This window comes from Ceratotherium simum, chromosome 21 (assembly GCF_057802395.1).
Source record: "Ceratotherium simum simum isolate JZ-2026a chromosome 21, ASM5780239v1, whole genome shotgun sequence".
In the NCBI taxonomy this organism is placed as follows: domain Eukaryota; kingdom Metazoa; phylum Chordata; class Mammalia; order Perissodactyla; family Rhinocerotidae; genus Ceratotherium; species Ceratotherium simum.
Window position 1 is genome coordinate 44,060,595 of NC_141920.1, and position 143,546 is coordinate 44,204,140.

The following is a 143,546-nucleotide window of genomic DNA, read 5'->3' on the forward strand; positions in this document are numbered from 1 at the left end:
GTGGGAAGAGATGCATCTCAAAAGGTGATCATAACGGGCACGAGGGAAGTGTTTTGGGGTGATGTAAATGTTCCATATGGTGGTGATAGTGGTGGTTCCACGACTCTGGTAAAACTCATCAAATTATACCCTCTTGAAATGGGTGGATTTGGTTTGTAAGCAAATTACGCTTCAATCAACCTGACTCCAAAAAAGGACATATTGGGTTTTAATTGTGTATTAAAAACAAATAGAGCATTCTTATTAGGAAAAGCTAAACATACAAGAATAATTACCTAGTATGGTCCATTAACTCATGGTAGTGTCTTCCTTTCTGTTACTAAATTGCAAATATTATTTTAAAAGAGAAGGCAGAAAGATGAGAATATGTTATATCTTACAGTGTAAAAAGAGGTTTTGCTTTATTAACAACAATGAAAGAATGATAAATGACAAGCAGAATAAAATGCCATCTGAAAAAAAAAAGGCCGCTGTAACAATGTATAACATTTTTAGGTCTTATCATGTGCCAGGTGCTGTTTGAGATGCCCTGTGACTAGGTAAAATTATTTAACCCTCAGAACAACCTGATAAGGGAGGTACAGTTATTATCTCTGTTTTAAAGATGAGGAAACTAAGGCACAGAGAGGTGGAGTAGCCTGCCCAATGGCGCAGAGCTAGTCAGAGGAGAAGCGTTTGGCCCCAGGGTCCATGAGCATAGCCACTGCATTGGGTGCCAAACCCCGGAAAGTGTGCTGTACGTGTGTGTGTCTGTGTGTGTGTGTCTGTGTGTGTGTGTGTATGTGTGGTGGGGGGAGCCTAACCCTCGGTGGTGGCGACTCCCGGAAGGGTTTGTGTCCAGGACAGCCAAGGTCACTCCCTTGGCACTCTCTTTTGGGTGATTGTGATGCTCAGCTGCGTTGAGGACCCCCCACTGGCTTGGGTGTTCAGGTGACAAGGGCTTGAATGGGGCAGTGACGGGAGTGGGAGGTGCAAGGGTCCTTTATGAGACATGTTTAGGAGGTGAAGTAAGTGCAGCTTGGTGGCCGTGGGGTGTCGGGGAAGGGAGGAGCCACCTGTGAACCCCTGTTCCTGGCTTGAGTGACAGGGAGCGTGGTGGTGTCACTGCTGGGCGGGACACACAGGAGAATGAACAGGTGGCAGAAGGAATTGGGGAGGATGTTGCGTGTTGTTTGGACATGGTGAATTCGAGGAGCTGAGGGAAGTCCAGGTGGAGAGATTGTTTCTGTGGGTCCGCAGCTCAGGGGTTGAGGCTGCGTGGCTGCTACAGTTTGGAAACCTAAGCACCTGAATGGAGGTTCAAACCTTAAGGACAGAGATGATCATACCCAGCATTTAGAGCTGGAAGCTGCATGCAGATGGGGATAAGAGAAAGCCATTGCTTGAGTCCTGGACAGAAAAAGGAAAACCCACTAAAGAGTCTGTATCCATCAGCTTTTGCTGTGTAACAAACCACTCCAAAACTCGGTGGTATAAAACGATTACAACTTCTTATTAGAGCGCACACATCTGTGAGTAAGCTGTGGCTTGGCTGATCTTGGCTGGCTCACGCACGGGTCTTTGGGTGGGCTGGGGTTCACCTCTAGTCTGAGCTTGACTGGAGAATCTTAGAAGCTCTGCTCCACTGGGCTCACTGCCTTCTCCTGGGGTTAGCAAGCTAGAGGGGTAGTCACTTTTCTTGGTGATGGTTGAAGCAAAAGAAAACAAGCAGAAATTCATACACAAGGTCTCTTGAAGGCTTACAACTGTGTTGCTGCCACCTCATTCCATAGGCCAAAGTGTGGGGAGCTTGTCTGTCACGTGGACAAGCTCAGATTTGAGGGGAGGGGACACACTGGCAGGGGTGAAGAAATGGCACCATTGGTGTACTCTGCCTCTGAGTCCAAGAAAGAGAGATGGAAAAGGTAAATAGGAGAGGCTGGGTTCATGGAGGAGGAGAGTTTCAAGAAATGAGGAATGGTTCAATTCAATTCAATGCACCTTGAATGCAGCCTGGAAAACCAGCAAGTTAAAGACTGGAGGGAGTCACCTGGGATCTTGGGGGACCAGTTTTAGAGGAGGTGGTGGGTGATAAGGTGGCCACCAAATTGTGGGTGACTGAGAAAAGAAAGGGAGGGGAGAAGGTAGATGCAACGTTCATCCATTCATCCAACAGATGAACCCAACTCAGTACCTACCATGTGTCAGTCACTGTGCTGGGGAGACAGCTGTGAACAAGGCAAAGCGGTTCCTTTCATGGAGCTCATATTCTGTGGGGAGACAGACAGTAGACGTGTCAACCAATAAATAAGCAAAATGAATTAAAATGATGCAAAGGGCTACAGTGGAAAGAGGACAGGCTCATGTGATGGAGAGGGACAGAGATGTGGGATGGGGAGTGCAGTGGATGTAAAGAAGGTGGTTAGAGAAAGCCTCTCTGGGGAGGTGATTGTTGAGTTGATACTTAAACGATGAGAAGAAGCTGATCTTGTCTTGGAAAGAAGAAAAAATTAATGGAAAAATCCTGGGGCGGGGAGGAGCTTAGCAGCCAGTTCAGGGAACAGAAGGAAGGCTGTGTAGCTGGGGCTCTAGGAGGAAGGGAGAAAAAGGCTTGGGATCCTGAGGCAGAAAGGTACTAGATGTAGAAGGAGGGTCTTAGGATGCATTGGGAAGCCACTGGGGGCGGGGAGGTGTAAGCGAGAGAGTAATGCAATCAAATCTGCGTTTGGAAAGATCACTGTAGCAGTGGTGTGTGGGATAGTCAGGATGGAGTAATGGAGGATCTGGGGCCAGTTAGCAGGCTTTGCAAGATTCCAGGCAAGATATGCTTGATGTTGTGGTGGTAAATATTTAACAATTGGCTATCAGAGGTGGGGGGCAGAGGTGTATTCCTAATTTGTAGCATTTGCCAATTTCTGTGGTATAAAGACTCTCATCATAGCCAATTTCAAGCTACTGAGTCACTGAACACAAAGGTGGAAATAAATTTGCAGTAGCATACCATTAGATACCACATAGATACAACAGACATAAATAATCTCAAGGGCATGTATAATAGTAAAATGTAGCAAAGCAATTAAGAAGTAATGATTTTGAGTATGTATTACCTTTGTTTTTCATGTAATCTATTTCATTGTAAGTTTATATAATTAAATTTTTAATAATGGCTGTGTTTAACAAATTGCTCGAAAAATTCCTAAAAATGTAACAATCAGCTCTTGTGAGCCAGCTGGCTCCTCCACACTACTGAATATAATAATCATCTGGACTGGAGTGGAGTGTGTGTGTGTGTGTGTGTGTGTGTGAGAGAGAGAGAGAGAGAGGGAGACCCAACAGGATTTGCGAATGTTGGAAAAATGAAGTACTGTACATGTTTATGTTGACGTTTCTGCACACATGTCACTCCCTGTCTGAATGTGGCCTCATTAGGTCAGTGGCTCTATCTGATGCATCATCATGTTAACTGAACGCATGGCGCAATGCCTTGATTCTGGTAAAAACTCACCTTAGGTGGTGTCTCCACGGAAGAAGACCTTGAGAAAAAGATTGGAGTGAAAGCAGCTTATTTGGAAGGTGATCCCGGGAATCACCAGGAAGAGAGTGGAGAAGTGAGACAGGGAAGGGAAGGCAGCCAGTGAATAGCGCATTGTCAGCAAGTTTCTGTTCTGGGCAGCTGAAGCATAATCCCATTGAGAACCTCTGGGAGACAGTGTGGCCTATGCCTGAGTTACCCAAACTGGGAAGCGAGGAAGCTGGAATACTTATTCACCAACTCCCTATCCGTCACGGGGTGAGGGCTGCTCCTGGCATTTCCAGCCCGCACCCCCAGAGAAAGCCCCGAGGAAGGAGGTCGCTGGTGTTGGAAATCAGAGGCTGTTGATATGCACCGGAATGGCAGAGGGGTTGTGAACAGGGCACCAACAGTGTTGGTCCAAAACTCATAAATATTTCTTGAATGAATAAACAAACGAATGAATGAATGTAGGGCACTTTGAGCTCCTTTAAACACAAATTTAGAGTTTAAAAGTTTTAAAACAGAATGCAGATCCTTGCACTCCACAGTCAGCACATTTATCCTCTACTTTTGCAAAATCTAGAGCAGAGAACCCAAGCCATCCCAGACAATTTAAATTCTGCAGCAGTGTTACTCGAAACTACAGTAATATTATACACTCAAAGAAAAATCTCTGTAGATAGACTATAGTAACTGTCAAAAGAAAAATAAAACTTACTCAAAGAACATACGTGGTAAGCATTAACCCAATTACCAGTTTTTATGGTTGCTAGTGGTAGTAACAGATAACTTGGGTAAGAAGGTTTGGTTTGTTGTGTGGGTAAATTTGGAAGTGAGCTTGGAGATAGGAGCTATTGCAAAAATGACACTTGACCCAGTGGCTGGCTGTAAGTGAGTCCCCAGAGAAAACAAGGGAAAAAGTAGGTGAATGATGTTTGTCTGGTACCTTCCTGTCTCTCAAGTGCTTTGCAAATGATCCTTCCTATAACCATGAGAGGAAGGTATTACTACTGCTGTCCTCAGTTGAGGTGAGGCAGCTGACAGTTGGAAGTGCAGTAGCTTGCTCAAGAAATAAACCTTGCAGACTCCAAAAATGGCATCTTTCTGTGATACATCCCTTTGCTTCCCCTACAGAAACATCAATGGGGAAATGAGCAGGTATAACAGACCCTACACAAGTTAATGAAACCTTCCTCCTTCCTCCAGGCCTCCATGCATCTCCCATTCAGCCTACTCCTTGGATAACAGTGAGTACTTGGTAAGCTGTCAAAAATGTTTTAATTGAACTGAAGACACCATCCAGATATACTGTCCATCTATACTGTCCTAGGAGTTCCAGACTCATACCCCTACCTCTCTGTCTCAGATGGGAAGTACCAGTCATGAGAAAGCCCTGAGGTCAGCCTGGTGTGGCTAGATGCCACACACTGGACATCTGGGGACAAAATCTGAAGGCCATTGAGTTAGAATACATAACCGGGCTCATCTTTCCATCCTTGAGCAGGAAGCATCCTTACCTAGCCCAGCTAGTTAGACATCTTGGATCTTCTCTAAGATTACCAGCGATGAAGAACTCAGGACTCCAGACTTTGTCCCCCATTCCTGGTTTACTTTATTCATTCATTCAATAAATATTTATGGAGGACGGCTGTGTGCTAGGTGCTAAGAATTCAACAGAGAACGAGACAAATAGGACCTTATGCTCAATGAGCTTGTAGTCTAGTAGAGATGGGGGAAGGCAATTAATAATTCATTAGACTAACATTCAGCTTGTGGTTAGTGCTCCAAAGTAAACAGAGGGAAATGGTTTACAGGAACTGTGAAAGACCCAACTGTCTTCTTTTTTTTCCTCTTTCTCTTTCCAATCCATCCTGCTCACTTTTAGCAAACTTAACCTTTCAGAACCGCTGCTTCATCTTGCCTTGCCCCCCACTACATCAAATGTCCATTCTCTGCCTGACTTTTGTGGAACCCCATAGCCGGGCACCCCCTACTTCACCAGACTCTGCCCATTCCCATCTGTGCCCACCCTGTGCCTTTGCGCACAGCGCACTCTCCCCACTCTTGAGTCGTCCCCACACACTCCACCTTTTAAGGGCTGCCTTTGGTCATTCATTCTGGAATCAGGCGCTAAGTTTGCCAGGCCCCCACTTGTTGGTGGGGGTGCAAAGTAGGATCAAACTTGGTTTCTCTCTGCCCTTGAAGAGCCCACAGAACTACTTCCTCCACAAAACCTCTGAATCCATTTTTTCCCCACCGTCAGCTCCATTTAGAGGCCACCCCAACAGAACTGGGCACCAGAGTTCACTGGGAAGTTCTGTGTACAGGAATTATGATTCTTCAACGACGATAAAAGCTTATAAAAGGCCTGAGTCGTACTTTTTTCCTTCTGAATTCCCTGTGATTTCCACTTCTGCAGTGAGCTGCTTTTAGCTCTGGGAAGTCCTTTCTTATGTCTATCTTAAATCACTCCAACCTCACTGTGTACTTATTTCTTCAAAAATGCTCTTCTTGGCTGTAGGGCAGAGCTAAGGCCCCCGCTTGATGCTGGGTGTGTGCTCGGTGCTCATGGAGTGCGTCAGTCGACGAGGAAGCGCCTGGCGCTGAAGATCATTATTCTCTCCGTCCTCTGGGTTCTTCCCTCCAGACTGAAACACTGCAGCCCCTGGAACCTTTCTACCACGTCTTCTCCCCAACCACTTCGTCGTCGAGTGGCTCTTCTCAAACTCTGTTAATCAGCTTTAAAAAAAAAAAATCATTAGTGAGAGTTTTGAAGAAGGTCTTTAAACCAAAAGCAAAAAAGAGAGTATAATACAATCCAGAAACGGCCTGTGGGGCGGTGGAGTTCAGCCTCTGCCTTTGGCCTGGCAGGCCCCACCCCAGCCAGTAGGTGAGGCAGACTGTCTTGGCTCGGCACAACCGTCCAGCCTCCGATCTGGATGTGTGTTGCAGAAAAATTAGATTTAGAGGGAGGAGAACTGAGCTTTGGCCCCATCAACACTCTGCTTCAGATGCTGATGGTCACCGGGCCGGAAAAATCCAGGCCTGGGCAGAATTCGGTCAGTCAGTTTACTTTTGGCAGCTCTCATTTCTTCTTCCAGTGTCATTTCGTGGTGAGTCCACAGACTCTCACAGGGTTTAGGTGCCATCTGTCGGGGGTGTGTGTGTGTGAGAGAGAGACAGAGAGGGAGATGAACTCAGACTAATTCACACTAAAGTTTTACTGACTTACCACGCAATGCCTCTTAAACATTTTTACCAAACTGCCTCTAACAGCAGGGGAAAGAGAGGGTAGATCCTGAGGACTGGGGACTCCGGCCTCTAAACCTGCTGTATCAGCAAGGTGTTAAAGTTTGTGTTAAAGATCCATGTGATTTTTGCATTCTCCTCCAAAATATATTCATGAAGGCAGCTTTTCTAAAAATGGAAATCATTTTATTGTTATTTTTCTGACATCAGAGTAATATATATGAATACCTAATGCAGATAATATAGGAAAAGGTATCAAGAAAAACGTAAAGTCACTTGAAGTCCTAATGGCCTGACGTGACATTTTTTACTTTCTCCCTCTACATTATTGCCTATTTATAAAACGCATTGTTTGTTCTAATATAAAATAAAGTGTTAAATTATTTGCCGATGTGTAAAAAAATGAGTATTTACCTGGTGGTGTCAGGTCCGGGCGCTGGGATGGCCCGCCTGTTTTCCAGTTTGAAAAGCAGGGCCTCGGGTGTGACCCCTCTAGGAATCATGCACATTTCAGAAGAGGAAGGAAGAGACAGCAGAAGAACTTTCTGGAAATGTGCTGGATGGGCACTTTAGGGGTGAGACAGTATTCCTGCCTCTGCTCAAATTTCCCAAAGCCCCGCCGGGCCTGCAGTCCAGGTAGCAGGCAGCTATCCACGTGGGCCACGCCCAGGGGCCCCGCAGGCCTGGGAGCACTTTGCAGCGTGCTGGTTTTCTCCTGAATGACCCACCTACAAACCTAGATAATCTTCTTGGAGGGAGGCCTCGCCCTCCTTCTGCAGAATGCCAAACACACCAGTTCCTAAAGAAGTGTTTTCTTCTTTCAGGCACAAAAATTAATGAGCTGCATCTTTGGCGTGGATTAGAAAATTGCACTGCGGCGTTGGCAGGGCTTACGCCGGCACCAGAACTTTAAAGCCTCGCGTTGAGGGCTACGAGGAACAAAGGTGAGGCTGATAGACCTGGCTTCCTTGCTCACGGTGGGGAAAAGAAGGAGGGAGAGGAGACAGGAACAAGCACCGGGTGAGGAGAAGAGTGTCCCGTCGGAGGAGGTACTTTCGGAGCCGTCCGTCTCTGCGGGCAGCACAATGCCCTCCTTGTTTCCCGTGTCCTCATGACACAGCGGCTGACTGGGAGCCTCACCCGGCGCAGGGTCGGTGGCAAGCGTTCAGCCCTGTGTTCACGGGCACTCTTGGGCAGATTCCTTCAGCCACTGAGGTGGGTTCCCACTCTCAGCAGAGGTGGGAACCAGCTCAGTTTGCCTCACAGTCTCTCGTTTTTTGAAAACGGCAGACTGAACTGAATAAATACAACGTGTCATCTAGTGATCCGTAAGTATTTGTTCACACAGTCAGTCAGTGACTTTTGAGCACCTACTGTGCTCCAGGGGCTGGAGATCCAGCAGTGAACAGAACAGACATAGACCCTCTACACAAGTGGGTTTGGGATGGGAGGTGGGCGATCAGCATTAAACAAACAAACAAAATAATTTCAGGTACTAATAAAACAAAGTGATGAGATAGAAAATGATAGCGGGGAGGAAGCTATTTTAGGATGCTTAGGTAAGGCCTCAAGTGACATTACGACTGAAATCTGAATCACCTGAAGGAAGATGGGGACATGAAAGTCGAGGCAGAGGGAACAGCATGTGCAAAGGTCCTGAGGTGGGAACATGTTTGACAATTTCAGGGAACTGCGTGAAAGCTGGTGAGGAAGTAGTGGTAATGAGCATGTGTTGTAAGCAACATCACATCTAACGTTGTAGAGTGTGTTACAGTTTGCAGAGGGCTTTGAACATAAACTATCTCAATTCTATCATCCAATAACCCGATTATATAGAGAAGGAAACAAGCTCAGGAGGTAACTTCTTCAAGGTCACAAAACTAGGAGGTGGTGGGACAGGAACTCTGACCAAGGATTCTGTTTGCACAACTCCAGAGGGTGCTATCCATGCAGCAGGGGGTGCCATTTGTATCATTGCTTGGAGTTTGTGCAGTGCACAGCCTGTGCCACTGTACGCAGTGACCCTGTGGCAGCTTGGGTCTATTTTCTCCAAATTTCTGTGCTTTATATGTTCTAGGAGATGTTGGGAATACAAAGAATAAAGATATTATTCTGGCTCTTGGTGAGCACATGATGTGGTTAAAGAGAAACAATATATGAAAAGATGGTGGCCGATATAAGACACTATTTGTTTCCAGCAAGGACATTATGGATAACTTAGTAGAGGCCATGAGATTTGAGCCTGGCTTGAAGATTTAGTTTGGTGGATGTACAGGAAAAAAGTCTATAGGACTTAATCACACAAACATGCACTAAAAACCTCGTGTGTTGTGGACCACCATAAGCACTTGCTTCCAGCAGCTTGTGATTTTTTAAAAAATGAACATTTATTATTCTATCATATAAAAAATAGAACCATACAGGTAAAATTTTGGCAAATCTAACAAGAGAAAAAAAATCGTCTATGGTTTCCTTCATGAAGCACAACCACTTTTTGCGTCTTAGTGTATTTCCTTCTAGGTTTTTCCCCCTAGGCAAGCACTAAGTGGGAGTGTGTGCGTGCATGTGAATGTGTGTATATGAATTATACATCGTGTATACACATACACACACATATTCTCACCTCTTTTGAGGTATAATTCACATGCTTTAATAATTTTATTTATTTTTTCCCCCAAAGCCCCAGTAGATAGTTGTACGTCATAGCTGCACATCCTGCTAGTTGCTGTATGTGGGACGCGGCCTCAGCATGGCCGGAGAAGCGGTGCGTCGGTGCGCGCCCGGGATCCGAACCCGGGCCACCAGTAGCGGAGCGCGCGCACTTAACCGCTAAGCAACGCGGCTGGCCCTCACATGCTTTAAAATTCACACATTTTAAGTGTGTAGGTAGACGAGTTTTGACAAACGTGTACTCCTGAGTGACCACCACTGTGATAAAGATCTGGAACATTTCCTTTACACCACAGAGTTCCCCTGTGCCCTTTGGCCCATTTCCCCGGCCCCCTCCTCCAGGCCATCCCTGAACTCACACCTGCAGCTTAGACTAGTTTTGTCTGTTCCAGATCTTCGTATAAATGGAATCAAGTGTGTACGCCTTTGTGTCTGGCCTCTGTCGCTCAGTATGTTTTTCAGGTTTATTGTGTTATCGTGTATGTACCAGTAGTGTGTTTCTGTTCCTTGCTGGTTAATATTCCGTTATAAGAATGTACAAGAAGGGGCCAGCCCTGTGGTGTAGCGGTTAAGTGCGTGCGCTCCGATGCTGGTGGCCCGGGTTCGGATCCCGGGCGCACACCGACACACTGCTTGTCAGGCCATGCTGTGGCGGCGTCCCATAGAAAGTGGAGGAAGATGGGCATAGATGTTAGCCCAGGGCCAGTCTTCCTCAGCAAAAAGAGGAGGATTGGCATGGATGTTAGCTCAGGGCTGATCTTCCTCACACACACACAAAAAATAGAATGTACAAGAATTTGTCTATTTGTTCACCTGTGATGGACACTCGGGTTGTTTCAGGCTTGGGGATGTCATGAATAAAGCAGCCGTGGACATCCTTGTACAGGATGTTTTCATTTCCCGTGGGCAAATACCGGGGAGTGGAATTACTGGGTCGTAGAGTAGATCTGTATGTTTAATTTTACAGAAAACGACCCAACGATTTTCCCGAGCGGTTGTGCCATTTTACAACGTGCAGGAGTTCAGTTACTCCCCGTCCTTGCCGACACTTAGTGCGGCTGCTCTTTCTGGTTTAGCTGTTCTCAGGAGTGTGTGGCGGTTTTAATTTGCATTCCTCTGACCACTAGTGATGTTGAGCAGTTTTTCACAGGCAAGTGTTTTCATAGTTGTAATTCTCTGTATTCTCTGCTTTTCAAATGTACATTTAATGTTACCATTCTTCTCTGTTACCCCATAGTCTTCATGACCATTATATCCTAATATTCTAAAAGGGAATTCTCTATGATTTAATCATTCCTCTATTAGACATTTAAATTATTTCCAATTTCCCACATTTCTAAATAACACTGAGATTAGTGTGTGAGTGTATATATTTCCCCACCATATTTTAGGTTATTTCCTTTATATTAATCACAAAAATAAAATGATAGGATCAAAGGCATTTTTGTGGCTTTGGGAGTAAAAAACACGAGGTGAACCTTGAGACCGCTGGTCTTCAAAGGCACAACAGCTAAGCCCCCTTTTCATCTCTTCGCTCTGTGCTGAGGTCTAGGAATCGAGCCCCTTTCAGGAATGTGATCCTTTTCTCTAGAGGCTGAGCTAATGGCTGCGTGATAACCGATTATTTCGTGAGTCCTGGGTCAAGCTGAAAAGGTCAACACTGTTATTGACACAATGCTCCGGTCCTAGAGGCTTCGTTCTCCTCTCGGCAAGTTGAAACATGGGGAAAGCACTCTGGGGGCTGTACCCTAGGAATGACCTGCGAAGGCGCCCCGCCAAGCAGTGACTGGGTCCATTCGCTGCCGGTTCCCGCATTTCTGTAGAGGACCTGCCTGGCTGAAGCGGGGCGGGGACCCGGCGAGCCTCTTCATGCCATGCACAGTGTTTTCATTTGGATTCTGTGTTTGTGGGGGGACTCTGGGGAGACTGAGGAGGAGGAGGAGGGTGTGGGAGGAGTCGGGAGACTGAGGCCCACGGCAGTGGCAACGGAGGAGCTGGATTAAGCCGCCACAGTGCAGGCGTGAGGCTGGCATAGCCGTGGCAGGGGGGTGGGCACCTGGGAAAGCACATTAATCCTGTCAGGCCGGCAGAGAAGCTTGTCAATGCCTCCTCAAGCATCCCACAGCCCCCCAAACCTAACAAGAGCCGTATTTTCTCTGCTGCCAGGTGCACCTCCGTATTCCTGGTTCAGGAGGAATTGTCCCAGGAGGTGGTAAGCAGGAGGAATTTGCATAGCAAATCAGTCCCCTGCGGGTACCGTATTCAGGCCTCCCTGTATGGAAGGAAAGGCCTTTGGGCCAGGTTGCCAGGCCCCTTCGCCCCACTGGCCTCCCCTGAGAGTATCAGCTGAGCTCCCGCACTTCCTCAAGGTGCCCTTGATGACGTTCCAAAGGGCAACCAGCAGAACGCCTCCATCTGCCCCAAGACCCGACACTCAGCAGCGATTCCTGATTGCTCTAAGCCACATTACATGTCTTTCCCCCTAAATGTGAAGCCACCAAGGCCAAGAACCATTCCTTATTCGTGAGGTCTTGGGTAGGGATCCCCCAGAAGCAGACTCTGAAATGAGAATTCAAGCGCAAGTCATTTATTTAGGGGGTGATCCCAGGAAAATCCAGTAGCGGAGTGAGGACATGAGCCAGGAGAGGGGGGGCAGCGAGATAGGGTGTGTTTTCAAGCCATTTACCACTGTGGGCAAGGAGGCTCAGTCCTGTGAGGGCCTCTGGGAGATGGTACGGAGCACGCCTCCACATTACCACACCTGGGCAGGAGGGAGCTGGGGTATTTATCACCAGCCACTCACAGTCTTGATTGAGGATGTTCCTGGGGAGACTTCAATTCCTGGCCTTGCCTCTGCACTGCCTACAGGCAGGGTGGGCTCCAGCAGCTGGAAAAAGCCCCCAAGCACAGAGTCACAGGTGCTGGCAGCTGGAAGTCAGGCTACCTTTGTGCACTGAATTGGTAAAGCCAAGAGCCTACGGGCAGGGCGCAGACAACGTCCACTGTGCCTCCCCAACACTGCTCAGTACTGGCAACACACAGATCCTCCATAAAGCAGACTGCTTGACCCCAGAGGGCTCAGCTAGCTTTGGACCCAAAGCTATAGCTCCTGTTTGTTCTCCAGCAATCCCTGAATACTGCCGTTAGCCAGCAGCGCTATTTTAGGATCAAACCCAGGAGACCAGCGCCCCTTACATTTTTGAGCATTGGTTCTCATAGTGTAGTCTCTGGACCGGGCGTGGCACCTGAGAACTTGTTAAAAATGCAAATTGTTGGGTCTTACCCCAGACCTACTATATCAGGAACTCTGAGGCCCAGCAATCTGCTTTTTTTTTTTTGGTGAGAAAGATTGGCCCTGAGCTAACATCTGTTGCCAATCCTCCTTTTCTGGCTTGAGGAAGATTGTTGCTGAGCTAACATCCGTGCGCATCTTCCCCTATTTTGTATGTGGGATGCAGCCACAGCATGGCCTGATGAGTGGTGTGTAGGTCCACGCCCAGGATCCGAACCTGAGAACCCCGGGCCGCCGAAGCAGAGCGCGCAAACTTAACCACTACGCCACCAGGCCGGCCCCACCAGCAATGTGTATTTTAACAAGCCCTCCAGGGGATGCGAAGGTACCCTAAAGTTGGAGAAGCACTGTTTTAGACTGGCAAATTTAGAACAGTCTCCAAGGCAAGGCCATTGCTCTGTGGTTAGAATGCTTCCACTCCCCACCTCAAGCACTAGAGGAGAAAGGAAACGGAACCTCTACAAACCTTCTAGACTTTGGCCCCTTGTGTGGGTTTTTCTTTTCTCTTTGGGCTTATTAAATACCAGTTGTACCTAATTACCTGCAGAGGACAGCAGCGAAGGCGTATATACTCCAGAAGGTAACCTCAAAGACAGCCATGCTGGATCTGACTCCAGAGGCGGGGGTGGGGGGGGGAGCTTTACATTCCTGTTTGTTTCCCTGAGCTAATATTTAAATTCTTTTGCTTGCCCTCTGAACACACCAGGTGGGCAGTAGGGGAAAAGTCAGAGGTCTACCCTGGACTTTTAAATCAATCATGGAAAATGTGCAAAGGGAATAGTTGAGGGTTGAGGGTAGCCCCTTAAGTCAATTGTGTGGGAAACTATACGAGATGAGCTAGGTTTAATTGCACTGACCCGGGCCATGCCGGGAGGAGCACAGCCTTGGCGTGTTTCCTAAGCTGTCTCCCAGGCTGACGGTCCCTAGCAGGGCAGACACCCCTCATTGCCGCTCCAGCAGTGCCAGCCAGTATCAGCACCCAGACGTGTTCATTCCTTCAGGAGGGGCTCCCTGTCCCCTAACACCAGTGACAGCAGGCCTTGTGGGGGCCGCCCCAGTGGTGTGACATCACAATGTAGCCCATTTAGGATCTTGGGACTGGCTGGACCCAGGGCCCAGGATATAAGCTTAACCTCCCAGGGCTGGCCCTCACCAACAGGGCCATGGCAGCTGAGACAAGCGCTGACCTCCCAGGCACTCGGGGTGAGTATTGGACTTCCCGAGAACCATGGGAAGCAATGCAGCCAATGGCCCAGCACTCTGGGGTCTCATGCTCACAACAGCATCACCCAGTCTGGCGGCCAGGAGTGTGCCAGGACAAGCCAGAGCCCTTCCTGGGGAAGCTGACTCACGTGATGCAGGCACCCCTCTTCTGACCTCTTCCTTTTGGGTTACTGTCTCCAGGAACTGATATTCTCATCACCTCCAAGGCCTGGTTTGCCACCTGTCCCAGCTCCCTGGGCAAAGGCCAACTATGTGCTTGATAGAGGCTCCAGGGTGGGGAGGCCAGGCTCGCAGATGGCAAATCCACTGAAGCATCACTCCAAGTCCCCGCCGAGGACGTGGGCAGGCGTCGGCCCAATGATGCCGCTCCAGCAGTGTGAGCAGGCGTGGCCTCGTGGCCGTGTGAGGGATGCCGAAACTACCTCCCCTGTGGCCCTTCCTCCCTGTACACTTTGCCTTCTCTCTTTGGCTGATTTAAAATCCAACTCCCCATGACCCCCCAGCATATCAGATCTCTTCCTTCCCTTTGGGACAGTGAGAGACATTTGCGACCGTGATGGGAAGTGGGTAGATGAGTTAGGACACTGGAAGAGAAGCAGGTGGTGGGGACGGGGCAGGGCCGAAAGCCATCTCTCTGAGAGGACACTGGCTCTTCCCAGCTGGGTCGCCAGCAGTTGGTTAAGGGTGGTCTGAGGCCCAAGGCCTTCTGCAGCCAACAGTGGGGACCAGTGCAGGGGCACCAGAAGGCAGAGCCAGCCTCCCCCACCATCACGCGCTCCCACAGCCTGTCGGTCCACCTGCTCCGTGCATCCAGATGGGCCGTTCACCATCTGTGAGAGCAAACAGGTCTGCGCAGCCATGGCACACCTCACCCAGGGGTGGTTTTTCTGGGGCCCATGATTTTGAGCAGGCTCCTGGCATTACCTGAGTGTGTAAGGCAGAAAGCGAGGCGGGTGGTCGGATAAATCTTTTACCCTGTGGCTTTGCCATCCCTTCTTTGTCTTATTGTGATGGCTGACTGCCAACCTCTACTTCCCACATTGGAGTCCAAGACGTAGTGGTCTGCCGAGCCTGCTCCATCCCAGGCCCCACTGAAGGGAAAGACAGTCTATTGGCCAGCGCTAGAGGGGCCCACCGTCCTCCGCTAGCATCAGCCTTCCTTTGGAGAGGAGGGAGGGAACACACACTTATGAAGCACCTACTATGTGTCAGACCCACTGTGTGTGTTATTGCTCTTAGTTCCTCCCACCAGGAAGGTGAAGTAGGTACTCATGCTCATCTTATAGATACAGAAACTGAGAACCGTGTTCTGTGCTGGCTGCCACGTTTTAAGAGGGACATTAACCTAGAATTTATAGACACTCCACATACAGACAAGCGTCCCCAGCATCAGAGTGCTCTGAAAATAGAATGGGCTGTTTGTGAGGCAGTGAGCTTGCGCCTTTGGAAGCGCACAGGCAAGCCGGTGCCCCATCAGCAGGGCCAGGATCCCTGTGATCAGGAGGGAGCTGGACCAAAAGATCTTTAAAGGCTGTTCCAACTCCCAGTTTGTGGGGTCTGGGTCTCAATACCTTGTTAGTCTTCCACGTTTGAACCCAAATGGGTCAGGCCTTCCGGAGTGGCTGCGAACTTTGTTAGGAGGGGAGAGCTAGAAGGAACCATCGCAATCAGCTCCGCCGAGCTGCTGGGCCCCCAAAGAGGAAACAGAAGGCCAGGCTGGTTGAGGGGGTGGTCCAGGGCCACAGAGCCAACTCACAGAATGAATATTTGTTGAAAGGAGTGATAGCACCAGGCTGGGAACCAGCCTGATGCTAATCAAGCATCCCTTAGCTCACCTCTCTTCGTCTCCTAAGACTCTTTCCTATCAAGATGATGATTCGGCCAACATTTACTGAGCACCTACTGTATGCCCGGTGTGTTCACAGAGATTATTTCAGGTAATCTGTCCCTAACCCATCAGGTGGGTGTCATCGTCCCCATTCCTCAGGGGAGGACAGGTGGGTAACTCCCCAGAGAGAAGGGAACTTGTGAAGATGTCACAAACACCAAATGACGACGAAGGTCTGGGTAACTCCAAGGAGCATACGCATCTCCGCCGGCTGCCTGCCCACTGGAGCGCGGAAGCATTTTCCTCCGTGTTCTTCCTAAGACAAACTGCCGGGGCCTTGCCCAGCTCCTCAGGGGCTACCTCAGCCCTCCTCGCCTTCGTCCTGGCTCTGTTGGGCTCCCGTGGGCCCGCCTGCTTCGCCACCCATGCATCTCTGACGGACAAGACAGAGCGACTGTTTGCACAGCAGCAGATGTTCTGCGCCAAGGAAGAAAATATGCTAATCGAAATCAGCTTCAGCTAATTGCAGCAATTTCCCTTCTGCGTGTTGCCCTGAAATAGTGGCCACGCTCTGTTCTTTTTTCACATCAGGGAGCCCCAAATTGGCAGCTAAAATGAGGTTGCAGAGAAGTCAGTTAAACAGGCCTCTTTGCTGCCAGTTGCCATGGATGAGGTCTTGAACGTGTTCTCTGGGTAGGACCCCAGTTCAGCTGTTCGTGGACTTGGCGTCTCTCTCACTGTGGATAATTTGGACCCACCGTTGGGCTGGAAGAGCCTCATTTACTCCTGGGGAAAACTGGAACCTCGGGGTATTTAATGAGTACCAAGCCCAAGAGTGCACGGTCTGACCTTGAACCCGGGTTGACTTCTGATTTGTTCTCTAGCCAGCGCTGGCCAATAGAACTTTCTGGGTGGACGGAAGTGCTCTCATTGGCGCTGTCCCATGCAGTAGCTATTGGGCACTGAAATGTGGCTAGCGGGACCGAGGAACTGGATTTTCAAATTTATTTAATTTTAATGTAAAATGACCTGTGTGGCTAGTGGCCGCTGAACTGGATGGCGCAGCTGCCCTCTTGACCTCACCCCCTCCCCCAGCTCTCCGGCTCCCTCAGCATTCAGACCTGCCACCTGGGCCTCGGACAAGCCAAGCGTGTTCCCTCCTCTGCATTTTTTTTTTTTTTTTTTGTGAAGAGATCAGCCCTGTGCTAACATCTGCCAATCCTCCTCTTTTTGCTGGGGAAGACTGGCCCTGGGCTAACATCCGTGCCCATCTTCCTCCACTTTCTATGGGACACCGCCACAGCACGGCTTGACAAGCAGTGTGTCGGTGCGTGCCGGGGATCTGAACCGGCGAACCCTGGGCCACTGCAGTGGAGCGCGCACACTTAACCGCTTACGCCACCAGGCCAGCCCCCTCCTCTGCATTTTTGCACTTGCTGTTCCCTCTGCTGGCGTCCCCTTGTCCTCTGGTCATTTCGTGGTCTGCCCCTCTTCCACATCAGGCCTCAGATCAAGTGTGTCTCCTGGGAGAGACCATCCCTATTGTCTAATCTTGTCCCCATCCCCACTCCAAATTGCTTCTCGTCTCTCTGAAATTATCGTGTGTTTTAGTTCAGGCTGCTATAACAAAGTGCCATCCACTGGGTGGCTGATAAACAACAGAAATTGACCTCTCATGGTTCTGGAGGCCGGCAGTCTGAGATCAGGGCCCAGCCTGGGCCGGTTCTGGGGAGGATCTGCTGTCGAGTTGCAGACGGCCATTGTCTCCTTGATCCTCATGGGGTAGAAAGAGAGAGAGGGCGAGCTCACTCGAGTCCCTTTTATAAGGGCACCAATCCCACTCACAAGGGCTCCACCCTAGTCACCTCATGACCTGATCACCTCCCAATGACCTCCTAATACCATCGTGCTGGGGGTCAGGGTCTCAACATAGGAATTCAACACAAACCTTCAGTCCCTTGCTTTGTGGTTGTGTTTTCCTGCCTATGGCCGTCTCCTTGGACAAGAACTATAGTTCCACAAGAGCAGGGGCACTGTCTATCCCCGTCACCACTCCACTCCGGGCCTGGAACAGCACCCGGAACAGCGCCTGGCAGGTGGAAAGCGCTCAGCAGTGTCTAGAGTGAGTGAACACCCTACAGAAGTTCTGGTGGCTGTTCCTCAGCCGCCTCCTGTAGTGAAGAGGAAAGACAGTCACTGCCTCAGTAATCTTTTGCTATGTAACAAAATAACCCCAAAACTTAGTGGCTTAAAACAGCAGTGATTAGTTATTTCCTCTGGTTCTGTGGGTCAGAAATTTGGGTGGGGCTCAGCCCCATGCGACATCAGTGGGGTCACTTACTCAGCTGCATTCAGCTGGGGGCTGGGCTGGACTAGGTGGCCCAAGAAGGCCTCCCTCACCCTTCCGGAACTCGCAGGTCTTCCGAGTGGCATCTCTGTGTGGTTAGCTTGAAGGTCTCAGGGTTGCCGGACTTTTTATATGACAGCAGAGAGAGGGAGCAGAGCTGCCGGGCCTCCTGAGCACTGGGCGCAGCACTGGCAGCCACTTGCACCACATTCTGTTGGTCCAAGCAAGTCACAGGGTGAGCCCAGATCAAAGGGGAGGGGAATTGTCCATCCTCGATGGGCAGGGCAGCAGCACATAGAGGGAGGAAGGAGTGGATGGTGGCCACCTTCGCGCAGGACCACAGTCGCTACCAGTGACCCTGTCCTGGTGCTTCTCAAGCTGGAATGTGCATCGAGACTACCTGGGGGCTTATTAAAATGCAGGTCCTGATCCAGGAGGTCTGGGGTGGGGCTGAGATTCCCAGCAAGCTCCCCGGAGGTGCCAAGACTGCGGGTCCTTGGCCACCCGGGAGTAGCAAGGCTGTGTTAGGGCGCACGCTGTCGGGGCCGGCCCTATGTTTAGGTCTGGCCTCCCAGTGCCCCAGGTACCGCCACTGGTGCATCACTCCACTGGGCTAAACATTGCCCACTCTTGCTGGGGTCCGTGCGATCAGTCCCTTCTCCCTGGCACCCAGGCTTGTGCCCACACCACGCTGTGGGGAGCCCTCCCACTCCGCCTCCCGAGTGCTTCCCACACATTGCTGCACCAAGCTCTACAGCCGCTTCCTCCTCTAATTTAACCTTTGATGCTCGTCATGCCCCTTGTAAAAGTGGTGGGTTGGGGCTCTTTCAGTTACAGGATTAGAACCAAACTCAAAATAGTTTAAAGGAGAAGGATTGGTAGGACATGCTCTGGCTTCAGGAATGGCTGGATCCAGGCCCTCAGTGATGTTGTCAAGAAGCTATTTGTCACCATCTTCAGCTCTGCCTTCTCCTGGTATCTCCCCAAGTGGAGGAAGAGAGGACCCCTTGCTTTGCTGCCACAGCAGGATGGAGGCACCATTTCTTTCCTGGTCTTTCCAGCAAGAGTGACAGAGTTCTCTCTGGTTGGCCCCGCTGGGGTCCATGCCCACAATGAACCCATCACTGTGGCCAGGAGGATATGTTACCTCCTGGGCCAGGCAGAGGTATGTGTACGCCCCTGGAGCCAGGTGGTGAGGCCAGCCCCACCCGAGCCACATGGAATGAGAGCAGGAAAGGTGACTCTCCCCGGAAAACTGGAAGGAAAGAGAGCTGTTGGGAAGCCAAGAAACTACCAAAGTTGGCCACGAGAACAGATGTCCTGTGATAGCTGGGGAAGCAGAGGGCAGAGGCCTTATCAACTCCACAGCTAACCAGGCCTCCTGACCCCCTGCACAGAGTACGTTAGCACCAGAAGAGACTTGAAAATTAGCCAAGGCCCGTTCCACAGAACACTGGCCCGAGGGATGTTAACTGACCTTACTTAAGAGGCTGTGAGGTCCAGGAAGGTTAGGAGACAATGGGTTAGGCCAAGTCAGCAGTTCTGTCACTGTGCAGGACTTGTCAGGGCCTTGAATAGCTGGAGTGTACAGTGAATTGCCAAGAGTAGGGGGAAGATTAGAGGCTATTGTTCTGTTGAGCACACTTTGGGAAATTATTAACCTAACTCCGCCCATCTTATAGATGAAGCAACTGAGGCCGAGAAAGGAAAAGTGACTTGGGCAAGGTCATACAACAACTTAGCACCGAGCTTACCCCCAGCTGCTGTGACGGTGACACGTGTGAGGCTGCATGGAAGCATCACCTTGTACCTCAGGGAGGCCCTGTCCCCCAACGCTGGTCGTTTCCCTTCCCGCTGGAGGTGTTGTGTGTTGTCCTTTCTCACAGACCCCGCTGCACACCGCTCTCAGGATCCCAGGGCACGGCCTCCTTGAGGGGCCACGGTCCCCCAGACATGCCCCCCCGCTGCAGACCTGCAGGGAACTACTGAAAGTGCAGAAAGCCGAGTGGGTCTGAGCTCAGGAAAGCGCAGCCGTCCCAGCAGCCAGATGACGGCATTCCGAGGCTGAAGGACTCGAAGCTCAGCCAGACGTGAAGGAGTCAGCGACAGCCAGAGGCACCAAGAGTGCCGGGCAGTGGGGGGAGGCCGGAGGGGAAACGCCGCGCCTCAAGCCAAGCTTGTGCCTTCAACCTGCCGAGGTCGTGCGTCAGGGCCGTGTTGTGCTGACGGAGATGCCAGTTGTACCTCGTTGTTTGTGAGGACTTCTCTGGTCTGGGCACTTCACATGCACTCCTTCCAAACCACTCAATGACCCACGTTTATAAAGAGAAAGGGGCCATCAGTCAGCTGGCGGAACTCACAAGTGTTAGCCAAACGTGAAGGAGCTAAGCTCTTCTCCTGGCCAAGTACACAATCTTGGATGTGTTATTAAACTCTCTAAACCTCAGTTTCTTCATCTGTTAAATGGGGCTAAAATGAGTTCCTGCCTTGTAGCTTTGTTATGAGGATTGAATAAGATGACGGCTGTGAAATAACGCACCTAGCCCATCCATAGTAAGGACTCCTTAAGTGGTGGCAGGAATGGAGAGGTGGGATCAGGTCCAGGTTCCCAGCTAGTAAGGGACAAAGCTAAGGTCCAGCACAACGGGGTCCAGCCAACCCCCCGGCTTGGCTCCTTCCTGCCCCTGCACTGCCACTAAGAGAGAAGCGGCATTCATGAGCAGACGGCGATGGCTCAGAGCCCAGAGAGGTTCAAAGGGCTTTTTTGAGTCTTCCTCTGTATAAGAGGAGGAGTGGCAAATGTGTCTCTCTGGTCTCTTCGAGGAGACTCTATCCAAAGGCCAGACAGAGAAGTAGATGTTGTGAGCAGGGTGGGGTGTGTGTCCCTGACACCTCAGAGCAGAGCCAGTGGCAAGTGTGACTTAGGTGGGCATCTGCCGTCAGCACTCAAAGCCACCTGGAGGGAAGAGACTGGGGATACACCCTGGCATTTTCAGCCAGGTTTGCTTGCACTGGAAGTCAAGCCTTCACCAGCAGGTGCTTCTGAGATGAAAATCCCAGCATGGATTTAAGGCAAGGCACTGGCCACTGAATGAGGAGATGGAAGTAGAGGCAAGAGTGATGGTTTCCCGGTTGTGGATGTGCTTCCTGAGGAAAGTCAGAACAGTACCCAGGAAGCCTCAACCAAGGTTGAGGATGAGAATCACTTACCCAAGACGAAGACTTCCTAAGAGTTGAAACTTGACAGCAGAGGTTCCTAATCTAGGGTCCCTGGTCCACAACCCCCTGAAATTTGATGTCCAATTTTATTTATATGTGCAAATTGGGTGTTTTTCTGGAAGGAAAATCTACAGCAGGGGAGGCAAACTGGTGGCATGGCTTTGTTTTGTTGGTCCACATCATGTTACAGATATTTGAATTATTGTCCAACATTTAAAAATTGGGAACTTGCACATAAAAATCTAAATTTTTGGCTTCTCTTGAAATAACAAGATCTGGCCACCTGGGACCCGCGTTCCTGAGAGGGAGTGACCTCCTTTAGGTGGGTGTGGGACCCCCAGCAGCCACAGTCCACACCACCTTGTGACCTCCCTGATGAATGCCACATGTCAGTCCACCTTTATCATTGCCCTTGCACTGTATTTCCTCACTGATTTGGTTTTTTTCACTTGTCTGGATCCTCAGGATTTTGCCTCTGTAACCCCTAATCTGAACTTCTTTTTCTCCCTAAAGCTCCGGTACATAGTTGTATATCCTAGTTGTAAGTCTTTCTAGTTCTTCTATGTGAGCCGCCACCACAGCATGGCAACTGACAGACGGGTGGTGTGGTTCCGCAACCGGGAAACAAACCTGGGCCGCAAAGCGGTGAGAGCGCCGAACTTTAGCGAGTAGGCCATCGGGCTGGCTCTTGAACTTTTAATAGATGTTCAAAAGGGGGTCTAATTTCAAAAAGGTGATTGAAACTAAGATCCCTTCCAGCCTAAACTCTTCCTTGACAATCCAGTGATGAGACTGACCCTTAGTAGGAGCAGAACACGGCCCTGCCCAGGCCAGGGAATGCAGAATCTCTTCCCCTAAGGAATGTGGTTGTGCTCTGTGTCCAGCTGTGTGTTTGCAAATGGGCAGGGTTATCTTTTTTTGTGTGTGTGAAGAAGATTAGCCCTGAGCTAACATCTGTTGCCAATCCTACTCTTTTTGCTGAGGAAGATTGGCCCTGGGCTAACATCCGTGCCCTTCTTCCTCTACGTTTTGTATGTGGGAGGCCGCCACAGCATGGCTTGATAAGCAGTGCGTAGGTCCAGGCCCAGAATCCAAACCCATGAACCCTGGCCGCCAGAGTGGAGAGCACGAACTTAACTGCTACGCCGTGGGGCCAGCCCCCAGGGTTGTCTTTTGATGGCTACAAAATGCCAAAAGGGCTCCAGAAATTACCGAAACTCCAGCGTATGGTCTCTGCCAGAGTCCTATGTGCAATACAAATAGTTCATTTTCTGTTCAGATGATAATGCAATAAATGAAATCAATGGCAATATTTGGGAAATTCTTTTTTTAAGGCCTTGAGAACCTGGCTTTTGAATGGAGACAAATCAGAAAGAAAAGAACAGAACTCTCTGGCTGAGACCTCCTTTCTGAAGCCAGAGCCAACAAGGCTATGAGTTTTTTTTGTGAGGAGATCAGCCCTGTGCTAACATCTGCCAATCCTCCTCTTTTTTTGCTGAGGAAAACTGGCCCTGGGCTAACATCCCTGCCCATCTTCCTCCACTTTATATGGGACGCCACCACAGCATGGCTTGACAAGCGGTGCGTTGGTGCATGCTGGGATCCGAATCCGCAAACCCTGGGCCACCACAGTGGAGCACGCGCACTTAACCTCTTGCGCCACCAGCTATGAGTGGCCCCAGCTATGAGTTTTTTGAGTCTTAAGTAAGTCTCTTGCATTTGGGAAGACTGGGCAAGTCACTTAGAGCCGATTTCTGAACTGAGACTGACAGATGCATAGACGCACACTCTCACAGGCAGAGACATGAGGAACTGTAGGGTCCTTAGAAGGTACTGGAGCCGCCATGCTGAGGACCAGCAGACAGAGGCAGGTGCACACAATGTGAGAGCCGAAGCGATAAAGGAGAGTCGAACCTTGGACTAGGCACTATGTCTGCCAGAGAACAAGTCAGAGACACACACAGCATACGGGCCTACGGGCCTTACGCCCCCTCTTAGAGTGGAGTGAATGCGATGCATGAAATGCTGCCCAATTGCAGACTCCCACCTGTGCCACGACATGTCCTCTTGCTGTCCCACAGTCCAGTGCTGCAGCCCCAGTCTGCATTTGCACCCAAGTAGAAGAACTCAGTCCAGAGCATGGGGCTGGCAGTGCTCGGGTCAGTTCCTGTTCTTATCTGTAGAATGGGGATAGTCCTGGAACCCACCTCCTCACACAGATGGGTAGATTGAGGCATTCATGAGAAGAGCTTCCCGCAGTGCCTGAGGAATAGGTTAGGCGCTAATTGTTATCTTAGGTTGGGTTTCCCAGTCACCAACCCTGAGAATCGAATCTAAGTGCAAGTAGTTAATTTGGGAGAGGGTCCAGGTCACACAGGTAGTGGACTGAGGGAGTGAGGCAGGGAAGGGAGCGCGGCCGCTAACTGGGTTCCTCAGCAGGATACTGCCATGTGCAATCGAGGCTCAGTCCCTCTGGGGATGTCTGGAAGGGGACATGGAATACGCCTCAGAATTGTCCCACTTGAGGATGCAGAGACTGGGTGTTCATCCACCACCTCGCACGCATCAGCTGGGGCTGTTCCCAGGGGCGTCTCGTCCCCACACTCCAGCCCTGCCCACTTGCAGGGCAGAGAGCCACAGGTGCTTGCCCCTGAGGATGTGGCAGGTAGGGACGGCGTCAGCTAAAATTGCATTTGTTGTTCCTTTGATTCCAATCCTGGAGAGGAAAGAGCGTGGGCTTTAGAGCCACCCAGACCTGAGCTTATGTCCCACCACTGCATTTCACTAGATGTGTCACCCTCTTTGCCCCTCTGGGCCTTAGTTTCTCCATCTCTCAAAATAGGAACAATTCTCCAGTACTGCCAAATAAACTTTGAGGATTAAGTGTGATGATGGCCACAGAGAGAGGCATGTAGTAGGTGCTCGACAAACATGAGCCCCCACCGGTCCCGTTTCTCCCACTTGCCTGCAATCCTTATTCTGTTCTAGTCCCAGGGTGAGCCCCAGCTAGCACCAGGCGTTCTTTCCAGATGAGCAGGAACACGCTGACATCCAAACTGGTGTTTGCCTCCGAGGCGATTTCTGAGTGACGTGTCGTCCTCCCGCAATTATCTCCCTAGCTATGTATTATCATGCTGTTTCCCTTTTAGCTGTGAGCTTCGAGAGTGTGGCTTTCGTCAGATCCAGGGAGGGAGGCATAAGTGGCTGGCCTGAAAGAGGCCAAGCCAGGAGAGACATCCCAACAGGAAGAATTTCTGACCCCTGCAGCTCACCTGGCAGCCCAGGGTCCGGAGTGTGGGCAGATCTAGAGGCTTGGGCTGAGTCAGCTGGTGTGGAAGAGGGCTGCCGGAAAAAATACAGGATGCCCAGTTAAATTTGAATTTCAGGTAAACAACGAATAACTTCTTTAGTATCAAAATGTCTTGTGAAATTCTTGGGTCGTACTTATACTCATAAGTTATTTATTGTTTATCTGAAATTCAAATTTAACTGGACATCCTCTATTTTTATTTCCTACATCTGGCCACACTAGTCTGGGGGAACAAACCCTCATGGGAGGTTTGGGTTAGAGACCAGCCCAGCAGCCACCCAGAGGGCCCTGCAGGCAAAGGGGAGCGGAGAACAGCCACCTGCCCCCAGACTGCATCTCCGGGGGCCTTACTCCAGGGCCCATAAACCCCTCATTAAAGTCATCATTGCCTTAACACATTGCTAACTATACAGTGGAGTCAGTCACAAATCCATTCGCACTACACTTAGATGTGCGAAGAAAATGCATTTTTTTTTTTTGTTTTTTTTTTTTTTGGTGAGGAAGGTCGGCCTTGAGCTAACATCCCTTGCCGATCTTCCTCTTTTTTGCTGAGGAAGATTAGCCCTGAGCTAACATCTGTGCCCACCTTCCTCCATATTGGATATGAGACGCCACTACAGCATGCCTTGATGAGCAGTGTGTAGGTCCACGCCTGGGATTCAAACCTGCAAACCCTGGGCCGCTGAAGCGGAGCGCGTGAACTTAATCACTACGCCACTGGGCCAGCCAGAAAATGCACTTCTTTATTCTTGGGCACCACCAACTGATGCGGTACCAGGAGACGTAGACTAGTCAGCAGGGTGTTGTGTCTTAGGTGGGTTCCGGGAAGCAGAACTGAGACTGGGATTCAGGAGCACATGGCCCAGTGAGGGGGTCGGGGAGGAGGGAAGCAGGCGGAAGGAGCTGGGCAAGGCTGCTGCTGGCTGGAATCAGCTTCCTTCTGGTCTCCCGGGAGTTCTGGAGCAGGAGTGGTGCCAGAGAGTTGGTCCCACTAGAGATGAGGGGATTAGGCTTTTGTACTTCAGTGTCAGGGGTCACTGGCTGCCCTCAGACAGGATCTGGGCCCCTAACCTCCACGTGTCTCCAGGTGTGGTGGCTCCCACTGCCAAGGCAATACTCCAGGGAAAGTCACCACAGGGAGTTTTGGTGACAGCACTTGTAGCAGATGGAGGATGGGTGCACCAGCTGGTCCAGGGGACCTGGGCATTGCATCAACAGCACCTACTATGCTCTCTCTTCTGTTTCAAACTGTGTTCTTGTGGTGTGAGTAGTCAGCTATCCAGGCTGCTTTAAAGAGTCTCTGTTGGGAGGTGTGTCTCCTTAGTGACCCTCTCCCATCCCCACCCCCGCTAAGGAGCCATGTGGCTCTGGGGGTGGGAGCAGCGTCTATGAGTCTTTACGGCAGTGTAGACAGGGCTTTGAATACCCGTGGATTCTGCAGGATGATGTGGCTGTGATCAGGCGATCCCGTGGCAGCGTGGCTGCTCCAGTCTGCAGGGTGACCAGCCCCCTCTGGCCTTTTAGGAATATTCTGACACCCACTGCTGTGGTCTATGGCTTGGTCGTTTACCCTGGTTGTAAGTCCCTACTCTTGGAACCTCTTCCTTCTGACTTGGGGCATCTTTCGCTTTGTGCTCAGGCTGGTCTATCTGCCATTGTTTGTGGTTGCTGCGCCACTGCTTAGTACGCTTTGGAAGTGGCCTGTTCTTGTCATCTCCTGGTAAGCCCAGGGAAGCAGGCCACTAGGTCTCATGCACCATTCCCATAGCCTGGCCAATGTTCCAGACTTTACTCTCTGGAATCTAACATGTCTGCCCACTTTGGGATTTTTGTCCCAGAGAGGGAGGATACATACTTCCCAAACATCATCTTCTCTCTTGTTGTTAATGGGATCAGCTTTCTCCTTCCTCTTTCTAGAATCCATGGGGCAAGAGACTTGGACTCTCTGTTTCTCTTTCTTTCTTCTGAAGAAACTCCTTCTCCTTCCCAAGATGACATTGCTTTCCCTTCTTTCTGGGGCATAATGGCAGAGAGAGGAGGAATCAAAAAACTCTACCCATAAGGAGGTGCAAACCAAGAGGTTTAAAAATCTGTGTTACAGGGCGGCCCCGTGCCTTAGCGGTTAAGTGCGCGCGCTCCGCTACTGGCGGCCTGGGTTCGGATCCCGGGGACACACCGACGCACCACTTCTCCGGCCATGCTGAGGCGGCGTCCCACATACAGCAACTAGAAGGATGTGCAACTATGATGTACAACTATCTACTGGGGCTTTGGGGAAAAAAAAAGGAGGAGGATTGGCAATAGATGTTAGCTCAGAGCCGGTCTTCCTCAGCAAAAAGAGGATTAACATGGATGTTAGCTCAGGGCTGACCTTCCTCACACACACACACAAAAAAACTATGTTACAGTATGCCCATGTTCATAGCAGAATTATCCTCAATAGTCAAAAAGGGGAAGCAACCCAAATGTCCATCAATGGATAAATGATGATAAAATTTGATATGTACATACAATGGAATATTGTTCAGCCTTATAAAGAAAATTCTGACACATGATACAACATGGATGAACCTTGAGGACATTATGCTAAGAGAAATAAGCCAATCACAAAAAGACAAACACTACTGTATGATTCCACTTATATGAAGTACCTGGAATAGTCAAATTAGTAGAGCCAGAAAGTAGAATGGTGATTGCCAGGGACTGAGGGCAGGGAGAAATGGAGAGTAATTGTTTAATGGGTATTAAAAATTTCTGCAGATTGGTTGCACAACAATGTGAAAATATTTAACACTACTGAACTGTACAGTTAAAAATGATTAAGATCGTAAATTTTATGTTATGTGTATTTTACCGCAATTAAAAATAAAAAGTGAAAAAGTGTATAGACGTCTGTTACAAATACAGCGATGTCTTGTCCGTGGAGGGTAACTAATACACTCATCCATTCCTTAGACGACTTATTTTATTAGGTTGGCCCCTGATCCTTTGCAGAGAACAGGGCCCTGAAGGAGAGGAAATATTTTCATGAAGGAAAGATGCAACCAGCAAGAGTCCCGGCTGGAACCGCTATCCAGACAAAGAATATCCAGCATAGATAGGATTTTAGAGAAAGGGGACGACTATATTCAGGGAAAGGGGGTTGGGAGACTTAGGGTCATGGGCTGAGAAAGGTGGAGTTTGGACAAGCTGGGGAGTGGCTTCTTGTGGGGGTCGTTGCAAGTTGTGTTGGCTGCAGGCTCACTGATCTTAGTACAGGTCTATAAAAGCTTACTCAAAACTTCTGGGGCCGGGAGTTCTGGGGAATTCAGATTTTTTTGAATTTTAGAAAGGCAATATGGTGCCTATACTGTATATTACAGACCATTCCCAGTGGAGTCTGGCCCAGTGCCCTGTAAACAAACCCATTAATATTCTTGTGGCAAAGTGTCTAACTATGCACACTATGTGGGATAATAAAGACTACAAATAGCTTCATGTTAGTTCCGGCCAGGTTTTGTTGCCAAATAAATTTCAAAAAAAAAAAGTCTTCTGGTTTTCAAAGCTTTTTGGATTTGAAAATGGCAAAATTGGGATTGTGGGCCTGTATGAATTTTGTACCATCTAAAGACTATAAATTAACAAAGACACAAAAAGTTTGAAGGGACCAGAACGAGGAGTTCCAGCTAATCCAACACTCTGATTTTGTAAACAGGAGGTGGAGGTGACTTGCCCAAGGTCACACTGCCGGTCGCGGGCAGAGCTGAAATCACACTCAGGTCTCCTGCCCCTGACCCAGCACAGCCAGCAGGGATCTGGCAGCCCTGGGTGGCCCTTTGAGTGGAGTCTGGAATCCGTGATGTCAACCCTCCCTCTCCCTCTCCCTGAAGAGGTGACCTCTTGCCTCTGGGAATGTCCCCCTTATCGCTGACCCCGCCCTGCTCATTAGACCTCGTGATGGGCGGGTTAAGTTTTCCCTGGGAGAGGCACCTGTGGAAGGCCTTGTCCTGTGCGTTCACAGACTTAACGCAAGGCCTTGCATACAGGTGGTGCTCAGCAGAGGTCAGAGAATCATTGAATTTATTTGGGTGTTTATCGCTTGTAGACCCATTTAGAGAAAGATCTATAATTAAAGCACGTGTAAAACAGCCACCAAAGAGCTTGTTTGCCATTGTAGACTTGGAGCTAAGGGCGAGGAAGGCAAATATTACCTTTATTTTTGAATGGTGAGCATTAATGGTCATTGAAAAATAATTTTTTCCATCCCTGATGCTTAAGCCTTGGGACTGATCCTGTTCCAGGTCTCTGGGTGGAATGAAGATGCTTTTGTGCCCAGCATAGGACTTGACACATAGTAGGTGCACCACAAACACCTGTTGAATGAGTGAGTGAATGAATGAATATTGGGGGTGTATTAGTTAAGACTCTTTGTTACAAATAGCACAATCCCAACTTAAACTGAATTAAACAAAAGTGGGAAATATTGCCTGACATAATTGACAAGTCCAGGGGTAGGTGCCTTCAGGTGTGGCTAGATCCAGGCCTACAAATGATTATTGGGCAATCTGTCACTTTCCTTCTCTCAGATCTGCTTTCCTACATGTTGCTTCCTTCTCAGGCAGGCTCTCAGGCACAGGTGATGGCAAGGATAGTCATCAGCAGTTCTGCACTCCCATCCTACTAGCTGAGCAATCCTTGAAGAGAAAGACAGCCTTTTTACCACTAATTCCAATAGAAGCCCCAGACTTGGCCCGGGCTAGGTAATGCGTCCATTTCTGAACCAACTAATTTACATTCTCCATATCTTTGAGGCTTTGAGCACATAATAAAGCAGCTTTCAATAAAGGGCATGAGTACTTTTAGCACATGAATTTAAGTTTTAAAGTAAAGGTAGAAAGAGAAAATTAAGGCATTTGAGCAAAAGAAATAAATATGATAACTACGAAGGGAAGGAGGTTTTAATCTGTGCTAGTTACTCTACATGATCAAAGCTCAAAGCTTCCTAGTAGGCTGAGTAAAAAGGAAAATATGATGTTTAAAAATTCTTTTTATCATAAAGGTAGAAATACACCAATTTTGAAAGGTATATTTTTTTCTTCACATTAAATTCCAAGATTTATCATGTGGGACATTTTAGAGAAGAAGATGTGGGCAGCAGCATCCTCAACAATGTGACCATGTGTGCAAATTTCCCCTTTTACGGCTTGTTACCACCTCAATAAAGGGCGAGAGCAAAACGTGAAGCTTAAGTGCACTGCCAGACCGTATATGCCCAAATATAAAGCAACACGAAAGAAAGATAATCCCTCGTTTTCTCAATAAGAAGACCCCCCAAAATAGTTTTTGGCCATTTGAATATGTAAACTTTTAGAGATATGGATATAGATAGATGTCTACTTATACCAGTTAATTTCATAATTTAATTAGACACATTTAAAATCACATATTATATAAAATAATATATTTAGAAATATTGCACTTTTCCCGTTTACATTTCAAGAAAACGGTAGCATTCTAACCATATTCACGTATGATCCACACGGGTGTCTTCATCATCAGAGTCCCTTTGTGAGTCACCTTATGTGGTTTCAGAGAATAATGACTTCACTTCCAGCTAATGGTTGTCGAGAGATGTCACTTTTTGAATTTGTGTATAGTGTCCCCACTGAAAATCATATCCCAAGTCCCAAATACCCATTTGCTTGGCATTAGCGCAGTCCCCCCGAGCCCCCCGCCCGCCGCCCCCCCGCCCCATTAATCTGATAGGGGCCTATCTGTGATAGCCTACTTGTAAAGGCCTAGTGTATAGATTTTTTAAATGGTCTTTAAATGATGTCAAACATTTACAACTAGAAGGTCATTCCTTTGGGAATCATGATTAAATTCCATTGACTCTTTTATTCCTTACTTAACCAGGTGGGTGACTTCTCTGAGCATAAAACCAGACTTGACTGAAGTCATTTCCTGCCAATGTGTCCTCCCCAAACAGTACTTTGTGGTTCAAAATAAAGTAATTGAGAGGACACCACGTGCCTTGAGAATCGTGCTGGGCGGGACCATGTTAAGGCGTTTACGGCGGTTTTCTCACATGGTGGTGGAACGCTTGTCTGACCGTAACGCAGCCCCCCCTAAAGCCCACCCAGGAAATGCCACGTGACGTAGACAGGGTGCTCCTCTAGGAAACAGAGAGCCAGCTATGCTCTGCTAGGTGCGTGATCTTGAGCAAGTCACTTGACTTCTTGGGCCTTGTTTTTCTTATGGGTGAAATGAGGGGTTTAGGCTAGATCAGAAAGGGGTTTTGGGGGTGCACAAGGGGGACGACGGGGATGGCTCCGTGTTTCCAGGGGTGGGGGGCTCTAGTGTCCTCACCTCATTCCCGAGTCAATAGAGTAATTCTGCTTTGATCTATTTTATGTAAAGTGATTCCAGGTAAAATTTCCTTTGAAGTAAAGATCCCTTAAAAAAAATTTTTTTTTTTTTAAAAAGGTGTAGGCCGTTATTGAGGTCTGCCTGCTCTGAAGTTCTCGGACTTCAAAGCCACCGGGAGTCATAGTTAAATCTTTCTACTGATGGCTAATGAGGATATGATGTGCCTGGTGATTGGGGGAGGGGGTGGACACGGCCTGCAAGTCGGTGAGCATTTACCATCTGGTGACACAGATGTTGCAGAGCCCACCATCAAGTCCCACTTAGCTGGAATCCCATCGTCCTAGAAAACCTGCTCGTAATATTATGAGAAAGAAGCAAATGACAAGGAAGCAGTGGTTCTCAAACTTTGAAGCATATTGGAATCATCTGAGGAGTTTTTAAAAATTCCAGTGTCTAGGCTACTACACTTCATGCTAATTACATCAAACTCTGGGGAGGGACCTAAGCATCAGTAATTTGTAAATTTCCCAATGTGAGTCTAATATGCTGTCAAGTTTAAGAATAAACTGCATTGGTACAGCCTCCACAGAAACAGTATGGTGGTTCTTCAAAAGATTAAACATAGAATTACCATATGATCCAGCAATCCCATATCTGCGTATATATCCAAAACAGTTGAAAGCAGGACCTTGAAGAGATATTTATACACCCATGTTCATAGCAGCATTATTCACAGTAGCCAAAAGGTGGAAACACCCCAGGTGTCCATCGACAAATGAATGAATAAACAAAATGTGGTAAATACACACGATAGAATATTATTCAGCCTTAAAAAGGTAGAAAATTCTGACCCATGATACAACGTGGTTGAACTTTGAGGACATTATGCTGAGTGAAATAATCCAGATATAAAAAGGCAAGTACTGTATGAATCCACTTATAAGAGGTACCTAGAAGTCAAATTCTTAGAGACAGAAAGTGGAATGGTGTTGCCAGGGGCTGGGGGGAGGTGGGGAAGGGCAGTTGTTTAACGGGTATGGAGTTTCAGTTTTGCAAGATGGAGAGTTCTGGTGGTTGCACAACAATATGAATATACTTAACACTACTGAACTGTGCACTTAAAAATGGTTAAGATGGTAAACTTTATGCTATGTGTGTTTTACCCCCAATTAAATATAAAATAATGTAAAAAGAATAAGCGACACCATGTAATGCCTTGCTACTCAGAGTGTGATCCGTTGGCCAGCAGTCTTGGCATCTTCTTAGGAGCCTGTTAGAAATGCAGCATCTCAGGGCTCACCCCATCTCTGAGACCTGCTGCCTCAGAACCTGCATTTTTAAACAAGACCCCCCCCCCCAAGGTGGTCTGTGCACACATTAAACTTTGAGAAGTGCCTGAATATTAGACCAGAGTTTAGAAGATGTAGCAGCCAGGGTCGTTTGCCTACTTCTTACAGAACCCAACTTTCTCTGAGAAGCCATATGCTGGGGAGGCTGACCTCATCCACACCTCCACGCCGTCCCACCCTCCTGGCCAGTGACTGATTGACAGGTGGGTATGTTGCCTGGGTCTGGCCCGTGAAACTAAGCAAAGTTCTGCTGAAGAGGTTCTGGGGGCACCCAAGCAGAAACGGCCTCTGCTTCCTTTGGAAGTGTTCATGTCAGCATGTGACCCAAGCAAATTCTGTGGGCATCTTGGGACCTTGGGAGCAGCTAGCCTGGTCCTTGATAACACAGAGCCACTGACTGACAAAATCCTGGGTCCACCTCACTGATGGATTTCTGGGTATGTGAGACTGGAAATGTATTTATTGTTTAAGACTGTGTGAGTCAGGGTTTTCTGTTACTTGTAGCCCAGAGTTTCTCAACCTTGACCCTATCGACTTTTGGGGCAGGCTAATTCTTTGTTGTGGGAGGGCTGTTGTGTGCATTATAGGATGTTTAGCAGGAACTCTGAACCTCTGGATGACATTGGATGACAATAGTGCTTCTCCCTCCCTGAGTTGTGACAGTGAGAAGTGTCTCCAGGCACACTGCCAAATGTTCGGTTGGGGAGGGGGACAATTCGCCCCCAGTTGAGAACCACTGTTGCAGACAAAGGCATCCTAATGAATGCGAAGACCTTTTATTCAGTGGGTCCTTTGGAGGGTAAATATCACTGCCTATGCTCCGTGGTGTTCCGAGGATCAAAGTGAGATCAGGTGTGTGAGAAAAGCAAACACACACACACACACACACACACACACACATGAGCTGTTGCTAATCATTACCTGTCTTTCATGCTGCTGGTGTGTTGATAACAATGTTGTAGTTTCCATTTATTCTTTTAATAGGCAGATGTTTAACTTAACAGATGGCCAATGGGATAGTGAATGGAATTTTCCCTCTGCGAAGTTGGTGAACCCGCCAGCACTCTCTGGGCTCTTCCTCCTGCTCAGAAATCCTGATGTCTTACTGGCCCGGCCCTGAGCTGGGCCACCAATCCCGATTCACTGTCCCATGAGGCGATGGCTGCTGCAGAGTTGGCCCTTTAACACATTTTCACAGATTAAGAGAGACCTTCATATTTAGCTGCTGAAGAGAGAGACCAATGCCCTCCATATAATAATGTATTCGCAGCTCACGCGTCTGTGTATTTGAGACCCCCAGAGTCAGGGGGTCTGGACAACCTCTCTTGACAGATGTTCCCCTTCCTAGAATCAGCCGACACATTGAGACCACTTTCCTTAGGAGCCGCTGACTTCTAAAATCGGTGCCTTTGGATCAGCACCTCTTGAAGAGTTTAGTTTCATTAAAGTGTCACAAAACATCCCCTAGGGCAAGAAGGCTTCTAAGGGGAGCTGGACTTTACGGAAAGGTCTGGAGGAGACTTGGGGGCATGGGCACAGGGGAGGGGACCAGTGCTATGAAAGGGAGGCATTTGAAAGCAATGGATGCACCAGCCATTTGTGTCGTTGAGTGCTGACCCTGTGCCAGGCGCAGTACTAAGCGCTGGGCTGGGGGCGGGCAGAGAGGCCATCAAGAGGCAGCTGCCGCCCTCAGGGGCCTCATAGTCTACTGGGGAATATGGGTGGATGTGGTATGGGGTAACTACGCCCAGTAACATTACAGACTACCCTGATTTCGTGCTCCCTCGCCACCTCTGCAGCCTATGTGCTTTGCGGGTCACTAACTCGCCTTCTGAACCAGAGGTGAGACACATATATCAGGCTGTAGTCATGTTTTAGGGCCTGGCATATGATCATTTGGACTGCAGAAGACATTTGTTGGCAGCTTCTAGGGAAAAATAGTGTTTTCTTTTGGGGGCGGGGAGTGTGGCTTACAAAAACCGTGCCAGGCCCTTCCGCAGCCCAATTATTTCCACGAAGGAGTCAAGCTGAGGATTAGCCCACATACAGTCATCCCTTGGTATCCACAGGAAATGGTTCCAGGACCCCTCAAGGATGCCAAAATCCGCTGATGCTCAAGTCCCTTAGTCGGCCCTCCCACGTCCACAGGTTCTGCATCCACGGATTCAACCGACCGTGGATCATAAACGTAGTCCATCTGCGGATACAGAGGGCCGGCTGTATAAAGGAAGGCTGAGCCTAGACAGTTGCAGGGAAATCAAGCTGGCGCCTTGATCAAAACACGTATGATCCACCTCTGGAATTCTCTGTAGCATATTGTTAATAAAACCTCCTTACTGTGTAAGCCAATTTGAACTGGATTTTCTGTTGCTTGTATCATAAATAAGCAGATGCGACGATGAGCAAACCTTAGATGTGGATTGGCTGAGAAGAGATGTTTGTGCAGAGAGCAGCAAGGAAGTCTTTCCTCAAACCAGGAGGACATGATCCTGGTTTAGCAAAATGGCTGGTTATAGTGGGCCTGTTTTACCCTTGGATACAGACCTTATGCATACAGACACATGACATTTGGAGATCTGAGAAGGAATATTCAGGATGTTGGCTACCTCTAGCTGTCTTCGTCAAGGTCCCATAGGACTCACATTTAGGGGGAAGGTGGCCCATTGGAGAGTGGAGAGGGATGAAAATACAGCTTTGCTAAGAGAGGGCCTTTGGGCCTGTGGCCTGTAATCTAAAGTGACTGGAGATTGATGAGCAAGTCTTGCTGGGTTGGAAAAGCAGATTTGTCTGGCTAGAGTTAGAACACAAGCAACAAATCAGGTGAGTTAGCAAGAGAAAAGATTGGGGCCCCGAGAAAACATTGCCCCCAGTTCCCATGTCTCTCCCGAGCATCTTGTGTTAAGGATGTCAAGCTTGATAAAGGGGACAATTGACTTATTGTGAAGATGCAGCTGGGATACAGCTGGGGGCAAGGAGAAAATCTGGGGTATCTCCCCACTTCAGAGATGAAGGAAGACGCCACTAATTTGAGGAGCAGGGCAGTGGGCAAGACACAGAGGCCAGTTGCCAGCTCAAGGATTCTGACCTGAAATGATCTCCTGCTCAATCTACCAGCCTATGGACTTGAATAGAAGAAACCCATTAAATTCTTAAGGGAGCTGAATTGCCAAAGAAAATGGCCAACTATTGCCTGAGATTGCCCATCTGTCTGGGAAATCCCTGAACTTGTACCCACAAGAAGTGAGGTGCTAAAACTGTGACTCTCCTTGGAAGGCATTGACCCCATGCCCACTCAGATGTTAACAAGGCAGTGGACAGGGGAGATACCAAACCCACAAATAGGGGCTTGTCTGACCAAGAGACTTGCTTTCCCACCAGGGCAAGGAGTCCTCAATATTGCATATATTATTGAACAATGACAATTGAATGTATTTTCTACTGTCCCTTTCTCCAAATGTAAAATTCCCCTTCTGGAAATTCATATTGCAGATAGCCTGGCTTTTCCCAACATAGCTGGCTACACTGGTGGTAGTGAACTTTAGAATTTACTTCATAGGTTACCATTCCATGAGCAGCCACTTCCAGACATGATGGAAAGTATGATGCATCTCCCAGAAAATAAGAACTTGAATCTGAATCCAGTAACTGGATGAATCACAGGGTTTCACCCTTTGGGGGAGGGGTAAGTCTGTTTTAGTCAAGTGTGGGTATTTCTGATGATCACGTAAGGGAAGAAGAGTGTATGGATGTTGGTTCATCAAAGGGGTGGACCATAGTGGTATGTTACAGTTACCGCCTTAACACCAATCTCCCGTTCTCTGGATAATAATCCTGATTTTGTTCAAGTAACTACACTTGAACTCACAGTTTGTATGGCTTAGAGAAAGTCAACTCCACTCCCAGATCTAGGATGGGGGGTACGGCCAACAGTCAGCTCACACTGGTGACCCTGTGCAGACCTTCGAGACTGGTTGAGGCTCTGCTTGGAACTCCTCAGAGAGATGTTGTGTCTCTTCCCTTCTTTCTGAGTGGAGTTGTTGGGAAATACGAGTGCTGGAGCAGCCATTTTGTCACCATGAGGGGAACTAACCAAGACTGAAGCCAACACAAGGAAGAAAAGTTGAAAGAATCAGAGAAATGGATCTGTGACCCTGATTGTACCACACCCACCCTTACTCTTGGGCTTTTGAGTTATATAATGTCTTCTTTAGTATTTGAACCAGTTTAGGAGTTTTCTGTTACTTGCAACCAAACAACCAACTATCATAGAGTGTGATAAATGCTAAAATGAAAGTATGAAAAATGTGTTGGGCAGTTAAGAGAGAAAGTAGGTTAATTAGCTAAAGATAAGCAAGCTGTTTCTTTAAGCATTTATGGTGGGAAGAGTTGAAAAGGAACCCATTGCAGTTCTTAGCATTAAGCACACCCTTTGGTGGGATTAGACACATCTGTGGCGACCATCACATGTCTCTTAGTCCAGGTGGGAATGGATGTGTAAATGCCTTGAGTGCAGGGCATTTCACCTGGCATCTGAAAATTCCCAATAAATGTTGGATGGTGGGAGGAAGCCTGCCATCTGTTGCCCACGTCTCTTGGTAGGCTGAGGGAGTTCCCCAGTGTCCACTCCTCCTAACCCTTTTCCTCCCACTGCTGTTGCAGAAGATGGATCACATGTCTCCCAGGCTGAGGGCCTTCCTCTCTGAACCCATTGGAGAAAAGGATGTTGTCTGGGTAGATGGGATCAGCCACGAGCTTGCAATCAATTTGGTCACCAGAGGTTTCAACAAGGTAATTCCCTTTTCTTATTTCTCCAATCTCTCTTCCCCCAGTCCTGCCAGATGGCAGCCGCTGCCACATGTCCCTGCAAGGGGCCATCAGAGAGCAAAGCTGCCACTTGGCAGGGTGCCACATGCTTCAGTGCTCCTGACCCCACGTGCTTGGGCAGACTCAAGGGCTGGTGGATAATAAGCAAATAGAATGGCTTCCACTCAGAGCAGCTGGGCCAGGCACGATTCACCTGGTGTTCAAACACCCTGAGGTCAACAGAAGTGAGCCAGCCACCCGAGTCTGGGGCTGAGCTGTCGGGATCAATGATTTGGGTGCACTCCCCAACCCCATGAAGAGACTCATGGGGTCTCGCTTGTCCTGTTAGGACACCAGCCTGGCCATGGCATGTGGAGTAACAGCATCTAGGCTCTACACCAGAGAACAGGGATGTGAATTGTTTTAAGATGTCACTTCAGTCCGAGAATGACCTCAAGGATCTCCAATGAAATCTGAACATTCTTTTCTATGTAATTATTTGTTTTTATGGTACTATCATAAAGCTGCTTGGAAATTTAGGAGAGAGTGGGAGACATTCCCAAAGAGAACCCCAGAAAGTGAACACATATGGAGGCGATGGGAATTCACACAGAGCATTGCCTGCTTGGTCGAGAGAGGTGCCAGGAACAGAGCTGTTACTGTTCATTCCCTTCAGTTTGTAAAGTCAGTCTGCACCACCAGGCAGGAAGATGTTGCAGAAACACCCAGAGAGGCTGGGAACCACTGCATGCATGGCTGAGAACCAGTTTGGTTTGCAGGACACAGAGCATGGCTGTTTCCAGGGGGCATCTGAACTACTGGGCCTGTGGTTTTCTGATTGACACGCTGCTCTGCACCAGTTATTAAATATTCTGAATATCACCCCAATCTGCTGGCCAATTTAATATCCAGTAGGTGGTATTGTCAGGAAGCAGGAGCTCCACGACTACGGTCGATTTGATTCTTTCCTCCAGATAAGGGAGAGAGGACCACTCCCAAGCAGGTAGTGAAGTAGGCAAGTCTGAGTAGGGGCGATATTTTTAATTAAAAATTCTTTTTTAAAAGAAATAATTCTCCATTTTACTGTTCTATTGTGGTGTAACATACCCACCTTGATATGAAGGGTTCAGCTCACTGAATTTTGACATATATATACCCGTGGACTCACTATCTGGATCGAGTGATTGGACATCTCCAGAATTCCTGATGGTTCTCTTGTGCCTCTGCACATTCAGTGCCATCCTCACTCCAGAGGTAACCGCTTTTCCAGCTTCTACCACCATTGATCAAATATTTCCATAATTGGGAGGTTTTGTTGTTGTTCAGCCATACTTATCTTTTAAAAAATATTTTTAGTTACGTACAGTAAATTTCACCTTTTTCAGTTCGGAGTTCTGAGAGTTTTGATAAATGTATGCAGTCATGTAGCCACTACCATAATCAAGACGTGGAACAATCCCATCACTCCAGAATGTTCCCCTGTGCCCTCCAGATTCCCCAGCCTCAGCCCCTGGCAACCACTGATTTGTTTTCTGTCCCGGTAGTTTTGCCTTTTCCATCTTAACTGTGTTTTAAATGAGGATTACAGGTGGGATGATAGGCATGTTTAAGACAAAGAAATGAATGAATAATGGAAAAATTTCAGGCATCTGAGAACTTAATACACAGAGTCAGGGCTGTAGGGGAGAAGGGAGTGTTCTCTGGAGTGCGGCTGGGCCCCTGGAGACGCACTCCTCTTGTGGTCACTGCCTCCTGGACAGCGCCGTGACCAGCACTCTATTTCTAGGCCCTGCTCGTCCCTAGGGCCATGAATTCCAGGCCCTGATGCCGGGATTTCACCTGTTCCCTTTGCTTTGAGCCCCTCACCCACCTGTGAATGAGATGAAGGTCGCTATCTCCACTTCACGAATGAGGAGACAGAGGCGCGGGGTTGTTAGCACCTTGACTGGAGTCACGAGTGAGGACAGGAACGGCTGTGGATTGTACAGTCACAGACCACTCAGGAAGACCCCGCCCAGGCGCTTACCCGGCAGGGAGGGGGGCTTACACTGAAATTTGGTGGTGAAAACCCATATCAGGGCCTGGGGCCTGGCTGGGCCTGTAAGAGGATCCAGGAGGAGACCCCACTGTGGTACCTACAGGATGAGCGGCCCCCTCCCCAGGCTGGGGGTCAGCCAGGGTTTCTTCGCTGTGAGCAAAAACAGCCTCAGGTTCCACCCTTGCTCATGACAGCTTTCTTGGCCTTGTCCCAGTGGCGCTTGGCTCTTTCTGCACCCTTTCTGAGGACCCACTGGGATGTGGACCCACTGGGCTGCCCTCAGCCCTACTCGCCTGGGCGCCTCACCTGGCTGTCAGCACGCTCCCAAGACGCCAGGGCGCCGGAGCACAGGGAGGTGAGGCACCAGCCCCCTGCCCCAGGGACCCCCCACTGCAACTTATCTGGGTGTCCCCATTGCCTCTCTAGGGATGTGGCCCTGAACGGGGACAGGCGTAGAGGCACCTTCTCAAGCTCTTATCAGCCTCTAAATCCAGCAACTTCTCCCCGATTCCTGCCCCTGCAGGTCAGACTTGCATCTCTTCTCCAACGGAAGGCGGGGTGCCTGGAAGGGCTTGCTCCTCTGTCCTTCTGCACTTCCCCAGAGCTTCGGCTGTGGCGCCAACTGTTCTCTGGCTCAAAGTTTCAGTCATGACTTTCAAAACTAGATTCCACTACAGATGCACCCAAGTCTCTTCAGGAGCTCAAAAGTAAAGAATTTGGCCGCATTTGCTCTGGATTATTTCATGCCTGCCCTTCCGCAGAGCAGTCAGCCTGAGGAGGTAGATCTCCGCCGTCCACACGGTACCTGGTGAGCACCTGTCTGAATTGAGATGTGCCATAAATACAAAATACACATGGCCATGTTAAAGACTTAGTTCCAAAAAGAAGAATGCGAAGTATCTCATTAGTAATTTTTTTATTGATTACATGTTGAAATGAAAATATTTTAGAAATATGGGAGAAAATAAAACATATTATTAGAATTAATTTGACCTTTTACTGTGGCTACTAGAAGATTAAAAATTCCATATGTGGCTGGCTCACATTAGATTTCTGCTGGACAGTGCTGGTCTAGCTTTAATGCTGGAAGGGCTGCAAGGGAGAAAGGAATTACTGAGAAGGGAAAATACATCATGCACACGACACTCAAGGCTTTCCATGGCCTGGCTCTAGCTCTGTCTTATATTCCTCTGTGCCCCCCGCCCCCACCCACTCCCATACTCGAGCCAGACTGTCCATTAACCGCAAACACATATGGGACCATCCTCCTGCAGACCTGAGGCCCCTCTCAAAACGGACTTTCATCCCCTTAGAGGCCCCACTCACAGCCCACCTCCTCTGGGCAGTAAGCCTTCCTTCTGAGCACCCACCCCAGCCCAACAGGCTCCATTTCTGAACACTTTGAGTATTCAGTGGAACCCCTTGCTAGGACATCTGTTCTGTTGGCTGGTTTTTCCACATGTGGCCCAAGAACTCACTGCTCATTATGTTGGAGGCACAGCCTACCTTTGGTGCTCCCCTACGTCTCTGAGGCAGAGGATGGTTCTATGCTCTTTGTACTCCTCCTCTCCCTATAAAAACCCCACCCAGGGGTGGGTGAATTTCCAGGCACTCAGTAAGTTCAGAGACATTGGGCAGTGTCCTATGGGGTGGGTACGTTACTATGGGGATAACCCTGGAGTTATTCCAACAGCGTGGAAGTAAGTTTAACATCTCAAGGAATCTAGTTTGGTTCAACACTCTTTGAAGACACTATAAAGTCATATCCTTGAGCCTAAATCTTTCCCCTGAAAGATTCTTGGAAGGTCAGAGTGGAGTAAATGTTCTGGGTACCCACCTGCTCTTCAAGTCTTTCCTATCTAATAGTGCATGATGTTTGTTACATGCCAGGCACTGTTCTAAGTGCATTATACATGTTTATTTCATTTACTTATCAGAAAATCCTATAAAGTATGCTATTTCATCTCCATTTTACCAATGGGGAAACTGAGGCACAAAGCAGCCACATGACTTGCTCAAGGTCACTCAAGGTGAGAGAGATGAAATTTGAATCTGGGCAGACAGGCTCTGGGGCGGGCAGTCACATAAGTCTGGGGTTACCCTGCGTAGGGTTGCCAGACAGAATACAGGACACCCACTTAAAATTTGAATTTCAGATGAACAAATAATATTTTAGTATAAGTATCCCCCAGGGAGACAGGGAGGAGAAAGGAGGGGCAAGCCCTGCATTGGATTGAGCATTCACCCTAAAGACAGGGAGTTTTAAACCGGAAATAACTGAGAGATACTGGATTTGCGAGGTTGTCATTGGCTGTCAGTGGCCATGAAGGCTTAAGAGCCAACATCTGGTTAGAAAAAAAGTTGTTCATCACACAACGAAGTCCCGTGGCGATGTAAAGTGCATCATTCACTCTAGGCGCTGAGGAGCCAGGAGCTTCGGCAGAGGGAAGGAAAAGGTTGAGATGGAGAGGGCTGAGACAATGTATCCCTGTTTGACAAGGCCAGGCACCATAGTGAAGACGGAAAATTTTGATCAGCGTGGACCAGGACTGGCTACCTAATTTGTGGGGCCCAGTGCAAAACAAAGATGCGAAGGCCCCTTGTTCATATATATATATTTTTTTGGTGAGGAAGAGTGGCCCTGAGCTAACATCCATGCCAGTCCTCCTCCACTTTGCACGTGGGAGGCCTGCCACAGCATGGCTCAATGAGTGGTGTGTAGGTCCTCGCCCGGGATCAGAACCCACCAAACCCCAGACCTCTGAAGTGGAGCACTCGAACCCAACCACTACACCACCAGGCCAGCCCCCGCTTGTTCATATGTATTAAGAATTTCAAGATGGTAGCAGCAGAGCATTAAACCAAGTGGGGGCCCTCTGAGCGCAGGGCCCTGTGTGACTGCATGGGTCACACACAGGGGAAACTAACCCTAGTGCAGGCTCAACTATTGCTACTATTTAGCTAGGAATTGGACACGGTGAACTGGAGGGTGGTCCAGACTTGCTCACTGTTTGGACTTGGAGTGGAGGGGAAGTCTGCCCTTGAGCCCTCCTCCTGCCATGTGGGAAAAGGCTGCCGCAGGAAGGAACGAACATCCCTGGCTTCAAGGTGGCCACTGTCCAGGGTGGTGGGAGGGGGGGAACATCTGCCCAGGGTTTCTGTGTCTCCACGTCACCCTCCATACAGCCAGATTTTTCTGAGCTTTGGCCTAAGGAGGGAGAGGGGTAGTTTCTCTTCTCCATGGTTAGGAGTTTGCTTTCTGGAGCCAGCAGAGAAACTGAGCAGGCTTCTGGCAGGGCCGTGATGGGAGCCCAGGACTCCAGCTTCCCTTGGGAGCAGGGTGAGGCAGGCTAACTTTCCCTCCCTGCCACTGGAAGGTGGCAGGGTGAGACCAGAGAGAAAGTGGAGAAGGGAGAGTCAGGTTGCAACTTGGCTCTGGAGGCCGCAAGACGAGACCCTTCTTCCTGCAACATTCCTGGAAAGTCTGCCTCTGTTGCCACGCATTCCCTGGCTTCCTGGCTGCTCAGCCTGGTGGGAACGTGGAGGCTCTGATTACCAGGCCAGCTGATGCCAGCGCCAAGGCCTCCAGCATGGCAGAGGACACCACAGGTGCCAGGCCAGACTGCGGACGGTTGGGACGTGCGAGATTGGGGCCGAGGAAGACAGGTCTTAAGCTCTTGGATTCTCGGGGACTCCATCTGGAGAATGGGATATGGGGTCCATGTGAGGATCAGCTGGATTAAAACGTGTCGGTGGTCTGGAGCCCATCGAAGGTGCTCAAAAGTGCCACTTACTATTATTTATTATTATTATTATTATTAATGATCTCTTTCCTTGGACAAAGCTTTGTGTTTCTTGATCCTGTTATATTCACCTCTGCAGCTCCCATGCCTACGCAGCAACTGGCTCAATTAACATGTTAATTTTTTAGAACGTTGAATTAAAAACCATCTTGGTAAAATCCACCACCGAAAATATGAGGATACTGATAAAGTAGAATGAGATCATTCTAAGCAACTCTACTGCGTTTTAAAAAGATGATTCAAGTAGCAGTTTAAAATGACCATGAAATCCTGGCGTTTATCTCTTTTCAGCAACTGGACCATGACTAAAAATAAAAAACCCCAAACTCTAACACTTGGGTACATTTTATGACCGGTAATTTCTCTTTTAAAAAATATGTTCCTTTTGGTTAAGATGAAGTTTGCTTTGTTTGATGTGACTGAAAGTAAACAGATGCCAGCGGGTGTGCCTGGAGAGGGCCCAGGACTCGGGTGTGGACACTGGTTCTCATTCATTCCAGGCTGGAGAGCCCCTAAACCAGCCCCAAGAGACGGGCATTTGACTGACCTTAAATCTCCAGGCTTCCCGGGTTAGTGGCTCAGCTACGGCCAAACAGTCTTGGAGCTCCCTCTCCTCCTCAACAGCAGCGTGGTGAAATGGTAAAAAAGAATAAAATGCTGTGGGGGCCAGCAGTGAGAAAACAAGAGAATGCCATAGAACTGTGAATCATGGTGTGCTTAATCTTTACTGGACATGTGTTTTTCATCCACAGAGACTCTTCAGAAGGGAAAGATGGGCAAGATTTAGCGTGTTTTATACCTTCTGTGCTCCGCCCACGGGGCTATGTATTCCAGGACAAAAAAGGAATTTGCATTTTTCTAATGCTCTCACACTGAATTCACTTAATTCAATCTCCAGGGTGGGACAGACACAATATTATGTGTCTTCAGAAGACACAGACACTGAGGCCCAGGTTCTAAAGACTCTCACTGCAGGTTGAGTGAGTTGCCTGAGGTCACACAGTCAGTTTGCAAAAACAAATTGACGCTAAGATATCCTTCATTCGGCAGTCCCACGTGCAGTGGTTCTCAGTTGAGGGAGAGTTTGTCCCTGAGGGGACATTTGGCAATGTCTGGAGATGGTTATAATTGTCACAACTGGGGGGGGCGGGCGGGTGCTACTGGCATCTAGTGGGTAGAGGCCAGAGATGCTGCTAAACATCCTACGATGCGCAGGACAGCCTCACAACACAGAAATTATCCAAAATGTCAACAGTGCTGAGGGTTAGAATTGAGAAAGGTGGGGCAGGGGTGAGGGGCAGCGTCTGTAACTCTGTGTGTGCGTGTGTGTGTGTCTGTGTGCGTTAAAGAGAGAAACACGAGATCAGAGGCTGGAAGGGAGCATCAGAGGTACGCTAGGCTCTTGCAACTCAAAATGTTGTCCCTGGACCAGCATCAGCCAGGAGAGTGTTAGAAATGCAGACTCTCAGGCCCCACCCCCGACTTACTGAGTCAGAACCTCCCTTTTAACAAGATCGCAGGTGATTCTTGTCTCATTCAAGCTAAGGACAGACTTTGGTTCATCCTAGGCTGGACAGCCCCTAAACCCGACTCGAGAGATGGGCATTTGACTCGGCCTTGCATCTCCCCCAGGGCCCGTCCCAGAATCCCCATTGCCCGGGTCTGGGTTTCGGTGACTGCCGTTGTCCCTCCAGTCTGACCCGGGCCCCTCTTGACTCTCACGTGAGTCCTCGTGCTGGGGGAGGAGGAGCCCGTGGGAGCCGTGTATTGTAACCTTTCCATTCTCCTCCCCGCCCGCCCCCTCCCGCAGGCCTACACCCTGTTGGGACAATTCCTCCTGATGCACAAGAACGAAGCCGAGTTCCAGAAGTGGCTCATTTGCAGCTGTGGCGCCACGGAGAGTGAGGCCCGGGAGAGTTCTGACTGCCTGAAGGAGTGGTGCTCCTGCTTCCTGTGAAGACTCCGCCTCCTCCGCCGCACGCCTGGGTAAACGGCCACGTTCTGCAGCGAGACCTGGGTTCCGAGTCGTTATTTTTGTTTTTAACTTTGATGATACACATTCCTTATAAAAAGAGTTCAGAGGCCGGCCCTGTGGCATAGCGGTTAGGTGTGCCGGCTCTGCTGCTGGCGGCCCGGGTTCGGATCCCGGGCGCGCACTGATGCACCACTTATCAGGCCATGCTGTGGTGGCGTCCCATATAAAGGGGAGAAAGATGGGCACAGATGTTAGCCCAGGGCCAGTCTTCCTCAGCAGAAGGAGGATTGGCATGGATGTTAGCTCAGGGCTGATCTTCCTCACAAAAAATAAATAAATAAATAAAAAGGAAAGAAAAAAGTAGTTCAAGAATATAAGAAAGGACAAACACAAGAAAAATGATGCCAAAGTCCACCACCAGAAATAACTCTCATTCATCTTACACAAATATCATGCCAAATCTCTCTTAGCATAAATGTATGTAAAAGAATGGATAGTTCTATTTAAAAGTGGGAATTAAAATTGTCAGTGTATTAGTTATCTATTGGTGCATAACAAATGAACCCAAAACATAGCAGCTTAACATAAACAATAATCTTATCTCACATAGTTTCCCCAGGTCAGGAACTGAGAGCTGCTTAGCTGGGCGGATCTGTCTCAGGGTTTCCCATGAGGTCACAAGCTGTCTGCCGGGGAGCAGTCATCTGAAGGTTGAGTGGGCTGGAGGATCCACTTCTAAGACGGCTCACTCACATGGCTGTTGGCCAGAGGCCTCAGCCTCTCTCTACGTCGGCCTCTCCATAGGGTGGCTCATGGCCTGCCGTCTAGCTTCCTCCAAAGCAGGTGATCCGAGAGAGACAGAGACAGAGAGAGAGAGAAACAGAGACAGAGAGTGAGAAGGAAGCTGCAGTGCCTTTTATGACCTAGTCTCTGACTCACACAATGTCACGTCTACCTTATTCTATTTTTAGAAACAAGTCACCAAGTCCTCAAGGGAGGAGAATTGAATTTTCTTGAAGTAGCAAATAATCTGCAGAATATTTTTAAGAGCATCACTGTCAGCTTTTTGAGGTATAACTTACATACAGTAAAACTTGCCCTTTTTAGGTGTGTCGTTCTAGGAATGCTGACAAACGCATCGTCCTGTAACCACCACCACAATCGAGATAAAGAGCATTTTCATCACCCCAAAGAGTTCCCCAGTGCCTCCCTGTGTCACCCCTTCCCCCACCCCCAGCCCTTGGCAGTCAATGATCTGTTTCCTGTCCTCATAGTTTTGACTTTTCCAGAAAGCCGTATCAGTGGAATCACATAGTATGTAGCCTTTTGAGATTGGCTTTTTCCACCTAGCATAATTCAGTTGAGATGAATCCATTATACAGGCTTTTTATACTTAAGAAAGTGTTAGCAGATGTTGGTGCCCAGCCTGTATCCTGCTGGCACTCACTGTTCTAGTAGAGTCCAGTAACTTCCCTCAGCAGGCACTTGAATACCCTCTGCCTAAGGGGGTCTCTGCTGCAGCAGTGGGATCAGCCCACGCACAGGGCAGGGAGGAAGCCCCAGGAGTTAACGCCCAGGAGAGTCCTCAGTGGTGGACGGAAGCCGATGGCTCAATGCCGCAACTTCCTTGCCTTCGGGTGTGACAGCTCTGAGGCAGTCTTCCCTGGCCCCCGGTGGGCTTGGGCCCCGCTGCCCACAGTGGTCCCCTGCTCTTTAATGCCCCAGCATTTGCTGCCTTCCCTTCCCTGTCTTGCTTTCCCACTCTCCTGTCAGCGTTTCCTGGGATCACCTCCCCAATAAAATATTCGAATTTTAGTCTCAGTTGGCTTCTGGAAGAACCCAACCAAAGACAAAAGTGTTGGAATTTAATTTTATTTTAACAGAAGAAAAAAAGTGGAACTGAAAGGCTTGCTGAACTTCACTGAATTTTTTTCTTCATCACTAGATATAGTAGTTTATAAATCAATTTCTTCTGAGTTTAAAGAATAATGGGAAAACAGTAAGAGAGAGGTTAGTATCATTAGGTATATTTTAAAGTCTATTTTTCAATGTTAGATGATATGAACTCCTAAAAAAAAAAGTAAAAAGAAATTACCACTCTTACTTCTTCCTTCCTATTTTTAATTGGTTTTATTATTACTTTTAATTTGTCAAGGTTTATAGCATTTACTTTCTTCCCATAAGCATAACCCCTGCAGTGGCGTAGTCTTAGTTGTATATTTAAGAGCTTATCATCAACCCTTGTATCCTAGTATCATTATTGTAAAAATTACGGCTCTGTCATTTATAAATTCTTTATTTTGATACATCTCTTTGTTGGTTGAGTTAGATCATCGTATTAGGCAGAATAGGCCAGATTATGCTGCTGTCACAAACAACCCTCAAATCCCAGTGATTTAGCCAACAAAGGTTGATTTCTCTCTGATGCTACATGTCATCGGGAGAGCTCTGTCCGTTGTAACCGCTCTGAGACTTGGGTAGATGGACATTCCCTTTCAGTACATGCTTCTATGAGTACCACAGCAGTGGGAACGTGCCATGGTGAAGTACACACTGTCTATGAAAGCCTCTGCTCAGAGTGATACATTCCGCTTATGTTCACATTTCATTGATCAAAGCAAGTCACACACAGGGGCCGGCCCGGTGGTAGTGGTTAAGTTCATGCGCTCCACTTCAGCAGCCTGGGGTTCGTAGGTTCGGATCCTGGGCGATGACCTAAGCACCACTTATCAAGCCATGCTGTGGCAGGCGTACCACATATAAAGGAGAGGAACATGGGCACAGATGTTAGCCCAGGGCCCATCTTCCTTAGCAAAAAAAAAAAGGAAGTCACACAGTCACACCTAACCCCAAAGGGCAAGGATTCTCCTGAATTCAGAAGAAGCAGAAATATCTGGTGACAGCAGTAATCAAGACCACAGCCGTCAGTTAAGTCCATTATTTTTTCCCTGAATGCCTCACAGGTGTTATATCTCCTAAGTTCATAATATGATTGGGCTATTTCTATTGGGGTTGGCTTAACTCTTTCTAGCTCTGCTTCTCTAGCTCTCCCCATGGAGGGGCCAAAGAGGAGAACTCCAGGTGGGACAACTGACTGGCACCCAAATTTAAACAGCTCCATCTCCCGAGAGCTCAGGTTTGGACCATCCAGAGCCGTTTCCTTGCCCCCTTCCTGCACACCCCCCTCTTGGATTAATTCTCTACTGAAATAGTTTGGTATTTAGAAGTCACTTGTTTTCTAGGACAGGAACGGGTTGGCTCTAGGGGAAGGAAAGAAGGAAGTAACTGTGTCCCTCACTCTATCTCCACACACCTCCAACGTTGCTCAACTCATCCCTTAACCGGTGCCTGGCTAGGATCATGCAGGAGGGTTAGGGAGCTGAGAAACCTGGAGGAGACGGGCCCCCAAGACCCAGGATCCTTCATCGAGGGACCCTAGCACGCGCACTGAAGACAAGAGTCGCTGTTCCCTGTGTAGTGTAATTGGAGAGACACTGGGGACGACCCCTTTTCCCAAAAGTCTTCCCCACAGACGTGAGGAATGCTCCCCATCAGCGTGCATTCCCTTGTGTTGATTTTTGTCTTCCTCACAGATTGAATGGCTGGCTTCTGTTCTTCACGTCTCCCTGTGCGCGCGGCCTCTGTCATGTGTTTTCGCAGTCCCTCCCTCTAGAGGCAGAGTACCTCCCAGCCCCTGGACCTGGCCTTCGCCGTGTGACTTGCTTTGGCCAATGGCGCGAGGCTGAACTGACAGCACGCTGGTTCCGAGCCTCATTGCGCATTTCCACTTGCTCTCTCGTGCCTCTGCCAGCATCGAGAGAAGAGCTACCCCCCGGGGTAAATCCTGCCCCTTCAGCCCGGGCCCCAGAACAAACCGGGTGGCACTGATACAAGCCCCACCTGCAGCGAGGACCCAAGGCCAGCCGGACCTGCATCTGGATGCAAAGCTGCCCAGCTGATCCAGGCCCAGGTCAGCCGACTCACAGATGTGTGAGCGAGCATAAAGGATTGCTGTTGAAAGCCACTTATGCTTGGCAGTTTGCCATGCAGCAATATCTAACTGATACCTTCCTTCTGGTCTAAAATGTCCTTACCCTGCCAAGCGGCCCCGCGTTCCAGTCCAACCAAACCTTGAGATGGAGCAGCAGCCCAGGGTGGGTGAAAGAACATTGCCTCTGGAGCCGGCAGGCATGGGTGTGAATTCCAGCTCTGCCAATCACCACCTCATCCTGGGTGAGCTGCTGAACCTCGCAGAGCCTCAGTTTCCTCATCTGTAAAATGGGGGCGGGAAGGTATTAATTGAAATAGCACGTGTTAGGTACGTGGTGCATAGTTGGAGCGCTGTCTCTGTTCTCCTCCGAGCCCGGCCTCCTGAGTGGTCATCTTGTGGTGCTTGGGAGAGAGTTCACAGCTGTGAATTGGAAGGAAGCCCAGCTATCAGCGTATCCAGTCTAGTCCGATTCTGTCCCAACATACGAGTGCTGGGCAGTTCATAACTGTTAGGGACACACACTCTTTAATGGGTGTGTAAGAAAGGACAACCAATGAAAATCAGTTTATTTCAGATTCTGACTGGGATCTTATAGGGTCACCTTAGCCCACTGATTCCCTGGAAGCATTTTCAAGGACACTCAAGAGGAGCCGGGCTTGCACATGGGTCTTCTGCTCGGTCAAAGGCTCGCCTTCTACTTGTCAGGGCAGTTGTTTCAGTGATTTGGGGAAAGGTTGGTGCCTGAGAACATTTACCAACTGTCACAGATTTGACCAGCATCTTAAAGAGGAGCTGAACCCTCTGCCAGGAAGAGGGGTCGGACGTTCACTCTTGGCCCCACAGCTGCAGTTTGGGGGTACCCACGAATCAATAAATGATTTGATCGGTATTTATGGAGTGTCTAAGGTTCTGAGCATGGTTAGGGGCTGTGGGAAGAGCAGGGGAAATAAGTGTGAGCTTCTCTGGCCTCAAGGAGCTGACAACTTAATAAGAGGTGGTTGGGAGAAGGGAAGGCAGGACAGCCAAGGTGTCGGGGGGTGTGTAGCTTGAGCTGCCCCACAAGCGGACCCTAGGACGAAGGTCTGAGAGGAAGTGCTGAATTCAGGAGTGTTCCCAGGAAATGTAGGTAGGGGAGGGGGAGTGTGGCAGGGAGGGGACAGCCGCCAATCCAGGTGAGCCAGCACTGTTTATGGCTGTGACACCTGGCACCGAGCCTGCCTGCCAGGGACTCCAGGAGCCAGCGTAGAACCTAGAACTCACACTAAAGTTACCCTACCCCGGGCAGCTGAACGCCACTCTTATGAGCCATCTGTTGAGGGCTGCTCCCACAGGAAGCTAACCCCTCACTCTGGAGCCTGCCGCGTGGGGGAAGTGCAGCCCCCTGAGAAAGCGTCCAGGTGCAGAAACGCGGGCACTGGCAGCTGGAAGGCGGGTGGCCGCTGCGCTGAGGCGCTCAGGGTGAGGGCGCGGGAGCGGCAGGGCACACACAGGGTGGGTTTTGGAGTCGGACAGGCCTGGCTTTGAAAACAGAATCCACCCCTTACCACCTCTTCTAAGACCTCGGGAAAGTCACCCCCTCGGCCCAGCTGCCCATCTGTAAAATGGTGGTAGCACTGGTGTCTGTGCGAGCCTTGGGAGGATTAAACAGACAACCTCAGAGGGCAAGACGAGGTATCAATAGAGTGACCAGTTATGGACAGCCTGGGGTGATTTATTCCTGGAAACCAATGAAAGAAAGCTGACTCATGGAGATAAACCTGTAGCAAGTGTTTCTGGAAATATATATATAATTTTTAAATGTTTGCTGCTCTAAAAACCTAAGTATTAAAATGTGCAGCACTGATTGTGCATCGTTATTTAAAGAAAGGAGAGGAGGCTATGGATGAGAGTGGTCAGGGAAGGCTCCCAGGAGGAGGTGACGGTTGAGCTTGGTATTAAAAGGGGAGGTCAGGGTTGAATAAGCTGTGGCTGGGGAAGAGGGACGGGAAGAAGAAGGGGGCAGGGAGGAAGGGAGAGAAGGAGCTATGAGGGGAAAGATAAACCCACTGGCCCAGAGAGAGTGGGTTGCGGGATCCTGTAGGGACAGGTAAGGGGTGGGGCTGGATTCTGTAGGGTAAGAGGCTTCCTCCCATTTCCCGCAGGCAGAAGCCGAGTGTCAGCTGGGAGCTGGCCCCGTCTGAGACACCAGTCACTGCAGGGTCTCTGTCCTGAGGAAGCAGCAGTCAGCGGGGACTGGGACCCCATCCATGCTGATAACCCGGACTAGGGCGGCGCTGCTCCCCCAGCTGAGAAGGACCTTGTAGTAACTGGTTCTGGAAATACCCACAAGCCTTCGCTCCTCCTTTTGTCCACGCTCTTCACATGGCTTTGCAGCTCCTCCTGCCCAGAGGCAGCGTCTGTCTCCCTTCCTGTTGAATCTGGACTCACCTTGTGACTCGCTTTGGCCAAAAGAATATGGCGGATGTGGCGCCACGACACTTGGGAGCCTGGGCTTCTGCCTGCTCTCTTGCACCCGTGACTACCACGGGAACAAGCCTGGGCCAGCTTGCTGGAGGATGCGAGACACACGGCCCAGGTGTCTCCATTGCCTCGGCCAACAGCCAGCCAGCCTCCAGACATGTGCGACAGGCAATCCTGGACCAGCCAGCCCATCAGCTGATCTCCCATCCGTGAGAGTCCAGCTGAGATCAGCCCTGCTTGGCCCAGACCAGAAAAACCACCCAACTAACCTGGGGACTCATAGAAATAAATTGTATTGTTTTAAGCCACTAGGTCTTGGGAACAGTTTGTTACGTGGCTGTAGCTGACTGATAGGATTCCCGTGTGAGGCCTCAGAGTGTGGTATCTCCAGGTGTAAATGGGAACCTCCTCTTCACTTACTTTTCAGAAAGCATCCTGAGTGATGTCCTGGCGTATGGTGATGATGAGAGGGATCACCACGGCTCAAACGCAAAAACCAAACAGCTGCGGTGGGGGTGGTAGTGGGGAGAACAATGGAAGCCAAGCTTCTAACAGAGGATTTTTTAAAAAGCATGACTCGAGGTGGAAGAAGGTAGGACAAAACTATGACAACCTCAGAGGGCGAGACAAGAGTTATCAATTGTGTGACCAGTTGTGGTGGCCTGGGGTGATTTATTCCTGGAAACCTCTGAAAGAAAGCTGACTCCTGGAGATAGACCTGTAGCAAGTGTTTCTGGAAATATATATGTACATACATATATATGATTTTAAAATATTTACTCTCTAAATCTTTACAAGCAGAAATGCAAAAGACTGATTCAGCACACACTGTACTAGCATTCCCCAAATCCTCTTGGGGCGGGGTGGGGGGTATGTTCTCTGTCTTACAGATGGGGAAACTGAGGACCGAAGAGGTTAAGTACCATGGCCACAATGGTTTGGCTAGTCGCTTCATTCCAGGTCTGCCTGAGGCGGAGGCTGTGCCCGCTGCCTGCAGAGCTGCCCTCGGTGGTGGTGGTGGGGGGTATATTTGGTGACTTAGAGGTGCTCTCAGGGACTCAAAGGTAGCACCAGCAGGGACAGACAGGCATCAGAAGGGTGAGGGAGACCCGTCCGAGTGGTCGTGGAGAGATGACCTTGATGCATTAAGGGGGAAAGCAGGTTACTTAAAAAGAATCATTCTACAAATATTTACTGGGCACCCACTGTGTGCCAGGTGTGGTTCCAGGTGCAACAGAGAACAGAGCAGACAAAACTACCTTCCCTCAGGGGCTGGCATTCTAGTGGGAGAAGGCAGAAAACAAAGGCTAATAATAAGTAAAATATATATTAATTTGAATGGTATAAAATTGACTTTTTTGGGATAAAAGTGGTTGAATATAGACAATTTTATATAGTTCATCCTTATATGCTAGTTTCAGGATGAGTGCTATAAAGAAAATAAAGCAAGGGAAGGGAATCAGAGAATTGAGGAGATGGACATTTTAAATAGGGTAGCCGGGGGAGGCTTCACTACACAGGCTAAGTAAAGTCCTGAGGGAGATGAGGCTGGGAGCCATGGGAAGGCTGGGAGGAGTCCATTCCAGACAGAGGGAATGGCCAGTGCAAAGGCCCTGAGGTGGGGTGTGCCTGATGAGTTCTGGAGTGGAGGGAGCCAGGCGGAGGGCAGCAGGAAATGAGGCCAGAGAGAAAATGGGTGGGGGTCGGGTCATGCAGGGCCTTGTAGGTCAGCAATAGGACTTTGGCTTTTACTCAGATTGAGACAGAAATCCGTTGGAGGACCACGTGATCAGACAAACGTTTGAAAAGGATCACTCTACGGTGTTTAGAATCATCTTAAGGGGCGAGGGTGAAAACAGAGACCAGTTAGAAGGCTATGCAGTAGTCCAGGTGAGAGATGAGGGTGGGTCGGACCAGGGTCTATTTTGAAGGTAGAGCCACCAGGAGTGAGCATGGATAGAAAAGGGTAGGGGATGGAGGGCTGAACCCTGGGGACTCCAATGTTTATGGAGTTGGGAGCTATGGAGAGCTATGGAGAGACTGGGTCAGAGCACACCAGAGGGCGGGTTCTTGAACACAGGGAAGAAGGTGCTTCCAGGAGGAGGGAGGGTGCAGCTGTGTCAAATGCTGCTAATAGGTCAGGTGAGGTGAGGGCTGGGAATTGATGTTGGACAGTATTTTTGCCTGCCATGCAGACGATCCCAGAGACGGAGAACCTTTGGTGATGCAGGAAAGAGAGGGAAGCACTGCAGGCGCTGTGTCCTTGAGTGGGTGACGGGTGGGGTCCAGAACACGGGAGGAAGGACTGGCCTTGCTATGAGCACACATGGCTCACCTGTGGTGGACCATAGGAAGGAAGGAAGAGCAGGGGCCCTGAGCAGGGGAGTGGGCGTCGTGCTGGTGGGAGATTATGGAATTCCTCTCCTGACAGCTTCTGTTTTCTCAGTGCGATAGGAAACAAGCCGTCAGGCTGTGAGCCAGAGTGGGGAGTGGAGTCAGTGGTCGAGGACAGTGGACGGGCAGCTGGATTTTATAGAGACAGATCATTGGTATAAACAATGTAGATAGACATTTGATAGATAAAGATTCATTGTATAAACAATGTAGATAGATAAATATCCTATGGTGATCCAATAGATACATGCATGGAAAAATACTGGAAAGAGAGACACTGAACTGTCAACAGTGGTTATCCTTGGAGGGTGGGATCCCTTTCACTTTCCACTTTATACAGTAGTCCATCATTTGAATTTTTTAGCAGTATTACTTTTGTAAATCAGGAAAAAACCCAAAACAGTGGAAGACATTTCCATTTTGGAACACAAAGAACTAGGGCTCTAGAGGTGGGTAGACCGAAGCCCTTAAGACAGCCATTCTGTGCAGCCAAGACCCCATCCTTCCCCTTGCCTCTCCCATATGGCTGGTCTCCCGTTGGGAGCTCTGTCCCTCTAGGCAGAGGGAAAGCTCCTCTTAGAATTTTCTGGCTTGGAGACTTCCTTTCTCACTCTCCCCACTCTTTAGTTCTCCCCTTACTTTCCTAAGGTCGAGGTCACCTTGGAGAAATGGAAGTAGGTTGTTGTCTTTATAGACCCATTCTTGCCCATTTCTACCTGATTCTTCATTGCTCTGCACTGGTTTCCCCTCTATAGTCAAGTCTCTGGTTTATATTTAGGACAAACCTTATTGCACAAACTATGCTCTTTTGTTGCTTAGCCTGGTCCAGTGATTGGGTCTTCTTAGACCAAACTGAGGGGCCCCTGGAGCCAGGGCACCAGGCGGAGATTTAGAAGAACTTAGATGCCACTAAGTGGGTCTGGGAACCAAGGATGAATCATTTGACTTGTCTGTGAAATGAGGGAAATATCTGATTCTCCTGTCTCCCAGCTTTGCTTTGAAGACAACTCAAAAATAGACATAAAAGCATTTTAAATGGGAAAGGAGGGAGGATGTCCTGCAGCAATGTAGTGCGTAGTCTTGCATTATTTTATTCTGGACAGCAGCTGCAGATGGCTAATGGCAGCGGTGGCTCCCCAGAGCTCATCAATTATGCACATTAGTCAGCACTGGCTAGGTTGTGCTGTGACAACAACAAAAAACCCCAAGATCTCGGTGGCTTAAAACAACAGAGCTTTATATGTCACTCACATCACGCGCCCCACTCAGGTCTGCTGGGCACGGTTCTGTGTCGGCCTTGCTCTAGGCCCGGGGCTGACAGAGCAGCCCCCATCGTGAACGTTGGAAGGTAGCTCCAGCGGAGAGCCCTGGGGGTGTCTCACACTGGCCATTACACGTTCCGGCTCAGAGGCTACATGTCACTTTCACTAACAAATCATTGGCCAGAACTGGTCATATAGTCCCACCCAACCCCTAGGGGACCAGCAGTGCTGTCTGCTGGAACCGGAGAGGATGGAAAATGGCGGCAAACATCGCAATTCACTGCAGTGGGGATCTTTCTCAGAAGGGGGGATGAGATGCACAGGAAGTCCCTGAGAAGCCTCTGCTCCGTGCCACACTTATCCCTTTACTTTGTCTGTTTGCAAATCTACCACCATCACTCAAATATAGGCGAATATATAGAAGAAAATTCATAACTACCCCCAAAAAACTACCATCCAATGTGTTATTGTATTTCTGTTCAGTCTTTCTACAATTGCGTAGGAATACATTTCTTAATAGCAGCTTTATTGAAATATATTTCACACATCATAAATTCACTCCTTTAAAGTATACAGTTCAGTGGTTTTTAGTATATTCACAGAGTTGGGCAGCCATCACCGCTCTTTAATTTCAGAGTATTTTCATCACCCAAAAGGAAACCCTATTAGCAGTGCCATTTGCAGTCACTTTCCTGCCCCCAGCCCAGCCCCTGGCAACCACTAACCGACTTTCTGTCTCTGGATTTGCCCATTCTGGACATTTCATGTAAATGGACCATACAAGATGTGGTCTTTTGTGACTGGCTTCTTTCACTCAGCATAACGTGTTCATGGCTCATCCGTGTTACAGCGTGTACATGTGTACATTTTACAGAACAAACTGAGACCCCGTCAAACATCAGTTATCCAGTTTCCTTCATTTATATGCTTTAAACGTTTTCCCTTATCAGTAAATCTTTGAAAAAATAGTTTTTAATGGTTACATAACAATTCATCACATTTCTGTGCCATATTGAGTTGAACTGTGCCCCTAGTTGTGGACTTTCAGGTGGTTGCCAGTTTTTTCTCACTATTATGAACAAAACTTTGATGAGCAGCTGTCCATGTCTTGTTGAATAAATGAATGAAGCCGTACATATAAATCTTCAATATTTCCCATTCTTCTTTTAAGGAAGAGGCCTAGAAATGGGTCTAACTGGGTGAAAAAACAGGGACATTTTTAAGGCTTTGATTCTTACTGGAACCGCTTTCCTAGAAAGGTTGATGCAATCTGCTGAGTGTGGCTGTGAGTTAGTCCAGTCACATCTCCCTCCATCTCACTTGAGTAAAACCATGTTCCTTGCAGCGGCCCAGGAGGCCCGCACAGTCCAGGCCATTCCCTCTCTGATTGCCTCTTCTCTCCCACCAGCTCTCTCGGCTCCAGCTGTGCTGGTCTTGTTGTTGGTCCTTAAACACACCAGACTCACTCACAGGGAGGTCAGTGGCCTCTGCTCGGCTGTTCCCTGTGCCTGGAACACCCTTTCCCAGTCTCCGCCAGGCTCACTCACCTCCTTCAAGGATTTGCTTATGAGACACTTTGTCGGTGGGGCCCTCCCATTAAACACGTCACCCCCAGCATTCCCCATCTCCTCTCCCAGCTTTATTTCTCCATAGCACTTATCACCTTCTAATAAACTGCATAATTTGCTTATTTTGTTTATTATTTCAAGCCACTAAAATTAACCATTAGAGCCTGGCATGGTGCCTGGCCTGGGTAGGCTCTCAGGAAATAGTGTTGAATTGAGTTGATGACTAGCACTGAGAGCTCTCCTTGTAAAATCAGAGCCACTCCAACCCTCTCCCTGGCCATCAGTGACAGGCCCTGGTCTTCTAACAAACCCCGGTCAATTGTTCCTTCTGGATTCAGCTCTCGGGCTCACTGGACAGGCAGCTGCCTTCCGGACTGTTTGTTCTGCCCTGTAGTGAAACCTGGGAGAGTTTGCCCCTGACAGATGAGCCTGCTAGTGACTGGGGAGAAAAAGGTTTGTTTGTGGAAGGAGTGCAAACCTTCCTAGGGCCACCCAGCCTCCGGCCCCTGAGCTGGCCACCGGGCCCCTGGGACCCCACCAGGACCTCCCAGGGAGCAGGCTCCCCATGCCCAAACATGGACAGTGGCCCACTGGACTCAGCAGAGCAGGCGGTTTCCTGCACGGGCCGCATGCAACACAGGCCACGGGCAGGAGAGGAAGAACCCACGGGAAGCCGGGAAATCCCTTCTCTGGCCACGGCTGGCAGAGCAGCAGGGAGTCCCTCAGGAGCTTCCCTTGTGGGGCGTTTCTGGCCAGCCTCCTGAGGCTTCCAGTGCAGGCGGAGGATCAACATTCCCAAACCCACACAGCGATGTTTTTAAAGGGTCCGTCAGTCAATGGACAAATAATGTCCCACAAGTAATGGTCTTAGAGTTGGGTCTCAGCAAAGGAAGCAAATGCAGAAATGGTCACAATCCCAGAGGCACTCCTAAGTCACCTCCACCAGCAAGCAGGCCCACCCTGAAAGCCAAAAGGCTCTCCCTCCTGACTCTCTCCATAAGTTCATTGCCCACCCGGGCCCCTTGGGACCCAGCCATGGTGGGGGGCCACCCACTCCCAGCTTAGAACATTTCTGAAATTCCTCCTTCAGAATGACCACTAAAGCACAAAATTGTTCTCTTAAATATTCTCCGTTGCAAATCTCTGTCTTCTGCAAGTCCATTTAAATTTGGGGAGAATGAAGTTATTTAGAGCAAAGTCATGAATATGATGAGTGATCAAGTTATGGAATATGGTCTTTTAACAAATTTTTCTGTTGAAGTGTAATGTACACACAGAAAGGTGCACAAATCATAAATGAACAGCTTGGTGAGTTTTCAGAAATGGAATACCCCCAGATAACCACCACCCAGATCAAGAACAGAACACTACCAGCAGCCCGGAGGCCCCTCATGGCCCTTCCAGACAGGTCCACCTCCCCAAAGGTGTCTGTACTCTGACATCTAGCAGCAGAGGTTCTTAGCCCGTTCTTGCACTTGACATAAGGGGAGCCTACAATATGTGCACTTCTGTGTCTGGATCTTTCCATGTTATGTTTGTGAGATTCATGTACAATATTGCAGGCAGCAATCATTCTTTCTCATGGCTGTATACTATTCCATTGTATGAATAGACTAATTTGTTTATTGATTATTACAAATAGTGCTGCTGAGAACATTCTTGTACGTGTCTTTTGGTGGATGTATTATCATTTATGTTAGCCTGGCATTTCAGAATCACTACAAATAATTCTTCAAACTCCTTCTTTCTCCCTTAACCCGAAATTCCTGAGTGCCCATCAAGGGAGGCCTGGCCCCTGGTTGAGAAAGTCTATCTGATGGGGAGGCTGCTGCCTCCCTCAGGAGGGTTGTGAGCCACTGTCCTAACATCCCAGGCAAGCCAGGGAGGGTGACACGTGACAGCCCCTTTTTGGGGCATTGCCAATGACTCAGCCCAGAAGTGATCACATCTTCTGGACCCCGAAGGTGCAGGCTCCCCTTCCCTCACCCTCACGTCCAGTCCATCATTGGTCCTGTCGACTCCAGAGTGCACCCACAGTCTTCCACTTCCTCAGCTCCAGGCCGCACCTTATCCTTCTCATCGGGAGGACAAACATTGCCTCCCCACTGACCCACCTGCTCCCATGCCTGCCCCCATGCCATTCTCTGTCCAGAAGGAGCCTTTAAAAACACAAATTAGATTATGACAGCACATCCTGAGAACTGCTGTGCCCTTTCATTGCACTCAGAAAACCCTCCAACTCTCTGGGACTGCCCCGGTGCCACGTGACGTGCTCTTGCTTCCCTCGTGGACCTTGTTTACGTTTCTCTCCCAGTGTGCTCATCAGTCTTCTTTCTGTTCCTTGAGTTAGACAAGTTAGTTCCTGCTGCAGGGTCTTTGCACATTCTCTTCCCTCCACCTGCAATGCCTTTCCCACTGACACTTGCATCGAGTTCAAACATCACCTATTCTAAAAGGCCTTTCCTGACCTAAAATCCTCTCCTCCCCTGTCACATCACCCTGTTTATTTTCTTCATAGTGCTTATCACTTTCTCGGAAGATCTTCATTTACTTCTAAAATGCCTGTCTCCCTAGCCCCAAGCATGGAAGGTGGTATATCCGCAGCACCTTTCAGGGTGACCAGCATCCTGCAGGAACTCCTCACGTGTTTGCTGAGTGGCTTCGCATATGCTTCCAGCAGCAGGGCCTGATCTCTGGGGCCCCTCCCCGTCAGGGTTCACGCGCCCTGTGGAGCGTCCCCACCACTGCTCGCCGGCCGTCCGCCCAGGCGGGTGCCCATGAGCGCGTGCGCGTGCAGTGACCCGTCCCTCCGCAGCCGTGGCAGCCCCCGCGAGGTGAGCTCTCCCTGCCCACGCAGCTGTGCAGCACGACTGCAGAAGCCGGGGGAGCTGCTGCCCTCCTGCAGAGGGGCTGTGTCCGTCCCCGAGCTGGAGGCGCCCTCCTTCTGTAACCGCGAAGCTGAAGCGCACGGCCGTCTGACGACGTCTCCGAGCGCCTGTGCGCCAGGCGCAGTGCGAGGGACTGGAGACAAGGAGATGCGGTTCACAGCCCCTATCCTCGGGGGAAGAGAAACAACCAGACAGGCGCAGTGCTATTGGGCTGCAAACGCGAGCGTCCGCAGGGGCCTGCTGACCCCGTGAGACGCCCGCCCCGTGTCCTCAGGCCCGCCGGGGAGCTCAGCGGCCGCCCTCAGGCACGCTGCGGCTCTCTGCTTCCCTGAGGGCTCGCTTCCCGCGCGCTTGGCCAGCTGAGAGTGTGGGGACGTGTTGCCCCACAACTAATGGTTAACAGTTGGTGGATAAAGGCCCCTGCTTCCCCGCCCCTAGTAGGACCATCCGGAGACATGTTCTGCAGTCTCCCAGAGGTTCCCAGCAGGACGGATGCCCATTTATCCACAGGTAACCTGTCCATTCACATAACCCTTTTTGGCTCTCTTTCCTCCTCGCCGCGCTTCTCCAGCCCTCTCTGTGCTGCTTGGATTCACCTCCCAAATAAACTACTTGCACCAGGTTCTCATCCAGGGCCTGGTTTGGGAGGAATTAAGACAATGAGTGAAGCAGCGGGGTGTCCTACAATAGGGAGTGGCAGGGAGTGTGGTGAACTGGAGTTCCCATGCCCCCTGACAGGGAGCAGCTGACACTCAGCTCCTTGCTGGTGGTGGCCACATTGTCATCTCCTTCAGTTTTTCAAGAGTTGCCAGAAATCCAGATTTTCATGTGATGGCTCCCCTCCCAACTTTTTAATGTTGTAACAAATTCAAAAAGTTTGAAAAATATTGTACAAGGCAAAGCACGTTGGTAACTGTAATCTGCCTTACAGCCAGGAATTTGCTACGTCTGGTAAGCTCAACAGAGATGTGTACAGGGAGCCTTGGGCCCCAGCCCCAAGGGGAGCAAGGGGAGGAAGCTTTCTGAGAGGTGTGATCCCTGAGTAGGGTCTTGAGACAGCTAGGGGAAGACGGTGGGGAAAGAGGAAGGGAACGTCAGACAGAGAAGAGGTAACAGGCTGAACCCTGAGTGGAGAATAACAAGGGAGCCTTGGAGCTTTGTGGGGCTGTGTGTCTGGAGTGCAAGTACATGTGGGGACAGGGAGAGAGACCCTCGATTCTCCATAAAGATGAGAGTGATCAATGACAATCCACTGTATGCCAGGCACAGTATTAAACACTTGTGTGCATTTTTCATTGCATCTTAACAGAAGTTGGAATTATTGTTTGCTTTGTATGGAGAAAATGAGGAACAGAGAGGTTAAGTTATTTGCCCAAAGTCACACAGCCAGTAAGTGGAGGTGCCTGGACTCAACTGGAGCATTGTTATAGCTAGGTGGAGTGGGGCCAGATCAGTCCACACTTCACGTGTTATTCTCGGATCTGTAAATTTTATCCTTACCGTAATGGGAAAGAGCGGAGGGCTTAAGCAAGGAGCATCATGTTGCTGTGGCCACAGCATGAAGAAGGCAGAGGGAAGGAAGGCAGGATGGGAGGTGATTGCAGGGATCTGGTGAGAAATGGTGGGGCCTCAGTTAAGACAGTGTCAGGGCATGAAATAAGGGAGAGAGATTTAGGAGGTATTCTATAAGCCACTGCCCCGCACGCCAGGACTTGGGGACTGATTGGAAGTTTGGGGGCCAAGAAACAGGTTTGTAGGGGACGCTGGTAAATTCTTCTTTGGACGTGTTGAACTGGAGGTGTCTGTGCAGCATCTGAGGGCCAGCGTCTTGTGAGCAGATGGCCCTGTGGGTCCAAAGTCAGGAAGAGAATTGGGGCCAGAGATGGGGGTCTTTGGGGGTCACCAGCACACAGGTTGAAGACATGGGTAGGGGAGAGGTGGTCCATCGAGGACAGCAGGAAGGGAAAGATGCCGGAACAGAATAGGGGAACTGCAAGGTTTCTGGGCAAGAGGGTATAGATGGGCACACTCAGACACCACGAAGGAGCCGTCAGAGGAGTGGGAGGGAAACAGGAGGAGAGGGGTTCCACGGACCACGGAGAGAGGAGAGCGTTTCCGAAAGGCAGCGTCAGTTCTTCAGAGGCGAGCAGGAAAATGACCAAAAAGTGCCCCTGAGATTTGGCAACAAGGATGCCACTGGTAATCTTCGCCGGGTCCCTTCAGTGGAGACAGAGGCAGACTGGGGTGCACCATGGAGTGAACAGGAGGCGAGGAGGTGGCGACAGTGACAGCAGAAATGATCCAGAGGAGCAGGCACCAGAAGCCTGCCTCACCCAGGGCCCGATGGCAGCTTCGAAGCGGGAGGCCTTTCAGCTCTCAGTCCAGTGCCGTGTTCAGGGGGGGCTTCTATATGTGTGTGCTTGTGTGTCAGCAGCCTCCTTCATTTGACTGGCTTTTGGGAGAAGGCCTTCTCTCCATTCTTTTACCACTTTCTTGAAGAGTGCTTACAACTGCTCACAAAGCAGACGTTCACGCACGTCATCTCTCTCCCTCCGACTGCAGGCTTGTTGAGTTCTTACGATGGTTTTAAATTCCCATGATGGGGCAGGGGGACAGGATCTGTACCTTTCCACTTGCACATCACGTGATCTAGAATGACATATTCTCGTCCGGCCTAGGAGAGCCCCCACGCGCTGCCTTGCTCATGTCTGAGCCAGCGTCTGCTGTCAGTGGCTTGAGGAGGAAGTCAAGGCATTAGAAACTCCAACGCAGGGACTCCTGTCCTCGATCACTGATTTGTTTGTGCAGCTTGGAGCCGAGAAGCAGAGCAGACAACAGGAAGGACCCTCTAATGGAGTGGGCATGGAGGAAAAAAGTGTTTATGTAAGTGCCATCCTTCGGAGAGATTCTTCAGTATTGGCTTTGACTTCAGTGGCTGATACATGAGACCAGTCACCTCGGGATACCTTAATACAGATTCATTCATTCACTCATTCATTCAACAAATATTTATTGAGGACTGTTGAAGATTTTTTTTTTTTTTTGAGGAAGATCAGCCCTGAGCTAACATCCATGCCAATCCTCCTCTTTTTGCTGAGGAAGACTGGCCCTGAGCTAACATCTATTGCCAATCCTCCTTTTCCTTTTTTTCTCTTTTTCTCCCCAAGGCCCCAGTAGATAGTTGTATGTCACAGTTGCACATCCTTCTAGTTGCTGTATGTGGGACGTGGCCTCAGCATGGCCGGAGAAGCGGTGCATCAGTGCGCGCCCAGGATCCGAACCCGGGCCACCAATAGCGGAGCGCACGCACTTAACCGCTAAGCCACGGGGCCGGCCCCCTGAAGATTTTTTTTTAATGGCTACAAATGATTTCACATTCCTCCCGTCAAGAATGGGGCGTAGATTCCCTTGTAACGACTTTGGCCAGCAGAGAATGGAAGCTCTGCTCTGTGACTCTGAGGCTACACAGTCCACTGTAAAGCTCAGCCTCCATATAAAAAATCTGACGACCCTGAGGTTGCCAGGCTGGGCTCCAGCCAACCTTCTCAGCTGAGTCCAGCCTCTCGACCATTCCAGCCCAGCTACCAGATATGCGAGTGAGGAAGACCACTTGGAAGTGGATCCTCCAGCCCCAGCCCAGCCCTCTGAGACACCCCCAATCACTCCAGTCTTCCTAGCTGAGTCCCCAGACATTGAGAAACAGAGACAAGCTATTCCTGCTGGGCCCTGTCCAGTCTGTGGGCATAATAAGATGGTGGTTGTTTTATTTTTATGTCTCTAGGTTTGGGAGGGCCATATTGTGCATAATAGCTGGGATGAGAACCTACTAGGTATTAGGTGTTATTCCAGGCACCGCTGATAAGCAATAAGCAAGATGGCAAAGTCTCATCCTGTGTGGGGCTAACACTCCACCTGGAAAAGACAGATAACATAAACAAACACTCAGGCGGTGACTCAATGATTTAGAAAAATAAAACCAGGGAATGTGATAGTGATGTCAGGCTACTATGGGTGGGGATAGGGTCTGGAAAGATCTATTGGAGGAGGTGATATTTGGGCTGAAATCTGAATGATAACAGGAGGATCAGGGGAACAGCAAGAACCAATGTGCCAAGGATGCTGGAGGAGCAGACAGCAGCCAGTGAGAGTGGAGAGCAGTGAGGAAGGTCATGAGTGGAGGAGACGAGACCAAAGAGGCAGGCCAGGTCAATCCTGCAGAACCCTGTAGGCCATGGCAAGGAGGCTGGATTGTATCCTAAGAGCAATGGCAAGTGACATGGTGTGTACGTTACAAAGATGGCTCCGGCTGGTGTGCAGGAAATGAACTGCTAAGGAACAAGAGAGGAAGCAGGGACACCACTGAGGAGCCTTGTGTAGTAATCTAGGTCAGAGATGGTGGTGGTTGGGACAAGGAGGCCATAGTGGAGATGGTGAGAAGCAGGGGGACTGAGGCTGTGTTTTTGAGGTAGAGCTGGCAGCTCTCACGAATGGATTGATTGTAGAAAGCAAGGGACAAGGAAGAATCAAGGATGACTCCTAGGCTTCCCTATGTCAAATAATTTTGGATTGTATTCTAGGCATCGTGAATGCTATTTTGTAGCGCCTCTGGATTCTGTTATATTCCTCTCAAGAGTATTGGTGCTTGTTTGTTTGTTTGTTTGCTTGTTTTATAAAGCAATAAACTTGGCTAGGCTCAAAATGCAAACTCTGCTTTTGGGGCAGCAGTTCAAATCTTAGTTCAGTTCTCCTAGCCATTGCTGGATTATTGGAAGTCTTTCTCACACATGCATGGTTCAGGGGTCAGCCAGAGATTTGGACAGACTTAATACACAGAATGTGGGGCTTTCCTTCTCTCACTTTTTCCACCTTTCTGGGATTTTCCTCTCATTTTCCAACAGCTGTGGTTGCCCAGACTCTGTTTCTGGTTCTTCAAGCCAGAAAGACTGCAGGTTTTCTATTGGAGTTTTAGATACCCTACATAGTTCAGGCCAGGAACTGCCCTCAGGCTAAAAGCCATAAAAATAAAAAATGGGAAACTCTTCCTATGCCATTCTTTTACGGCCAAGTGCAGAGCCCCCTTCTGTTTCTGCCTGCTTTTGTTCACTTTCCAGTGCATTTGGTAAGGTTTTTTTTAATTAAACTTTTAATTTTGAGATAATTGTAAGATTACATTCAGTTGTAAGAAATAATAGAGAGATATCCCTTGGACATTTTACTCAGTTTCCCCCAATGGTAGCATCTTGCAAAACCATAGTAAAATAGCACAACCAGGATATTGACATTGATATAGTCAAGATACAGAACATTTGCATCACCACAAGGGTCCATCATCACTGCTCTTATGTAGCCACACCCACTTCCCTCCCACCTTCACCCCTTCCTCAACTCCTGTCCATTTCTAAAATTTTGTCATTTCAAGAATATTATATAAATGGAATCATACAGTATGTAACCTTTGGGGGATTTTTGTGTTTATTTTTGCTTTGTTTTATTTTGTTTTTGCTTAACATAATTTCCTGGGGATTCATCCAAGTTTAATGTATCAATAGTTCATTCTTTTATTCCATGGCATGGATATACCAGAGTTTTTTTAATCATTCACCTGTGGAAGGACGTCTATGAGTCCAGCTTTTGGCTATTACAAATAAAGCTGCTGTGAACATTTGTACACAGGTTGTTGTGTGGACACAAGTCTTCATTTCTCTGGGATAAACACTAGGAGTGCAATTGCTGGGTTGTATGGTAGTTGCAGTTTAGCTTTTTAAAGAAATTGCCAAACTCTTTTCCAGCATGGCTGTACTATTTTACATCCCACTAGCCGTGAATGAGTGATCCAGTATCTCTGCATCCTCACCAGTATTTGGTGTTGTCACTATTTTTTATTTTAGCTATTCTGTAATGGCTAGTCTTGTAATGATATCTCACTGTGATTTTAATTTGCATTTCCCTAATGGGTAACGATATTGAGCATCCTTTCATGCGCTTATCTGACATCTGTATATCCTCTTTGGTTAAATAACTGTTCATTTCTGAATTTTGTCTTTTGGAAAGCAGAACAGCACATGTAATTCTGATATCTGCGTTCCCTACAAGGCTCCATGTTTGCAGGCACACCATCTTCCACCAGCTGAGGCTCCCACAGTCAGGGTATTGTTGCTCTAGAGTTCAGGAGATGATAAATCACCTACTGGGTCAGTGACGAGGTCTGGGAGAGAGGACACCAACTTCGTGGTGTCCTTAAACAGAGAGCTGTGGATGGGATTCCTTCTCTCTCTCCACCTCATTCCCCCTTTTATGATCTGAGCAGAGGCTCCTGACCCAGTTGTCAGGGTCCCATTCCTTCTATATCTTCCTGAGGCATCCTCTCCCACAGCCCCTCTCAAAGCTACAAAAAGCTGACCACACTGTGTTGGACATAGTAGGTGCTCCATAAGTACTTGGGTTTGATGGACTGGGTTTCATTGGAATCCTTGGTGTGCACATGACAGAAAACCAGTTAGAGCTTGCTGGGCCCAGAGCAGGAGTGTTTTTGAAGCAGTCATTTCTGAGATATCACAAGTTGGTGTGGGAAGGACAGAAGTGAGCCTGGGTCTCAGGCAGCTGGAAACCATAATCCAACTCTGTCATTGCTCTCTTGCCTCTTATCTCTGTCTCTCTCTGACTAGAAGCTTTATTCTCTCTGACCACAGACTGAAACTTGCACAATGCAGGAAACATGGTTGCCACGAGCCCTGGAGCCTCACATCCATAGTACCCAGATACAGAGGGCCTAACCTTCAGTTGCAGGTTTTAAAGTCCTAGGGGAGGGCAACGATAGTGTCAGTGGTGGCCAAGGGTTGGGCCGCTGTGATTGGCAGTAGGGGATGGATAGTTCCTCAAAGTGGGCAGCCTTGCAGACCCAGCCAGAGAAGTCCCCTCCAAGTTTACTGCCAGCTTTGGAGGTTCGACTGAGACAGGTGGAAGTCACACAGAGCTCACGTCTTCCCTTGTTCTTCTCACTCTCCCAGTCTGGAAGCCCTGCTCGACTGCTGCCTGAATCCCACCCAAGCTTGAGAAACCATTCAGGTCGGCCTCCTCTGTGACCTCCTTCCTGGGGTTACTCTAACTCTTGATGCCTTCCCCTGTGAGTTAGGGTAACACTAGCTGCTGTAACAAATAAGCCTGAATCACACTGGGTTACACAATACAAGTTTTTTTCTGGCTCACTTAAAAGTCCAAAGTCTGTGTTTGAGGTTGAGTCTGCTTCCACATCCAGGGATCTAAATTCTCCTTCCATCTTGTGGCTCCACCTTTCCCTGTCTCAGAGTACTCTGCATTCAGCCAGGAAAATGGGGAAAGATAGAATGGAGAAGAGACATCCATTTCTTAACCGCATCACTTTAATTCACATTTGCATTGGCGGGAACTTGTCACATGACCTTTCCAGGATGCAAGGGATGGTGGGAAATGTAGTTCCTGGCTGGACAACTTCTTCCCAGCCACAACTTTATACTACGTAAGGAAGAAGATACATTTTGGTGGACTGTTGACCATCTTGCCACCTCTCCTCGTGCCCATGCAGTCAGCCCCCACAGATGAGTACCTCATTGTCCTCTGTTTCCTCTCTGCTAATCTCGATGTCCATAATACCCAGAGTCCTTGTCTCTTGTTACTCGTGGAGACCCAGCAGACTAATGGATTCATGAAAGAAGATGGTCAGCCTCACCCAATAGTTTTTAAAAACCAAATTGGCAAGCTGTGATCTGCAGGCCAGCTGCCTGTTTTTGTAAAATAGGCTTTATTGGAACCAGGGCAGGGACAAGGGAGAGACGAGTGAGGCGGGGGCAGGCAAGTGCAGGATCGCATCCTGTCTTCATTTAAAATGTTGATATTTTGTTCATCATGGATTTTTTGCATTACTTTTGATTTTTAAAAATATCACGTTACAACGTTGTTTATCCTGATTACCGAGTTTCTTGGCACTCCCTTAAATGTTGCTCCCAGGCAGGCGCCTCACTCGCCTTCCTGTCATGGTCCTTCCCACTCTGAGGAGCACAGCCCTGAGCGAGGCTGGCACAGACAGACGAGGAGGAGGGGCCGTTGCTGTGTCCTGGAGAATAACTCTCTCCCCTTCGGCCGCACGGGGCCTGTGGCACTGGGGGCCTCCGCCGTCTGAGGAGCTCGTGTGGGCAGGTGGTGGAAGGTCCTTCAGTCTCCAGGAGGCCTCCCTCCTCCCGCCAAAGCTCCTGCCCACTCTGAAGGTGGCCAGGGACTTGCTCATCTCGTTTCTCTGGAGTCGTTTTCAGTTGAGTTCTGTGAGCCTTTCAAATTGAAGCCACATCTCACAACAATTTGGTAGAAAAACACAATTGTCACCTGTTTGAAAGTATAGATTTTTCTCCAGAGCTATTTGGTTTCATGTCACAGCCCCAGGCTTCATTTCTCTTTGCTTTGCAGCTGACATGGGCTGTCTTCATCTCTCTCTCTCTCTCTCTCTCTGGCATTCTCCTCCCCCATCACCAGATCACCTCCATTCCCTCCAGCCTAGGGGCAGGTGCTTGGGGCCTGGGTTGGGAGGAAGGAGGAATGTGGTCCCACAGGATCCAGGCTCTGGCAGGTTCTTTGGAGGTCATGGTGTGGGGGGAGGCGGCAGCTTCCTTTAAAACGAAAATGAGAATATTTCCCAACCAAGCCAGACACATTGCACCCACAGGAGAGGACCCCAAGGTCTTAGAGAGACATATGCTGTCCCTGCCCCCACATTCTATGACTTAATGGAAGTTGACCTGCCACACACACTCACCCCACGGCCTGTGGTTCCCTCCCAGATGCTGAAGAGAAAAGCAAGAGACACATCAAGAAGGTTCAGAGCGGCATGAGTCACAACCACCCCAAACTGGAAACTACCCAAATCCCCATCCACAGCAAAATGGATAAATAAATTGAATAAAGAATAATCAGTAATAATCATCATAAATAAAGAAATGGATAAATAAATCAATCCCACTCAATGGAGTATTCTGCAGCGATGAGAATCAACACTCTACAACTACACACAGACAGCACGTTGAGCAGAAGAAGCCAGACACAGAGCACGTGCTGGATGATTCCATGTGTATAAGCTGTGCGATGATGGCGGCTGCCTTGCAGGGTCCCGGCTGGAGGGCGTGCGAGGGCTCTGGAGCTGGTACTGTAGTGGTTCTTGATCTGGGTGTGTTCCGTTTGTGAAAATGTGGCAAGTTGTACACTTATGCCTCATGCACCTTTCTGTAGATCTGTCATATTTAAGTAAGTCAAAAGCAAAAAGCAGCTCTCTCACCTCCCGACTGGCCTCTTGGACTTCAGGAGCCATGAGGAGGTGTGGGGAGGGGAGGAGGGCAGGTGCCCCCTGTGAGGGGACAGCTCTCAGAGCTGGCCCACCTCCCCCTCCTGTGCCGCCCCAGAGGAGCTAAGCGGGGCTGGCCACATGGGCTGGACACCATTCCTGCCCCCAGGACTCCATTCCCCAACCGCCAGTCTAGCCGAGCACGGGCTCAGTCAGAGCTCAGCGCAGCCCAGTTGATGCCGGCGGGCGAGGCCTGCCTCTCAGGGAAGAGGATGTGAGCCCCGGTGAAGCAGAGCTGAGACAGGGCCGGCTGTCACCTGCCTGCCAGGGCCGCCGTGCTCCAAGGCCAATGGCACCTTCAGACTGCTTCAGCCTGGCCCCCATTGACCACACCTGCTCCTCACAGCCTCCCGAGAGGCCAGGAGGTTGGCAGGGCAGCCTTCACTGATACAGTCAGCAAGCGTTTATTGAGCACCTACTGTGTGCCAGACAATCCACCTGTCCTCACAGCACTGCCGGGAAAAAGCAAGTAAAAAAAATAAACAGGTGATTACCACTTGTGACGATTAAACAAGATAGTGGAGAGCAGACCCTCCCCTAATACCCGTGGGCCCAGGCTAAAGTTCAAGTGAGGCCACTGGCCTAAAGCCCATTCTCTTCTTTTGCTGCTCTGTGCTGTCTGCTGCTGAAGGGGTCTTCACACGTGTGAACACCCACCTTCCAGTCGCTCCTCTCCATGGGTGCACACACCTGTGTTGTGATCTGCCCGGGGCTGGGCTGCCGGAGTGGGGTGTACACACGCATGGGCTCTGGGTGAGGGCTGCGCCTTGGCCTCCTCTACTCCCTGCCCTGTGGGGAGGGGCACGGATGGGGGAGGCAAGAGCAGAGCTGAGGGAGAGCGCCCATTCACCTGGTTCTGGTGGCAGGACTGATCATACTACCCGGGGCTAACTGGGAGAGAGGAGCCACCCTGTGTGGGCCAGCTCTGCAAAGACTGGGGAAGTGCACCGCAGGAGAAGGGAAGAGTAGGCACCAAAGCCCTGAGGCAGGATGGAGTTTACAGAAAGGTCAGTGTGGCTGGAGCAGAGGGCGCCGAGCAGGGCAGACCAGGCAGTTCTTAGACAAAGGAGGGTTTTATTCTCAGGGCCATGGGGACCCAGTGGAGGGATTTTTATGTCTTTTGTATCAAGGTATAACTGATACACAGTAAAATGCACCAATCTTAGGTATACAGGTTGATAAATATTGATATTACACATGCACACACCCATGAAACCACCACCAGAGCAAAACAGAACATTTCTAATGCTCTAGAGGGCTCCCTTGTGCCCCTCCCCTTTACATCACCAAAGATTAGCTTTTCCTGTTTTTGACCTTCGTATAAGTGGAACCACATGGCTCTGTGTTCATTTATGTCTGGCTTCTTTCACTCAACGTTCTGTGCGATTTACCCATTTCACCACATGTAGTAGCAGATCACACTTTTTCTCTGCTGTGTAGTATTCCACTGTGTACATTTACCATAATATGTTTATCCATTCTTCTGTGGATGGACAGTTGGGACAGTTCCCATTTGGGGGCTATTATAAATGAAGCATATTCATTCGAATATTCTTGGTAAGTCTTCAATGGTCATGGATGCCCATCTCTGTTGGGTGTAGACCCAGGAGTAGAACTGCTGTGTCATAGAATAGGTCTATGTTAACCCACCAAAGAGTTTTCCAAAGTGGTTTGAGAGTTCGATGGAGGGTTTCAAATGGGAGCCTGGCATGACCTGATTTACGTGTATGAAGGATTAGGTCAGCTGCTTTGTGGAGAAGAGCTGTAATGGGTCAAAGTGGAGGTGAGGAGAGCAGTTAGGAGGTGATGGAGTGGTCCAGGTAAGCAATGACAGAGGCACAGGTGTGGCTGGTAGCAATGGGGATGAAGAAAATATCATCCCATTTCAATGAGGAGGACACAGTGAGCTGACTTGCCCAAAGCCACACAGCGGAGCACAGAATCTGTCCGTGAACCCAGGGATTAATTTAGCCCAGCATTCCTCCTCACAAGCCTCTCCTGGGCTCAGGGCCTTAGCCCCTCTCCAAAACCCTTTGAACTGTGGGTTCTGCAGCCCAATGGTGAACAAAGCTGGTAAGGGAAGCCTCAGAGAGAAAGTAGACCTGCTGCGACAAGCAAACAACTGTCCTTCCCTCCCAGCCTGGAAGTCACTTGAAATCCAGTTGTTTTTGCACATTTATTTATGGCCCCTGCTCAGCTCCCCAAACATCCCATTTCCATGGCTGCTTCCCGGGATCTCTCTGGGATTGGGACCCCAGTGGTGAACACTCATAGTTTTCTCAAGCTTGTTCACGCTTTACCCCAGGGACACATGCTGCAGACAGGAAAGGGAGGGCATACCCCAGGCTCACCCACCTGGCATCTTTGGGCAGCCAGTGGTTGCTGTCAGCTACGTCCCTACCTCCTAGCATAGAGTGTGGGGTATGGCAGGCCTCCTGTACCCCTACAAATCAGAGCCTGGAAATCCAACATGTGGGCTTCTTATAGGGACCGGTCAAAATCAGCCTACCATCTGGAGAGGAGGCTAAGTGGAAATGAATCACCTTTATTACTTACTAGGTCGTGGTGATGGCTGTCTACATGGCTTTGGGTCTTCTGGAGGTGTCAATGCAGGGTAACACTAGGACTCTTTGAATCAGGGACAGAAATCCAATTCCAACTGATTTGAACAGCAACACAACAAATTCACTGGTTTATGTATCTGAGAAGTCTAGGTGTACTGGCTTCAGGAATAACAGGCTCCAGATGCTCAAAAATATCATAGGGCTCCTACTCTTTTCATTTTTCATCTCTGCTTTTCCTTCTGTTGACTATACTTTCAAGCTAGTTCTCTCCATGTGATGGAAAAACATGGCCACCAACAGAACCAGCATGTGTCCTACTTGTTTATTAATCTCAGTGAAAAGAGAGGGCCTCTTTATCAATGCAGTTCCCAGGTTGGCTCTCCTTAGACTCACCTGGGTCAGGTGTTCAACCTGAACCAGTCGCTGTGGTCAAAGGCATCGATGTGCTGATTGGCCACCTGGGAGTCAGAGGTGGACTGAGAGGGGAGGAGGGGGTCCTCCAAAGGAAACTGGGTGCTCTTTCCAGACAAAGGGGAAATAGATGATGGACAGCCCCCAACAGCAGATCTTAAAATTGTATCTGGTTGCCTCAAACTCCTACACTTTCCTCTTGGGAAAGTTGCCGATAAACTCATTCCAGGTAGTCTGAGAAGAATGGATGGATGGATGGATGAATAAATAAATAAATAAACCAATAAGCATTTATTGGTCACAAGATTTTAAGCTACTTGAAAGCAAGAGCCTAGCTGAGGACCTGAGGACCTGGCACGTAGTAGTAGGTCAAAGGCGGCAAACGCCTGGCACACACACAGCGGATATCACCAAGAGATGTCTGCTCTCTTTCCTGCTGAGCCCAGACTGGCCTCAGAAGCCTTCTCAACACAGCACTTCAGATGAAACTGATCAACATCCTTTTCCAATACATCACCTCCCCTCAGAACCTTCCTCCATTCCTGAGTATTGCTCAACAAAAGTGTGTTGACATGAACTAGTTATGCCATGAACTAGGTGGCCGTGGGCTACCCCCTGTGCTGGGCACATCTGAACACATCCGCATTCTAAATGAAGGCAATTGACTGCCGCATCCCCTTCCCTGTCCATCTTCCCTGTGCCTGAGCTCTGACAGGTGTTGACAGCAAGCTGTTTCCAGAGAGTGTCCACAGATGTTGAAGATGGAAGCGCTGTATTTGTGGCCATCACAAGGCGGGAGACCTTACGGCAGCGCTGTGCTGGTGTACATCTAACAACCAGCTCTGCAAAAGCAAAAGGCCCTGATTTGCTGCATTTGCCAATTTCCATGGTGTAAATACTCCCACTGTTGTCAATTTCAAGCTTCCAACCTGAGGTCTCTGAAGGCAGAATCAGGAAGAGATAAACACTGTTCGCTCTTCAGAGCTGACAGCAGCGAGCTCCAGCACCCCACAGCCTTCCAGTGTGTCGTGTTTCCCTTGTCATTCTAGAACCACATCAGAATTTTCTTTGAGGCTAAATTTCACCAACAGTTGTTCAAGAACACTTGCTTAAAATCCAATACAGAAACCTAAGTTCTTTTCTAGAATTTAGAGCCACTTCCACTAACTTTCCAAAATCAAAGTTAATGTTCCTTTAGGCTGTAGAGTGAAATGCACAGGGAGAGGTGTGAGCTGACTTTGTTTACAAAATCTACTCTGAGACTTTTTATACCTTCAGCACGTCATTCAGTTCTGATCTTATTCAATGATGTTCACATTTAATCCACTCACTGAAAAAAATAATAATTTTTAAAGTTTTTCAAAAATTTTCATTATAGAAAATATTAAACATATACAAAAATAGCATACTGGCATTGTGACCCAAATTCAATTATTATCAATTTGTGACCAATCTTGTTGCATCTACACCTGACCCGTTCTTTACCTTCTGTATTACTTTGAAATAAATCCCAAAAATAGCATTTCACCTGTAAAGATTTCAGTAAAAAGCAATACTGTTTTAATCTGAAAAGCTCATTTAAACTGAGGTGTAAATAACTGAGGAGGTCTAAGTTGTCAGCCTTCTCTGACTTAGTGGCATTTTAACTGGGCCACAAGCTGAAGAATGGTGCAGTGACGGTGGCATTTCAGGCATTGTTCCCCCAGTGGGGAGGTGGGGAGGTGAGGCTTGTGGGGAGGGAGCTGTTGATAGGACCTAAATCACAGCCTGTAAACAACCACTGCCCCTCGCTGCTCGCAAGGTCATTCCTGCTGCTACCCTCACTCAGAGGCTGGCACAAAAGAATATTTGAGTTCAATTCAAAGAATGCTCCAATTTTGTTCCAGTCCCATCAGTTTCAAGTATATAGACCTTGTCCCAGTTCAGATTGATTCATTAGGATCTTTTAAGGGGGGGTAGAGAGGGGCAGATGGGTAACTGCAAGTCATCTTGGGAGCCGAGGGAGAACCATCAGCCACTCAGAGCGCTCTGGTTCTTCAGACCCGGGCGTGTTAGAGATCCCCCAGCCTGGGCTCCTAGGAGGCAGCCCCGTGGAGGGAGGTAGTGGGGTCTTGCCCTCTGCCCAGCAGTAGCAGCAACCTGGATGTCCACAAGCTGCATCCAGGAGTTCAACTTGTTTTGTTTGGCTCTCATAGCATTTAGAAAATGTGGCAATCATTTGCCAACACTTATCAATTGGGAGGTTTCCCATAAAAACCCCTTGGAGGCCAACCCAACAGCTTCTCTCCCCAACCTCATGCAGGGCATGCTGGGGACTCGAGCCCCCACTCTCTCCCGAGGAGTCTTCAACCAGTGACGGATGATGTTGGTGGAATAAACACCCCAGCCTCCTCACCTCTCAGATGGGCAACTCTGCAGCATGTTCTGTGCAGGCTCCCATGGCCCCAGGCGGCCTGAGTCAGGGCTATAACTGCCCATTTACACTCCAACTGGGCTTCCTTCCTGTCCTCCTCTCTGTTCCCCACTCCCCTCCTCGTGCTTCCAGGAATCGCCTCCCAAATCATCTATTGCACTGGGAGAATTCAACCCAAGATACGCTCCACCAACTCAGCCCGGTCCTCCCAGTTATCAGCCTCTACCCCCAGCTGGGCATGTTCCTCTGGAGTGCCGCTGTGAACTAGTCATTGTGCAAGGGCGGCTCGCCTCAGAGATCAAAGAGGCCTCTGCATTCGGGAAAATATTGGGTCAAATAGCATGTCATTTTAGAAAAGCTCTCAAGTACAGCATTTCCTGAGCTCTGCAATTACAGCCTCTTTCTGTGCTCACTTTAAATGCCCCTGCAAGCAGCTCTTTACCCTCTGGCCTGGGGCACCGCTAAAGGGCTCCTTCTAAATATATCACGACAAACTCGCAGCCCTCAGGCTGCCCAGATGCATATTTGTTAGAGTCGCCCGCGCCTGTGGTTGAGTGCCTCCACGTAAAACCCAGCCGCAAGGAGCAGTTCAAAGAGAGTAGAGCCCTCTTCTCCCCTTTCCCCTTCTCCCCACCCTCCCGGAGAAGCCACTAGGAATTTCTAGGCAGAGGAACAAACGGCAGGGCATTGAGATTCACTGTCAGACTGGCTCCAAGGGCATGAGATTCGTGGAGTTTAACAACACTCCTGGCGGTTAAAGTATGCGCCAGTAAATATTTGTCAAATAAACTCAGAAGCCGTCTCACTCTCTCTTTTTCTTTCTTTCCTTCCTTCCTTGCTTCCTTCCTTCCTTCCCCTTCCTTCCTTCCCCCTTCCTTCCTTCCTTCCTCCCTCCCTCTCTCCCTCCCTCCCTCCCTTCCTTCTTCTTTCCTTTCTTCCTTTTCTTTCTCTCTCTCTCTCTCTGTCTCTCCCCTTCAGCACAAAATGTACACATGGTGCCATTGCTTTGATAGGCAAAAACAGGAGGCGACCTTCATGTCCGCAGGTAGGGGAGAGTTAATTCCATTATGCTCTCTCCACCTAATGGAGTACTCCGTGGATTTTCAGAGGGAGAGCTTTATGCTCTGAGCTGGAAGTACCTCCAAGACATATTGTTCAACGAAAGAAGAGCATGCTAAAGAGTGTGTATGTGCTACCTCTTGTGAAAAAAGGAAAAAATGCTCATAAATGCATGAAATATTTCTGGAAGGATAAACAAAAAGTTGTCATCAGGGGTTGCCTGTGGGGAGAAGTGGGACCTGGGGGTCGAGGTGAGAAAGAAATGTCACTTTGCATATTATATATATATATATTTAATGCAACATCAATAAAAAAAGAAAGGAGCTCTGTTTTCTAGTCTGAATCCACTAACCATGGTGTGCAGTCTCATGATGGGCTTCAGAATACCACAGCGGCTCCCGCCCAGTGCCTGGCTCAGAGCAAATAACCGACAGATCTCTCTTGAATGAAGCCAGTGTGGTCCTATGTGTGGTCCCCACATCTCTAATCAGACTGCCAACTGTCCTCCTCTGGGCAGAAACAATGACAATCAGAAGAGTTCTAACAAGAACATAGCAGATGCACCCTCATTCATTCAGGACCTCTTTGCTGAGCACCGACTGTATACCGGGCAGTGTCCTAGGCTTGGGGGGTACAGTAGAACAAGACAGGTAAAACCCCTGCCTTCACAGGGCTTGCATTCCTGCTGGGGAGGAGGCGGGACAGAAGATCCACGGACAAATTAGATACCTAACAAGGTCAGTGGGGTGAGCAGTGGCAAGCACTAGGAAGGGGGAGCAGCAGGAGAGTGGATGGGAGGCTGCGATTTTTGAGTGGTCAAGGGAGCTCTCACTGAGAAGTCAAGGCCTGAGGAGGTGAAGGGGTGGGCTCTAGAGGTAGCTGGTGGAAAGCCTGAGGGACCAGCAAGTACAATGGCCCCCCAGGTTCCAGGGGGGACTGAACCCTCCCTTGTTTGTGTAAGGTCTGGGGGCCTGGAGCTCCTGGGGTCTCCCCAGAGGCTGGCTGCATCCTCCTCTGCTTTCTACCGAATCAGACAAGTCAACCCAATGCTCAGAGTTGGGTGGAGCCAACATAAGAAGGGCTGTGTGCTCACCCAGGAGAGAGAGAGACACTGCTGGGCCGGACCTCTGTCTCAGGCTCTGATCTGGAGAAAACAGGCCCCCCCAAAACAAAAATAAAAGTTCCAAGTATACTTCATCCTAAATATCCCTCCGTACAGACTTTCCCAGTGTGGGTTCTTCAGATCACTCATCCTGCAAAATGATCCACTGGGAAAAAGCAGTGGTGGGGGTGGGGGTGCTCTGGGTGCTCTTGGATATTCACCAAAGTACGAAAACCTGCCTCGCTTTGTTCAGTTGGGGAGCATAGGGGCTCGTTGTACAGACAAGTGCCCTGTTATCAGGGTAACCGCCCATCTGTGGGAACACATTCAGTGTAAGGAAGTCCCACTTCCCACTGCCCCTAAAACCCTTCCTTTTGCCGAAGGATGTGGGGAAGATGGAAGAGGACTTCCTAAAATGCAGCCTGGAAACTCTGCTCCTGGGGTGTGCCCGACAGAGACGAGCGCTTACCTTACGTATGCGCACCTTACAGCGTGTGCAAGAATACTGATAGCAAGTGTTCATAATAGCCTCAAACTGGAACCAACCCAAATACCCATCAGCAGGACGATGTATAAATCTGTGCATATGTTCACACGATGGAACACAACCCAGTAGGAAAAAAAATAAACTACGGCGACACAGCAGCGCGGATGACCTCGGAGACGTAATGTGGAGCAAAGAAAGCACGGACTGTATGATTCCATTTAGGAACGTCGAGGATGGGCAAAACCAATCGGCGGTGATCGAGGTCAGAAGAAGGGCTAATTTGGGGGGTGAGTGACTTGAAAGGGAGCTGAGGGCTGCTGCTGGGAGTCGGAAATGCCCCGTATCTCCATCTGGGCCGTACAGCTGTGCCCACAGGTAAACATCCGGCGAGCTGCCCACAGAAATTCCATGTATCGGTCACTAGAAGCACTTGACTGTGTATAAGCTACATGTCAATAAAGAAGTTAACACCAAAATGAAAAGTGAAAACGTAGAAATAAAGGCTGGAAAAGGAGCGGAGGTAGCCCAGAACTGCCTGCTTTTCTCGTCCTATGAGGGATTCCCTAAAAGCCTTAAGATGCGGGTCATTTTCTCTCCGCCCTGCAGCATCCCAGTCCAAGCCACGGCCACCTCCAGCCCCTGTTGGGTCCCCCACTGTCTGTCTTGCACCCGCCCCCCACACAACCCACTGTTTACACACCATCAGAGAGCACACGTGACCTACTTGGGGACCTGAAACGGGTTCTCTGGGGGGGAGAGAGAGATGGGGTGTAGGGGTGATGGGGTGTCTTTCCAAAACACGAATCTGGGCAGTCCACTCCCGTGGTTGACTCTCTTTAATGACTTGCCTTTGTCTACAGGATAAAATCCCAACTCCTTGAGATGGTTTATAGCGCCCTTCCAGATCTGACCGCAGCTTTATCTCTCAGCACAGCCCCCTCCTCCTTCCCCATCTCCCTCTCCCCTACAGAACCCACTCTCTGCAGGTCCCCAAGTAGGTCATGTGTGCTGTCTCTCGCTTCCCAGGAGCAGTACTCTTCCTGGTGCACTGAGCAACCTCTGCAACGGCCCCATCGCTCCTCAGCTCACCCTCCAGCTCTCAGCCGCCCTCTCTTCCTTCCTGACCCCTCCTGGGGTCATGGCCTTCATTGCAGGTCCTGCAGTTGCCTGTTGAAGGATCATTATCTCCTGCCAGATGAAGACCCAGGAGGGCGTGGAGCTAACCTTGAAGGGCTGCTGTGAGGATTACATGACGTAATACACGGAAAATGCCAGACTTTCAGTAAATATTTCCCTTCCCCAGATCTGGGGGAGATGGGGCTGAGGGTACAGGGATTGGCTCCGAAGGGCCTCGGGGGTTTGGGTCAGGGCTGGACAGGCTCTCACAATGGACTAGAACTCTCCCTCCCTCCGGGTTCTCATCCAGTCTGACTCCTCTCCCCCAGGGAGGAGAGAAAAGGGCTAGGATGAGTCTTTGTGGGGAGCTCTGGGAGGATTCCCTATTTCTTTCTTCACTGCTGTGCTTGAAGTTCCCACGAGACCCCTTAGGTGGAGGCCCTTGGCTTTCAGCCTGTCCCCCTCCGCCCACCACCATACCAAATGCTGGTTCTGCCCCTGAGAAAGGGCTGTGACCATGAGCTTCTTCCAATGGATTTGGCGAAAGATTACCTGCTGGCTGAGTTTCAGAGACTGTCCCTCATGACATGCTGAGGTGGGAGGTGCTGGTCAATGACCTCTAGGTCACAGAACCACCCCCCTCACCTGGTCTCCCTCCCCTCTTGGCCTCCTGTGGCCAAACAAGACAGGGAGGGAGAGGGGAGGGATAGGACAGCTGGGGACGGGCTTGAGAGGAAGGAGGCTGTGACACTCACTGCTCCATCCCCTTATGCCTTACTTATTGATGACTGTTGTCTCTGCTCTGCCCCTCTCTTCTGCCTCTCCTCTTCCTGTCTTGGTTCTTAGATTTTCTCCTGGAAACACAAAGCTAAGTCAACCATCTTGGAATACCCTGATTCCAAGAAAAATGTGTTGAAGGAGGTAGAAAAGATTCCAAGGTGGTTGAAACCTTCAAGTTGGTTGAGCCCCCCAAAGAGGCTAAGGTCCCCAAGATGGATGACTCCCCCAAGGTGGCCAGGCCCTGCATGTTGGTCAAGACAACAGAGGGGGCCGAGACAGAGCTGGGCGTGGGGGCCGATCCCTGCTGCAGCCCTGCAGTCTGTCTCCATACTCGTGGTCTCAGCCCTGCAGACTAGCTGGCAAATGTGCAGTTGGAAGGTCAGCACCGTTCCCTTATACCCAATACCCTCCCTCCCTCTCTGATCCCCCAAGACTCATTTCTCCCTCCGTTCCTTGTTCGACATTTATTCCCAGCCAGGAGCACTTGGTCTGGCACAAGTCGACGCCCAACAATAGGTGATGAATGGATAGACGGATGGACCTACCTGGGAGGAGCTATAGCAGGCATGGATGCCCCGCCTTGTTCTTCGGGCTGTACCAATCCCGTCTGCCAATGTCTGCCTCTCTTCACACAAAGCTTTTTCTGAAGCCTCAGAAGGCTGCTCTGCCCATGAGCAAGGCAGGCTGCAAGGGCCAGGGGAATTACCCCCTCTCAGCAGCGCTCAGCCATGACTGATGGGGACTGGTGTACAAACACCCCCTCCCTCCCTCCAGGGCCGTCCTCCTGAGGAGTGGGCACCATACTGCCCCCAGTTTCCCCACACGATCGGGCTCCTGTTGCCCCCAGTGGTAAGCCTCTCCATAACACACCTGTACTGGCTCCTTCCTCTCCCTGTCCCTCTCCCCCAGCACTTACCAATGTCTCCCAGGGTCACCTCCAGAATAAACGACTTACCCTAAATCCTTGTGTCAGGCTCCAGTAGCAGGACATCTCTTCTACACACGGCGTCTGACGCTGCACAAAGCTGAAATGGGGCCTCCACGGCCAGGCCCTGGATCCTCGCCTAGACGTCCCCAGAGCACGCAGGAGTGGGTGTCAGAAAGGGCGGAGGCCAGCGAGGATTGAGAAACAGAAGGGCTATGACTGCCAAACTGAAAGCAGCAGCCAGGATTCCAAGAATAAAGGAAAACATGAGGCCAAGCAGATGAAGTAAAGAGTGACGAAAGCAGAAATTGAGGTTGGAAATGAGAAGCCTTCTCCAGACCTGTGCTGGCTGCCTGGAGGGGAACCGGGTTCCTGCTCTGCTCTGGCTTGTTAGGAGGGCCGTGGTCGGAGGGCGGGGAAGCTCACTGCTCAAACTTATGAAATATGGCAGAAGACCCTTTGCCACGTCCTGTTCCAACCCTGGAAGGCCCAGGAGTTTCCAAGATGTGCTGATGAAGCTTAGAGCAATGTGCTTGAGTCTGGATAGTGCTGGGAGCTCCATTTTACTTGGCGGAGATTTCTAAGGAATACAGAGGACCCTGAATGCACATTCCCAGGTGCCCCACTGGAGGATCCACACCTCTAACAGCCTGGTGGCCATGGCCCCCATTTGAGGATGGAACTAAGGTCTCGTGGTGGTCTTGAACTTGCACATCTGGGATCCTGAACTAAAGATGTTCCCTGGCTTCAGAGGAGGATGGGGCAGACACACAGTGTGGCTAACGAGGACAAGATGTGGACACCAGGCATGGAGCGGTGGGCGCAAGGAAAGGAAGCTGTGAGTCTGGAAATCTTCGACAGCATGCCTTCCCCACACTCACAGGCTGGCTCCAGGAGACCTAGGGTGGAGGGTCTGTGCTCACCCCCAGCTCAGTGTCCCTGGTTGAGTTGTAAGTCTGCAGATCCTTCAGTTGGGCTTTCAGATATGTTTTTCAAACACTAACTATAGGTCACATCTAATTGAAAGGTTGGTTACAATGCCCTGAACACAAAACGAAACTCTTGGGTATGGGGGAGGGGTGGGCAGAGAAGCTGCTGTCGAGCGCAGTACCGGGGTGCTTAGCGTCTAAGATATGAAACTTCTCTTTTGAGTTGGCTCCTCGGGCTGCTGTTAACTGAACTTAGGCTTGTACTTATTTGCATGGCTGTATTAACTCCATCCACACCTGCACTGTCCAATATGGTAGCCGCTAGCAGAGCTTGATGCTTGAGCATTGGAAATGCAGCTAGTCCAACTGACGTGTGCTGTCAGCCTAAAGCATACACTGATTTCAAGAAAAAAAGATAAAATATCTCATTAATAATGTTTTATATTGATTCCATGTTGGCATTATAATATTTTTAAATATTGAGTTAATTAAAATATATTATTAAATTTAATCTCACCTTGTTAAAGGTTGAATTGTGTCCCCCACAAAAAGATGTGCTGGAGTCCTAACCCCCAGTACCTCCGAATATGACCTTTTTGGAAATAGGGTTGTATTTTCTTATTTGGAAATAGGGTTGCAGACGTTATTTCCTAAATGACATTATTAGCTAAAATGAGGTCGTATTGGAGCAGGGTGGGCCCTTAATCCAATATGATTGGTGCCTTTATAAGAAGAGAGACAGAGACCCACAGTGAAAAGGCAGCCATGTGACGACAGAGACAGAGACTGGAGTGACGCATCTACAAGCCAAGGGGTGCCAAGCATTGCCAGCAAACACTGGAAGCTAGAAGAGGTAGGGAAGGCTCCTCCCCTACAGTATCAGAGGGAGCATGGCCCTGTGGGCACCTTGACTTTGAACTTCCAGCCCCCAGAACTGTGAGACAATAAAGTTTTGTTGTTTCAAGCCATCCAGTTTGTGGTACTTTGTTACAGCAGCTCTAGGAAACTAATACATCTCTTTTTCTTTTTACTTATTTTAATGTGTCTACTAGAATCTTGTGAAGTAGCAAACTATTGTTTCCATTTTCTAGATGAGAAAACTGAAGCTAAAAGAGGCTAAATGGTGTGTATACAGTTGACAGGGCTACTCAGTGACAGACAAACTTCAGACACCTGTCTCCAGACCTCAGCGCCCTTTCCATTGCTGACGGGAGACACGCATTTATTCAGCCTACGCTATCGACGGAGCATCTACAATTTGCCAGACACTGTTCTAGCACTTGAGATAGATGAGGGAAGAGAAAGACTGCTGCCTCGTGGGGCTTACGTTATAGCAGGGAAAGACAGACATTAAATAATAAACATAACAAATAAGTAAATTATTTAGTATGTTAGAAGGAGTTCAATGCTATGAGGAAACAAGTAGGACAGGATAAGCGGGTTGGGAGGGCAGGGGTCAGGGGGGTCACTTTGTGGTATTAAATAGGGGATCAGGGTTGGCCTCATGAGAATGTGAGATTTCAGCAAAGATGTGAAGGAGCTAAGGGAGTGAACCCTGCTGATAACTAGGGGAAAACGTTCCAGGCATAGGGAACAACAAGTGCAAAATAGTAGGATGAAGACCCAAGACATAATCAAGGGGAAATGAAGCAGCCTTTCAGGTGGGTTCTTGGCGCTGTTGGAGTGGCTGCTTCTGTTGCTCACTTTGAGTGTTTTCTTCAAGCCTCTTCATGAGCCTTGACCACACAGCCCTTCCCAGAGAAGAGCCCTAGAAGGCCCATCTGGGGTTGTTTTGCACTGGTAGACATCTCAGCAACAGTGGAAAGCCACTCTCCTACTGCAGAGACCCTGGGGCCACACCAAGCCGGGCTCCCTGTGTGAGAACCAAGCCTGGTACACAAGGAGGTCAGATGTTCACCCACCAAGGACAGCCCAGGGCTGCAGTGGTCCCACCAATTCTGGGAGCCCGAGGAGGATGAGTGAAAGACCACCCCTCACTGAATGGAGTTAAACAGCCACTGTTCTTGAGTCTGGAGGAGGGCCTGGGTGGGGGGCGGGAGCCAAGAAGAGAGGGGAGCATTTTACTTCCCTGAATGACCCGGAAGTATAATGACAATCGCGTCATTGCCAGCAGTGGAGTGAAAATAGGTGAAGATAATTTGTTTAAGGCGGTCCTAGCCCCAAGTATGTCAAGCCTGATGTGGGGAGTAGTTTTGGAAGATAGCCCAAGAAGAAAAGTCTGAGATCAAGTTAAATGTCTCCCTTCTCTCAGAACAGGGTATGAAGCTGATAGTCTCTGGGCTTTTGAGAGAATGACACTCCTGGATGTTAAATTGTACAGTGTCACTATTAACTATTTATCTCAGTGAAAACACCATCACTCTTACGAGATGCCAACCTTGTGTATTAACCACACTTCCCTCGCCAAGGCAAAGACCAGAAACCAGTAGTGAGAGGCTCTGCCGAGCTCCGGGAGCTGGGCAACGTTACCCTGCAGTCCCCACGGGCATCGTCAGAGTGGTGGGGTGTCGGCCCCACGAAAGAACCATGATTCCTGGGGCTCCCATTGTCCTGGCCAGAAGGGGGCAGGACCAAGAGGCAGTTCCATTTCTAGGCAGTCAGAGAAGGCAGAAACAGACTCCCCTCCCACCCCACGGCCCATACCCTCCATGCTGTTTGCTATGCACAGCTGTCCTCCATTGTCCAGCATTGTCCAGGATGGTGGCTCTGGAGCAGTTGCTCCTCTTGGCTGGGGACAGAGGAAAGGGAGTGGAGCCGTGGGAGCTTGGGGTCTAGAGCCAGCATCCTTAACGGCTCTGCATGCCCTACGTGGTTCCCCACGTGCGTCTGTTTTAATTCAATCCCCATTTTGCAGATTGGGAAATAGAGACCTACCCAGAGGGGTCCAGATGCTGCCCAAGGTCGTGACAAGACAGAATTGACCTCTAAGCCCATGTCCTCCTACTGTCCCACACTCTGTCACTCACTGAGGTCCATCTCCTTGGAATAACAGAAAATAACATCCAGGAAAATAAAAGCTGTGAACACTTCAAAACTTGAGAGAGAGTAGAGAAAAAACAGGTTCATTCATAATTGTCTAAACCAGGGGTCTTCAAACTGCATCCCAAGGAACGCCTGGGTTCCTTACAGGGGCCTCTGGTGCTGTGACACAGGGCCATGGTTCCCCACCCCACCCCGCCACTCCTGACCACGCCAGATCTCAGTTCTCACATGTTCTATATTTTGAGTTTCCACATTGGATTTCCTCGAAAGAATTCCTTATCTGAAAAACAAGCTTGAGGTAGATGAACCGTGGTACAGCCGATGGCTGCTACTCAGCATTACAAAGGAATGAACTAATGATACTGTAACAACCTGGAGGGACCTCAGAGGCGTTATGCTGAATGAAAGAAGCCAGACTCAAAAGTTTGCCTGCTCTATGATTCCATTTATGTGACATTCTAGAAAAGATAAAACGATCGGGACAGAAAACAGATGAGTGGTTACCAGGAGCTGGGGAAGGAAGGGTTGACTGCAAAGGGTCACAGGGGTTTGCAGTTCTTGGGAGTAGCCCATATCCTGAGAGTGGTGTGCTTACATGACTATATGCATTTGTCAGAACTCATTGACCTGTACACTAAAAAGGGTGAATTTTACTATACGTAAAGTATACCCCAATAAGCCTGACTTTAAAAAAAAAGCTTGGAGATCACTGCCTGAGAAATCTTTCATTCTAAGGTCTTCATGAACAATTTACAAAGGAAGCAAAAGACAACAGCCTCTGAGTCTGAAGGGTAAGAATGAGGATGACCACCCACTAGCCTTCTGCACGTCAGGCAATCACCTGATTGCCTGTGTTATCTGATTTTTTTAAATATTTAATTTTCATAGATATAATTCTTATAATAATTCTATGGAGAAGCTGGAACTCAACAGGCTAATTGTGGCAGATTGCATTTTCCAGGACAGCAAGAGATACGCGAAAAATAAATAACAAAATGCTATGTTTTCAGCCTCTTGTTTTGGGTGGTGACTTGCTACACAGCAACAGATCATCAGAACACCGGGCAACCAGCCCAAGGCGTCTCCACAGCCAGCGCTTGCTGCCGGCTCCCAGATCGGCCGCCTCTCTGTCCTGCCTTGTTCCTAAAGAAGGCAGTGTGGGTCCGAGCCTCCAGACACAGCCCGGAAAGCAACTCTAAACACACCACTTTCTAGGGCAGCGGGACCCCGCTCCTCTCTGAGAGCCAGGTGCCCATGTGGTGCCGGGCACGCAGTAGGTCCTCAAGAGATATTTGGCAAATAAAGAATAGATTCCAGGCCCGTTCCAGGAGCTGACATCGCAGTGAAGCAGATGCAGTCCCTGCTCACACAGAGACTGCTGCTTAGGGAGGAGACAGCAAGAAGAAGATGATTTCAGACACCAGGTGCCGGGAAGAAAACGGACAAGGCTGTGTGAGAGGAGGGGCTGGGCGTGGTCTGGAGGTCCAGGAAGCCCTCTCTGAACTAAGACCCGAAGGATCAAAAGGTGCCAGCTTTCCCTGACGGAGGGAATGGCCAAATGGAACAGCTAAAAAAAGACATATACACACGCAATTTTAAAAATAGAAAGGGAAGACTCTGAGGTTAGAACACGCCTCACTTATTCTAGAGTAGAGCAAATAAAACAATAACGAGAGCCTGGAATAAAGGTTGGGCATTTGGTTAGGAGCCCAGCTTTGCCACTTATTCCCCATGCGACCTGAGGGGGTCATTTTCTCTCTCTGGGCCCGTCCTTCTTGCAATAAAGTGAGGAGATTGGATTAGAGTCCGGGGCTGCTGGAGCCGGCCGCATCGGCTTGTGCGAGTAGATCGTGCGCCTCTCTTCCCAACTCCACGTTCAGTGTCGTCACATCAGCAGGTTGAAATGGGCCGTTGAGGGAGTATTTACACCAAGGAAACTGGCAAATGCTGCAAACCACGACTTATTTTTTTGAGAGCAGATTGTTAAACATTTATCAGCGCACCACTAGACTAGATGGGTGCTTCTCAAACTCTTTTGCTACAGTCTCCTAGTGGCAGAAGAGAGCTTATACGTAACCCCAGAGGCCTGGGATCTCAGCATCTCAGAACTTTCCTTAAAATCTCCTGTTGTCGTTTTTAAATTCACAATTTTACATTCTATACCTTAATGTATCTGTGCTTCTTGTTTCCTCACACACTCAAAAATATAGTTTTATTTTCCTAACTTCAGGAAGATGTGTGCTGTTAATCCTGCGGGTTCTTTACATCACACACACACACACACACATACACACACAGCCGCTTCCCCCTGGTTAAGTGTGGCCTGTGGTCAAGTTTGGCATTATTCAGTCCCTCCAGGTGTAAGGCCTCCCCTTCTGCATCTCTCTCTCCCTCCTTTTCTCTTTCCCTTCCAAACCCCAGGCCTTCCCTGACCTGGACTTGGCCTGGGCATGGGAGAGGAGTAAACCAGCCCCTATAGCCCACGCAGAAGTGCATGAGGGCTGTGGGGCTCAGAACAGAAGCTGCTCTTGACAGTGGTGCCCAGGCCTGGCCAGCAGACTTTCCCATCCTCTTGTGACAGAGCAGCCGCCGGCTCCTTGCAGGTGGCCCCACAGATGCTGCCAGCATCCACGGGTTATTTCCCCGCAGACAGAAAGGATCAACAACTTCCTTTTCCTCCTCCTCCTCCTCTGGAAGAGTGCGGGCTTAGCTCGTCACACTGAGCTGGGTCTGGGAGATCTGTTTTCTGCATCCCAGACTGGAGGCTGCTGCAGCTTCCCGGCTGACGCTGGACAGATGGTTATGTTTTGTCTACACCTCTTTTTCCACCATCAGCTGCCACTTACCTCACTGCTGGGGACGGCTGGGTGGACGTCTGAGGCAGCCTCAAAAAGCAGACAGCAATGGTTCCAAACACAGAGCCAGGTACATGGGCTGTGGTTCTAGACCACTGAGAGAGGGGCAGAGACTTGGCCTCCACAGATGCCAGACCCTAAGGTGCTAGAACATTCATCATGGAAAATTCTGGAAAAAAATATTTACAAAGCAATGCGATCCCCTAAAGGAGACTAGAGAACTCTGGAGGGGAGGAGGCAGAGTGTGATGGGAATTGGGGTGGGACGGGGGTTGAGGGGAGAGCTAAACATTGAAGGGACCGTCTCCCCACCCCCACCCCAAACTTCTCAAGGTAACGCCCACTGTCTCCACCTGCTTGGTCTACATTCACTCCTCAGCCCTCCAGGATGGCCTCCCCACCACTCCACCGAATTGACACCAAGGAGGTCAGTGGCCTCTTCATTGCTAAATCCATTGGCCACCCTTCAGAACTTATCTTACCACCCACTTCATCCCTGTTGGAACTATCCTTCACTCTCTTTTTCTTAAAACTCTCTACTCTCCTGTCATAGTTTGGGTTCACCCAACACAGAAACCAAGACAAGGGCTTGGGTGCAGTTTATTTATTTGGGGGTCGTCCCAGGAAGCAGGACTGAGATACAGGAAGCAAGACAAAGAAGAGTGTGTGTTATTGGGTTACTGCTGTGGGCCCTGGGCTCGGTCCCTGCTGGACCCCTCCAAGGAACTGTGTAGAACGCACCTTAGAACTGCCCCGCAGAGGACAAAAATGCAGGAGCATTTAGCTGGACTCTTGGCCCCCATCAGTGGAGGGTCACTTCCCAGGGGCGTGAACTCCCTGAGGCAGGAAAACAGAGCCGTGGTGGTGCTTGAGGGGGGAGCCATCCGCGTGTGCAGGACCTGTCCACACTGCAGCTGTGGTCAGTGGTGGACCAAGGATGACACGGGGGACACCAGTATGTCTCCTAGACGTGGTCGCCATGATAGCTCCCTCCTATGGTCCTCCTGCCCTGTGACCACACCCTCTCCATCTGTTTCCAGGCTCCTCTTCACTCTGCCCCGCCACTCACAGGCTCCTTGACCCACTGTGCTCTTCGCTGACATCCTGCCCTCTTGCCTGTCCCCTCCCCATCCAATGCCCTTAGTTTGTCTCCATTGCTGCACTAAGCACATTGTGTTAATGCTTTTCTGTTTATCTTTCTTCCTCCCCCAAGAAATTTCTTAAAGGTAGGGACAGACCTTCTTCTGGCAGTGTCGGACACATAGTAGGAGCTCAAGAAGGTGTAGCCCCTCTCTTCTTCCCCATAAAAAGCCCACCAAAGGCAATGTTATGGAATCAGTCTTCCCGGTCCTTCAGACCCAACATGAAGGCTGCTTGCCTGTCTCTCGTTTGCCCTGGGATGGTGAGAGCTGCCACCTTTTCTCCCAGGGAAGCCAACCTGGTAGATGGGATGCTGCCTATTGACCTAGGATGCTGCCCTCTGAAAATCACCCACTCCAGAACCTCCCCTATCCTCCCTCACCCCTCCCTGTTTCACTAGCCTCAGTGAACTTGCACTTCTATGTGCCTTCCAGGCAAGATAGGGTTTGTTACAAAGAAATGATGCTCAGAGCCTTCAATCAACCAGTAGTGAGCAGCCACTCCATGCACAGAAGCATGCTGGGCACCGGGCTGAAGGAAGGAGAAAAGGAGAAGAAGGAAGAAGGGAGAAAGCAAAGGGCACCTCTTTAAAGAGCTGACAACCTAGGTGGTGAAGGCAAGACTAATAGCACAGAATCCACCGTTGAGAAATGCTTACGCTGCCACAATCACTGGGGAAAGGCCCGCTGCTTAGTAGACCGTGCTGGAGAAGTGAAGAATGAAGAAAAATGCAATTGGATCCCCACCTAGCACCTCACACAAAGGTGGACTCCAGCTGGGTTAAAGACCAAACTGAGGTACTACCTGTCAAGTTAAGAGAAGCCCTTGTAGGAGAACACCCAAGGATAAAGAAGGATTTGTTAAATACACTTCAAATGTATAAACAAGATAAAATATTGGTGAATTTAGCTTTATCCAAACTAAGGACCTTTGTTGAACAAAGTTTACAGGTAGATAATGAAGTGAGAGAAAATATTTCTAATGTCTAAAACTGACAAGAAATTAATATCTAAAGTATTTGCAGACCTGCAAATCAACAGGAAAAAAATCAGCAAACCCAATAGAAAAATGTGCACAGAGTATAAGCAGACAACTGACATAAGAGGAAACCTGAAAACTAAGAACTATTTAAAGAAATGCTTAAACTTGTTAGTAATCAGCCAAATTGGAAACTAAAACAACGAGACAATGATTTATACGTATTGGAATAGAAGGACTGTACCGTCCTGTTGGTGCGCATGAGTGTGAACTGGCACGGCCAACACACTCCTTCCTCAGAAACGGAGTCACTCATCCTGTGACCCAGAAATGCTGCCCCCGTGTAAATCCCCAGGGGAATGCTCTCACACACCCACAGCTGACTGAGGATGGAGCTGTGCGTCGTGCTGGCGGCGGCGGCAGGAGCCGGAAGCAGTGCAAATGTCCCACACGGGGCGTGGAGAGAGAAGCTGTGCAGACGACACACGGCCGGGAGGTGCAGGCAGCAGTTTGAAGTAACAAACCAGATGTCCATCAGCAGCGTGGAGCAGTCTTAAAAACACGCCGCTGAGTGGAAGAAAAGAAGCAGCAGAATGAGATCCATGAGATGATAGCATTTATGTAAACTTAAATACATGAGCCCAAAATAACAAAACATATTTTCAAGAACACATACAAGCAAAAGAGAATACATAGAATGGATCGTTCCAGCTACTATCGCTGTGTGACAGACTCTCCCCAAACTTAGTGGCTTAAAACAACCCTTCTATAATATCGCACGGATTCTGTAGGTCAGGACCTCCGGCAGGGCTGGGCGGGAGCTGCTTCGGCTCCACGTGACATGGAGTGAACTCACTGGGTGCTGTCCGTGGGAGGGTGGGCTGCTCTGCGGACCGAGCTCCAGGCGGCTTGCTGACATGCCTGGCATTTTGGCGGGCACTCAGCTGGGGCTGTCAACCAAGGGCTCGGAGTTCCAGCAAACCAGGAGGAGTCCCACAGCATCACTTCTGCCACACTCCACTGGAGGAAGCAGTCACGAGCCCACCCAGACTCAAGGGGAGGGGCTTAGACTCTACTCCTTTGTGGGAAGAATGTCAAAGAATTTGTGGTCATGTTTTGAAACCTCTTCCATTGCCTGTGGTGGGGAAGGAAGATATAAGTAGTTAATGGGGCTAAAGTTAAAAAAAGAGTAAGAAATTCCATGTTGATGGTGGCTCCATTCAATATGTCCAGCCCCAGGAACCTAAGAATGTGACCTTATTTGAAAAAAGGATCTTCATGGAGGAAATTAACTTTAGAATCTTCAGATAAAATCATCCTGGATTAACTGAGTGGGCCCTAAATCCCATGGCAAGTGACCGAAGAAGAGTGAGGCAGAGGGAGATTAGACAGACAGAAGAGGAGGACACATGGGGAGAAGGCTACGCAAGGACGGAGACAGACCTGGAGTTAGGCAGCCACCAGCCAAGGAATGCCTGGAGCTGCCAAAAGCTAGAAAAGGCAAGGAAGGATCTTCCCCTAGAGCATCTGGAGGGAGAGCAGCACAGGAACTACTTGACTCTGGGCTTCTAGGCTGAAGATCTGCGAGATAATAAATTTCTGTTGTAAGTCACCAGTTTGTGGTAATTTGTCACCACAGCCCTGGGAAACTAATACATACGGTGACATCATAATGTAATAGGATTTTTTAAAGGGACTCTTTCCAACTTCATTTTGACTGAGGCCCTAAGGCCAAAACCAACCAAATAGCACCCCAAGGGGACCCCACTCCAGAATTGCCAAGGAGATGCTCAGAAACCAAGTGCACGGCCCTCTATCTCTCAGCCACCTTGAGGTTCCAAAGGACTGAATCTGAAGAGGCTGGAGGGGTGGACAGTTCTCTGAAGAAAGTGGTCAATGGGGTGGGAGGAACAGGGTGGGGGTGCTGCCGCCTCGCCTCACGCCTGGAACAAAGGGCTTTAAGGAAACCCTTCAATTTGGGAGCCTAGGAACCTGGAGGCAGGAGGCTGTGGCCATAGACCTTAGGAGGCAGGTGAGCTGTGGCTGCGCTGGAGCCAGCCAGGCCCCCACAGATGGTGGTGGCGGGGCAAGAGTGCCTGCGGGTTTGTCACACCAGACGAGAGTGAGAGAAGGTGGGACCGGAGCCATTTCAAGTCCTGTGGGGACTTGGCCCTTTCCTGGCTCTCACCTCTTCCCCGAGCTCTACCCCAGGAAAAGCCAATGGCAGCCGGGTGAGTGTGAGGAAGGGGTAGCAAAGGAGCTGACCCCAACCACTTGCCCACTGCCACCTGAGCTGGGTGAGACCATCACGCCGGAGTTTGGGTGATTACACTGGACTGGGCATAGCAGGTACTAAAATGAGTCAATTATGTCTGAGACGGGTCCAGAGGCCATTTCAATCACCTAAGAGTAAGCAGATGAGAAGAAGCTAACTAGAGGTTTCTTCTGGGGCCAGGGAAGACCTGGCCTCACAGAACATATGGGAATGAGCCCAAGGAGACAAGAACAAATTGTTGGAATCACACTGGTTCCAGTTATAGGGACGGGAATATTGACAGCTACCAGTCAAGTCACGCCACCATTTGGTGGGCCAGCATGACGCTAGGGTACTAGCATCTACCTGTGCACTCTCTTTTCAAAATGCTTTATTTTTTTAATTGAGGTGAAATTCCCATAACATAAAATTAACCATTTCAAAGTGAACAATTTAGCAGCATTTACTACACTCACAAAGTTGTACAACCACCACCTCTATCTGATTCCAAAACATTTTTGTCACCCCAAAAATGACCCCAGTACCCATCAGGCAATTGTTCCGCATCCCCCTTCTCCCACCCCCCAGCACCACCAATCTGCGTTCCATCTCTATGGATTTGCCTAGTCCAGATATTTCATATAAATGGAATCATACAGTATGTGACCTTTTGTGTCTGGCTACTTTCACTTAATGTTTTTGAGGTTCATCCATGCTGTGGCATGTATTTGTACCTGATTTCTTTTTATGACTGAATAATATTCCACTGTATGGATAGACCACCATTTGCTTATCCATTTACCCGTTGATGGACATTTGGGCTGTTTCCACTTTTTGGCTGCTGTAAATAGTGCTGCTATGAACATGAGTCTACATGTATCTGTTTGGGAACCAGTTTTCAGTTCTTTTGACTATAAACCCAAGAGTAAAATCACTGGGTCATACGGCAATTCTACATTTAACTTTTTGAGGAACTGTTGAACTATTTTCCACCGAGGCTGAACCATTTGACATTCCCACCAGCAAAGTACAAGGGGTCCAACTTGTGATTTTCCTTTTTATTTTTATTTTTTTTAATGGCAATTCTCATGAGTGTGAAATGGTGTCTCATTGTGGTTTTGGTTTGTATTTCCTTGATGGTTAGTGATGTTGAGCATCTTTTCATCTGCTTCTTAGCCATCTGTATGTCTTCTTTGGAGAAATGTCTATTCAAGTCCTTTGCAAAAGGCCCTTTTTTAATTGGGCTACCTGTCTTTTTGTTGTTGAGTTGTAAGAGTTCTTTATATATTCTGGATACTAGATCCTTATCAGGTATATGATTTGCAAATATCTTCTCCCATTCTGTAGGCTGTCTTTTCACATTAATGCAGAAAAGTGTTTAATTTTGATGAAATCCAATTTGCCTAGCTTTTCTTTCATTGCACATGCTTTTGGTGTCATATCTAAGAATCCGTTGCCAAATCCAAGGTCATAAAGATCTACCCCTCAATTTTCTAAGTCTTGTGTTTGATCCACTTTGAGCAAATTTTTTGTACATGGTGTGAGGTAGGGGTCCAACTTTTTTCTTTTGCATGTGGATGTCCAGTTATCTGGGTACTCTGTTTGACTCCTCGCATTAACTCCATGAGAGAAGCAGTGTTATCAACTCCATTTTACAGATGGGAAAACTGAGGATTCAAGTGGTGAAAAGGTTACCCAGAGCCACACATATAGCAAAAGGCAGCACTGGGACTTGACCTCAGTGTATCTGAGTCAGAACCAGTGCTCTTGACCATGGTGGCCGATGGCTCTGGTACCCAGGCCCCCCGGATTTCAGAGTGGCTGTGGGGGACAGTCCGCGCATGTTGCCAGCATCCTTTCTCAGCTGTGCTGGAGCGTCTCTCTGCTTGCCTGTCTCGGGGTTCTTTCTGAAGCCTTGAGAGGCAGCTAAGTTTGAACGTGGACACGACCCTGGGAGGTAACACCCTTCAAGGGGTTAATTTGAAATGTATTCTACATGATTCCTCAGTAGACTGGTCCTGGGTGTCCCCTGCACACAGCCGCTCAAGAAGCACCCTCCCTCTCCCCACACCGCACCCCTGCCTGCTGGGGTCACCTCCAGATGAACCAGCTACACTACATTCTTACTCATCTCTGCTTTTTGAGGAACCCAACCAACACACTCATCAGAACTCACAGCAGGGCCTTCCGGCCCCGTCAAGTTCCCTCCCTTAGGTACTCCGAGCCCAGGCCTGTCCAAGTCCACGGGAGATCCACGTGGCCCAACCCAGGCCACAGCCTGCTGATCCAATACCTGACCTGGAGGTGAGGAGAGCTGAATCTTATCGGTGCTCCCAGCACATCAACAAGAGAGAAAGCAGATCACCTCTGTTTACACTGATGTTGCTGAAAACCCACAAGCATTCTGCTGCTAGAACTTCTTTTTCCAAGACCATGCGGGCGGCCCAGCTTTCCCACGAAATCATGGCTCTCCAGCTGTCAACACCAAGGCTTTCTCCACACAGCGCCCTCCATGGGCAGGCCTCGCCGGCATAGACAACGGCACCGGAGAAGGGGATGGGAAAACAGTGCAGTGCTAAGGGGCCTGCACTGTTTTTGCTCCAGAGTTTCATGTTCTCACATTTGTCCAGATGTGGATGAACTTTCCTAGTCGTGGGGCTTGGACCAAGAGACAACCCTGAACTCTACCTCCAGAAACCAGCAGAGGCCCGACAGCCTGGAGAGGTGAGCGGCCGCGGCCTCAAATTCCCCTGCAGACCCCGACTGCCCCGATGCTCCCCTCCCTCTCTGCCCAGGGGCTCCGCCACCCGCACTGGGCGCAGCAGCAGAACCCTGACCATGCTCCCAGCCCCCACCCCACCACTTTTTGACGGCTGCCGTTTTGCAGGCTCCTTAAGCTGCAAGGGGCCAGGGGACAGTGGGATTGTGGGTTATGAATCACAGAGCCACATCCAGCTCCGTGGTTTGGGGTTATCCAGATATTTGCTGGACCCATTGCCAACCCCCAGGGTGAGGCTGACAGGGGGGTCAGGAGCCGAGGGGGCTGACTTCACAAAAGCAGCCACTTCCCCAACATGTAGTGGCTTCTCTGAAAACCCTGTCCTGGGTCTTGTTTTTTTTTTTTTCTTTTTTTTTGTGAGGATCATCAGCTCTGAGCTAACATCCATGCCAATCCTCCTCTTTTTGCTGAGGAAGACTGGCCCTGAGGCTAACGTCCGTGCCCATCTTCCTCTACTTTTTGTGGGACACCGCCACAGCATGGCCTGACAAGCGGTGATTGGTGCACACCCGAGATCCGAACCAGGGCCACCAGCAGCAGAGCACGTGCACTTAACGGCTACGCCATGGGGCCGGCCCCCTGGGTCTTGTTTTTCCACCCTCCCCAATCCCTTCTCCCTCCACAGCTATGAGAACCCACACACAGAACTGCACCCCTTGTTTTCTTGCTGGAACCCTGTGAAATGCCAGCTCTGTGTTCTCAGAGATGACCTACCACCGTGAGGGGCATGTTGTTGGGGGTCCATGAAGGCTGAAGGAACTGCACATCACCACACACACGGGAAGCACACAGCCCACTGCACTGCAGATACAGCAGCACAAACAGAGAAGGTTTGTGCACACAACCCACTGCACTGCAGACATAGCAGCCCTCAGTCTCAGCTGCATATTAGAATCACCTAAGAGCTTAACAAGGTCCTGGAGCCGGGTCCTCCCCAGAGATCCTGATCTGAATGGTCTGCATTGGGACCCAGATATCGGGATTGTTTTAAGACTTCCCCGGTGATTCCACCGTGTGTACCACCGTGGTTCTCAGTACATCTCGGGATCACCAGCGACTTGTTAGAACACTGACTTCTGGGCCCCGCCCCAGAGTTTCCCATTCAGCAGGTCTGCAGTGGGGTTCTAGAGTCTGGAAACAGGGTAAATCTCTTCTCAGGGCAGAGCTGGAGCAGAAGTGCAGAGGACCAGGGATGAGGGGGGACTTGGGACATGAGGGGGAAGCTGTGCCTGAGGTGACGCGTGACAAGGCCAGGTGGAAGGCAGAGTTCACGGGAAGGGAGTTGGGTGGGGCAGTAAGTGGCAGACACCACAGGATTTGAGAAGCCAGAAGGTGAGGAGAAGGCGTCCGACTGTGCTGAGATGAAGCAGGAAATGGAGCTGAAGTCTTCTCTGCCCTCATTCTTTGAGTGCTTCTGAGGACTGGAGTGAGGCAGGTCACCCACCACCGTCTTTCCCTGGACAAAGGCAGAGCCTCCCTACCAGCCTCCCTGCCTCCTCTCTGCCCCACCACTGTCCCTTCTCCACTCGGCAGCTAGAGTGACCGTTCAAAAACGTCAACCAGGCCGTGTCACTCCCCTTGTTTAAATCCTCCCAAGAGTTTCCCCAGCGTACCTGGAATAAAGTTCCAATTCCATGTCCAGTTGGCCATGCCCTTCTGCGGAGGCCATGAGACCACCACATAATTGACAGAAGGCCTCAGCTGCTGGGCTCTAAAGCCATCACCACAGACTGTTCCTGAGGGACACAGGGCTCTCTCGGGGGCCACTTTGGCTCTAGGGCTCCCCCAAGGCCTTGGTGAACCTTCCTGAGACAGCACGTCTCTAGGACGCTCCCACCCAACCTTCCCTCCCTCAGGTCAGATTTACACAATCCCTCAGGAATTTTAGTTTCTCTTCTCCTTAATTAACTGAGGAACTGGATCCCTTAGTCAATAATCTCACATAGGAGCAAAAAAGCAAATCCCATTCCCTACTAAGTACCCCTTTCTACCTCCGGGGAGACCCACTGTCTTACGGCAGCTTCCCCTATGCCAAAGACTTGGGACAAGCGATGTGTGAAGGAAGCATTCCCAGGGAGAACTAGTCAGTGTGAGAGGAGCAGGATGGGGCAGAGGAGGACGCCAGGCAGGGTGGACTTCAGCTGAAGTCTGTGTGGGAACGGCCCCCAGGCAATCTCGCACGTATGCAAGCAGGCCATGTAGACAACAGCTTGAACACAGCTAATCTGAACGTGGTGGACAGAATAATGCCCCCAAAGATGTCCATGTACTGATCCACGGAACCGGTGAATGTGCTAGCTTATATGGCAAAAAGGACTTTGCAGATGGGATTAGGTTAACGATTCTGAGATGGGGAGATGTCCTGGATTATCACAAAGGTTCCTCTAAGAGGGAGAAAGCGAAGTGATGATGGAAGCAGAGGTTGGAGCGGTGTGGTTGCTGGCCAGGGCCGTGAGCCCAGGAACGCAGGTGGCCTCCAGAAGATAGAAAAGGCAAGAATGATTCTCCCCTAGAGCCTTTGGGAGAAGTGCGGCCCTGCAACACCTTGATTTTAGCCCAGAGAAACCCATTTCAGACTGCTGGCCTCCAGAGCTGTAAGATAATAATAAATTTGTATTGTTTAAGCCACCAGGTTTGTGATAATTTGTTGGAGCAGCAATAGAAATCTAACACAGCATCAGCAGAACTCCTTGATCCTCCTGGAGCAGGAGAGGGTGGGAGGCCCCGGAGGAGTCCAGGTGTCCCCCACTGCCTCCCGATCCCCCGGAGCCTGTCCTGAGGCAGTTTCTCATGCCTCCAGGGTTCTGATGAGGTATGGGGATCCCTGCAGCCTGGAATTGGCTGCTCAGCAACCGGGTACCCCCAACTCGCATGGTGGTCAGCTGCCATCTTTAGTGATGGTGTCACAATTTTGTTGGTGTGGGACAAGGGCCTGGGGAGCTGGCACTTTTGGCTTACTCTTCACTGTCTGTGTGAGTAATAAACTGTCTGCATCTACAAGCGGCTTGCTGTGTACTCACTAGCTCAATCAATCAGCGCTTGGTATTGGCCTGTCTTGTATGTGTGTGAGCTTGATGGAGGCCCAGCCTCAGCCTGAGCCCGCAGGCAGCTGGGACCGGAATTACCCCTGGAGGTAGAGGAGCTGGGGGTCGGTCAGTCACTGGCTACGGGCAGCCCCACAGGGACACTTAGACTTCCAGGCACTTCAGGCTCTTGGTCTGAGCAAGGTGGGCCCAGGGCCCAAGGGCAGGCCCCTGAAGGCCGCAGGTGTGAGCCATCAGCAGCAAAGCACGTAGATGTTGATAAAGGGATCCCAAGAGACAGGGAGGGAGAGAAGAGAAGAGGCTGTAGAGTTTGTTACACCCACCAAGAGTCACGTAAGGCTCACTGCAGCATTCACTGCTGGGGCGATGGATTCTGACCCCACAGACTGACAATGGATATGGTGGCCCAGCCTGCAGAACTGTAGGAGCATCACCCAGGTCCCCGCTCCTGGGCAGCCATCAAGGGTGCAATGTAACCTCCTGCCAACACCCAAGCGGGCAGTGGTGGTTGTCCACAGACCAGGAAAAGGTGGTTGTTTCCTTTAGGAAACAATACAAAGGCCCAAGCCTGTACTTTTCAAGCCAAACTGCTCATGGAAGCCAGTGGGCACCCGGCCATCCCAAGGTTCTTGGAGCACAGAGGGTCTGAAGGTGGTTCAACCCGGACGCCAGGCCAGGCTGACCAGGGTGGCCCTTCAGTGACAGCACAAATGGGACGCCTCTGCCACTCTTGTCTCGACCTACCTTTATCTTTTCTTTTGCTAACCCCAGCTCCCCACCCATCTCCATCCACCCCACCACCACAAGGTTTCCATTCTCTGTGTCTTCCCACTGGCTCATTTCCTTCTCTCCTTCTGACTTTGGGATGCCAAAGGCCCACAGTCACTTGGAAGCATCACTCAGCCACACAGGGCCCTCAGGGACAAAGAAGAGTTTCACTCACGGTCTGGAAGAAGAGATGGGGGGGTGGGATTTTATTTATTTATTTATTTATTATTTTATTTTTTTAAGAAGGTCATTTCTTTCTTTCTTTCTTTTTTTTTGTGGGGAAGATCAGCCCTGAGCTAACAGTCATGCTAATCCTCCTCTTTTTGCTGAGGAAGACGGGCTCTGAGCTAACATCTATTGCCAATCCTCCTCCTTTTTTCCCCCCAAAGCCCCAGTAGATAGTTGTATGTCATAGTTGCACATCCTTCTAGTGGCTGTATGTGGGACGCGGCCTCAGCATGGCCGGAGAAGTGGTGCATCCGTGCGCGTCCGGGATCCGAACCCGGGTCGCCAGTAGCGGAGCGCGCGCACTTAACTGCTAAGCCACGGGGCCGGCCCAGGAGGGAGGTTTAAATCAGAAGGTGGCAAACCTTTTTTGTAAAGGACCTGATAGGAAATATTTTAGGCTTTGCCAGCTGCACTGTCTCTGTCACAACCCCCTGACCTTGCCACTGTAGCACAAAAGCAGCCACAGACAATACATAACCAAGTGGGCCTGGCTGTGTTCTAAAAAACGTTTATTAGGGAAGCATGCAGGGCTGGATTTGACCTGCGGGCATAGTTTGCCAACCCCTGGTTTATGTGTTCACAGAATCCAACAAGTTACAATTAGAAGGAACTTTAGCCATCCAGCCCAGGAATGGTAAATGGGTTTCAACCCACCTACCGACTCTGATTGCTCAGTAGTGGCTCCTTGTGTTGAGAAGGATGCTGCAGCCAATACCTAGCTCAGAAGAAAAGTGCCATAACTGAATAGCACCTTATGCCGTGGGCAAGAGTCACTGGATCACCAGTGCCTCATATCAGCCACTTGATTAACTAAACTCCCTCATTTTATATACAAATATCCAGATCCCAGAGAGGTTAAGTGACTATCCCAAGGACACACAGCTATGGGCAGGGAGTTGCTCGTCAACTGGTTCTTCATGTTACTCTGCTTATCCCATTGTCTCACCTCCACGTCTAGGCCAAAGAAGCCCCCGCAGCCCCTTTGTGCAAGTTCCCTGGCCTGACCCCTTGAGAGCAAAGTGACAGAGCCCAGGGCCCTAGCTACTCCTTGTTTTGTGAGAATTGATGTTTTTTGGCCTTTCACACCCATAAAAACATATCATATTTGTGATATCTGAAAAATTAGGAGGCTGGCTCCCAGGGAGCGCTGCTGCTGTATCCTTGTTGGTGCTGAGGCAGGAAGTGGCCCCGGGGATCAGCTGTGGTTTCCATTTTCAGCAGGAAATGCTTCACAAGTGCCCTGGACCACTATCCCCTGGATGACTGAAGCCGATCTCGAGCCCACGGCAACGTCCTGAAGCATCAAGCCTGATGTTTCTCACCCGTGCGTCTATTTCCTAAGCTTTGAAACAGTTGTCACTATCAGGTAACAACCGCCAGGGTCTTTATTAATGCCATTAATAAGCAACCGTGGTAACAAACTCTCAAAACAGGATGCAGGTCGAAATTTTGGGAAAACCTGTTAAAACCCTGAACTCTGAAAACCAGGTCATTTTATTTAAGAAGTCAGATTGTCCCCTGTAAGAGCACGTCTGGTATCAGAGCTTTGAAACTGTTTGGCCTCAGTGTACTCGGCTGGTAAATGGAGTAACACTAACCACACGCGCTGTTGCAACGGTCGAAGAAGTAACAGATGGCCACAGAAGCCCAAGCCCCAGGCCCTCTCTGGAAGTCACTCACAGCTTCGGTGGACAGCTCTGGGCCACAGCATCCGCCTCCTTCCTTGAGCACCTGCGGCTCTGCCTAAGGCTGCTCTCTATCCTCCCCCGCACCCCACCCCCAGCCTCAGGCCAGAAGAGCTGGGGACAGACTGCTCCCAGGAGCAGCCCCCAAGCAGTGAGGGATGGTGGAAAGTGGTGGAAAGGACCCCAGCATCCTCGTCCCTCTGCAAACAATTCTGAAGGATCATTTGCTGTGATAAAACTCGATACCCGTCTCAGAAGGTCCCCAGGGGCTCTTGAGCCCTATTTCCTTCCCTCTTTAACACACCCTTTGTTGGTTTTCTTCTCTTCCCAGTCTCACTTATTCACCTCCTCCCAGTGTGTCCTGGGGTTATCTCTCAAATAAACTACCTGGTCCCTGTCTCAGGGGCAGCCCAAACTGAGAAACGTTTACGTCTAGGCTGGCATGAGAATATGTGTGCCCCCTGCCCCCAATGCCAGGGAAGGGGATGAGAGGGTTAAAACCTGCCAGCAGCCCTGGGTGGGGTGGGGGGCATCCGATAGTGCAGTACAGGAGCTGTCACCATCAACGAGGAACAGGAAGCTGAAGTGGCCAGTAGCAGCCATAGCGTCTTCTGTCCAGCATGCTTTCCTATCCCCTTCTGCTGGTCACTCCGGGGAGCTCCCATTCATGACATGGTACTAGTGGGGTGGAAAATCATGACACCCATCCCCATCCTCCTCACACCACTGCAGTGGGCATGTGACCCAGAGTAGCCAGTCAGAATATTTCATCCTCGTGGACACTGTGATTGGCTCAGGCGAGTCCAATCAAAATATTCCCTGAGTCTTGATATGGAATCCTGGGAGAGACTATAAAGGAGGCTTGTAAACCAGGATTGTAACTGGGAGGGTACATCTGGGGTCGGGGATGCGTAGGATTTCACTTGCCATGTGAATAGAGCTTGTGTGCAGAGTGAAGGTAAATAGAGTCAAGCTGAGATGAGAGCTAAAGAGAGAGCATATTATCAGGGCCAGTGGATCCAGCTATACCTGAAGCAAGGTTGCCTTTGGACCTTGTGGTTACTAGAGCCAACATATTCCCTTTTTACTTAATTTGAGTTGGATTTCTGTCACTTGCAACCAGAAAGGTTCTGACAAGAGAGAGACATTTTCAGCTGTGCCTACCTAGAAGGATTTCTTTTCCTGACAAAAGCCAAGCTGTTCTGCATAGCCCTTTGCCCCCCCACCCCGTGCCAGCTCTCTACTGATGGGCACTAGAGGAAAACCATGTCCTTTAATTTCCAGCATTGCACAGAGCAAAGCAGCAGCTAGTAGAAGCAAAAGTAGCTACAACTATTTAATAAACTGGTCAAGACTTTATTAGTGACTTCTGAACAATTGCAGAGCTGCAAACAGAGGATCTGAGAAGTCAACAATTAGTATCAAGTGACTTTCTAATGTGTAATCAGAAGTCAAAAGAAAAGAATCCAGGAAAACTCAAAATAAATATCCACTAGCCACAAGGACTAGGAATTTTATCAATTACTTAACATGGAGATATTGAAGTTGCACCCATCCGTATATCCATTCAGTCACCTATCCATCTATTTATTAACAAACATTTATTTAAAGGTCTTATTTGGAGTGTGTTTTACCTTGCATCTCCTTGGAGTAAACCCTGAGATAAGAATCCTGTGGATGTAACAGTTTTGGTGTAGCAGCCCAATGACATCAGGAAAGACCATAGATTTTCCCAGAATTCCTGCACCACGAACCTCAGTGTGTGAGTTTATCATCCTCTTGCTTATCACCTTATGGTCAAAAGATGACTGCTGCAGCTCCAGACATCACAACCACATACAAGATTAGGAAGCACAGTGGGGGAGGGACAATACAGAAGATGTTATTCTAGTTCCTCCAGTATCCCTCCACTTTAGCACATTGGTGAGTTCCAGCCAACTTCCAACTGCCTTTACCTGAAGATTTTTTCCAAAAACCACAGAAGGCTGCTCTGCCCGTGAGCCTCAGATCTGAAGTGCCAAAAATTTCATATCCTCCAAGAGTAACCCCCAACCAATGATTGAGAAGGAGTTGGTATATAAATACCCTAGTTCCCTGGTCCTTCTGAGGGATAACTCCAAAGCAGATGATTTACACCTGTTCCAAGACTTTCCCTGAGTGATGGAGCTCCAGTCGCCCACGGCAGCACCTGCTCTATAATGCACCCTGTGTTAGATAACTTCCTCTCCCTGTCTTGCTTCCCCATCCTCTACGTGTTTCCTAGGATTATAGTCCCAAAAAACTACTTTCCCTCCAATTCTTGTCTTAAGGAATGTTGAGGGGCCCCAAAGTGAGACAGCTTTTCTCCTTTATCAGAAAAGGAAAATCTTCCCAGAAACCCCCCACTAGACTTCCCCTTATCCAGACCTGGGTCACACGCCCCACTCCATGCCTCCAGCTGCCGCAGGGGGAGTCGAAACAGCATCTGACAAAGGGATGCAGGACAGTTATGCCTCCTGAAGTCGGGCTCACTGCCTCCCACCCACCACCCCAAATCGGGATTTTGTTAGCAAGATGAATAGAACAGGCAAACATCGTTGAGTGGGCAACTTATGCAATACCCAGGTTCTATTCAATCATTTAACATCAGTGACTGAGAGAATAGGGTAGAAGTCATGCCTGGCATATTTACAGAAGAAGGGAAACGGGGAGGCATAGCAAGTGTGCCGGACGGCGGAATAAGGAGCCTCAGTGTTGGGCCGGCCCCGTGGCTTAGCGGTTAAGTGCTCACGCTCGCTACTGGCAGCCCAGGTTCGGATCCCGGGTGCACACCGACGCACGGCTTCTCCAGCCATGCTGAGGCCACGTCCCACGTACAGCAACTAGAAGGATGTGCAACTATGACATACAACTATCTACTGGGGCTTTGGGGAGAAAAAAGAGGAGGAGGATAGGCAATAGATGTTAGCTCAGAGCCGGTCTTCCTCAGCAAAAAGAGGAGGATTAGCATGGATGTTAGCTCAGGGCTGATCTTCCTCACAAAAAAAAAAAGGAGCCTCAGTGAACTTTACAGAACAATGGACCGAACAGGTCAAGATGAGGTTTAGCGGGAATTAATGTAACAACCCAAAGCAAGGGCCGAAACCAAAAACAAACAGAAACGAAGAAAGCAAAAATAGCCACACAGTGTTAGATGGAGGTGTGAAGGCTTATCCAGAACACAGCGGCAAAGACATAGGGGTAGTTCCACGTGTCAGTGATGCGGTGTGGCTGCCAGTCTCCAATAGGACCACAGGTTAGTCCCGTGAAGGACGGGTTGAGATGGAGGGAGGTGAAAGTCCTGTTCTCCTTGTCCTGGACTGACCGTAACTGGGGCACTGGCACCAGGTGTGGCCCTCTTGAAATAAGCAGTGGCCAAATGAAGTGTGCTTAGAGGAGAGTGGCCAGGATGTAGACAGACCTGGATGCTGCATGATGGGAAAAGAGGCATTTGCTGAAGGGCATGGTGAAGAGAAAACTGGAAGAAGACAATATAGCCAAGCTCAAATATTGGTTGTCACCTGGAAGAGGCATAAACCTTTATACAACTCCAATAATATCACTAATATGGTCTCAATACTCAATGTCCACTCAGGGAAATAGGAACCTCTTTAGGTATTTCCAACAGGGGTGATTTAATACAGGGAATTTGTTACAAAGATATTGGAAGGGCTGGAGCTGCCAAGAGGGAAAAGTAAGGATGCCCAAAGATTAATCACTGCAGGAAGCCATGATCACCTTTGGGGCTGGAGGAGAGAAACCCAGAGCCCCTGGAGCTGCCTGAGCAGGAAGCTGCATTCACAGCTGCATCTCCTGGAAGGGCGGTCTGAAACAGAAAAGAGCAAGATGAGCTTCTTCTGCTGCTGCCTTCTAGTGTCTCTCCAATGCCTCCCATTGGAGGAACGTAGGCAGAAGCCTGCTGGCAGGAGAGCCTGGGAAATGCCACTTGCAGGATTCCAGCCCCTTTGACGTGGAGCAGAGTGCAGAGGACAGGAATGCAGCAAGAGCAAACGAGTGGTTCATGGAGCAGAGTGGAATGTGTGGAGAGAATGTGTGGATGGAGGTAAGGAAGGTCTATCTAACAGCCAGAGCTGGACAGAGGAGAGAGAAAGAAAGAGAGGAAACAACCGCTCTCTTCTGTGCTGCTTCAGCAGTAATGTAACATGAGTTCCAAGGTCTCACAGGTCATTGGACAAGATGTCTTATAAAGTCCCTCATGCCCAAGAGTCTCGGATTCCAATTACATATTGCCCACGTTCACGTTTCCACGTCGGTCCTCCATTGCATGGTTTTGTGTATTTCGCAGGGGTGTTGATTATTTCGTTCCCATTAGACATTAATCTCCCCGGGAACTGGGCTTACAGCGAACTTCTCGTCCTATGGGCTCCCGGCCTTCTGGTGCAGCCTTCGTCAATGTTATCGCTAGGCTGGCGGGCTTCTCTGTTGGGGGTTCATTTAAAACTTCACTCTGCTCTTGAAATGTGCCCGGGGTCTTAAAGGAAAGATCCCTTCCAGAAAATGAACAGGCACCAAAATAAATTGTCCAGAAAAATAAAACCTCTTTCTCCTGCACAAAAAGAAATTTAAGAGCTCATTAGCTTTAGGAATAAATGGTATGTTCTAACGTGTGAGGCCAGTAGGCAGAACAATGAATATTCATGAGCATGCTCCCTGCCTCTCCATCCTGAAATGAAGGTATTGGAAACCATCTTTTAGGTACTGCTCATTTGGGGGAAAAGTATATTAACCACTGGTAGGCTGATTGACCCAAAACGCCCTAAAAATATGATTTCTGACATTTTCGATAGAGCTTGCACCACATTCTGACACAAGTCAATTCCTGGCGAAGGCAATGGGAAAAACTGACGGAACTACCAATTTCAGATCCAAAGTCTGGGATCGAGGAGACTTCCAGGTAGTTTTATAAACTCTACTGGCCCCACCCACACTTAATAACAACTCTTTCCACCTCGGCTTCCGTGCTGTTCCTCTGTTCCGTATCACGTGAGCTAACTACATGCAGAAAGTCCCATGGGAACCAAACCAACCCAGGTGGTGAGGGGAGCAGAGCCTCCTAAAAATCTGATTAGGAACACTCAGGCCTCGTGGAGCAAGCCTTGGGTTCTTTCCCTCCCCGGGTCTTTTGGTTTTTTTCAGGGTTGTGTTAAGCCGATGGTTCTCAACCTTGGCTGCACATTACAATCAGCTCAGGAGCTTTTAGTATCATGATACCCACACTGCTGACTACCAATCACGGCAGCCTCTGGGGGTGCACTCGGGACTCAGTGTTTTATCACACAGGTGAAACCACCTGAGTGATTTCAACGTACAGCCAAGGGAGATGTCATAGCTGATCTCAAAGATGCTGCCATCAATTCACACCCTTCCTAACATAGATGCAATTCCCCCATAGGGACAGGGAGTCTGTTTTCCCCCCCGACCCTGGGCAGAAATGATGCCTGCCACTTCCAGTCTAGCTTATAAGAGAAGTGGCCATTTCTGCTTTCTTTCTCTTGAAACATTTGCTCTTGGAACATTCCCACTCAGAACCCAGCTGGCATGCTGTGAGAAGCCCAAGCCACATGGAGAAACCACATGATGGGGAGTTGGGGGGACAGCCCGGCTAGTCATCAACTGCCAACCACGTGGGGCAACCCTCTTGGAGGTCCAGCCCGGTCAAGCCTTCAGATGACTGCAGCCCCAGCTGACATCCAACTGTAACCATGTGAGAGACCCCAAGTGGAAACCGCCCTGCTGAGCCCAGTCAACCCACAGAATCATGAGAGTTGGTAAGGAGTTGTTTTAAGCTGGTAGGCTTTGGGGTTACTGTCTGCTATACAGCAACAGTCATCTGGAACAGCAAGAGCACTGGATCAAGGGGAGCCATCCACAGGTAGACACTCTCTTGAGGTACCTACTGTCCCCAAGGCGTGAGGATACCATCTGCACCAACAGCTCCATCCACACTCTGGGTCCTGCCCCACCCCCACAGCCTGGGGAGGGGGGCAGATAGGAACAAAGGGGAATCCCTTCTCTCTAGGAAGAAGCTGACCATCAGGTGTTTCCTTCTAGTCCAAGGAAGTATTTGCTCTATTTTCAATTTTACTATAAATACTATTAATTTTTGTATAGTGTTATAATTCATAGAATTCCTGGTCTCACTTGGTCCCTTCTGATACTTCTGGAAGGCAAATATCATCAATAGTCCATTTTGCAGAAGAGGAACCCAAAGGCTCAGAGAGGTTATGTGACTTTGCCCAGATGGCACATCCACTAAGTAGAGGAATTGGGAATTAAGTCTAGGGTCCAAGCCAGGGCTTTTTCTGCCATACTGCACTGCCTTTCTGTTTTGGAAAAAACAAACAAACAAACAAAACATTTGGAGGGTGTGGTAGAAAATGCTGGTTGCCATTCAAATCTGTTCTCTCTTTCTGGCTTGGTAATAGATCACTGATTTTATTCAGGGAAGGAATGTATCCAGCTACACCCACATTTCCCAGTCTCTCTTGTGGCTAGGTGTGGATGTGTGACTAAGTGAGATTAAGTTTCAGCGTTGGTGGGGCTTCCAGGAAACTTACTTCAAAGGCATCTGTCTCAATTGAGAGAAACACCCCTTCTGCCTTTCTTCCTCCCTCCAGTTCATGTCATGGCTGGAGCTCCAGTAGCTGTGCTGGACCAGAAGGACCCTCCAAGGGTAGAAGCTACCTGCTACAGACAATGGAGCAGAAAGATGTAACAAGCTTGGGTCTGTCCTGGGTTGCCTACTTGTAAACATCTTACGAGGGGAAAGAATAAATGCTCGGGCATTTAAGTCTCTGTTTTTCAGGTCTCTGTTACAGCCTACTGCAATTTCAAATTTATAAAGTTTACATAATTGATTGTTCTTAAATTCTAACTGAAGTTAAAATTTGATGGTACAACTAGCTCTTAGGACACCAGAAGCCTATTTTCCATGCGAGGGGGATAGTGGCTTTCAAGTAAGGCCTTGATTCCAGCAGGCATGTGTCCCCCACGGGAGGGAATAGTAGGTCTGCCACAGAGTGGAGGTGCAATGAATATTTGTTGGATGGACAAAGACTTTTGTAGAGATCAATTGTACCCATTTCTGGTTACCACACCTCTGTCCCCTGGCATCTTTTTAAGGGCTTGAGAAATACATCAGAAGAGTGACCTTTGTTGGCCCAGGGAGAGCAGGATATCAGGCTGGGTTTTCCATAGATCAGCCCTAGCCCTCAGTCCCCAAGGGCCTTCTCTCCTGTCTCCTCTGGGAGCCTTGAGTTACCTTTGCATGTGATGAGATACTAGTGGAGATTTTAAAGAAGCTTGCATGATTGAACTCCTGTGATTTTCCATGACAAGAGCCCAAACCAGGTAGTCATTGCTCTTTTGGCTGGGCTCCAGAATGAAGTCAAATGGAGCATCCTGAGCCCAACTAGAAGCTTGGCCCCCGCAAGCCCAGCCAAACCCACTAAAGCTCAACCAACTACAGCCAACCTACAATCTCATGAGTGTGAAATAAAAAGTTTATTGATGTAAACTCCTGAGATTATGAGGTTGTTTGTTATGTAGGATCATCACAGAAGAAACTGATGAATACACCATCCATTCAGATAGCCACACTAGAGACCTGAAGGTCACTGTTCCCTCCTGCCTCTCCCTCATGCTCACATCCAATCCTCAAGCCCTGATTACTCCTCAAAGCCCTCCCAGCCTCCCCAACTCTTCTGCCTCTGCTCTAGTTCAGGCCTCATCTCTTTGGATTAGCGGGGCTTCCCAGTGGCCTTCCTGCATTTAGACTGGCCCCCTCAGGTCCACTCTCTCTAGATGAGGGTGAGTTTTCTGAAGTGTAAATCAGATCACGGCCCTCCCTCACCCAAGACTCTTGGGTGGATTTTAGTTAGGGGCATGTCCAGGGGCTTCCTTATGCACCTGCCATTCATTTTCCTGGGGACACTCTCCAACCAGAACCTACCTCAGCTCCAGCTCCCACTGTGTGGAGCTGGTGCCGTCCCCTCAGACACTCCCCCGACTCCCCACAACCAGACTCAGTCTTGCTGGGTGCTGCCCTACCCAGCACCCTGTCCTGACCCCAAGGTTGCCCTTTAGGACGCTATAAAAATTGCCTGTGGCTTGTCTGGCTCTCCCATAAACGTGAGCTCCCTAAGGGTGGTGCCTGAATACATTTTCCCGGAATAAACTCTGCGCACATGTCCAGCCCAAAGGCCTGAGCCACTGTCAGCAAAGGAGCTGATCCAAGTCATCTCACTCTGGAGGAGGGACTGGCTCTGGGAGGCAGGCGGCTCAGCTCTGCCTAGAAGCAGTGGTCTGTCTAGAAAACTCAAGGCAGGAGGGGAAAGAATGCCAGGGAGTGAGGAAAAGCAGGGTAAGGGAGGGAAAGGAGAGAGGAGGTGGCGAGAGAAGGGCAAGAGTGAGAGGGCAGAGCTGAGGCTAACGGATCGGGAGGCGAGGGGCCACAGGAAGGGAGTCAGAATTATAAAGACCGGGTCATGCGGGAACCCAGGGAGAGAAGAGACTGGGCAGGGGAGAGGCCTGCTTCACGCTCCGTCTCCCTTCTAGCTCACTCCTCTCGACTTCCCCACAGGACCGGCTCAGGCCACATGTGCAGCTGGCTCAGGACTCCAGTTCTGGCGCCAGAAACATAAACCCAAGGGTGAGGGAGACGTGGGGCCCAGATGAGGTGAGCTGGCCGCTCAGCCCACAGGACACAGGGCACAACGCTCCTCTCCAGATGCCCCACAGGCAGGCCAAGACTTCTAGACACCCAAGACGGGGGACAGCTGGTGGGGTGCCAGGCTGGGGTGACATCAAGGATGTCCAGAGCCTTGGTGCAGAGGGCTGAGCTGTGGCAAGGGGGGCTCCAGGCCAGGGCCCGGCCATGGCTTGTGAATCCCAGCTGTGGGCCTGGGAAGGGCTGGGCCCACGAGGAATGTGGTTACAGAGACCACATCTTGAGAGGTTTTGTCCCAAAGAAGACTCTGAGCCGAGCAGCAGGACCCATCATAGGGACCCAGCCTGTGAGCTCCAAGAAGCACATCTCCTGGGGCACACCTGGCCGGTGGTTCCTGAGCCACTGATCGTCAGAACCACCTGGAGGGGGGTGTGCGGGGGCTTCAAAAAGTAGAGTCCCAGGCCCCACCCTGGAGACTCTGATTCCATGGGGGACCGTAGGGGAGGGCCTGGCAAGCTATATATTTTTTAAAGTTCCCCTGTGATTCTGAGAGGCAGCAAACTCAGGAACCACTGATCTAGAGCAGGGGTTGCCCAACTTAGTCTATAAAAAGCCAGATCGGAAACGTTTTAAGCTTCGCGGGCCAACCAGTCCCTGTCTAACTACTCGATTCTGCAGTTGTACCACCAAAGCAGCCAGAGATGATGTCTAAATAAATGAGGGCAGCTGTGTTTCAGTAAAACTTTATTTATGGACCCTGAAATTTGAATTTCATAGAATTTTTACATGTCATGAATTATTCTGATTCCCCCCCAACCATTTAAAACCTAAAAACCATGCTTAGGACAAATGAAGTGGTGGGCGGGGCTTGGCCCGTAACTGCAGGGCCCTGCTCTAGACCAGCGCTGCTGTGAAGAAAAGAGTGTGGAACTTCAGAGTAAGTGTCTGGAAGCCTTCAGGGCACTTGGACATTGCTGTGGCATCCAAGCACGTGCACGGCAGGGTGATGGTTAGCGGCAGGTGACCCGGCCTGCGTCCTCGTCCAGTGGGAGGCCCACGTGAGGTCAGTGAGGGGTTGGAAAGTTTAAAAATTGGTTCCCACCCCACAGGGTTTGAAAAGCATGATCTGAATTGTTCCTTCGACTCCAGGGAGGATCCGAATCCCTCCACCATAATCCACATCCTCCCAAAATCTGCAGACATACAGACCATATAGTCAACAGACAAAACAAACAGTGTGTGGAAAAAGGAACCGAAAAGAATACAGCAAATGTTTAGTGAAGATTATTTGAGTAGAGTGACAATGCATATTCTTTCTTTGTATTCATCTGTTTTCAAGTTTTCTGTAAGGAACTTTATATTTTTCTGTGTGAATTTTGTAATTGATAGTTTTTTGGGTTTGGGATTTTTTTAATAAGAAGTGGTTTTAATAGAATTCTCTGGAGAATAATTTCTCCACTGGACAGCCCTTCCCAGTGTCTCCTAAACCTTCAGTCAGGAAGTTCTTTTTTATATTTAATCCACTTTTAGAGAATCAGGGAAGAGATAGAAGAAAATGGAAAACATATGCCGTGCCTTCGGCTGCAGGGCCCGGGTCCGGTCGGTCTGTTATTGTGTAACGTGAGGCTCATGGTGGGGGTGGGGTGCTCAGGGCTGAAGAGGCTACCATCCGTCGTGAGTCCACCTCCATGAGACCCGAGGGAGCAGAGAGCCTCCTACGCTGATCGTCTCCACTCTGGGGCGTCTTCTGGACTCTGTCCAGTGAATGTCACGGTCACTCAGGAGCCCCGAGAAAGAGTGTGGGAAAAAGTTCAGGGCAACACCACCTCCTTCTAGGGAAAAAACACCGCTCCAAGTGCCCAGGGATTGGGCCTCTGTGGACCTGGGTTCACATCCTGACTCGGCCACTTTTCCGCTGTGGAGCTCAGGCAGAGCAGTGGAGTTCGCTACGCCTCAGTTCCTCCACCCAGGACAAGGGGTAAACGGTGCCACCCCCCTAGCAGGGTGTCATGGAGAGCAAGGGAGGCCCACGCTTGAAAGCTCCTGACACACACAAGCTCTGAGATGCTGGTTTTTCCTGCCTGCTCTGATGACCCAGGTCAAGGTCATTATCACAGGCAAAGGGCGGGGCATGAACATGACATATTGATAAACTTGTGACTCAGACTGGCTCCTAGAGAGACGTGTTGAAAAGAAGCTGTGCGATGCTTTCTTCCTGGGCCCCGGCCCCGCGTGTGAGTGCTCACCTTTGCATCTACCTGTCCCAGACTCAGCCCCTCCCAGAGGCAGCCGGGAAGACCGCCCAAATTCAGGATTTCCTGTGCTCGAGATCTGCACAGTCCAATTTGGTAGCCACATGTGGCTACATGTAGCTCTTTAAATTTAAATTAATTAGATTGAAATGAAATTAAAAATTCAGTTCCTTAGTTGCACTAACCACATGTCAAGCGCCCAGCAGCCACATGTGGCTGCCATAGTGGATGGTGTGGACAACCTTGCCATCATCCTGGAAGGTTCTATTAAACAGCGCTGTTCTAGTGGTTCAGTGGGACTCCAGAGGACAGCCCCAGACTGTGAAGAGTTCTGGTGGCCATTTGCAAAAGCGTCCTCTCATTTCTGCAATAAAACCTTCCCTATTTCAAAACAAAAATCTACAAAAATGCCATCTAGTGTCTGGCATATTTGGAGGATGTGCCTATAAGAAAGCAGACTCCTGGATTTTGAGGACTGGTGGCCCCTGCAGGCATCAGGCCCTGAAGCTAAAAGAGGCTTCTGCTTATCGCTCTCAAAAAAGACCAATAAAGAGATGGTGCTTCTTGTTTTTTAAAACAGAAATATTTTAAGGAATTCTGGTTTCAAAATGGCTTGGTGCTATTCACAGGATGGACAGAGAAGGGGCAGCTTTCAGCAATGAGCAGCACCGGAGCCCTCCCTGGACAGCTCTGTGGGGCCGAGACGGACTTAGGACCCCCAGGTCCTACCCGGGGCTCCATATTCTCCCGGCTCCAGCCCCAGGCTCTCAGCGGTACCCGGAGCGCTGTGGCTCACCTGGGTGGCAGGGTGGCCTGTCTTTGCAGGATGGATCCAGCTCTACTTCCCCAGCCTCCTCAGGACCTTTTGGAATCTTCATTCCTAATTCCAGCCTCAGAGAAGGTTTGTTCCTCCCCCACGATGTGTAGATGCTGTTGACACCCTCAGGCTTTGTCCCTTCCAGGAGCTCTACTAACCCCAGCCGCCAGCACTGCATCTCTGCCTGAGCAACGTCGCTGGCTTTCAGCACCCACTTGACCCACACGCAGGCGTGACCGTCCAGAAGTGTACAAGTAGTGTTCAGCAGTGTACAATAGTGCAGATTCTCCGCTCCCCTGCCCCTCAGGGGGGATACCTCCAAGGCCCTGTCCCAGAGGCCCCAGAGGCCTGAGTCTTGGCTGCCCACAGGGTTCCCTGACCAACCCCACCCCCACTGTTGCCTCCCCCACTCCCTGAATGCTTCCCCACATCCCTCCCAGGATTTCCTGGGGTCGCCTCCCAAATACCCACCCTCAAAATGCTTGTTTCACAGTCTGCTCCTTGTCCCTAACCCCAACCTAAGACAAAGACTAAATCCCCAAACAGTTCAACAGAAGCACAAGAAAGTTCTAGAATCAAGTGAGAAATGTGTGATTAAGATGGGGGGGGGTGGGCACTTTTCAAAATCCACAGAGAAGAGCTGAACGATTTCTCAGTGAAGGAGCGCATCTGCTTTTCTGTGGGATTTGGAGCCGGTCATCGAGGAGTCCCCACGGCTCAAGGGGATCCCCAAGATTTAAATGTATACTTCTAGACACTCAGAGTGATAATCATGTCATGGAACCTGCCCACGCTTCATCCAGATAACTGTCTGGAAGGGTTGAAAGGAGCGAGGAAAGGGTAGCTGCTCCTCTCCTGAAGATCAGTTTAAATACCCTCACCCCAAGGTTCCCAGACCCCTGCGGAAGCCCAGCCCACTGGATCCCAGGTCTCATCAGTCATGCTACGAGAGACCCCTCAAGAGCCTCTGTGATCACCCAGAGCTCGCTTGAAACCAGAAGGGGCAGGTGCCAGACACAAGATGGGGTGGTCCCAGGGCAATGGGGTCACGGGAATGGGGGAGGCCCACGTCCTGCCACTCGTCCCCGTGGAGGAGGGGGCAGCAGGCTGCTGTAGCCCCAGCTCCTCTCCATGAAGAGATGACTCCCTTGCTGTCTTCTCCCCCTGCCCAGAGGGCTGACATCCTTCCTGGCTTGGTCAGAGCACCACCCCCGCATTCCTGCACACCATGGCACACCAGGCTGGTGACTCACAGAAGGGCCACAGCTCTGAGGGCTGCCATCATCTGGCAGAAAAGCCAGAACTTAAAAATGTCCTCCTTGGCTACATTTCGGTGCTTCTGGAGAAACATTCACAACCAACCTGTTCTTGCATCAATGAACACAGCATTTCCTTTTGTTGCAGATCCAAATCATTATGTCTGATTCCCTGTGGACTTTTCCAGATGGCCTACACCACTCTTTCCAGTGTGGCCTGAGGGAGGCAGCTGGGTCAATGGCACCAACAGCTCATTTTCTAGCTCATTGGACTGTTTTGGTTTTTAACTTTTAATTTTGAACAAATTTTAGACTTGGAGAAAATTTGCAAAAATAATACAGAGACTTCCTTCGTATTCCTATTCCACTTCCCCTCATGTTAACATCTTACGTAACCACAGTACTGTGATCAAGAACGGAACATTAGCATTGGTGAATCTAAGTTAACATTCGTTAACTAAACTGCAGATCTGATTCAAATTTCACCTGTTCTTTCAGCAGTCTCCTTTTTCTGTTGCAGAATTTTATCCATGATCCCATATTGCATGTAGTGGTTATTTCTTCTTAGTCTCCTCCAGTCTGTGATAGTTTCTTAGTCTTTCCTTGTCCCTAACCACCTTGACACTTTGAGGAGTCCCGGTCAGTTGTTTTGTAGAATGTCCCTCAATTTGGGTTTGTTCAATGTTTTCTCATTGCAAGAGAGGTGATGCATTTTTGGCAAGAATTCCATTAAAATGATGTTGTGTGCTCATCATATCAAAGGGTTCATGATGTCAATGTCTTATTATTGGAGGTGTTAACCTTGATCACTTAGCTAGCTTGGTGTCTACCAGGTTTCCCCACTACAAATGGAATTATATAATATATTCTCTGTGGTGCCGGGCTCTTCTTTTCTCAATACAATATCAAATTTTTGAGATTCATATATATTGTTGCATGGTATTATTTGTTCCTTTTCATTGCTGTAGAGTATTCCATTGTGTGGCTATACCACCACCTCTCTCTACCTCTAGGAAAGGTGAAAAACACCAGTTGTCTCCCTCTCCATTGCCTGCTGCAGTTGGTACCATTGAGTACAGTTGTAGAGCACACAACCTGTGCAGCTGGACACAGCAACCTGTGATCCAAGAACTACCTGAATCACAATCCAGGGGCTCAGATTTCTTTACCCTGGGGATTCTACTGCATAATCTCATTTGGGAAACTCGGGGTGAAGTCCACACTCTCGTGTGGCAGAATGGTGTAGTGATTATGGCCATGAGCTTTGAAGTCTGACTCCAGGTTCAACTCTTGTTCTTGCCACTCATGAGCTAGGTAACTTTGAGCAAGTTACTTCTTCACTGTGACTATTCTATCAGTAAAATGGGCGAGAGGATGATAGTACCTGTCACATAAGGCTATTCCAAAGATTAAATGAGATTTAATTAGAAGAAAGCCTTTAGCATGGTGTCTGGTATATAATAAAACGCTCAATAAGTATTGTTATTGTTAATAACATCATTGTTGATTTTTATTGATTACTGTTACAGTCGTGCGTCACTTAATGACGGGGATAAATTCTGAGAAATGCACTGTTAGGCGATTTCATTGTGTGAACATCACAGAGTGTGCTTACAGAAATCTGGATGGTATGGCACACACCTAGGCTGTGTGGGACCGCCGTCATATATGCCGTCTGTTGTTGACCGAAACATCATTATGCTGCGCATGACTGTATTTATTAATTATTATTAATATTATAAAATTACTCATTAGCTTTGCAGCCTCCATCTCTAAGGGTATAATTTGAACAAGAATGTATTCCCAAAAGCTGCCAGCAAACAGAAGAACTCCTATGCCTCTTGGTCCCTGAATGGTCCTGGGTCATCAACAAATAATACTACTCACCTGATGGGCGTATTACTCAGGATTCTCCGGAGAAACAAAACCAATAGGATGGAGAGAGAGAGAGAGATTAATTTTAAGGAATTGGTGCATGTGATTGTGGAGGCTGACAAGTCCAAAATCTGCAAGATAGGATAGGACAGCCGGCTGGAGACCCAGGGAAGGGTTGGTAGAGCTGATGTTGCAGCTTGAGTCCAAAGGCAGACTGCAGGCAGAATCCCCTGTTCCTCAGGGGAATCAATCTTTTCTCTTAGGCTTTCGGCTGATTGGATCAGGCCTACCCAGATCATGACGAGCAATCTGTTTTACTCAAAGTCAATAGATTTAAAGGTTAATCTTGTCTAAAAAATACATTCATAGCAACATCTAGACTAGTGTTTGACCAAATATCTGGATACCGTGGCCTAGCCAAGTTGACACATAAAATTAGCCATCATAATGGGCTATAGGCTGTGGCCTCCATTCACATATAGGGAAAACTCAAAATCCCTACAGCAGCCAGTGTGGTGACATAAGTCAGGCGGCTCCCCAGGCAGGACTCCTCTCCTCACCTTGAGGAGGAGTGGGAACTGTGGCTGCTAACTGGGGAGCCTTTGCCTCGTTGAAATAGGGCAGCCCATGCTTTGCCCCAGTCCACCGTCACGTGGGAACAGGGTGTATCAGGAGTGCCAAACGCACTGACTTTTCCAAGAAATATTGAAATTTGGATTTCTGTGTGAAATTTCCCATTTCTTTAATGCTGGCAACTAATTAAATTTTTAAAAATATGTGCAGGGCCAAACAAATCCAAGAATAAGATGTGCCCTCAGGCAGTCCATTTGCAATCTCTGACTCACAAGATCTTACTGAATCTGTCAGCTTCCTTGTTTTATTTGTTCATGAAGTTTCTAGTAATAAAAGTTGTAGCTTTGTAGAGGAGATAGTAAGTTCTTTCAAAACAGCATTTCTCTGAAAATCCAGGGCAGTGCTTCTCACACTTTGGTGTAGATCAGAATCACCTGGAGGGCCTGTTGAAACAAAGACGCTGAGCCCCACCCCTACATTCTGATCCAGCGGATCTGGAATGGAGACTGAGATTGTGCATTTCTAACAAGTTCCCAGGTGATGTTGTTGCTGCTGGTCCAGGGGCCAGACTTTGAGGACCATTGGTGGAGGGAAAAAGAGACATGGGAAGTCAAGACGTGGACGACATGGTGACAAGGTAGGGCCTGCAGTAGGAAAGCAAGGGGGGGTCTTCCTCTTTGAGGTCACTGGGTCACACTGGTCCTGGGCTATTGCTTTGGGATCACCCCTGATCTCAGTCCTGTCTGCCTCCCCTTCTGGGATCCTGATCCTCAGAGCTCCGTAAAGTAGCATGAATGGTGGACTGTGAGACCATTCATGCCACTTTACCATCTCCTGTAATATGCTTCACCCATGATTGATGCCCTGAGGCCTAGGAGCCTTGGAATGAGCCTTCCTGTTTCACCTCTGATGGTTGCACAACAATGTGAGTGTACTTAATGCCACTTAAAAATGGGTAAAATGGTTAATTTTATGTTATATATATTTTACTACAATAAAAAAATATATGTGTGTGTGTGTGTGTGTGTGTGTGTGTATGTTCTGTTGCAAAATCACAGGGTAGACTAAAGTCCCTCCCACATACACTGAGGGACTAACAGGGTCTGGACTGGGATGTATGTGCCAGAGAGAAGAGCCCTCCAGCTCACCCAGCCATTCTGCAGATAAGGGAGACTAAGGCCCAAGGAGGCCACCTCTGCAGTCAGGACTGGGACCTAGGGGGCTTGACTCACAGTTGAGTGCTCTCTCCGCTCTGCCATCTAAGGACCAGCCTGGGTCCTGGTTTATAGAAACCCCCTGTAGAGGGTTGAATGGTGGTCTCCAAAACACGTGTTCATGTTCTAATTCCTGGAACCTGTGACTGTGACCTTATTTGGAAAAAAAGGTCTTTGCAGAAGTAAGTAAGTTAAGGATGTCAGGATGAGATCATCCTTGGTGTTCCAGGTGGGCCCTAAATCCACCTTATAAGAGACACACAAATAAGGAGAGGAGAAGGCTGCATGCAGACAGGCAGAGAATAGACTGATGCAGCCAGAAGCCAAGGAGCCACCAGAAGCTGGAAAAGGCAAGAAAGGATCCTCCCCGGAGCCTCTGGAGGGAGCACGGCCCTGCCGACACCTTGATTTTGGACTTCTGGCCTCCAGAACTGGGAGAGAATAAGTGTCTGTTGTTATAAGTTACCCACTGTGTAGCGATTTGTTACAGCAACCCCGGGAAACTAACACACCCTCCATAAATGTCAGCTGAAAAACGAAGGGAGGAGAAGAGAAAGCTGCTTTTGAAGGTGACAAGCACTAAAGAAAAAGCTTGGACCTAACTCGGTGATTCTCAAACCTAAGCCAGCCTCCCCAACAACGGCGAGGCGAGGTAGTCACTTCCGTATTACAAAGCCTCATCCCCGGGCTCCCCCAAGTCACGTGACTCGACTTCCCTGTGGCTCGTGGAAAGCCAGCTGGGAGCACAACTCCTCCTTCTGAGCAGTTGCCACAACCCCCAGCCCCCGACAGGCCAAGGCTGGAATTCGGCCACATCCCTAGGTGGGCTCCATAGCCCCCACAGGAAAAGGAGTGGCAAATCCCCCTGAATCCCTGCTTAATCGCAGTGGGGTGAAGGTCTGGCTCTGTCGGCCTACCCAACCCAAATGGAAGCCAAGGCCTTCTGCAGGGGACACCCTAGCTCTCCTGCAGGGAACAGGGCTTGCCCCCCTGGTGGCTTTTCCCTGATGCCTAGCCCTGCCTTTGCTGGTTCGGGTCCGATAGAGGCTTCTCTCCCAGGCTGACAGACAGCGAGAGAGTCTCTGCAGCTGCTCTGGATGCAGCCAGCAGCCGGTCTCCCCACCAGCCAGTCCAGTCTCTCCTCCCCAGGGGACGACTCAGCCAAGCTGCCCCTGGTCTGCCCTGTGCTCATTCAGGCTGAGGCAGCCCCTCTGAATTAGGGGGTGCCCCAGCCCCCGTGTCAGATTGGGCACTCCCAGTGACCGGAAAATCAAGAAGAATTAACTCTAAACCTCTCCCAAATGGCCCATTCTCCACTCTTCGAGGAGGCCGACTGAGCGAACAAACGTGCACACAGCCAGCTCCTCCCCAAAGCTCCTGGAGGAGAGGACACTGGCGACTCCACTCCGCACATTCCTTCTCTCCCAGACACCGTTTACCTCATGCGCTCAGAATTTCCTATTAAAAGAGGAAAAAACTGATCTCGGTCCATCTCAGGAAACGTTGTCTCCTGCCAGAGAGAGGCAACAGTCTGCAAGGACAAGACTCTCTGCCACGTGGCTCCCCAAAAGACTGGAAAAAGTTTGGGCTCCAAAAGCAGACCGCCCCAAAAAAACTGATTTTGAAAAGAATTTCCCACCTCCAGAGTCTCTGTCTCTCTTTGATTCTTTCTTTAAATCATAATCAAATGTCTTTTGGATTTTTCCTTTGGCCAAGAGATGCGTGCCTCCCTGACAAGTGCCCAGCAGCACCCGCCCCGCTGGCCTGTGCCCCCACCCCCCATGCCGTCCAGGCCCCTGTCAGCTGGAAACGAGGCAAACCGACCCCTAAGTGTGGAGCTGAAGCTGCAGCCTGTGCTGTGGGATGTGGTTCCTGGGATGGAAAAGGCGGGGGCTGAGCCCACAGATGGGCGGGGCTCCTCTCCTCTCCCTCCCTTCAGCACCTGACCACCCACCACCGGCTGCTAGGCTCAGCTTCATCATTAGCTTCTTGTCAAGGGGTCAGGATGGGGCCCTGCAGGCACTTCCCCTCCCTCCCAGGAGGTCCCATCACCTGCCTAGAACAACTGGATTCCCTAAATTCAGCATCCTAGTGGTTTGCCTGGCTGTGCAGCCGCTCGCATTTAGTCCAAGCTGGGAGTAAGTTTGAGATGGTCCAACGTTGTCGGCAGCTTCCAGAAGCACTAACCTATTTTAGTGCATCCATCGCACCCCCTCCACTCTTCTGTGGGCAATAAGCTCTGAGGGAGGCCATGTGGTGGTCCCAGCTTCAGCAGGTTCTGGGCTCGGGCCCTGGCTCAGCCTTGGTCAGCTGTGCGGGCAAGCCTGCCCCTTGCGTTTGCAGGCCTCAGCCACAATGCCAAATGGAGGCCTGTGTACCAAGTGTCTGAATATTTAAATGTTATAAATCAAGGAAATGAGCTGTTCAATAAAATATATTCCATGCTTCTACTTGACATGTATACTTTCATAAGACCTGGGAGGCCAGGTTTGAATCCAGAATTCCAGGGCTCTGTGGAGTTCCACTCCAGAATATGGCAGAGCTCATTCAGAATGTGGAGAGAGCCCACCCAGGCCAAGGCCTGACCCCTTGCCTGGCCCCCCACACTGCCCAGGCCTCCCGTGCGCACATGCAGACACCCAGCCCGAAGTCCAAGTTCTACCTGCACTTCCAAGAGGGCTGCCCCTTGGCCACCCCTGCACCTGCACACTCTTTTCAGGAGGACGCACCCAGGGAGGAGCCCTGAGAAGAGGCCCCATGCCATTTGGGCAGGAAATCCAGAGTGCCAGATATATAGGGCATGGTCCAGAAGGGTCTCACAGGCTCTAAGTGGGCGTGTCCCACAGCCCCCGGATTCCTCACCCTGTGGGGAGGGGCGTGGCCAGAGAAGGGCCAGAAGGGGGCCCTCTAAGGGACAGGGTCCAAGGCAGGCCCCCCCTTGCTAGGGTCTAGGGCAGTCCTGGTGTGACCTTGGGACATTTTCTCAACCTCTAGACACCTCGGTTGGCTCATGGTAAAAAGGAGATATGATAAGGTTTGCTCCAAAGATGTGGTGTGAGGGTTGACCGGGCTAAATCAAGTGAAGCGCCAGCCCAGTGTCTGAAGCATCGTGAGTTAGTACTGCTGTCTAACACGCGACCCCAGATAACAACCGTCCCACTCTCGTGTGATTGTGTGTTAGGAGTGCAGGCAGGGCAGGGCTGGGCAATTTTTGTGCTCCTCATGCCGTCGATGGCGGTCACTCAGTATCCAGCTGGCAGGTCGGTGAAGGAGCTTCACTCCACATCTGGTGCTTTGCGGGGAGCAGCTGGAAGGCTGGTCTCAGCTGGAACTCTTGACCAGAGTGCTCACATGTGGCCTCTTCAACACGACAAGCTCAGGGCCGTCCAACTTCTTTCATGCAGGTCAGGGCTCCCAGAGCAGGTGCCCCAAGACAGGAAGTGAAAGCCGCCAGTCACTTGAGGCCTGGGCCCCGAAACCAAGACAGCAGCCCTTCCACCATATTCCCTCCTGGCCAAGTGGCCCTAGAGCCTGAGCCAATTCAAAGAGAAGGGACACAGAGTCCATGCCTCAATGGGAAGCATAGCAAAGAATATGTGGCCATCTTTAATCTATCACAGATGGAAAAATTATAACTATTATAATTTTTCAAACAAGGGAGGTAAAAATGGAAAGTCAGAAGATGGTGGGGCCATAGTGTTCTATGACATCTTAAAATACGAAAAGGGTATTTTTGGTGTCTTGATGTTCAGCAATGCTCTTAATGCTCTCTCCCCACTCCTGACCCCACTACCTTACCCAACGCATGTCCCGTTCAGCAGACCCCGCCTCACGTGAGTCAATCCACTCAAGCAAATTGAAGCTCCTAGTGAGTGTAATGCGTGTCATGAGGTGCTGACGGGAAGATAAATGGACCTGAAGAGAATCTCGATCCCCCCTCGTGAAGCTCACAGTCTAGTGAAGGGAATAAGGAAGACATCCAGTGGTGTGCCGGTAAGCCAGCTCTCTGAGGGCGTGGGAGCCCTGATTTGTAGTATTTGCTGATTTTCCTGGTGACAAGAGATTCTCACATATTGAGGTATACGGGGTGACTATTCGCGTTCAAAACTGATTCGGCTTGAACTAAAAAGCCTGACTTATGGCCTATCAAACATACATTGTACATCTGCTTAACCATTAAAGTAAAGAATGCACTCTCTGGGCCTGCCCAGTGGTGCAGTGGTTAAGTTTGTGCTCCACTGCGGCGGCCCCGGGGTTCGCAGGTTCGGATCCCGGGTGTGCACCGATGCACCGCTTGTCAAGCCATGCTGTGGCGGCGTCCCATATAAAATAGAGGAAGATGTGCACAGATGTTAGCCCAGGGCTAATCTTCCTCTGTAAAAAGAGGATTGGCATCGGATGTTAGCTCAGGGCTGATCTTCCTCACACACCCACACACATACACAAAAAGAATGCGCTCTCTTAAGTTAAGAATGCATACTTCCTGGGCCGGCCCCGTGGCTTGGCGGTTAAGTGCGTGCTCTCCGCTGCCGGCGGCCCGGGTTCGGATCCCGGATGCGCACCAGGGCACCACTCCTCCAGCCATGCTGAGGCCGCATCCCACATACAGCAGCTAGAGGGATGTGCAGCTGTGACAGGCAACAATGTACTGGGGCTTTGGGGGAAAAATAAATAAATAAAATCTTTAAAAAAAAAAAAAAAAAAAGAATGCATACTTCCCCTCCTGCGCCCTATTGGTAACGCCCTGTTGCTAACGCCCAGATTAGTCCCTTTCCTGACACCACCGAAACATTGACCTGTTAATTTGCAATTGAATACCTCTTTGAAATTTTGATGAAAATGTATCCTGGGTGTGTTTAATGTATATTCTTTGTTCTAAAATGATATAAGACTGGCCTGTAAACCATGCTTCTCCGGAACGCTTTCTAAGGCCTTCCGGGGTCATAATCCTCTGGCTCAAGTCAACTCATCTTATTTCTCTCATCTATAGAACGGTTATTGGTTATTTTGCATCGACACTTGCACAAATATTCCCACCATCGTGGATTTCAAACTGCCAACATGACTTCACTGTACCTGGGGTTGGGAAAAGATGTGCAAAACCAGCTTTGAGAGCTGGGACACACTGGCTCCAGCCCCCACTGACGGTTCCCAAAGAATGGAAACAAGACAGGGCATGGTCATTGCCGAGAACAAGCTGCAGGAGAGACTGTCTGGTTGGGGGTGGAATGAGGGGGTGGTACCTCCTGAAGGAGATGACATTTGGGATGACCTTTGGAGGATGGGTAGAGATGAGTGAAGGAAGACATTCCTTGGAATAAGGCCCAGAGGTGGGGAGGCCCAAAATATATCAAACAATATGGAGATGCAGGACACATGGAGAAGAAAGGTGAAAGATCTGATTGGGAAAGGCAAGGCAGACTCCAAAGATGGAGGGACTCAAAAGTAGACTGAGGAGTTAATACCTAATTCATCAGGCAATGGGAGCCACAGCGGGCTTTTGAACAGGGACTGAGGTGATCTAGAGAGAATAAGCAGGCAGCAGGGTGGAGGGTGGACTGGAAGCAGGGTGAGCCTGGGAGGTGGGACCACCTAATAGGAGACAGGAGACGGGACTGCGGAAGCTAGAGAGGAGGTGGCAGAGCCAGCTGCACAGATAGACGGCAAAGGAACATGTTGAACTCGGCTCCGAGGCCACAAGCTGGAGATTTGGGATGACTTGTTTGTTTGCTCTGAGGAAGTATTCTCCCATAGAAATTAGAAACGTTAGTTGTCAAATTTTGAAAATAGTTTGTCTTTCAGACAAAGAATGAGGTGCTCTCTTGGGGTAGCTCACAGGGAGACTTTGAGACAGGAGATTTCTCTAAGGCCTCCTCTCTTTTCTCCAGTAAGCCTAGCATTCTTCAGCGATCCTCTGAGGCCTCAGGTCCCTCTCAGGCACCCGTCTCCATGGTGACAAGGGGAGGCCAGAATAAGGAAAGCGGAGAGTGAGTTTTGAACCTGAGCTGCCTGGGGCTGTGAGGTCAGTGGTTCATCCCTTGGCCTTGAGTGCTCAGTCAACCATGGTGTTGTCTTAAAGGAGGCTGGGGCATGAAGAGTCACCAAAGATACATGTGCCCTTTATCACAGATGCCATGCTCTGCGGCCGTCAAGTGCTTTCAGAAGCATTATCCCGTTGAATCATCATACACATCCTGTCTGAGAGTCGGTATTTATAGCCCCATTTTACAGGTGGAGAAGCTGAGGCCCAAAGAGGTGAGGGACTTCAACAGCAGTATGTGGTAGAGCCATGGCTCTCTCCTGCCCAATGGTTTGGCCTTGGAATGTCCAGCCTATCTGTTGACACAAAACTCACGCTCATGAAATAATCGGCAGGAGATAAAGAGAGCTCTTTCTGTGACCTTCTCCACCTCAACAACCCTGATGACCCTGGGTCTGAAGAAGCCCTTTGGGAATCCTGTCAGGACAACCTGTTTCACCTGTGTTGGGGAAAAGGGAGAATCCCCCTCTGCCCCTTCCCTTAAGGTTCTTATGGCTGGCCAAATAATCAACAAGACAGGTTAGCAGGAGAAAATAATACCAAGTTTAATAACATGTATACATGGGAGAAAGCAGGGACACTGCGTTTCTCAACACAATAGCAGAGATTCTCGTCTTAAATACCATATTCAGCCAATGACAAAGGAGGATGTTGGGGGTGGGGGGAGTCAGTTACAGGAGATTACCACTAAAGCACAGTAAACAAGAGTAAGGTTATTATGCAGATTTAAGGCCTCAACTTCCACATTGATAAGTTTCTAGAAATGAGGTCATCCCCCCTCTTCCCAATACAGAGAGAGAGATACCTTTACAAATGGAGAGTTCCCTTATAAATGTAAATGTTTGTCTGGCAACTCCTCGCAGGGCCATCCAGAGAATGTAGCCAGAGAGACAGAACTTCCGATAAGATGGGCTTGTTGGTGCCTTTCCTATTGTAACATCTATTTTACATTATATTACAGCCATCAGATAGAAGATCTGTTCCATGAAGGAGTTACTGTGTCAAATTCTTTAGGCAGTTAGTGGGGGAGGTCAAATGTCCATCAGAGAAAACAATCAAGGTAAAGAGATATACTCCAGGGTGGCCAAATCTTGATCTCCCACACCTGTAAGTGTTTATTGCACAAAAGCAGCCCTTACAGTCCACCCAAAGGAAATCACCTCCATTCGCATGTAACCAGAACATGTAACCTCGGGGCCAGTCTGAACACAGAGTTTAATTCAAATGGAACATGGTCCTCTCCCAAAGCCTTGAAAAATTTTTTTCTAAAGTCTCTTGAAGAGGCAAACACAGGAGGAGAGGAAGGAGAGGAGTTTGGGGGACCACAGCCCACTGTACACTTCCTGAAAACGCCTTGTACCCGTCTCTCTCTCCGAAGTCCACACCACAGGGCAGGTGCTACTCGCTTGCCTCTCTCACCCTCACCCTCTCCAGGCCCTGCCAGCTTTCTGTCTCACTCACCCCCTCTTCCCCTCTCTCCCACACCCTCGCCAAGAGAGCTTCCTTCGGAGAGTAGCTCTAAGTGCTTTCTTTTGAAAATCAATTTAGCCTTTCTAACTCTAGCATTTTCCTGTGGCCTCCCCACCCATTACCCCAATTAACACAACAAAGGGCTGGGTTAGGAAGGCCAGGCAGAGGCGAGCGGAAAGGCTGTGAATAAAAACGTGTTTGTCACTGTCATTTGTTTTACTGGGTGTGACAGAAAAGATTCTGAGCTGCAGCTAAGGACACCTAGATTTGACCTCGGCTCAGTCATTCCCTAAGTGTGCGACCCCCCTCGAGTAGGTCATTTAACTCTTGGACCTTGACATAAGAATAGAAACTAGGTAGAGGGGCTCCTCCCTGTGGGATGAGAGACGCTGTGAACTTTGAACCTGCCAGGTCTGGAGATGAAGAGGGATAGGCGGGATCCTATTCCTGACAAAAAGCATCACCTGAGTCTCATCCTGAGGCAACAGACCCAAACTGAAGAGCGTTTCCCAAAACAATTGGTCTGTGGATCTCAAAAATGCCAAGGTCATACAGGACAAAGATAGGAGAGAGAGAGACATGCCAGCTGAATGCACTGTGTGACCTGGGATCAGATCCCCAATCCGGGGAGGGGGTTCTATACAGGACATGATAGGGACAAGTGGGGAAATGTGTACGTGCATTAGATAAAAGCGTTGAGTCAATGTCAGATCTCTTGAATTTGATAAGTTGTACTGAGGGCAGGAAGATGCCCTTGTGTTTTAGAGATATACACTGTAGTATTTAGGGGTAAAGGAGCTGGAGGTCTCCAACTTTCTCAAGTGTTCCATAAACTAATAATAATAATAACAATAATAGTATGAGGGTATTTATGTGTGTATATATATGTATAAAGAGAGACAGTGAGGGATGAGTGCAAAATGTTAATAATTGGGAAATCTGGATGACTTTTTTTGTCCTATTTTTATATGCTTTCTGTAAGTGTGAAACTATTTCAAGACAAAAAGTTAAATAAAAAAAAACAGTGACACACAAGAGCTCTGAGGTCATGAATTTTAATCTAAGAAGCTTCTTACGCCATCCATTCATTCCACAGACATTTACTGAGTGCCTACTGTGTGCCAGCCACGGCTAGGGATCAGGATGCAGGGAACAAAGACCTAGTCTAGAAGGCCAGAACCGGGTCAGGGCTGTAGTGGGTTCCGCAGGCGTTCCCCCAGCCCCTTCGACACCTGGGCTCTCACTGTCCCAGGGGAGGGCTAGTGCTGCTGCCAGTAGGCCCTTCCTGGGAACTGCTCCCACCTGGAGAAATTTACTTTACCCAAGGTTACGTCCCCTCCTGGTATCTACTGACTGGTCTTTGGGGGTGTCGGTCAAGGCCTGCCCCTTTGCCTGCATTCGGGATAACTCTAAAGGCTATCCCAGCTTCAGATCTCCCACAGGGTCAGCTCAGACCCCCACTGAGATAACACCACAGTTCAATTCTCCCTTTGCCCAAAGCACCCCACACACAACCTCCATCTCAGAGTCTGTGTCCAAGGAACCTGATCAATAATAGAGTCCCAACAGGAAACAAATGCCACAGCCAGATTAGGATAACTCAAGGTGGGTTATTAAAGGGACAATTTACAAAGGTGTGGGTGGGGTGTGGTAGGACCACAAGGGACAATGGCAGTGACCTAAAGGCTAGGAGCAACTAAGCCATTATCACCTCTGCAGCTGAAGTCCCAGGAGATGGAGTGGTTCCTGGAATCAAAGGAGAGAGCCATGTGGAGCAGGGTCCTTCAGTGAGAGGCAGCCGGTCTGAGACGGCCCTGCTGAGAGGCGTGCCCTTCTTCACCCTCCTGCTCTCCTCTGACACCCCCCAAGGCCCCCCAGGCTGAACCCAGACAGAAGCCAAGTGCGTGAGAACTGCTGATGCCCATCACGTGTGAGTCAGCCCCCTGGGCGATGGGGATGAGATGTAAGGGTGGACCTGGGGGCAGGTGGGAGACGCCAGTATAAGGTCCAGTATTCCACCTTTGGATCTTAGCACCCCTTCGAGAACCTGATGGAAGTTCTGAATTCTCCCCAGGAAATGGAATGTAAATACACACACAGTTTTGCACCTAATTTCGAGGAATTCGTGGACGTTCCCCTAGGAGGCATGCACCCTAGGTTACACAACGCAGTGCTGTGAAGTGGTTGAAATAGAGCCACAGAATACAGGCTACTGGAGGGAGGAGAAAAGCAGAAAGGAAGGGACAGGGTGCTGACATCCTCATCTGACAAAGCTGGGAATCCAGAGACATCAGCAACTGTTGTTGGATTAGGAGATGCTCACCCGGGAAACAAAGATGGTAACAGGACGTTCAGCCACTGGGAGCAGTGAGCTAAACCCTCAGCTTAGCTATCGCGGCGTGAAGAGCTCTCGTCTGAAGACGGTAACCGAGGAATGGAGGTACACATTCGTGATATGGAGTCTGGAGAAAAACCACAAACAGGAACAGCCAAAGATGTTGTCTCTGGGCAGCGGGCCTGGGGAAGAATAGAGACAGGCACGTGGGTAACGAGCAATGCAGCTGCTTTCATGGGAAGCTTTTCGGGTGTGTCTGAGTTGTTGCCACATATATATATATGTATATGTAATATACATATTACTTTGATAAATATAAATATTAAAAGAACTCTTGCTTTATTGGGATCTGCCCTGATCTCTGTCCCTGCAGGGCCCCGGAACCAGTTCAGCCCACACACCTTCCAGTGGGCCAGCCACTCCCCCCACAGAGCAGAAACGGTCCTGCTCAGCCACCTACTTCTGTGTCACAAAAACCCTAAAACGTGGTGACTCAAAACAACAAAAATGTCTTATTTCTCACAATTCTGTCGGTTGACCGGGTGGCTTTTCATCTTCGTGCGGTGTCCGCGGGGACCCTGGAATGGCTGGGAGGCACAGAATGGCTTCACTCGCCTGGCTCAGCTGGACCGGCTGCTGGCGGGGAGTTCAGGCGAGCTCCGTTCCTCTCCGGCGGGGGCCTCTCCACTGGGCTGCTGGGGCTTCCTCTCAGAACGGCAGCTAGGTTCCAAGAAGCAGCTATTCAGGAGGCAAAGGCAGAAGCTGCAGATCTCTGCAGCCTCAGGACTTACATAGCATCACTTGCTCTTCATTCCATTCATCAAAAGAAGTCAAAGCCCAGCCCAGGTTCAAGGGCAGGGAATTAGATCCCATCTCTGAATGGGATCTAATTCAGTAGCAAAGAATTGTGATCATCCCGACAGGCAGAGACAAAAAAGCCTCGTGGCAAAGGCTGAAGACCCCACGTCACTGCTGCCCCATCGCCCCAACAGTGCTCCCACCAGCCACGTCTTGACTGACCATCAGTTAGCAGTGACTTCCCACCTGCACTTGTGCTTCTGCACGTGTCCCAGCCCTCTCAGTTCTATCCTTTCAGTCCTCTGTGTACAGTGCAACTCATGGTTCCAGACTGATGTGGTCACCTTGGCTCTTGATTTTTAATGGCCTCTTGGCTTTCAGATTTTAAACTCCCACATGACACAAACTATGTCTTCTAAAATGCTCTGTACATCTTAGTGAAAGTCACTTTGCCCTCCCCCTGAGGGTTGTAGTTAACAAATGCAATCGGTGTTTAAATTATGTATCTATGAATATGTAAATTATATACCCATATCTGCAAGGCTGCCACCTTGCACAACTCCAGGGAGGCACCATTCACACTGCAGGCTATGTAAATGGTGTCCCCTGGAGTTATGCAGTACACAGCTCATACAATTGAACATGGCCTTCCTGGATATGGATGTTCAGTAACAGTATATCTTTTATATACTGTCTAGTGCATGCTCCTTTTAGGTCAGTGGCTTTCAACATGGCTGTCCATTATAATCACCTGGGCAGGGCACATCCCCAACCAATTCAATCCAAATTGCTTTAGGGTGGGATGCAGGCCTCAGTATTTCTAACGCTCCCTAGGTGATTCCAACATGCAGTCAAGATTTAGAACCAGTGCACTCAGGGAATGTGTTCAGAATCTTTGAAAAGATTTTATTATTTTTTTTGTAAAAGTATAAAACAGTTGGCATTCGTTGTAGAAAAAAATTTGAAAATGGGAGAAAAACCTAAAAACAAAACACAACAAACCTCCGTCCGTGCACTATGACCCTGTTGAGGTCTTTTCTCCATGAATACATTGTCGCATGGAGTCAGACGTTGCATTAAGGTGTGTGAGCCTCCACCCTGCTTCTCTCTTCAAAGGAGAGGTGGGCTGGGAGAGTGGCTGCTGTTTGTGAACTTGACTTTTCCCTCTGGCCTTAGGCTGGAAGTGTGAAACCTTTGCCTGCAGAGGTTGTTCTGCTCCTCCTTTAACCTTTCCTAGCCCAGGGTACTAGGTAGAACTCGAGGGTCAAAGGTCATACGCTACGCCTTCTGCTCCAGACCTTGGAGGGAGACTTTCATTAACCTTACTGGGCCTCGGCCTTGCCCCTCTGTGAGAGGCTGACACACGTTGTCTCCGATGGCTCCCGGCAGGGTAGAGGTAGGACCCTGCCCAATTCCGGAGCCTTTACACAGCCATTCAATAATCCTCCAGAACACTCAGCTGTGCCCAAGCCAGGCCCTCAGGGCTCCCTCCCCATTTGGATGAGTCCCTGGTTCCTGATCCGACGCCTGGGTCTGATCCTCCTAGGAACTTGCTTGCTCCTCCCGGGAACTCCAAGCCTCAGGCCCGACAGCCCCATTGCTGACCACCGTCCACCGTTAAGATATTTGGCTTCTCTATCTTGACCCTGGGTTGCACCTGTTGTTGCTGGATCATCACGGAGAACCTTGCCCAGCACCCAGCCCGGGGGTCCCTCCACGCCCGCCCTCAGCCCCGGCTCTGGCGCCTCCCACTACGACACGGAGGATTCACAGGCGCCTTCCCTCTCCACAAATATTTACTGAAAGCCTGTTCCGTGCCAGGCCCTGCGCCTGGTGCCCAAATTAGAATTGGTTCCTCCCTCCTGGAGCGAGGAGAGGGAACAGGGCGTCCTGAGAGGGCCTCACCGGGAAATGTAACCCTGCCTGGTATTTGGGGATGGCATCCGGGAGGAAGGGGCTAGTAGGCGAGATGCTGGTTAGATGAAGGGGAGCAGGAGTGTTCTAGAGAGAGAGAACAGCATGTGTGAGGGTCTGTGGCAGACTGGAGACACGGGAAGGGAGGCCATTGTGACGGGGCCCCTCCAGGTGACAGGGTGGAGTGAGGTGGGCCGGGCTAGGGCACCAGATCCTGTGGGCCATGTAAGGATCTTAGATGGCCTTCCAAGAGACTTCCAAGGCTCTAGGCAAGCGAGTAACACAATCAGACACACACACACACACACACGGAACTCACCAGTAAGAGGCATGGGAGCCACCATTAGACTTTTCGCTGTGTTACCTCTGAAGGAGACACAGAAACCTGGGACATGGTTTGCCTCCCAAGAAGGGAACTGGGTTGCTGGGGACAGAGGAAGGAGGGAGACTCTACAGGATGTATCCTTTTATGCCTTCTGCATTTTGTTTCTTGTGAGTACATCAGCTATTCAAAAATAAAATAAGGGCCCGGCCCGGTGGCGCAAGCGGTTAAGTGCGTGCGCTCCGCAGTGGTGGCCCTGGGTTTGCCGGTTCGGATCCCGGGTGCGCACCGATGCACTGCGTGGCAAGCCATGCTGTGGCGGCGTCCCATATAAAGTGGAGGAAGATGGGCACGGATGTTAGCCCAGGGCCAGTCTTCCTCAGCAAAAAAAGAGGAGGATTGGCAGATGTTAGCTCAGGGCTGATCTCCTCACAAAAAAAATAAATGAAATAAAATTAAATTAAATTAAGATTAATCAAGCAAAAAAGGTAGTTAACCTGAATATCTTCATGAGAAACAATCAGCCAAATCCAAATTGAGGGGCATTCTGCCAAACGAATGACCTGTACACTTTAAAATTGTGTCACAAAAGACAAAGATAGGCTGGGAGAAGGTTCCAGATAAGAGGAGACTGAGGAGACCCAAAAGCGGAGGGCAATGGGCCTTGATTGGGTCCTGGATCAAAGGGAGAAAGGATGTGATTAGGATAACTGGCAAAATGTGATTATGGGCTGTAGAGACTAGATTTGTATCAACGTTAAATTCACTGAGTGTGATCATGGCTTTGTTCTTCCGTAGGAGAATGTTCCCGATCTTAGAAGGTACGTGCAGAAGTATCTCGAAAAAATGTCAGGATGTCTATAACATTCTCAAATATTTCAGGAAAACAAAAAGACAAAGAAGGAAAGAAGGAAGGAAAGAGGGAAATGAAGGAAGGAAGGAAGAAAGGAAAGAAGGAATGAAGGGAGGGAGGAAGGGAGAGAGGGAGGGAGGAAGAGGGAAAGAAAGAGAGAGGAAGAAAGAGAGAAAGGAAGAAAGAAGTATTGCAGATATTTGTTTTGGATCAATGTATCTGTCTCTTTAAAGAAAGAAAGAGACAAAGTAAATGCAGCAAAATGTTAACTGTTGGTGAATTTAATATTTATTATTCTTCCAGTTTTTCTATGGTTTAACATTTTTCAAATGAAAAGACAGGGAAAATTAAGATTAACATAAAATAAAAATAGTTTTTAAACAACTGCTTATGAAAGGAAAAAAGAATGAGTGTTGGGAGATTTCAGAATGAGTGTTGTAGCTTTTCAAATTTTAATCAAAAACGAAACCCTCCCATGTACCCTGGTGGCCAGCTGATCCAGATGACATAACCATTTAAAAGTTCATGCTTCCAGATGCCCTTTTAAAAACACTTTTGACTCCACAAAATGGGTGAAACTCCTCACTGTGAAGGGACGAGGAAACTACACATTCAGAAAATTCTCAGTTCTTTTCAAGCATGTAAACATCTCCAACAGTGTAATGTCCTGACCTTTTCCACATGCCAGGCCAAAGTCATTTTTCTTTGAATAGCTCAGATTTAGAAAAAGAAAACAATTATTCAGGTGGCCTTTAAAGAGTGAATGTTGTAATGGGAATTCCCAGCACTGCAACAGCAGGAGGGGGCAGGGAGAGGGCGGGGGACTCGGGGAGGATGGACCCCAGTGGTGCCCCTCCCCTCACGTGTAGGTGGTGGTCTATTTCACCAGTGAATCCAGAGCTCGCACTGGCCACTGTGTTGCCTTCACTATAAAAACTGGAGATAATGAAAAAGAAAACTCATCGCTATCCACCGTTGCCCAGCAGTGAGTGGGTCCTGATGGCAGGTCTCTGGAGGGGAAAGTTTTGGCAGTACCGACAAGGACCCTGGGGAGCGGGGTTCTGGCTGGCTGGGCAGGGCCTGCAGTGGGGAGTCTGAGATGCTACAAGGTGTGGAGAATGGGGGATACTGAGGACAATGCTCTTGAGCTGGAGCCCGCTTTCTCAGGGCTGCCTGGAGCACCTGTGAGGCTCAGAGGTCAACAGCTTTCTGATGACAGTGTGGGAGATCAAGATTTGGCCACCCTGGAATATATCTCTTTACTTTAATTGTTTTCTCTGACGGACATTTGACCTCCCCCACTAACTGCCTAAAGAATTTGACATACAAGATCTGTTACAGGAAGGAGTTACCATCTGATGGCTGTAATATAATGTAAAATAGATGTTACAATAGGAAAGGCACCAACAAGCCCATCTTATTGGAAGTTCTCTCTCTCTGGCTACATTCTCTGGATGGCCCTGCTGAGGAGTTGCAGACAAACACTTACATTTATAAGGGAAATCTCCATTTGTAAAGATATCTCCCTCTCTGTACTGGGAAGAGAGGGGATGACCTCATTTCTAGAAACTTATCAATGTGGAAGGTGAGGCCTTAAATCTGCATAATAACCTTACTCTTGTTTACTGTGCTTTAGTGGTAATCTCCTGTAACTGACTCCCCCCACCCCCAACATCCTCCTTTGTCATTGGCTGAATATGGTATTTAAGACGAGAATCTCTGCTATTGTGTTGAGAAACGCAGTGTCCCTGCTTTCTCCCATGTATACATGTTATTAAACTTGGTATTATTTTCTCCTGCTAACCTGTCTTGTTAATTATTTGGCCAGCCATAAGAACCTTAAGCGGAGGGGGATTCTCCCTCTTCCCCTACAACAGCATCCTGGGTAGGGAAGAGTTGAGGCCCTGGAGTCAGAGCTGGGTTCAAATCCTGGACTTGCTGTCCACAAGTGGCTTAATCTCTCCAAGCCTCATTTTATTCATCCCTGAAAAGAGGGAGGTGAGTATTCACCGCTAAGTGTACTCTGACAATGAAATGAGATGAAGTCCTAAACCCACAGTATGGATGAGCACGAAGTGGGTGTCCGACAAGCGGTGGTCCACAGAGCTCAGGTCAGAGTGGATCTGTGAGGATGTGGACCAGGGCAGCAACCTGGGAGCATGGAGAAATGGAAAAACCCACATTCCCCCCGGCTCCCTCAGGGGCTGCAGAGGGAGAGATGCACAGGGGTGACTGGAAGGAGCACTTTGTGACACTGTGGGGAGGGACGGGAAGGAGGGACTGAGAGTGACCTGCATCCCAAAGCTGGACTCTGAGGCGAGAAGCCTCACTTACTGCAGGGCTTCTGCTTCCCAGGGAGGAATTTGCAAAATTGGATCCTGAACTGATCTATTCGAGAAAACAGAGCTGAGACTAAGGTAGCGCCAGCAGCCAGCCTTCCCTCAGCTTCCCTGCTAAATACATGCGAAAGAAAGGAGTTTCATAATTTATATCCATGGAGAAAAGATGGATCATTCAAAAGATCCCAATTCCTTGGGACAACTGGGTGGTCATCTGGGAAAAATAAAGCCGGACCCCTACTTTATTCCTCACACCAAAATAAATTCCAGATGGATCAGAAATTTTGTGTGTGTGTGTGTGAGGAAGATCGGCCCTGAGCTAACATCCATGCCAATCCTCCTCTTTTTGCTGAGGAAGGCTGGCCCTGGGCTAACATCCATGCCCATCATCCTCCACTTTATATGGGACACCGCCACAGCACGGCCGGAGAAGCGGTGCATCGCTGTGCGCCCGAGATCCAAACCCAGGCCGCCAGGGGTGGAGCACGTGCACTTAACCGCTATGCCATGGGGCCGGCCCCCTGGATCAGAAATTTAAACATTAAAACTGAAACCCTAAAAGCATTAGAAAAAATGGAATAATTTTTTAAAATTAATCTCAGAGTGGGAAACATCTTTCTTAGCATAACACAAAACTTGGAAGGCATTTTTTTAAGTAATAAATTTGATTACATAAAAAAATTTAATTCAAATGTCAAATAAAAGTCAAAAGACAAACAACAAAGTGCAAAAATTGTTTACATGTGTGGTTGGCAAAGGCCGATGTCCTTCATTTGTAAAGCACTTCTCGATATCAATAAGAAAAGACCTACGACCCAACAGGAAAACATGGCAAAGGATAGAGCAGAGCTCATAGAAATGGACATAAATGGCTTTTAAACACATGAGAAGATGCTTAACCACACTTGCATTAAAAGAAGCAAGAAGTGGGGCCAGCCCAGTGGTGTAGTGGTTAAATTCGCACGCTCCACGTCGGTGGCCCAGGGCTCGCGGGTTTGGATCCCGGGCACAGACTTATGTACCGCTTATCAAGCCATGCTGTGGTAGGTGTCCACACACAAAGTGGAGGAAGATGGGCATGGACGTTAGCCCAGGGCCAATCTTCCTCAGCAAAAAAGAGGAGGACTGGCAACAGATGTTAGCTCAGGGCTAAACTTCCTCACACACAAAAAAACAAGAATTATACTGACTATTGCATGCCAATTACTTTTAGCTCCTGCGCTGGCAAATATCAAAAAGTTTGACAGCACTCCGTGTTGGTGAGGCTGCAGAGAAACAGACAGTCTCAAATATTGTTTGCAGGAGTTAAACAATCAGCACAGTCGCTCTAGAGGGCGTTTTGACAGTATTTATAAAAATTTAAAATGCACATATCTTTTGGCCAAGCAGCCCCACTTCCAGGATTTATCCTACACACGTGGGCACACGTGCCAAGCAGTCTAGTTACAAAAACGCTCACTGCCGCTTAGTGAGATAGTGAGATTGGGAGCAACCCAACTGCCTGGCAATAAGGAGCTGGTTAAACAAATGCACAATCCTACAAGGGAGACTAAGCACCCCTTCTTTTAAATGAAGAAGCACTTACGTGCTGATACGAAATGATCTCCAAAATACATTGAATGTGTGTGTGTGTGTGTGTGTGTGTGTGTGTCTTGCATAGTATACACATACTAAAAATATGTATACGCATGGTAGATCAGCCACGTCTTCCCCATGTATGAGTCCAATCCCTTAAGTCAGAAACCAAATGCCAAGGGGATCCCAAAAGTGACACAGGCTTGGAAACAGGGAGCCCCGGGGAGTCTGTGCTGACCCGTTGGAGGGCCCAGCAGAGCATGGCAGCATGGCGGAGGCAGGCTGAAACCCTGTGAGTGTGCTTTTGGCAAACTGGACTGGCAGAGACTAGGGTGGGAGAAGAGGGGTGGTAGGCCATCCTGATCCAGGGGACAGCAACTTCCGGGAGGAAGGTGAAGGAGGAAATGTGGGGCCTTCCTCATGAAGGCAGGGCCAGGACAAGACTCAAGGAGGCCGAGGGCTGCTGAGGGGGCCTGGCTTAGCCCAAGGTGCGAGGGTGGGTACGGAGACCCTCTTCCCAGACAAGGATCTGGGTGCAGCAGGCTCTGAGAAGCACTGAGGTCCCCCCAGGCTGGAAGCAGGCCGCCAGCACATCTCCGCCCAGTGTTTGCTAGCCTCCAGGCCAGGCCCGGCTGAGTCAGGGAATTCCAAGGAGCGGACTCCTCTTCCACCAGGCCCACCAGGAGGATCTTCCCCCAGACATGTGGTCAAGTCGCTCAGAAGTCTGCACTCTGTAAACTCACTCATTTCCCTGAGCCTGGGTTTTCCCCTCTGTCTCTCAGTTAAATGCTTCTTTTGGAAATTTTCAGCCCTTTTTTGGCATAGTTAAGCAGAAAGGAATTTTTCCAGAACTCAGGCAAAGACATTGGCTCAGCTGGGTTGGGAGGGAGGGCAATCTCGATGAGACGAATTCGGGGGCTGCTGTGGCTGGAGTGGTGGCAGGGGGACAATGTGAGACCCCGGCCACACTGTCTGGGGTCTGGGGCTCCTCGGGACCCTGGTTTGCCTGCTGACCAGCTTTCTCGTCTTTGGTCATCTCCTAAGCATCTCGTTATTTCTCAAGTCTTCTTTCCCCCAACACACAGTCAACGCACAACAAAAGTGCTCAAACATCCCGCTGGCCGACTGGATGGGAGTTGTCTGTCCCTGGTTTTTCTCGACCTCTCTCCAGCTATACCAGGGAGAAAAATTACTGGGAAAAAGAAGGATTTGTGACCCACCCCAGCAAAAGTTGATGAGAGCGACTGTGAGGAGACCAAGCAAATTCCACAGAGGCCGATGCCCCGCCTGGACTTCAGGGGCTTCTTGCCTCTTGGGGTCTGAGATCCTGGGTCCAGTCTTCGTTCGGACCCCTCAGCCTAGCCCTCTCCATGGCATCTGCCTTCTCCATGCTGTCTTCTTCCTCCCACTGTGTGTTGATTTCCTGCCAAACCATTTCCCTCCTGGCTCCAAACTTTTGTCAGGAAAGAAATGAAATCAGCACTTGGAGAGCTGGAGGGGGAAAAACAGCTGCTTTTAACAAAATGGGATTGGGGGAGGGGAAGCAGAGCAGCTGGATCTTGGAGGAAAAGCAAGAGTCTGGTGGGGCCACAAAGCTCATAGCAGGAGAGGGAATTCAAATGCCCAGCGGGCCCAGTGGCCACCACGAGAGAGGCTTCCTAACGGTGTCTTGGGCTGAATTCGTCAGACATGGACACATCTTGTACCTACATTAACCATCCTTGGGCTGTGTATTTTCCACCACTTTAGAGATATGGGTACAAGAAATATTTCTTTTTCCTCTTAGCTTTTTCTTTCCTCTTAGCTCTCCCATAAGAAAAATAATAGTGCATATGTTTGGGATACAATAGAGAGTGGTGGGTGGGGACTGTGGCATCAGGGCCACCAGGTAAAATTGCTCAGGTTGGGCAGAGTCTACGGCATCCACCAGTTGTGGCCACGTGGAGACATGGGCCTCTGACAACAAATCTGATCTAGAGATCTGGATTTTTGTGTAAAAATTGCCTCAGATTTAAATGTAGGCAACTCATTCAGAAGCTTCAGGTCACTGGCGAGTCAGCACAGCGTGGGCCCAGCAACATGCCTCTGTGGGTGGGCTGGGCCTGGAGGTCAGAGCTGGAGACCCCTGGTTTGTGGGGGAGAGCTGACGCGCAGACCCGGCTGACTGGGCCATGGCAGCCCGGAGTGGGCAACGTCGGTGCTCCACACATCCCTCGGACCTCTTTCTACCCTTGGGAGGCCCTGACCGCTCCCACTGTGACATGCTTTGCTTCCCAAAGCGTGCGCCTGGCTCTTCTTTGGAGGGCTTCCCTCAGGCCACTGGAGCCTCCTTGCCTGAAGACAGTGAGCCAGAGGCCCTGGAATCTTACAGTCTTCTCCCACGCCCGCCATCCTTGGTGAAGGACTACTGGGAGCAGAGCATGGAAGGCCAGCCCTCTTGCCTTGGGTCTAGATAACCCTGGGTACCCCTCACACTCCCAAGCTCCCGAAGGATCAGGCTGAAGCCACTCTCCGAGATCGCCCCTGGATTGCCCTCCTCTCTACCCTGACCCTCTTCCTTCACTCGCTTCCCAGTTTCTCCTGGGAGTGGCTCCTTAATAAACCACAGGCACATGAGCCCTTGTCCCAGGATCTATTCTGGAGGACCTCCCCCCCACCAACCAGGCGCAGCCAAGGCCAACGGACACCCTCCTATGGTGGAGAGAGAACAACTTTGCCAGGGGCTGATAGAGCAGTTTGAGAGCCTCAGAGGACAATGACATTGCCTTGTCTGAGAAGCAGCTTAGCACGCCTGTGCCCCTCCTACGGCTCTGTGCTCCCCCACCCCACCCCACCCCTTCCTTTAGACTTGGGGTTGCTCCAAACATCCTTCCCTCCTCTCCCACCACATGGCAACCAAGCAGATGTGTCCATCAGACCCTGCCCCGGGCCCAGGGTGGGACTTGACTGGACAAGCCAGTTTCAGTAAGTCCTAGCCCCCTCGCATAGTGGCTGCTACAAACAACACAGAATGGAGTCCTTTAGCAAAAGGAATTCCCAAGGAAGGCTACAGGGAGTGGTGCAGAGGTGATCCACTTATCTTGAAGCTGGGAATTCTGGAACACAGATACAATCTAAAGTGTGCAGGGTTGGAATATGAGGGAAGCCAGCTGCGAATAAAGTTGATCTACAGGAGAGGGCAGATGAGAGAACTGAAGGGAAAGGAAGCCAGAGTCCAAACCTGGCTTCTGTCACTTGCAACCAAAAGCATCCTGGCTCTTCCCAGGAAGTGAAGAAAGCCCAGAAAGGGTGCTTTACTGAATCACTTACCGCTGTAGGCAACTGGGCAACCGGGGAAAGAGAAGACCAACAGGAGCGGGTCACGGGCCTCGGAGTTATCCCAGCCAAGGGGAAGGGAGCTAGGCTATTTTTCCATCAGCTCCCGTCAGCCAGAGAAGCACTGCTGTGGTTCACTGGGTCTCGAACTAGAATCCTCTGGGGAGTTTTTTACAAAATCATGATGCCTGGGTCCCCCTCAGAGAGCCTGAGTGAAGGAGCAGGGGTGGGCCTGGGCACGGGGTGCTAAAGCTCTCTGGGGCGTTCATGTGCACAGTATAGTTTGGGAAGCCCCAATCTAGCTGATTTCTCAGATCCCTTTGAGCCTACAAGTTCGGGGCCTCCCTTAACAAGTTCAGCTGAGGATGGAAACGCTGAGAAAGTCACCAGTGCAGCTGGAGAAAAATCACTCTCCGGCTGGGGCTGCAGCTGGTGGCAGCTTGAGAAATGAGGTTTTTGGCCTTAACTCCACTGTTCACGCTCCCGTGACCATAACGGAGCCCGATTCGCAGATTTTCTTTTTAGAAAGGAAAAAAAATGTCAAGCATATTTTCCGAGGTTTAATTTCTGTCAATGTCCTGAAGAAACCTTCCTAAAAGCTTATGCTGACTCAACCCCAGTCTCTGGTAATAACATCAAAGACTTTGAAATTGAGACCCAGTGTGACTTTAAAAGTAAATAAAACCTGAGGGAGGAGGGAAATTAAAAAAAGCACAGGTCTAGGAGAAGCCAAACCTCCACCAAGAAGGCGAAAGAAGGAAGCTGGTTGGGGGTGGGGGAGAGGTGCAGAATTCTGAGAGTTTAAAATTCAGGAAAAGAAGAGAAATACACTAGGGTTGTCAGATTTAGCCAATAAAAACCCAGGATGCCTAGTTCAATTTGAATTTCAGATGAACAATGAATAATTTTTTAATGTATGAGTGTGTCCCACGTAATCTTTGGGGCATCCTTATGTTAAATATTGCACGGGGTATACTTATACTAAAAATATTATTCACTGCCTATCTGAAATTCAAATTGAACTGGGCATCCTGGAGTTTATCTGGCAACTCGAAAACATACAGATAAATGGATTGATCTCAACTGGGTTGGACACCCTTCACCAGGTGTCTGAGTTAAACTGAGTGTCTCTGTGTTTAACTCGACATCTCTGGTCTTACCTGGGGGTCCCCGCCCATGCAGGTGTCTGGCCTTCTCCTATTCGTAGTGGAGTGAAAATGCCAGGAGAAGACGATGAGGAAACAGATGAAAAGGGGAGGAGAGAAGTGAGGAGGGGGTCCAGCTGGGAGGGTGAGGGGCCCAGCATCCCCCTGCCTGCTCTTCTCGCCCCCGCTGTTCTGCCCAGGTCGGAGAAGAGCTCCAGCCCCAGTCCAGGGCGAGAATTTGCCTTTCCTTCTGTCAGCCAACGATTTGGAGGGAAGGTCTGCAGAAATCAGGGGAGCTGCTGCGCCCAGCCCTGGAACGATGGGAAGGGGACTGAAGGCTTAACCACCCCAACCCCACACTCAGGGCCTCCTCTTCCCCACCTCCCTGCCTCCCTGTGCCCTACATTTTTCTCCCTGTGCTGCCTCCAGCCGCCCTCCTCTCTCCCCACCTCCTGTCCCTCCTAATAAGGAAGCCGGAGGCGATGGAGTGGTCAGAGGAGGACGCCTGTGGGGCCGCTCCCTCCCCCGCTGAATCCACTGCCAGCGAGGCAGCGGGAGCGAGCGGGCGCGTGGCCGCGCCGCTCCCCGCTCGGCGGCTGCGCCCCTCCCGCCGGCCGAGGCGGGAGTCGGCGGCCCGCGGCGACCGCAGAGCCACGTCACGGGGAGGAGAGGCCTGCGGGCGCCAGGAGCCGCGCTCTGCGCTGCTGGCGGGCGGGGAGGCGACGATGACGTGGCGGCGTGATGAAGCGCCACATCCTCGGCCGGGCATTCCGCTCCCAGGGGCCGAGCCAAAGAAAATAGTCCAGATCAAGAAAGAGAGATGTGTCCGGAAGTATTTCCGGACCAACGGCATAAGGGAAATGGTCTAATAAATCTTGATACATCAGCACCACGGAATGTTTTTTTATTTCTTCAGGCGTTCGTTAAGTGCCCGCTTGGTGACAGGCACCCTGCCAGCTACTAGGTACACAAAGGGGGTACAAGCTTGTCTCTTTCCCCCAGGGGCTCACAAGCAGAATGATGGTTAAGAGCAGACTCCAGAACCAGGTAGCCATCGGTTTGAACGCCAGTCTGTCTCCTCACCTGTGAGATGGGGACGCCTCATAGGGAAGGGGCGAGGACTCAATGAGCAATGCACAGGAGACACTTGGCACAGTGCCTGGCACGTAGTTAAAGCTCCCAACAGTTACCAACTCCCATTATTGCCGTTACTGTTACCGTAGAAATGTGACAGGTGACATAATGGAAGGATGTACAAACCGTAATGCAAGCACGGAGGAGGGTGTGCTAAGCGCCATCATAAAAGGATGCGTAGGCTATCAGGAGTACACGGAAGAGGATGTGCTAAGTGCCACAACAGAAGAAAGTACAAGCTCTGAGAGCACAGAGAATTATGTGTTTAATTCCACCTGGGGATGTTACCAACGGCCCCCATAGGTGGCAGCCCAGCTGGTCCTTGAAGGATGTGTAGAAGTTTGCTGAATGGGCAAGAAATGAAAGGCATGTCAGGTAGAAGCAAACATGTGGGCCAAGAGGGGAAGACAGGAGGGGCAGGGTGAGTTCCAGGAGCGTCTTCTAAGTGTCTTGTGGAGAAGAGGCGGGTTAGTGTCCTGAGTTGCTGCTCTTCGCTTACGTGCATTTATTCTCAGTCACATGTGTGCTAAGCTGGCCCTCCTTCCGTGACCATCTAGATCTTTGTTCTGCACGCTCAAGACCCCACCAGGCACAGCCCTCCAGCATGGCAAGATCCCCATCCTTTGGGTGACCACCTCAACCCCCTCAAGATGCTTTGAGGCCAACATTGAAAGGAAGGATCCGGGTTTTTATCCTTTTCTTCCCACAGTGATTCTTGGCCCCCATGCAAATTTGCCCACCCCTGTCCCAGCAAGCTTTGAGCTCTTTGTATCAATAGATACCGGGAGGAATAGGGATGAGCCATTTTTATGTCCATTGACCCAAATCCAAGTGAAAAGATCCCAAGTTCTTAAAAGAAGGAACTGTGGTGATAATGTGAATCATAATGGTTAACAAACATGGTAGCTTCCTCTCCATCAAGCACTTTACCTACACCATCTCTATGGATTGCTATTCTTATCCTCTGTTTTGGATAATGCAGCTGAGTTGAAGTGATCTGTTCAAGGCCACCCAGCTAGTAATGGTGAATCTGAGATTCCAACCCAGGGCTGCCTTAATCCAGAGCCCATTCTCTTACCACTGGGCCATACTATTTAAAGAGCTAAATGACAGGGAGGAGGGTGAAAGAGGTGAGTAGGCACATGCATATTGTGATGGATTGTAATTAGTCTTTGGGTGGTGAACATGATGTAATCTACACAGAAATCAAAATATAATGATGTACATCCGAAATTAAAAAAAAATAAAAAAGTAAAAAGCTAAATGAGCCTAGTTAAGGCTTTGGTGGAGAGTAGGGAGAAGGCACGGCTCCTGATGGCTTCACTTGGGGGAGACGTTAGCTGGTGTGCTTTGTCACAAGCCCACAAGGGGCCTTGGCCACAGACCTGAGTGCTATACTTTGAGCATCCTCTATGCCCCAGACACTGCCCTGCATGTTGTGTCTGTATCAGTTAGGGTCCCAGCACAAAACCAAACCACACAAGGTCTTTCAACCAAGGAAATTTAATATAGGGAATTTGTTTTACAGCTTTGACTTTCTGAGGAGCCAAACAGGATGGCGAGGTGACCCAGAGTTCAGTAACAGCAGGAAGTCGTTGCTGCCACACCTAGGGTCAGGACAGGAAGGGACAAGGAGAGAAGATGGAGTAACCAGTGCCCATGGTTTGAGGCCATCTGGCAGGAGCTGGAGCCACAGCAAAGATGTAGCCACTGCCAGGGACACCACCGGAAGTGGGGGAGATTTATAACCCTGACAACTATCCTTCAAGGGAGTTATTTTTACCCCATTTTAGAGAAGAGGAAACTGAGACTTGGAGAGGTTTAGTGACTGACCCAGACAAGATGAAGCAACATATAGGTCAGTGAAGCACTGACTTAAACCCAGATCAGTGTGTCTGTCTTCATGGCTCAGGCCAAACCAGTCACCTCAGGGACTTCGTGAACCATGAAGAACTCAACAACAACAAAAGACAATTTAGGAGCCTTGAGGTTCCAAAGACTTGACTGGTATGGGGTCAGGGATCAAGGGCCCAGGGGTGCTCTTGTTTCCTTCCCCTTCTGTTCCCCCAAGTGTCAGTTGTAGCCTGGAGAGAAAAGCTATATTAAGCCACAGCCAGGACTCTGGGTGTTGGGACTCAGGGCAATTTTTATTTTTTCCTTTGTGCTCCTCTGTATTTTCCTCAAGGAACATGCACCTCTTCATTACTGGGAAGAACAATAATCTTCAGGCAACACTAAACCGGTAGCTGGCTACAGACAAAGCCTTTAGCAGGAAAAAAGTTGGGGCAAAAGATGGTGACAGGAGGGAGGACTGGCCAGCACAGATGGCTTGTCACAGTCCTGCATCCTCCTCTCCTGGGAGGGGACAAAACCAGGAGCCAATAACACGCCATGGTCTGGGCTGTTCTTCACAAACACACACTCATGCATACACACACAAACTTCATCTGCACAAACACACACACATACAATTACACATAGGAGGCACATAAATGTACAAACATGCATGTGCTCTTATACGCATGCCCACCCACAACACACATGCATACGTACACGCTTATTTGCTCACACGTGCACATACAAAACACACATAAACACACACATTCTCATGCACACATACACACACGTACCCAAACATACACATGCACACACACACACAAATATGTATGCATGTACACATGCCAAGCAGAAGTCTCTCACACATCACACACAGGCACATGCACACATCACACCCATATATATACACACACATATACACATCACACACACACACATAGCCATTAAACACATCACACACACACAGGCTCATTCTGTTTCACTTTTAAAATGGGAACTGACAAAACTTTCCTGGCACAACCATCTCGCAAGGCTTTCTCTGGCCTCCTCCTCTGAGCAGCTCCCGAGCACCTCCCAGGAATGGGGATGCCTTCATATTTTGGCCTCAGAACGTGAGCCACAGGTGCCATTTCAGGGGTGGGATCCAGAGAGCTCTTCCCTCTGTGACCACAGCTAGAGGCTCTGCCCGGCCCCTTGAGCACCGAGCAGCCTGTCAGCGCCCGGGAGCTCACGCACAGCACGGCTGCCCAGGAGCGCCCTTGGAGCCCACACCCTCCTAAGCCACCACACTCGAAGGAGTGGCTGCAGTTTGCAGAGTCTGCACTTGCTCTGGGGAAGCCTGTGAGGCCAGAGCCGCCTGGGCCCACGGGAAGGCTCTTGGGCCTTAGTATCCTCATCTGTAGTGGAAGGACCATCTCAGCTCTAAAGACCTAACGTGGCATGTCCCTTGAGGGCTGCATCCAGGGTTTGTAGCTACTGCTATGGTCTGAGCCTCCTGACCTTACAAGCAGCTGGAGAGGAATAAAATTCAGAGGATGAAACGCACCCCAAGTCCACAGCCACCATTATTTATTCCCCAGGTTCCCACAGTCACTGCCACTATAAATATATATGTAGCTCACTCCACTCGATAGCCCAGGTGGCCCTGGGGGAGGCCAGGGGGAGGGGAATCCCCCAACATGTGCAGTCAGCCCCTCCCACCCCCCACGGTTGACCACAGCCCAATGGTTTGACAAAAACATCTGCCCACATGTTTCCTGGATGACATATTGAGCAGTGAAGGGCCTGGGATGGGACGAGACAGCTGGGAGCTGAGGGCCTCCAGAGGGGTCTAGAACAGGAGCGGGTGGTAGGTACTGTACCTGCAGGTGTGGGGACAGGGTCACATGGGCAGGTCATGGGCCTGTGGCTTTTGAGCACCAAGATGGTGGACTTGTTCAGGGTGGGCTAAGATTCCCCTCTGTAGCGAAGTAAGCTTCCAAAGGGTTAACCTAGCAGAGACTGAATTTAGGGTTTTTGCTTCTTTAGAGAAAGACCTTGTCCATTACATCGCAGAACGGGTGAGGACAGGAAATCGGCTTGAAATGATCCAAACTTGGCATCCCTCGGAAGAGGGGAACAAGCCCCTGGTGGTCCAAGGAGTAAGGAGTGGGCCCACTGGAAAGGGAGTAACTCCCAGAGTGCCCAGAAGTAGTGCTGTCCTTTGACCCTGATGGGAGAGGCCCCTGTCCTGGGTGTCAGGCCCTACAGAGCTCCACTCTGGCTCTTCTGGGCCATGTTGCTCCTCACAGGATCAGGAGTTGGTGAGGCCAAGGGGACACGCCCAGCTAGATGGTCCCACATACCCCCTTCTTCTAGAGTAGCATCCCTAGGCCCGAGGGG

The 143,546-nt window shown here is 49.6% G+C and overlaps 1 protein-coding gene and 1 long non-coding RNA gene across 2 annotated transcripts; one reads left to right on the plus strand and one right to left on the minus strand.

Moving 5' to 3' along the window:
• Window positions 1-7,551: 7,551 nt before the first annotated feature.
• Window positions 7,552-45,592, plus strand: BANF2 (BANF family member 2). Its single transcript, XM_004433725.2, has 3 exons — window positions 7,552-7,686; window positions 36,989-37,117; window positions 44,784-45,592. Exons 2-3 carry the CDS (start codon window positions 36,992-36,994, stop codon window positions 44,928-44,930), a joined length of 273 nt encoding a protein of 90 aa, XP_004433782.1. The 5' UTR covers window positions 7,552-7,686; window positions 36,989-36,991; the 3' UTR covers window positions 44,931-45,592.
• Window positions 45,593-121,454: 75,862 nt separating this feature from the next.
• On the minus strand, window positions 121,455-127,176 carry LOC147914297 (uncharacterized). Its single transcript, XR_015555663.1, has 3 exons — window positions 126,978-127,176; window positions 126,457-126,653; window positions 121,455-126,115 (listed from the first exon to the last, which is right to left on the minus strand). It is a non-coding gene; the product is annotated as an uncharacterized LOC147914297 (long non-coding RNA).
• Between the last annotated feature and the right edge of the window lie 16,370 nt (window positions 127,177-143,546).

Coding starts and splice junctions, on each gene's coding strand:
- BANF2 (XM_004433725.2), top strand. CDS start 36,992: ATGGATCACATGTCTCCCAGGCTGAGGGCCTTCCTCTCTGAACCCATT. Junction 37,118..44,783: donor TCACCAGAGGTTTCAACAAG/GTAATTCCCTTT, acceptor CCCCTCCCGCAG/GCCTACACCCTGTTGGGACA.